The sequence below is a fragment of the Emydura macquarii genome, unplaced genomic scaffold, assembly GCF_026122565.2.
Source record: "Emydura macquarii macquarii isolate MOO-44397 ecotype Brisbane River unplaced genomic scaffold, CSIRO-AGI_Emac_v2 contig_1348, whole genome shotgun sequence".
NCBI lineage: Eukaryota > Metazoa > Chordata > Testudines > Chelidae > Emydura > Emydura macquarii.
The window spans coordinates 18,735,076-18,879,254 of record NW_027131485.1 but is presented as its reverse complement, the minus strand read 5'-3'; the positions used below and the strand labels follow the sequence as shown (position 1 = coordinate 18,879,254).

Sequence of the window (144,179 nt, the reverse complement as noted above, 5' to 3'; positions counted from 1 at the left end):
ACTTGCCTACACCAAGGTGTAGCCTACAGCCACCTCAAAGGCATTTTCCATTGAGCACATTGCCTTTGGCCCAATCACTTCACATCCGTTTGCTTTTCATTTTCCTCCAGCTCATGCACATTCTCTCTCTCTCTCTCTCTCTCTCTTCAGAAATAAAAAAAAATTAAAAAGACACACTCAAAATATCTGGCTTTAACTCAAGAGCCAGGAAAAGCAGAGTGAAGTCTCTTTCTTCCTCAACTCACTCCCTTTGTATCTGTCTGGTTATTGTCCTCTTTAAGAGCCATGCGCTGAAAGAACTTGGCCCAACTGGCAAAACTCAGGAGAGAATTTAAGTGTGAATGCTGCATTTGCTGTTTTGTGGGACTCAGCCGGACCTTTCAAGTTATGCAAGAGACGTATATAAAACAAATACTACATTGCAAATACTAGCCTTTCCTTCCCTTCCTCCTTTCGCACACAGACACACATCATAGCCTTTTATAGCATAATTGTGTTTGTTAAAATCATTGGTACCAGAATGTAAATATTGGATTTATCAGGTTGTTAGATCAAAGCCTTTGTTTTATAGCCATCTGACTCCAGAATAATTTGTTTTCTATCCAAATCATTTTTCATAAAGGCATATTGATCTAGGGAACCATAATTATCATTTAGAAATGAAGGGTGGAGTGTTTTATTGGCTACAAAGTATTCTTTGTAATCCAGTACACCATCTCTCCCATGTTTGTCTGTCAGTCCATAAATGACTCACTTTATGAATCACCTTAATCTTAATTCAAGTAATCCTGCTGCTCAGTCCCTACTAGACATAAAAAGGTAAAGTTCCTACAGTGTGTATCCCTAAACAAGCAGACAATCCTTCCAACTCCTAGAGATATTTATTCCTCAATGTCTTCCCAATTCCTATTGCTTGCTCTATATCTATTAATTCCTGGATAAAATTTGCAGAGGGCATAAAAGGCAAATATATTAAAATAAGAACCATTAAAAAGACCAGAAGATACCAGCTGAAGTGTATGATGAAAGGGAGCATTCTAGTGGCTCAGGCAGAGGAAGTCAGAAGATTTGGGTTCTAATTCATGGTTTAACTGACCTGTGGGGCAAATCACTTATCGGCTGTGCCTCAGTACACTCCTCTCTCAAATGACCTCTCTTGGCTGTTGTGAAAACTATTTTAAAGTCCTTTCTATTGGCTGGAAGGTGCTATGTAAGTACAAACATTAATCGAATGCAAAACTATACTAAATGCAACACTACGACTACACCCTTTGGCACTCAAACATCAAGAGTTGAAAAGTACAAATGCACACCCTTAACACTGCCCCCTGGAGTCCAAGTGCATGAGATAGTCTTTAAATTCATGATCACAATTCCTGAGATTAAACTTTTCATTCACACGTCAAGAAAAAAAATTACTATAGTGGATTAGCAGTGCATGCTAGCATTAAGGTTGAAATGCAATTTCTAGCATAATAATCTGTTCCAACTGCTTGCAGTTTTCTCAAGACAGATCCCTTTGGGGCTGCTATTTTTCACGCTTGTTGTCCTCCCAGGGGTGAATTAGTTTAACAAATTATGTTCTTCATATATAAACAAAATGTACTCTCTCTCTCTTGTGTTTTGATGAGAATAGTCAGCAGTACAGCCACGATAGCTCAACAGGAAGGTATTAGGCACAGCCAGAAGGATATATATCTTGTGCCACCTCCAAATGTGTGAGTATTTATTTTTCAAATGCGTATTTACACTGTTAAGTATATTACTGCTCCTCATGAACCACCCCCTCCCAATGCATCTTAGCCTGGCATCAAACCATTCGTCTGCTGCAGAGTGGCAAAAGTAGCAGAGACAACACGCAAAGGGACTTTGAAGCCCTTTGTCAGCCATGGAGACGTCCTCAGTTGGCCTCCACGATTTGCTGAGGGAGAGGTAGGAAGAATTAATGGCATGTCGTGTTTAATGATTTATAATGTGCTTTGGGTGGAAGGACCCACAGGAATGCAAAGTATTATTAGAGCCGCATTCTAATTGAAATCATTTTGTAAATACACATCTCTAAGGAAATTCTTTTATGTTTATTGGGATCTCCGTCCCCCAGGACTATTGTGAGTGGAGTAAACTTGAGAAAAGCCATTCATTTTGTAACTTTGAAATGATAATTGGATACATATAGCTAAAACAGGAGTGCACTAATTACTAACTTTGCCTGTAATCTGAATCTTTGCTTAAAACAGATGTTGTGGGAGGCAAATGTCTGAAGGAAACATCTGAAGATACTGGACTCGACCTGGGTTGTTTCTTTTAAAGCACAGCAGCACCGTGCTAATGAGAAGGGCTTAGTTTTGAACTGTAACTTCTCTTCTGCTTATAAAATTGAAACCTACAAGGATGCATGTAAAGGTGCCATCATGGGACTCCCATTTTCTAACTGTTTGGTACCAAAGATTGGAAGGGTTCAAATAAAACTAGCTGATCCAGTAAGCAGTATGGCACTTTAGTGGTAGGCTTGCTAAATTTCCCACTCAAGTCACTATTTACGGTTGTAATGTGGTCTGATCACACCTCTAGGATTTATTTAAATGATATCCTTGCCCTGCACTGTATGGCCAGTCAGACCCCCTGTGTTTGAATGTGGTGCACAGATCCAAAGCATGTTGCATTGGGGTAAAGAACTAGCCAAAAAGAGTGAGCAGTGCAGTAGGTGCTGGTTTATGAGCAGCAGCACAAAGCACAGTTGAGCGCTTTCAAGCATGAACCATTCATGATTTGGGATTGAGATCTTCATCCATGCATATTTGTAAAGGATGTCATATAAATATTACTCTCTTTTTAATTTGCAGGCGGAAAAGGACCTGCTGCTCACCTTCTAAAAATCTGCAGAAGCATTCAGCTCTCACTTAACATGCAGTCATAGCCTAACACGGAAGAATTTGAAGACAGAGCTGGAAGACTTCCGCATGAAAATCTACTGCTAGTTTACAAGGGGGAAGTGACAGAGACTTTTTTTTTTAATGATTGTTTCTGGAAAGTCTTAAAGAATCATGTGAGCATTTGATTGCAGCTTTTTGACTTTCAGTTTTTAGAACCCTGAGTCTTATGGAAAAACTCAGCCCACTATGTTAGAATGCTATGAAAACAGGGCAAGTTTCCATGTCCCATTTAAACATGTGGTGAAAGGCAATTAAGTGAGGAGGAAAGTTACAGATCTAGGGAACGTCACAAAATCCTGTGAGCATTAGGGCAAGCACAGAAAAAGCTTACTCATGATTTATTCAGTTTTCCATTTATACTTGTTATTTTGCAGATATAAGGTGTACGTATCACTTCCATCATCAGATAACTTATATTGCCCAACCTGTACTCCTGTGAGTGAGTAGCCCCATTTGTGTCAGAGTCCATGTCAAAATTCCCATCATATAAGAACCTATGTATTTACTTCAGGCAACCTCACATGCCCTGTCTCCCTATACCCCGCAACTCACCTAACATATACAGTGCTTGGATGAGATTTTATGGAACATCAGCACCTGGGGCAAGAACCAGCTTCACTACAGCATCTTCATCAGGAAGAAGCTTCCCCTGTCTCCCGTTATTCAAGTCTCACCTGAAAACATTTTCTTCTTTGCCTACATCCCTCCCACTCTGCTATTATTGTAAAGCCTTTTAAGTGTTTTTAGTACCATTTGTATGAGAACCATATAAAATACAGTTACATTGTAGTCACTCACTGAAATCAGTGTAGTAAGAACTAAGTTTTGCATGATCTAGGTCCACAGAGAATAAATACCTTCTACACTGAAACAGAGAAGAAAGAAAGACTAGCCCTATAGTTTTTACTGTACATAGTGAAACTACTGGTGATTGGTTGAAAGTAGATTTATTTTCTTCAGTAAGACTGGAGCATCACATCTGTGTTTTACTGCTAAGGCTGGACCAACTGTGACTGGAAAACAAAATTTAGGTTAGGTTTTCCCCATTTGCAACAGCTGGTAGATAACATTTGAGCTTTGCTTTTCAGGACAGCAGGGGCAAAGAGCAGACAGATACGCAATGGAGGGAGCAAGGGAGCACCCGGTGTTATTTCCATGTTACTTCCTCTCTGGCCAACACTTGCAGTGATAATGGCAGACTCTTCCTACCAAGTCCAGCCCTCAGCAGAGAGGATTATCACTGTGATTTGGCATCAGAGAGAAGAAAGGAGGAGCAGAGGGAACAACCAGAGGATCCAGAAGAATCCTTAAACGAGATTAATGGAGAGTTAAGAGATTAATACAAAAATGCTCCAAAAGGAAATTCATTTGTAACCCAGTTTTATGGCTACTTATGTATTATTTTCATTTTAAAAAGGGCTCATTCTTACAGTAGTGAGTAGCCAGATCATTGTCAGGGCATCAAAAGTAACATCACTTTGTAGGATTTCATACTGTGAGCCCAAGTTTTCAAATACGAATTTGAAAGCAGAGTGACCAAACGTCCTGTTTTGGACACTCAGATCAGAAATGATCATGAGATACAGTCATTTTTATATGCTATCTCCAGCAATGAGATTGGATTGTCTTAAAGAGACAGTTATATTTAAAAGCAGACAGGAGGAAGAGGATGGAAAAATACAAAGATATAATGCCATTATGTAATTGAATGCTGTGCCTTTATCCGAAGTACTCTATCTTAAAGAGAGGGCAACAAGAATTAGTAGTAGTAGAGGAAAACTCACATGAAAAGAGATTGAAAAGAATTACCTTCTCTCCAAGGTAAAGAAGCTCAATAAGAGGGAGCATGAGAAAGTTGTACAAGATAATGAATAATATAGTAAAAGGTATTTCAGAAGTTTCCGTTCATCCTCTCTCAAAATGCAAGAGGGAGATATTCGATTGAAAGGTGACAACTTCAAAATTGAAAAAGGAACACTTCCATGCGGTGCAGTTACTCTGTGAAACTCATTGCAAAAGGATATCATTGAGGTTTAGAGCTCAGCTGGACCCAGAAATGGGCTGGGCGTTTATATGAACCACAATATCCAGTTATAATTGTAACTATTAAATAAAACAAACAAGAGCTTTGGTAGGGATATAAATCTTCATGCTCTGGGTGTAAGCCTACCTCTTTATTGGGGGACATTTTCCCTGGGCAGTTTAGCTCATTACTGTCTACTGCAGTGTTTCTTCCTCTGGAACAACTGATACTGACCATTGTTAGACAAGTAGTATGATCCAGTATGGCAGTTCCTATATTCCTAAAAATATTGCCCCCTCAACTTCATTTCAGACACATCCTTTAAGTTTCTTAGGCAGTATTGTATGTGGATAAATATTCTGTTTAACCCAAAATTTACTGGGTTATTAAACTTGAATATTATATCCAAGAGCATGAACAGTCAGTCTTAGATTATACTAATACCGTCTTCCATCAGTATGCCTGCACAGATCATTCTGTTTCTTGAATGGAGTTAGAGAAATGTGTAACCTGATACTCCCCAAAAAAGACTGTGTGTTTTTTCAAAAACATCAGACCAGGAAGACATTTTAAGCAGTTGCTCTGATCTGGCCAGGTACACACCCAAAACTAAGCAGAAATAGCTACGGGTAGGGGAATCAGCTCAGATAAAATAAGAAAGCTGATTCATACCTACTTGAGGCTAATGTACCTCTACTAAGGTTAAAATAGTTCAATTAATATTTGTTCATATTTGCATATCTATACATTTTCTATTTTTGACAAGAATCAAAGGACACAAAAGATTCAAGATTTCCATTGAATCCTTGACTCAGTTGGAAACAAGATGCGTGCTTACTCTAGCTAAGTTAAAATTATAAGTGCTATCAGATGTATATTGGCTAATTTGGGTCCAGAAGAAAATTCTTAACGGTAGAATATTTACAATAGGAGTGTTGTGGTGGATTTTTAAACAGCAGCTGCTGAAGAACACAGTCCTGGCTATTGCCAAGAGATGGTCTGTTCAGGCACAGCAATTCCTATGAAAGAGATAGCTGTAGTCTTATATTAACTTTGACATTTTCCAAACTGCTCTCTGTAATAAATGAATAAGAGGATGTCTGTAGGTTTGTTAAACTAGGAACCACTTCCTAAAGTCAGAGTATCTGCCAGATACCCAAGCTTTTATTAACTGGATTAATTTGGTAATTAGATTAACAGCTACTTGTAGTAGACCTGTATTGAGTGCTCCCTCCTGAAATCAGTGATGATTCAAATTTCAGAAGACAATCAGTTATCTGGACAGCCCTTCTAGAAAAATGTAGGACTAGCCACATTTAAGATGACCATTCTAAGCATCCAAAGTACAACCCCAGATTACAAACACCCCAAATTTTTGGATCTGAATTTTCTGGCTTGATTTCTTCCAAAAGAGTTTATGTATATTTTCTATTCATTTGTGAGAAAGATTGCACTTAAATGAGTCTGGTTTTCTTGCTCAAGAAAACCTTGTTCTTCTGTGGAGGCAATTTTCCCTCCCCTAATTTTTTCCTGCATCTAGAAGGCGCACAGGCTAGGAGTATGACCGATTCTCTTGCGTTTTGACTTTAAATCAATAGTGACAAATCAATTCCATGGAAAAGCCTGATATGTTTGCCCTATGTGGTCTAACTTTAACTTTAGCTTTCTCTGTTTGCCTAGACTCTCTGTTGCTGTTTACCCTGGCATTCAGTAGAAAACAAGGGCAGACAATGGAAATATCTCACAGTGATATAGCAAAGATTCAGAAAAATATGAGCGGTTAATGAGGTAGGGGACGAGAGGGGCAGTACAGCATATAGGGAGTTCATATTTTCCCCCAAAAAAATTCAGTGTGTGTTACTGAAATTGACAAATTCCTGGAAAAGGAGGAAGATTTTGTAATAATGGTCCTACCCCAATATGCACATTTCCTAGAATTGGATTGAGGTAAGAGTATCTAGAGAGCGCCATCTCTGGGAAACACCGAGAACTCAGCTCAGAGGGTCAGAATGTCAGCTCAGCTGGGATTGGGGCTTTGAGTTGAGATTATGTCTCTAGCTCACGGAGGTGGAAAGTTTGTAGTGGACCTTTCTGTAAGCCTTGAGGAAAAAAAATTAGAGCCAAGATCTTAGCCTCTCACAGGGAAAACAGAGCTATATAACATCCTTTCATGTATATCATGCATTCATCCATGTCTCGTGCACTCTGGTAGATTATTCAATGCCATGAATTACCCCATATGCAAAGATGAAATTGGTTTCAACTCCTTTAATGGTATAAAAATATTCCCCTTATATACTACACTCTCTGGTCAACCACCGGAGGCAGAATAGCTCTTGACTCCACTGAAGGTCATAGCTTCTGAAAAAGTGAATACATGGTTTGGAGAATCAAACATGGTATGTTAAGACACTATGGAAACGCTTACAAGAAAGGAGGAAATACAGAAAGTCATATATAGAATGAGTGGTGTTCACACAAGTTATCCAGTTACCAAACAAAGGAAATATATTACATTTCCATACCACCCCCACACTCCTACTTTGTATTTCTTAAGTTTAAAAATAAAGACTAATTCTTTCATTGTAGGCTATTTGTAGATATCTTACAAGTAAAATTAAAAACAAAACAAAAAAAGAGCCCAAAACAAACAGTACACAATAGTTGTATATCGTTCCACATAGAGGAACAGACAAAGGGAACCATCAGCTATAATACTGGGACTGCTCCTGGCAAAATACCAGATGTGACTCAGTAAAAAAAGATGATTATAACTTGGGTTATGATTATAGCATAGCACTCAGTCTAGCTGTCACTGGATTCTGCTCATCAAACTGATTGTTCTCACAGCCGTAGGCCGTGTATTGCTTTGTCTTCTTACCTAGAGGGAATTCACCAGTATCATCATCAGATCTTTTAATTTTTTAAGCTTGTAATACAGGAAGTGAGCAGAGATCCCAGAAACTCAGGATAATTACTAATGGAATATGCATAGATCAACTCCACTCTCTCCCAGGTATACGTTTGAGTGACTTTATGATCGGGGAAAAATTGTTTCACCTAGAGAAATTTCACTGCAGATCACAAGCTCATCAACCCTTGCTGGTCATTGGCAAATGCAGAGTTCAGAAGTCTGCTAGCCTTTCTGCTGAGCTACTGGTTGTGACCCCCCCACTGCATTCTCTGCTCAGAGACCACCAAAGAACAGTTCTCCCTCCCCAGCCTGCAAGACAGGGAAGGAACAATCTGGCCCTGGGGCACTCATGTCAAAGGCTTTTCTCTGCTTTAAATATGTAAAGTACCATAAGAGGCCCCACAATTTCTAATTACAAACAGGCTTCTGCTTTATTCCTTTACCACAGGCAGGCATTCTTTTTCAAGTATGAACTTACTTCTGCACTTGTATTACCTCTGAAGGGAGGAAGAAATGAAGTTAACTCCTTCCCCCTATAGCAACCCCTATGTACTATTTTCCCCCCCACAAGAAACTTCTTGCTGTTCAAGGCCTCACTGCCTATCTCCTCTTACGGGATTTAAACTTCGTCCAGCATAAGATGAATTTATTACACTTTTATGAAAGGGAAGTTTTCATGGCACACCACATTGGGTCACATTCAAGGCTAGGACATTTTGGAAGAGAAACTCAGGGGTAGCACCTGCCAGAGTCCTGAGGCGGCTCACTGGATGAGACGATGCACGGGCTCACAGTGAGAGAGGGCAGAACCAAGGCCTTAGTGGCATTAGTGGTTGATAGCACTGCTGAAGCTGCTGAACTGTCACAGGTTTCAGGAAGGAAGGAAAAGGGGCCAAGGAGATGGTACATGTACCTGACTATTTTAATAACAGGTTCCAGATTTAAGTGTTTCTTTCAAGCACAATATTTAGGAATGTGCACACATACTGGGGGAGACCAAAGGCATAAGTTGTACCCTCATTTATGCCCTGCCATCTCCACTGTATGTCAATAGAATTGCATAGGGATGATTAAAAGCCCATATAACCCAAAGACTTAAATTTGATTTTTTTGTTAATCCAAAAACCTGGCAGGGGAATCCTTCCCTCTTACACTGAGCTGCAAATTAGAAGAGTCTGAGGGTATGTCTACACTATGGAGACTATACTGGCATAACTCCTAATGTAGACACAGCCTATAGGGACACACAGGGCTTTTCTATTTATGTAGAAACACCACCTTCCTGAATGACGTTAGCCACATCAATAGAAACTCTCTTTCATCGACACAGCTGCCGCTACATGGGGCTTATGTCAGCAAGCTAGATCAGTCAGGGATATGGTTTTTTCACACCCCAACTAACGTAGCTAGGTTGATATAAGTTTTTGGGGTAGACCAGATATTAGTCTTACTAAAAAGACCAGATGGATGGTTAGGTCAGGCAACCCCATCCTCTACAGAATGGCCTATAGTTATAGTAATCCAAGACAACCTGCTGTGTATTAGATGACTTTGTGTTTCGTAACTCAACAGGGTACAGAAACATGTTTGCTAAGTAGGACATCTCTTCAAAAGTGGATTATTTTAATAACTAATTTTGACTCTGAGGAAGTTGAATGCCCTTTATTTGAACGTAGACCAAAACATCTTTGATTACAGCCCTCCTTGGAGTTTGCTGCTATAAATAAGTGGGAAAAGAATAGGATTCATGTTAAAAAAGATTAGTGAGCTACAGCAGTGAGGACTATTTAGGTGATGTTTAGGTCTGAACTCTTGTTTTAAGGCAAATTTATTAGGGAACTTGGGGCGGGGGAAAGGACGATTTTTCAGTGTTTCTCTACCAAAAGAGCTGAAACTTATCACTGATAATTGTATTTAATCACACTAGAGTTTTAGAGATGCTAGGAACAAAGGTGAAACCACCTTCAAAAGCATGATCAAAATACACACTTCCATCACTAGAACTTCATTGCAAAAATGTAGCATAAAAATAACTTATTGTAGAATGTTCTTGATTTAATCACATTAACATCATGTTACGGTTATGTTAGAGAAAGAAGTTTCATCGTAAGACCTTTGCAAAGATCAGTCGCCTACAGCATACCCCCAGTGGAAATTAATTAGCTCATGTTCAGTCAGTTTCTTCCAAAAGCCAGTGAAGACACCTGTAGCTAAAGTAAAATGCAAAGCAAATGGTTCCCTCATAGCTAAATCTCAAGCACATAGGAAGAAGGCATCTTGCAACCAGAATTTCTGAGTGTGCTTCTATATCAGGGAGAGACTTCCACTGCCAGGACACCAATAAGTTTTCCTTCCTCTCCTCTTACAAGATTCTCATTCCTAAGCACATTATCACTCCCAGCTGTGTCCAGCCCCAATCTCCTGAATCACACTGCAGTGTTGCAAGGATGGGAGACATCTGTTCATTTCTTGCTGTCACATTAGGGTTTTAACCTTCTCTTTGCAAAACACTGGCCAGATTCTATACATTCCTGATTTACGTCCTTACGAAATTTTAGGATTAAAAAAAACCACACTGGATAATTTTTGGTGCTTGCTCTCAGCCAAAATGGAACTGCTTTGGAAAGCTTCTGTTCAGTTTTTTTGAGATATGCAAGTCCATAAAAGGTTTTTTACCAGTGGAAAAATATATATGTATTTTATTTCAACTACTCTACGTAAGCTTCTAGTAAACATTTCTACTTTGCCATGAATTTAGCTCACAGTAAAGGCAAGTGCCTCTGTCATGTTTGAAGATGTGCTTTAAACATAATGTGTTACGAAATTGTGCAATTTTCTATTACTTTTTTTAAATGCCAAGAGGTGAAATGTGAAAGCTGTTACTTTTGCTAATCAGGGAAAAAGCACCTATTACGTGACACAAATATAACTGGCAGCATTGGTGCCTGATATGTCTATACACAAAGAACAAATCTTGTATTTTTAGTCTAGAAATACTTTTATTTTAGAGTAAGGAAAACAAGTGAAAAAAAGTTAAATTTCTCTGTGAGAGAGCAAAGTGGACATTGGGCTCTTGTAACAGAACAAAGACTCCTGAACTCAACACACCTGGAGAGATCTTCAAGTACTACCTTGCATGGATTTCAGTGGGAGTTGGTGTATTCATCAGCACGTTGGATCAGGGCCTCAGAGGGATATGGTTTATTAAGCATAATATTTTGGTTTGGTGGAGAGGGAGAACTGAACAGGAGTGCCCTGTTACATCACCGCCCAGAACCAGTTACATGTATCTTGTTGCCTTGGTTACAATTCAAGAAAGAAAAAGGTGTTTGTTTGCCAAAAAAGGAACCACTGAGAGCTGAATGTGGCCTCCAAGTTTATCAGCCTTCCATACTTCAGTCTACCCAGAAAATGTTGAACCTACAGTGTTTCATGTTTAATATTTCCAATCTGTTGGTTGAAATGGTATTTCTATAAGCTGAAATGATCATCCTTATAGAAGGGGAAGCAGAGGTAGCTTTATAGAGCAAGTTACCAGGCACTGAAGGTGGTAATTCTTTGTAACAATAAAGACCATCTACCTTCAGCATGTCTACATAACATTACTTACAAAAAGCTACAGCGAATCACACTGTTTCATTCCATCCAGCCAAGCATGCTATTGTCACTCTTGTTTTTCAGGAAGAGCTCTATGAAAAAGATCTTCACTTAGAAAGAGCCTAAAAAGCAGCCAAAAGAGTTTCCACTAAGTTTGTTATTTATACATCTGTGGATCTTTGGTGTCTCCAAGGCACAGGCATAGTTTGACTTCTATTTTTGGGGGGCAGTGCCCCTTAGGTCAATAGGGCCACATAGGGGGGCAAATTCCGCAGCGGCCCAAGGCTTGAAGTTTGGGGGGCAACATCCCCATCTTCCGCAAACTATGCTCAGGGGACTATAAACTCATGTTCTCTCTTAAATTACCCCCATACACTGTAATTGTTTCTAAAATTGTCACTGATCTAATTTCAAATCCTTCTGGTAGATTGCAGACAGTTTAATTTACAAATTTACAAACAGGGCCTATTGCCCTGGCACAAGGACAAACCACAACAATTAAAAACAAAAAAAGATTTACTAAAATTAAAATGCCTTGCTGCAGTGATGATATCAGCTAAATAAAGGCCTGGCCAAACAGGTCAATTGTGCACTGATTCCTTATATTCACCCAAGAAAAACTTGGCCTATTGCCATAGAGAGCGAGTTCCAAAAATGTATTTTTACACTCCCAAAAAAAGGATTTCTTTAAATGGTGCATTTATATTATACTTCATATCTGATCGGGTGCAAGATAATTTTATTACTGTGATTTCACTCTCTGAACATTAGGTGACCATATTTTTTTTCCACGTCTGAGACATACTCATTGTGTGTTACAGCTCAGTATCAAGTAGGAATTTTGATTGATTTTATATTTGAGTCTGAAACTCTTTGCAATGAAGTATCCAAAATATAGCACTTGCATAATGAGACTTAATCGTTGTGCAGGGCAATATGAGTGCACCTCAGTGCCTGCATTCAATATGCAAATATAGATAGGGCCCAGAGGACATGCCAGGGAGGAATGAGAGTGGCAAGGACAGAGACGCTTAAGTGTAATTCACTGAATGCAAATAATGTGCATAGCTGCCCTTTTCAGTATCTGCAGTTACTGACTGCCCAGCAAACATAGTGCCTCACTTGACTGCTTAATAATTGCACTTAGACACAAAACAGGCAGAAATACGTCCAAGGGCCCTGAGAAAACAGCAGTGCTTTGTGTGTTCTTGCCAGCCCACAGTGCCCTATTAAGTGGGCTGTGAATAGCAAAGCACCTTGCTCAGCAGCTCTCCTGGTGGCTCAGTGCTGCTCACAGCACACAGCTGCACTCCAAGCAAGGTGAAGATGTATGATGCATTCAGTTCACCTTTCAAATTCCAGGCTCAGTAGAATCCTTGAGCAAGTGTAGAGCTGCCGTGGTGCTCTATAAACAAAAGAATTGTTTATAATAATCGCTTCTATTTTATAGCTTGCAGTTAGACAGCAGCTTTCCTGATAGGATCACAAAGCACTTTACAAATAAACAAAGCGAATTTCATAACGTCCCTGGTGGCAAGTCAGTATTAATTCCATTTCATGGATGGGAGGGTATGTGATTTGCCATATATCAAAAGGCGAGACGGTGGCGTAGTTAGGAAAAAACCAAACCAGGAGTCCTGACTCTGTTCTGCCCACTAGAATAATTTACCTCAGCAGTGGAGGGGAATCAGTTTCCAAAAAACTTTGCAATATTCCTGAACTAATGCCAAATAGGGGTGTGGCTGCTTCGCTAGCTGCCCAGCCTCAAACAAAAGAAAAATTGTGGGTTTGAGCTGCCAGCTCAGTGAAAATGCCCGTTTTCTTTACGTGCTCTAAGCAAATAAAGGTGTGTTATAAAGCGCAGAATAAAAATAAACTGAATCCTCATGAGATTTCCTGTTATTCACCCAGCCCAGATACATTTTGGATTTCATCCACTGTCAGTTCCTTTTAAACCTACATACACACACCATGATTATTTGCAGGAAAAAAATGCTCTATAGGTTTTTTGGATGGTTTAGTCTTTGATGTCTTTTCTTGAATAATGATGGCCGTTACTAAAATCGGAGCAGAGGAACCACAAGACCACATATTATTTTATATGTTTCCCACCTTTTGGCCTGCAAATATTGTCCCACGTGGTGTTTTGATTGAGGGGGGAGTATAGAGTGAGCTCTTAAGAAGCATAAACTTACAGCTGTGGTTTCAAAAACAGCAACCTAACCTGGGCATTGCAGCTGCGTTCAGTCCGAGGAGCCAACATGTGTTCCAGGAAGGCAAAGCAGTGCTAGACAAGTCTAGACTGATCTCAGGATAAATGCAGAAACAATGAAGAAACAGCCCCAGACGGACAACATTTGCCTGACAGAATAGCAGTTGCAAGTGGTCGGCTTCACTCTAGCAGTCCCAAAGGTACAGCTGGTTCCAAGGAACACTTCAGCTCTAATCGGTGAGGAAATACTGCTTGGCTAAATTAGCATCTGTATCAATTTGACCATCTTCTCCCGTTTCTAAAAATCAAACATTTTCAGGTTAGGAGTAAGGGTCAAGTCCTGGGCCCAGCCAGTGCACAGCCTATTGAAAACACTCCACACATTTTCTGGCAAACATTTTTCTCCATTCTGCTGGAAAGACTTCATCCAGATTATCATCTTAACTGCTGCACTCTCCTTCTCCTAGCTTCTAGACATCCCTTTCCTTCCCCTTCACACAAATCTACTTTTTTTTGGCCCTACCCTGATCACAACCTTTTTCCTCCAAATCATTCCCTCCCCTGACTTCCCCCCAACCTTCCACTTAGCACTTAAGCCCATCCTTGCCCTCCAGACTCTACATAGCTTGGCTCCCTGTTCTCAGTTCTTTCCTTGGTGCAGCTTGCTCCCTTTGTACTGTCCAAGCTGACTGATCAGATGCTCCAATTGCATCTGCTCGTTCAGCTCCTAACCTTCTGCCATGCAGCCCCTTGTGTCTGCAATAAGGCCTGGACTGATCTCCCTCCTTCCTTCAGATCCATTCCTAAAACCACAAATTCCTCCAGCTTGCCTATTAAACTTAATTCTGGGTCTGATTTGGGTCTCTATTTTCATCTTTATATAGGCACCTTGGGCAGAGGCTCAGTCTACCCCATGTTCAGTACAACTCAAAACATGTTGTCAGCACTCAATAAATCAGAAACATGCAATTTACCAGTTAAAGGGTATTGCTGGAAGGATTTTTTTTTTGTTATGCATTTAGACACAGGCCTGACTATGACAATATCTCAGTATTGTTAACTCCAAACATTCAAAAATCAAGACCTTGGTCTTAAAAAAAATAATCATAAGATGAGCATTAAAATCAAGAGATTTTTAATAATAAATTTGGGGTATTATCTTTGCCTTCTGTTTTTTGAGCCTTTAGATTACATTCAAGTCATGTTTTCTACAACCATGGACATTAAAAACATACTTTTTTAATGGAAGGAGAGATGCTCATGACTTCACGAGCTGGGGCTTTAAGAAAAACACCTAATATTGCACGACTTGCAATAAAATTGCAAGAATTGGTAACACTTCTGTCTGCAGTCATGGTAGTGCACTGACTTCTCAGTAAGAATCAAATCCTAAAAGTGATACCCATAAGATTTCTTAGCAGAGTCAACTTAAGTCTTTTATTGGAATTGCTTGTATGTTCACTAAGGACAGCTTGATTCTTGTTCATAGCAGCGTTTATATTGTGCCCACCTAGTTTTATTTCTCACATCTGTGAAAATAAATTTCCACTGCGAAACAATTCTGGGCCAAATCCTGCCCACAACAATGCTTGTAGCAACTCCCAGTTAAGTCAATGGGATTTACAAATATGCATCTGAGGGCAGAATTTGGCCAAGAGATGTTGTCATGCAGCACTCAATTCTCCCTTGGGTATTTATGTGCAAATTCCACTGACTTCAGTGGGGTCAAACATGTGGAGTCCCCTTTTCCATAGCGCTTTTCCTGGAAAACAAGAGGTTTAGCAAAATGCTGGGAGTTTAGACTGGATTTCAGTAGAACTGGGAGCCTCAGTGCTCTGGGCTGCTAATAGAGAGCCTTATAAAGAGACAACATTGCATATGGATAGTCATTGCACAATACTATACAAGGCTAGTGCATTTTTAGAAAGTTTGCAGTACAAAATAAGAATCTGTCCAATATATAACTTCTAATTCTCTGACAATGTACCTTGCCAAAATTCCTTTGAAATGACCAAAATTACTGGCTTTCAAATATTTTTTTTAAAGTGTGTATATGTATCTCTCTAGATATCTCTCTAGATATGTATCTCTCTAGATATCTCTCTGACCTGGCCTGCCATTTCTTGGAACTTAATTATTTAATTATGAAAGCTATAAGAATGATGCTACACGATAGAGCAGCAGGACTGTTTCATGGTTAGCATTGAATGCACAGCTGCCTATTTAGAAGGCTATTCATATAGTAGGATAAATGAGCCCAAGATCATCATGCACAGGTCCCTTTTAATCTCAGATGAGTAAATACCATTATATACTTTGACATTACTAAGAGGTAACTACTATGATAATATTTATACCTAGTTCTTATATGATGCTTTTCATCAGGAGGTCTCAAAGGAGACTTTACAAAGGTCTACAAAGGGGGTCAGTATCATCTGTCCTATTTTACAAATGGGGAAAGCACAGGAAGGTGAAGGGACTTACCCAAGGTCATCTAGCAGGACAGTGGCAAAGCAACTCAGATCTTCTGAATCATAGTCAAGTGCTAATTTATCTTTACAAACCATGAGATAAATTGAATTTTATTCATTACACACATTCTGGGCATCTGATCCTATTTGAACTATGTCGATGTTTGGCATATCTGTCAGTGGTGCTAGCTGGCATATCTATTACTTCACTCAATCTATTTTGAGGGTATCTGTACAGTTGCTAGTTGCAGAGAGTGATTTCACCACCAAAAACACAATCTGAATTGACATAAAATTTGTGAGCTAACTAATACAAGTCACTAGTTTTGAAAATTAATTTTTGTTAAGGCATTGACTCGTTTTGGATTTTTTTTAGCACAATTACAGCCCATTCCTGCAGTCCTTACTCCTAAAAAACACCCACTAATCTCAAACAGGAGTTTTGAATGGGCAAGGTCCATAGTTCTTATTAACAATCCATCGACTGGTGTTGTGTTGACTTGCTTGAAGTTGTTCTCTTCTGTATTTGGTATGTAAAGCTGACAAACAGAGGGCTGGGTTGCTATTGAAATTGCTTTGGCAGCATGAAAACAAGTGTACAGGCTTATTTGCAGTGTATGAGGACTTTGACATACTATACTTTAAAGGGCCTCACACTTTTAACACATTTGTCTCTAACTTATGCCAATTTCTTTTTCTTCAGTCTCCAAACAAAGTGAGGATTGTCAATTGCTAACACTACAGAATCTTAACATCTAGGTCCAGATACTGAGTATATTTAATTTGTCACTGTTTGTATGATTGCTGAATGAAGAGAAAAAAAACCATCAAGTGGGCCAAAAAGAATAACTGATCCATCAGGGGACAGCACTAAAATACCCACCTGAAATGCAGGCACTCAGACCCAGTAGATGCATCCATCTTTCTAAGCCATTCTCAGAAACACTACCTCCAAAAAGCTGTGCTTCTAAGAATGAGATCATTGCACTAGCAAATAGCTTTGTCTGATCCAGTAACAACATTTCCAGACGTAAAAACAACGAGAGTCCTGTAGCACTTTAAAGACTAACACAGTTAATTTCTGCAGGCATAAACTTTCATGGGCTGCAACCCACTTTGTCAGATGCAAGAAACAGAAATCAGATAGGGGTATATATATATATGTATATATATATACATCCAAGGGTAAGGAACAACAATGGGGAGGGGAGGCCATTTCCAGAGGTAACACTTCAGTTTGTCTTGGCGGTTTGTGTCAGAATTTTTACTGGCTTTTTAAAAGTAATTACAGCTTTAATACAAAAGGGGCACTTTGCAAGAGATCACACAAGATCCATCCCTTTCATTTTATCGTCACCTCTGTAGATCTGCATGACAAGGAAAATTAGCATAACTACATTAATGGCTGCATTGGATTAATCTATTTGACTGGGGACAATAGGACAATACCTCTCTGCTCTGATGTCCTATCCATTTCCCCACCCCCACAAGACTCCCACAAGTCCCTGTAATCCCTTAAGCATCCATTTCCTGTAGGGGGAGGGACTGGAGCAGCAGGTACTTTGGGGGTGCAGTAGAGAATGGAGGAAGAACAGCAGCAAATATCAGCTCCCTCACTCCAACCTTTGATAGGCTCACTAGAGTTTTTCCCAGCCACCCCCTTATTAGGCCCAGCAGATTCTCCTGATCCTAAATAGGGTTTTCAGCACCCATGAACCTAAAGAGAATTGCTGGGACACTAACGATCCTATTTAAACTCAGCAAGTTCATTGGGGACAAACAAAGCTGCTAAAACTGGGGGATGGAAGGATTAGTGAGCTGGCCCGCAAAGGCCACATTAAGGCTTGTAGATGGGCCGGGATACTCTTCACAGGACTCCTATGGTTCATGGGGCTCAGGGCAAAGAGTCTCCTCACACCTGCAGCAGGGGAGGGGCAGGTTGAGAGACTACTGCTGAGCCTCACAAGGCCCCAAGTGACTGATGCACCCTCTCAGGCGCAACTCCAGGTCTGTGCAGCCAGAGGGCAGCTCCCCTCACATGGGCCTCTAGAGAGCCACAAGGGAGGTCAGGTGACCAGACGTCCCGATTTTATAGGGACAGTCCCAATATTCAGGGCTGTGTGTTACTTGTAAAGACACCTATTACCTCCCTACCCCATCCCAATTTTTCCCCACTTGCTCTCTGGTCACCCTCAAATGGGGGGGAAATGCTGTACTCTCCATAATCCCCTTTGAAGACCCACAGGAATGGGGGATGCTGCTTGTGTGGATTTTAGGAGATGAACAAGAGTAGGAGTTTGCTTCCTCAGACCTCATACCCCACTTAGGCTGATGATCTCCTCCCATCCTGTATGCCCCAATCTCTTGCTATGGGTATTTGTAAAGAGTTTTCTCTAATAAAAAGGTTGGGTGACCTGAGCTTTGAACTTCCAAACTTTCAAAGGTTCAGGATTCTTATAAGCTTTCTCTTCGCTTTGTATTCCACTCCCCTTACTAATGTAGGATTTTTTAACCCTTAAATAACCTCCTTAACATCTCTGAAGATTTTGGCTGGAGAATAACATCAACTTGGAAAAGACAGAAAAAAGAGACAAGGAACAAGTCCAGCAAACATTGCAGCTTTTCAAAGCTATGCGGGTGATGGTAGCATTGCTATAAGCATTAGGTAAATTCTTAATAACTGCAGGAGCTTCTTGACAGAGTGGTGCACACATGACTAGCTCTCTAATGGGAAAACCTTTAAAACTGAACTTTTAATGGTTTAAAGTTGTACACCTTTTTGTGCCTGGAATACTTGTAATAGATTTTTCCATCAGAGTTTCTCCAAGAATGCGTTGCTGCTCACACGGTGCCTGTTTCTATCCTGTAATTTCTGCCTCTCCAGAGTGTTAGACAAAATACTACAAATACATTTTATTATTCTATTGATTGAAAATGAAGAGGCTCCTAAGTGAAACAAAAAACCTTTCTATGCGGTCAGAGGGAGCAATTAGTCTGTATGATAACTCCTTCCTGCACTCCGCAGAGAAATACATGTATAGGAGGAGCCTAACCACCTTAACTCAATTTTTTAGATCTAACTTTTCAGAAAGAGAGGTTGGACAAAGTCCCATAAAGAGATAATTCAGTCATTACTGTATGTTGGGAGGGGGGGAGGGGGGGGAGTTCAGGAGGAAGGTAAAAATCCTCAAAGGAAACCATTAAAACTTACAATGAGGTCCAAAGTTTGTCATTATTTATTTGTCTAAATGATGGCAGGTGTGCCACTTTTTTAGGCTGCAATTGAATTACCAGCGCTTTGACTGCATGTAATGAAAACTGAAGATGAAAGAATTAGAGAAGAATAGAGAAGAAACAGAAAGACCCAAAAATAAAAGGAAATGAGAAAGGATAGAAAGGCAGAGGGGTTACTAATTGCAAAGCCAGTAACTTGAGCTGTGAGCATACAATAAAAGTGTTATCGTATGGGGCTTTTATGGTGTGCTTTGGGCTGCAATCTCCCCAGGGACTCTCATATTAAGGCAGTCATTTTTTGACCCTACATTTCAGAAAGCGTCAAAGGAAAACCAACTACCAAGTCATATCCAAAATTAGCAATGTCAGGCCTATCAATCTAAAAATCTCCATTATGCAAAATCATCCTAAAAAGACCTAAGCCATCGGATCAAACAATGGGAGCCATATTGTAATCATAGACTATGTATTTTTAAAGTTTGATTTCACAGAATCATAGAATTGTAGGACTGGAAGGGACCTTGCAAGGTCATTTAGTCCAGTCCCCTGGACTTAAAAAGGATATAAAAAGACAGTAAGTTTATTTAAAAAACCTGAAAGATGAAATAAGGATACGACAATAGCTCTGATGTTGTCAGCACTGGATGATAAAATCCTTTTATTTTTCAGCAGAACAGTTGTTTCATTTAACGGCAGCTTAACAACTCAAATTTAGTGTGTGTTAATATAGGGCTTCTACAAAAGTCCATTGTTAATAAAAATAAATTCATGAATTTTAGAATATTTTTAATTGAAGCAAATGGCTGTTTAGTTTAAAACATGTCTCCTGAAATGTGGGGAAACAAAAAACTCAACAACCCCCACCTCCCTACACACCCCCACCCCCTATGGAACCAAAAAAAATGGAACTAAGTGGAAAGAAAAGTAAAACTATTATATTTTTCTTGGTCAAGCTAAGTTAAATAAAGGAGGAAATGAAAAAACAGAAAATGGTGAAATGCAAGTTAAATTTAATAAATTAAGTTTATTAATAAACTAATTTTTAAAAATGTTTACCTGAGCCTATTTGTAAAGAGCTAGGAAGTCCTCAAAAATGGGAAAAAAAATTAAACCTAGAAAAATATAAAAACAGCAAGAATAATAAAAAACAAGATACTGAGAGAGCAAGAGAGAGAAAGAGAGCAAGAGTCTACAACTGTCAAACACCAAATAGCTGCTTTAGGACTCCAGCTACAAGAATGGCTACCAGGGGAACGTGCTGGGAAAGGCTCCCATGTAAGGGAAAACCAAAATGCAAGCTCAGTAATTGCTGTGGGCTTCAAAGAAGCAATAAACCAGGTACCTATTTAAAAGAACTTTTGATGGTAAACTAAGCCATAGGAGCATATGGTATTTCTGGTATATCATATGGCATATGAGTTTTTATAAGTACTATTTTTGTTTTTAGGAATAGGGATTATCTTTTTTTTTTTTTTTATTGTGTGGTGTACCTTCCAATTTTATTATCCTATGCATCAGAAATGGAGGTTCCTTGAATTACTAATCCTTTTCCAGAACTGAAATAATTGTACAAATGCTTCAACTACAGACAGTGGGGAGAAAACAAGAGGGATTCTAGACTTTTATGTTAGAGTAACAGGATCTTGTAGTAAAACATCACTGCTTCCTCCTCAGAAATGAGTCTATCCTGAAAACATGTATGGAACCAAGAGAATGAAACTTTACAAAAGGTAAGTAGATATTCATTTTTTTAAAAAAGCAGAAAAATATTGCTACTATAATTGTAATGGAAAAATGATTACACACCCTGGGAGCGTGCCTTTGAGAAATAGGAACAGTATCAGGACAGCTCAGACCCAGCTGGCTTGGATGCACAGAGGAGCCACAGGCTGGGTCCCCAACAATAGTCTAGTGACTGTCTTCTGGGGGACTCAGCCAAGAAAGTCACACCCGGTACATTTATAAATCTTCATGTAAAACCAGTCATTTGGCCTATCAAAGAGGGGAGGGGAATAGGAGGGATCTGGTTCTTAGCCTCTGCTCTAACAGTGCATTAGAGGCTCAGACTCTCAAGTAACAAGGAAAAATGCTTCCCTTAAATATGAATAAAGCATTTAGGACTCACACTTTAAGGCCAGATGGGACCATCGTGATACTCTAGTCTGAACTCCTGCACATCGTAGGTCACAGAACCTCACCCACCCACTCCTGTAATAGACTCCTAACCTTTGGCTGAGTTACTGAAGTCCTAAAGACTGCACGTTACAGAGAATCCACCTTTTGCTCTAGTTCAAACCATCCTGCAGAGAAAGGTGGAAAAAAAAATCAGGGTCTCTGCCAATCTGACCTGGGGGAAAATTCCTTTCTGACTTCAAATGTGATAATCAGTTAGATCCTGAGCATGTCTGCCTGGTGAGTCTCACTGACATCTGGAAAAGAATTTATTGTAGTGGCTCAGAGCCCTCCCATCTAGTGTCCCATCTCCGGCCATTGGAGCCATTTACTACTAGCTGTCACAAATGGGCAATCTCATCATACCTGGCACACTTGCTTTTTGAGGGAGCTAGAAGTAGAATGATCCATGCACTACACTGTGCTATCAAACCAGCTGAAGGGACTTCATGAAATGCTATCAGACAAAAGTAAGTTTTATACAGATGTGTTAAAACAAGAAGTTATGATGACAATCAATGTGAATATATACAATACACTTTAAAGATTTTACAAACTGATATGGAAGATATACACAGAGGATAGTTATACTGTTCTGGTGAAACTTGTCAATTAATAGTGACACAGTGACATTAAACAAAGAATGCATCTCCCAAGAGACTGCATGGGAAATATTGGTAGATTGGATAGAAATACAGTAGAACTTCAGAGTTATGAACACCTTGGAAATGGAGGTTATTCGTAACTCTGAAATGTTTGTAACTCTGAACAAAATTTATGGTTGTTCTTTCAAAAGTTTACAACTGAACATTGACTTAATGCAGCTTTGAACCACTAATATGCAGAAGAAAAATGCTGCTTTCCCTTTATTTTTTTAGTCATTTATGTTTAACGCAGTACTGTACTGTATTTGCTTTTCTCTCTCTCTGTGGTTGCCTGATTGCGTTCTTCTGGTTCCAAATGAGGTGTGTGGTTGACTGGTCAGTCCATAACTCTGGTGTTCGTAACTCTGAGGTTCTACTGTATCTAAATTTAAGACACCAGGATTAAAACTACTGCTCTTGATAGAGGTGCTCTGGTATGTTTAATGACCACAAGTTCTCAGGATCTTTGTCTTAATATCCTCTACAAGATGAATCCATCATCTGTGCTCTAACACCATGCTGTCTACGCTGAATCTTTTCCACTGCTGTCCACTAGCACTTTACCACCATGAACCAGACTTCTGCAAAAAAAAAAAAACACTGATTGGTCTACACTAGTGCTCCCACTGATGGAAATACAGTGGTGCTACAGCAATAGGAGGAGAACTTCAGACATGCCTGTGTAGCCAAACCAAGAGGAAATGTCAGTTACTACATCCTTCATCACCTACACTGCATCCTTGCAGCCCTTGGGCAGACAAGCACATCAGGATCTCCTATCTAGCCCAGGCCTGGAGAACTTGTGACCTGTGGTAGAATCATTGAACAAGATGTATGCTCAGTGAGAGCCTGAAGTCATCCGGCAGGATGATAAGATCTCCCAGAAGCATCTAATTTCTAGCTAAAAACTTGGGTAAGTCTAAACTATAAGATATATGGAAGATAACCTGAGAGAGCAAGATAAACTGATTACTCTTGCTGGCAAGATTAAGGCATTTATCCTATAGTGAAGGGAAAAAAGAGCTCTCTAAGGACAGATCTACACTACCACTTACATCGATCTAACTTACATCCCTCAGACGCATGAAAAAAGACAGCACCGCCCCCCGAGTGACACAAGTTACAGCAACCTAAGCGCGCCATACCACACTGACGCTATGTCAGCGGGAGACGCTCTCTCATCAGCATACATCATTTTCACCAGACGTGCTACAGTGGCACAGTTGCATCGGTGTTTATGTATTTAATGCGGGGGGGGAAGCAGTAAAAATGACTAACTCATCCCCTTTCTAGTCACAATTCACAGCCAGAAGTATTTCATTAAAATCACCATGCTTTTTAAAAACACATTCTCTCTGAAATACTTTGGTATGTATCAAAAGCATGGTTTAAATTACTTAATTTCCAGTTCTTCAGCCCAAGCAGTCATGTTCATGCTTACACTGGCAGGCACAGCCTTTAAATGAGGTACTGATTTTTGTCCCCTTTCAAAATTCAGAGGCTCAGCTTCTACTGCTCTTATCCACAGTTCTAGCTTTTCCCTTCTGTTTACCTCCGCAGCTGCAGGCTGCTTCTTCAGGCCCAAGGATATAAGCAACTACTTCTAGATCCACTATAATCATATTCCTTACTTAGTCCAGCAGCAATGCAGTTATTGAACAAATATTTGTCCTCCCTATTGACAAAGGACACAATCATTGCAGCTCTCTGCCAAACCCCTCCTACCTACCTAGTGACTTAGAATACATGACAGTACAAAACCTGAAGTTTTGTACACAGGGACTGTGTAGGAAGAGGTCAGTTCACGACACTAGATATTTTTGTGAATCACTTTGAAATGACTCAGGGGCAAACACATTCTAATTTATTTGGTAGCTAAAGCTAGTAACAAATCATAAGTGGAACCCACACAGTGAGGGTGTCTGAAGTCTAAAGTTACTCCAACTGCCCTATATTTACAGTGATCAGCAGAGCCCTAGCTTCTCTCTGACTATGAGAGAGAACAGACATTCTGAATTCTTATTTCCTATTTCCTACATTTTCACATGACAAAACAAACTGTGAGGACCTAGTTACCTAGGGTTCCAGCCAGGTGCTGATTTCATACACAAACTGCCTCAGGTGAAAGGAACCCAATATTCAAAATTCAGGTAAATCCCTACTCAGGGAATCGAGCTGTTAGTATAGGGTTTCTGGCTTGTTTCCATGTTCTATTCTTCCCTTGCTTAGAGCGAGTCACTAGGTTATATGCCACCCACTAAGCAAGCCAAACTTAATTCCTCATAATGCTTGCAGTAAGTAAGAGTTATTCTTTGCAGGGACCAAGTTGATGAAGGGTTGTTCTTGGCCTAGATGCCTTTTACTTTATAACTCAAAGAGCAGCCTGCCCTAGTGTAGAAGATACGAACATTGTCAGTGACCCTCTTTCAATAAAAGTCTAATAATACCAAATACTCAGTACAGGAATCTGATTTGTCTGGGAACTACACACACTATCAGTTTGCAGAAAAAACAAACCACCTAGGTTCTATCAATCTGAATTTGAAAGCCATCATCTCTGTTTTGAGACTAGAATTTTGGTTTAATACAAGAACGGCGTCTCAAGCAATAACCCTAAATTCTCATATTATAATTTGTTGTGTTAGTATCAGGGTTTTCCTAGTGTCATGCCTGTGACTATCAACATGATACTAATATTCTGTCTTGTATGTCTGAAAAGATGGGAGAAGAAATTTTCCATTCAACTCCTCCTTGGAAGCGGATACTGGAGCTTCTGCTCCCTTGGAGCACAGGTTGTTCTTAAACATATCTTGATGCATCTTCACAGAATGGGAAAGCAGAGAAAATGAAGTGGGGTATGGAGATCCATTAGTACTTTTTCCTGTTGGACAGAGAACTAGTGGTCTTGATACCAAGATGGAATGTTAGAAGTACGGCTGCTATTAAAAGTACAGGAAGAATGACTTTAATACTGCCAATAGGACACCATGATTAGTCTTGTGCCCAAATATATGTAGAAGCCAAGTTGAATGGACAGATAAGGGTAGAAATATTGTAGTTAATGTTGATTACTGCAAATTTTAAATGACATATAAAAGAAGCCTTTTATGAGTGTACATAATAAAGGGAACTCCAGAAGCTGATTGTGGCTACAGTACAATCACCATCTCCAATACCCCAAGTTAAGGGTTTGATTTCACCTCTTCTGGACTTGAACGTCCCTAGTGGATTCTCATTAACTTTCTCTGCTTAATGAGAGGTAACTATTTAGAGAAGACTGAGGAGAAAGTGTTAATTGAACCAAAGCCTTTACTCCAGGGGTTCCTTATATATAGCTATGGCACTCATGACACTTTGAATACACACTTTGTACAGGAGATATCTTCAGATTTGCTTAAGGGCTTAGCTTGTGATAATGACTCTTGTTCAGCAGCATTGGTATCCATCTCTCTGTCATTTGGCAATGGGCTTTATCTATGGGAAAAAACAATTTAAAAACTTGCCACAAAAGTCCTGGTTACCATGTGAATGGTATGGTTACAGGACTCAGCACTCCCCTCCACTGAATACAAGGTTCTGTCCACAAAATAAGCACTGGTGCTTACTGATGAAAGCAAGAGATGGTACCTCAGAAGACCTGGGTTCTGCATCCCACTCTGCCATTGACTTGTGGTGATCTCAAGTCACTTGAGCAAACTATGCTTCACTGTCTCCACCAGTACACTGGAGATACATTTCCCTACCAGTAATGTACCTGGAGCTGCTCTGACTGGAGGCACGACAACTGCCACATATTTAGTGGGACACTTGAATAGACACATCAGAATTAGGACATTTTTTGGTGGCTATCTGACTGAGCCAAGGAACAAATCCTAAATGCTGATAGAGAGGTTTAGGCCATTTTAACTGTGAACAATACTGTGAATAAGATATGGAGAGTAAAGTAAGTGTCTTCCCCATAGGCTGCAGAGAAGTAACAGAGCTGGGGATAGCACATGGGCATTTTAACTTCCAGTTAAATGTATGCAGGATACATATGTATGTAAATGTATGTAGGATGCTTCCATTTTTGAAAGAATGGTATCCATGTATGCACTGTTGGTGGAGCTGCGTTGGGCCCAGGGTATGAGACACACAAGGTGGGTGAAGTGATTTCTTTTATTGGATCAACTTCTGTTGGCGAGAGAGAGGAGCTTTCAAGGACCTGAAGAAGAGCTCGTCTTTCTCACCAACAGAAGTTTGTCCAATGAAAGATACTACTTGGGAATGTATTGCCCCAGAGGCACAAGGTAGTATAACAGAGCTGTGCTTTAACCCCACTGTGTGGGCTGGACTGCAACCTGACTTACACCCTATATCAGTAGGGTGAGGAAGCAAGAGTGTAAATGAGTACACTGGTCCTATGATGTTATACAAGACAACCATGGACCAGTGCCATGTCAGCTCCTTTTTCCTCCTCCCTCAGGGAGTTGGGGGTGGAAGCAGCTGACACCACTCAGCCTAGGGGAGCTCTCTGCTATAGAGGCAGCTGCAGCTCCTTCACCCAGGGCCCTCACCTCAGGTCAGGTAGAGGGAGGAGGCTGACAGCTCACTGGGTTATCTTGCAAGTTGTAGCTTTGCTGTGCAGTTGCTCACCCCGCTGGCAGCAGATACAACACTCAGCAGTGCCTGCCCCCGGGAGCTCTGCATTGCCTCCTGCCCAGGACAGGTTTTACTTCCTGCTGGGCTGCCCTGAGATGGGCCCTGAGGCATGCCTTTACTTGCTGTTGCTTCACATGCCAGGGAGGGGCTCTCCCAGTCCCTCCTGCCACAACTTGCGGCTAGAGAGAGACTAGCCAGGAGACACCCTTCTCAACTGCTGCTGCTCCAGCACCTCTCAGCTGGGGGCAGGGAGGAGCTCCCGCGTAGCCCCTTTCTGGTGTTCTTCCAGCTCGCCCCCCCCCCACTCTCTCTCTGGGCAATCAATTGCTTGAAACCTAAGAGCACAGCCTCTCCCATTCCTTCTGCGCCTTTAGCTGCACATGTGACTAGAGGGGCAGGCAGAGTGTGCACACAGGTGTTGGAGCTCGGCTCAAGCATTCATTCATGCCATACTGGGAAAATACTACTTCCCCCGCCCTTCTTATAACAGGTGCCTGGGGAGACCCAGTCAGCTGACATCAGTCAGACCAGCAGAGGACTGCTGGAGGGAGCCTTACTGCTGCCTTTGCTAGACTGGCATCAACCCGGCCCCCCTCCCCACAACCCACACCTTTAGCTGTTAAGATGGTGGGAATACAGTTCTTCACTTAGGAGGGTGAGGCCTGAGTCCTCCCTTCGTATGCAAAGACCCCAGCCTAGATGGAGACAAGGAGAAGTGCTCTGGAGAGGGTGCATTGAGCGTGGGCACCCCCAGTCTAACCAAAAGGAGTGGTGCAAGGTGGGTGAGGTAACACCTTTTATTGGACCAATGTCTCTGTGGAGAGAGACAAGCTTCCGAACTACACAGAGCTCTTCCAGTCTGGGAAAGGGACTCCCAGTCCCAGCAAAATGCACACAAGGAGGAACAGATGGTTTAGCATAAGTAGTTAGCACATATTGTAAGGGACCAGTCAAGGTGAAGTGGCCCATTAACACCTCTGTTGGCATAGAACAAAAAGAGGAGGGTTAGTGAGCTGTAATAAACCATAAATCGAGTGTCTGTTTAGTCTGTGATTTTTAGTGTCGAGCGTGCTAAGCAATCTGCTCCATCTTGCATTTCTCTGTGATGCGAGGCGCACCTTTCTCAGACCTGAAGAAAAGTTCTGTGTGGGCTGAAAGCTTGTCCATCTCACCAACAGAAGAGGGTCCAACAGAAAGATACTACCCCACACACCTTGTCTCTCTAATATTCCGGGACGGACACAGCTACAACTACACTGCATGCAAAGAGGGGTGTAGGCTGCACTACAGTGACTTCTGCATGAGTGAACCCTGCCACAACTTCCACCACCAAGGGGTTGGTTCTGTGGTGCAGGGCCATGGGTCTCAATGTTGCCTTGATCCAGCCCTGGGTCTAAACTGGGTCCAATAAACCAGTGCCTCTCAACCTTTCCAGAGTACTGTACCCCTTGTAGGAGTCTGATTTGTCTTGCGTATCCCAAGTTTCATCTCACTTAAAAAAAACTACTTGCTTACAAAATGAGACATAAAAATACAAAAGTGGCACAGCACGCTATTACTGAAAAGTTGCTTACTGTCTCGTTTTTACCATTAATTATAAAATAAATTGATTGGAATATAAATATTGTACTTACATTTCAGTGCATAGTATATAGAGAAGCATAAATGAGTCATATAAATATTGTACTTACATTTCAGTGCATAGTACATAGAGAAGTATAAACAAGTCATTATATGCAATTTTAGTTTGGGCCAACTTCACTGGTGTTTATGTAGCCTGTTGTAAAAATAGGCAAATACCTAGATGAGTTGATGTACCCTCTGGAAGACCTCTGTGCACCTCCCCTGGTACACTCACTCCTGGTTGAGAACCACTGCATTAAACTGCAGAAACAAACTGACTGATTTCTAAATTCTGCAGCTCTTTTCCTTAGGTTGTTTTTTTAAAGGCAAACCTAGGACCCTTTGTGCGCCCTCCCTGTTCTCATGGATGACTATTTTAGCATCCCACCGCCTTTCTCTTCCCTCTTCGACAAAGCCTGTTTATTAGGCTGGCAATTTAAAAAAAAAAAGGCGCGGGGAGAAAACCTGCAAATCTCAGTGGAGACAGAACTAGAATTTCTAGTTTCAGGAGCTGTCAGTGACTCCCCAATGCAAAGCGTTTGGAAGCAGATCCTAACCATTAACGCTCAGGAAAGTGACTCCAGTCCTAACTCCTGTGCGGGTGGGTGTGGGAGGACTGGAGAGTCAAACAGGCGGGAAAAAGTTTGTTCCAGGTTTCTCCCTTACCCCTGCATTTCCAGGCAGTTGAGAGGCACTTTTGAAAATTATTTTCTTTCCACACCCAGTTTGCTTCTGACATCATTCATCCAGGAGGAAGGGCGGGAGAGAGCCAGTCAGACCTTCAAAACAACCCGGAGTCCCGCAGCATCATCCCCTCGGATCTGCACTGCTCGCCACCCTCTCCCTGCTCAAAGCTCTGGGCAACTCCTTAGCCCACAATCAGCCCGTGAGTAGCCTCAGTGGTTGGGGAGGGGTGGGGGGTTGCATTTTATCTGCAGATCAAAGGTTTTGCAAGCAGGGCTGCTGCGGTTGCTGGCTACCAGCTGGAATCTGGTGGAGGGGGAGATGAAGGGGGATCTCTACCCTGCTGGAGGGCGAGGCGTTGCTTTTCCAGCAGACAGGGAGAGATCAGGCACGCAGGGGTTTGTTTAGAACAAACATTTTTGTAATTTCCAGCACGGGCACATCCACAAGTACATTTGATTTAGGCTTTTGTTGCTGAGCTGGTCTTTCTAAAGTCGGCACTTCAAGGGGTGTTGCCCTTCTCTGGAACTGCCTAAGAGAGTCGTGAAAACTATTCACGTCCCTGGAGGATTGGGCAGCGCTTCGGAAAGCTTTGAGTTTCTCTGTCAAACTACCTTGCCTTTGAAATCTGAGTCTTTTAAAAAAAAATGTTTTTAAAAGTCTTCATCAGAAGATACTGCTCAGCCCTTCAAAATTCAGGAAGAACTTGGGAGGGGAGGAGAAACTTGACATTCACTCTACTTCAAGTAACAAAGTCTGGGCAATACAATTGTAAAGTTTTTCTGGGATAGTCTCTTTGTATGCCGTTTATTGTGGGGTTTTGTTCATACTTCAGCGAAAGCCCTGGCTGATCTTGACTACTGTGCCCCCCTAGTGGAAGAACAAAATATTAAAACATAATTCAGTACAGATTTTTGGCTTATGAAATTCTTGCTGGTGTTGTGTTTTTTCCTCTTGAACTAGACTATAGTTTTTAAAAGCCTGCCACCTTCCTAGAGCTGCATGCTGGTGCCTTTTTCCAGATGTGCTGTCCTATCTCCTTCAGAGGGACTGCTTGCCAGATTCAGGGACTCTTGACTAATTCATGTTGCTCATAACACTGCATACTAAATTTTAGAGGTTGTCTTGTTTGGAAATATCTACTAAGAATGCTCCATAGCTCTCCTCAGTTCAGCTGGGTAACACTCTGGCTGCTAATAACTCTCTCTGTGCATGTTGCCAATAAGAAATTTTGAATTTAGAACAATAGAATCTTGAGAAGTCATCAAGTGCAGCCCACCCCTGCTGAGACAGGACCAAGTAAATGGTTCTTAACCTTTCCAAACTACTGTACCCCTGAAGCCTGAGTCCCACCCCCACGGGGCTGAGGCATGTAATGTAGTTTCATGGCACCCCTGTGGCTCCAGGCAATTGCCTTTCTTGCCACCCCCAATACCAAATCTGCACTTGCAACCCCTCTAAAACCCCAGGTTAAGAAACACTGATCTAGACCATCCCTGTCAGGTGTTTGTCCGACATGTTCTTAAAAGCCTCCAAAGATGGGGATTCCACAACCTCCCTTGGAAGGCTATTCTAGAGCTTAACTACCTATATTCTTGTTTTTCCTGATATCTAACCTAAGTCTCTCTTGCTGTAGATTAAGGCCATTACTTCTTGTCCTGCCTTCACTGGACAGAGAACAACTGATCACAGGCCTCTTTATAATGGCTCTTCATATATTTGAAGGCTGTTGTCAGGTCTCTTGAGACTTCTCAAGACTAAACATGAGCAGGTTTTTTTAACCTTTCCTCATAGGTCAGATTTTCTAAATCTTTTTATTGTTGCTATCCTCTGGACTCTCTCCAATTTGTCTACATCTTTAGTGAAGTGTGGCACCCAGAACTGGACACAGTACTCTAGCGGAGGCCTCACCAGTGCGGAGTAAAGAGGAACAGTTACTTCCTGTGTCTTACATACAATACACCCCAGAATATTAGCCTTTTTCACAACAGTATCATATTGAATGTTGACTCATTCAATTTGTGATCCACTATTACCTGGAGATCCTTCCCAGCAGTACTACCACCTTGTCAGTTATTCCCCATTTTATAGCCGTGAAGTTGATTTCGCCTTCCTAAATGAAGTACTTTGCACTTGTCGCTATTGAATGTCATTTTGTTGAATTCAGACTAATTCGCCAATTTGTCAAAGTTGTTTTGAATTCTAACCCTCTCTTCCAAAGTGTTTGCAACCCCTGTCCCCTTGGTGTCATCTGCAAATTTTATAAGTATATTCTCCACTCTATTGCCCAAGTCATTAATGAACATTTTGACTAGTACTGGACCCCTGGCCCCTGCGGGACCTTACTAGATACCCAGTGTAACAGAAATCCATTGATAGCTACTGTTTCAGTATGGTGTTTCAACAAGTTGTGCACTCATCTTATAGTAACTTCATCTAGACCCCATTTCCCTAGGTGCCTTATGAGCCTTATTAATAATCAAGATATCACATCTGCTGTCCCTTCCCCGCATCCACTGGGCCAGTAACTCTGTTAAGAAGGAACTTAAGTTGGTTTAGCATAATTTATTCTTGACAAAATGCATGCTGGCTATTCCTTATCCTCTACTTGCATACAGATTGTTTAACAATGTGTTGCAGTATCTTTCCACATGTTGAGTTAGGGGCATTCATTAATATGCAGCTGATAGAAACCGCTTGTTCATTGGGTTTTTAGAGGCTTCTCTCTCAAAAATTTGATTAACATTTAAGAGATGCACACTTAAGTGTGGCTTTGAAAGAAGCTCCTTCTGCATTTTGTAGATGCTAATTGCAGCCTGGGTTCCCTGAAACATCTGATTAGATAGATATGGCTATGACTTCAGAGAATACCAGATGCTCCTGTGAAATGGCAGGAAAAATACATGCCAGATCTTCCTAAATGGGATTGAAACTCCAGAACCTTATTCTCAATCTCCATCAACAATGAAAACCAGCATGTTAAATTCACTTTCAGACTTGTCAGCCAGCATCAGTGTGACAGCTATACAGAACAGGACTGGACACCTGCCTAATGAATTGCCTGTCAGTTTGCCAAACAAAATATTTGTAATGTATCTTCTGGAACTGCCCGACTTCCAGCTCTGGCTTCAGAGGTTCTGCTGTCCAATTGGGTCAGGCAGGTGCTGCAGTCAGAAGAAGTAAGACATTGTGGACTGTCTTGGGCCAATAGCAGTCTAACAGGACAAGTGTCTTCAGAGATGGAATGTGGCATTAATATGTACAGTGTAGTAGATCTATGAATCTGAACGGGGAATAAACCAGATGCTAGTGTGCTATCTTTGGACTTGCCTTATGAGTGCCAGTAAGAATGCAGTGTTTTCATGCCAAATGAAATACCAAACAAAGGAATGCTACAATTGTAGGTTTCCCCACCAGTCAAAATGGGAACAGAAGCAGTATGTATCTGAAAGATGCATTTTAAATCCCTATAAACATTCATTATTATAAAGTTAGCCAGAAGCTGACATTTTTATGCAGAGTAAGATGAAGATTTGAGACTAGGAAAGAATTTGGAATGAAGAGCTGCTGATGCCTTTTACATCACTCTGTGCACTTAATTCTAGCTTTGTTGCTCGGGATACCAAAGTATGGAAAAGGTATTCATCATTGCACAATGCTGGCTGAATGCCAAGTTGCGCTTGTGCTCTATTGTGGTAACTCAGTGGTTTTCAACCTTTTGTCATTTGCGGACCCCTAAAAAATGTTGAATGGCGATGCGGACCCCTTCGGAAATCTTAGACAGTCTGTGGACCTTCAGGGGTCCACGGACCACAGGTTGAAAACCACTGTGCTAACTGAACAATAACCACCAATATACTCTAGGTGAATAAGTATGCCACTTGTGGATGATAGAGTAGATAGTACACTGCTAGTGACATCCTTCCTCTGCTCATCTAGGAGAATCTTGTAGGCAGTAAAGAAGTGCTGATTCACAGATCTGCAGTTTGGCAGTGTATTTCCTGACAGCATAAAGCCTTGATGAAAGAGGCAGTGGTTCTGCAGACACACACACAGGTCACCACTGAGGGCAACTAGATAATGCTGGTAGTCCAGAACTCGGCAGCTAAACTCTTCCTAATCCACTGGTCAGATCACTGCTACCACTGAAACCCACACACAGCTGGCTCCACTCACTGAAAGGTGCTCCCCAATGATTGACACAATTCTGCATATGCCTGCATCAGCTCTACGTAGTGCCCGTTGTACTCCCCATTGCCCTGGCAGGGACTCCTGCTTCACAGCTCCTTCTGTTGCCATCCACTCACACTTCCATACCCTTGTTTGTTGTCTCTACTGTCTAAAGCTAGTGTGAGTCTGCCCTCACATCTGTTAGGGTGTGGGAAGTGCTCAGACACTACAGTGATGGGGCACACATAGGAACCCAGAGTGAACAAATTCCTCCTTAAGAGACGCTTTTGCTAGATTTATCAGTGTCAGTCTGCCTCATCTACAGTGCTGTTTCCATAGCCACTTAGAACTGAGACTGCAATGTCCAGTAAGGACCTCTATTTGGTCACCTTAGGTAACTTGTATTTGTCGGCTTGCATCAAATTTTCATTCATGCCTCAAAATACCACACAGCCTATTGTTGGTGGTTAGATATGAGCTTTAAATTGGCTGGCAATCTTCATGAGACTATCTGGTTCAATTAAAAAAACCCTTATCTTAATTAAAAGGGTGGTGGCACAAGCTAGCAGCTGATGCTTCTTTGTGGGGACAAGATATGAAATATGATGATTTGGCATGGGACAAATCTTCCAGTTGCTCCTGGGTCCTGTACTACCTTGCTTGAAAAATACTGTAAGAGAACTAAATTTCAAAATGGAAGGGAATGCAGCACTTTGCAGTAATCAGATTGATCTCTTTGGAGGAAAAGAGGAAAATTTAAGACACCACAATAAGGAATTTCCACTGGTGAAGTAACTTCATTCCTGCATAGTTTTTTTTACTTCATTTTAGTAACGTTAGTGAAGAAAATATGCATGTTTTTAAATTAACAAGATACTATATTTGTAGCTATACAGGTCAAAGAAAAGAGCAGGAATGGGAGAAAACATGGGTTCTTCTTCATAGGTTCTAGCAAAATGGTGTCTTAGTTCCTAGGTACTATGTAATACAAATAAATAATAGGATATACAAGTGCAACTAGTTATGTCCAAGACTGAAAATGTAATACTATTGCAGCTCTCCAATGAGGAGCACTGAATCTGTATACAGGGAAGCTTCCAGAGTGCCTGACAGCTATAATAGGGATTATCTGTCCTGGGCTAGGAACAAAGTTAAGAGACTCATGAGTCAACATCATGGACAGATTCAATACCTCTATCCCATGGAAAAGTCCTATGGGATTTAAAGGTGAAAACCTTTCTACTGAGTTAAGCTGATCTACAAATATCTTGTCTATTAAAATAAATCAATTTGGCCAATCAGATCAGCAAACTTGTTTTACTCTAAATGTGATGAAGGAAACTGGAGAAGATGTGCTAGATAGTCAGTTGCCTCTTCTAGGCTACATCAAAATCTCCCTTTAAGGACTTGAAACATCTCACTACAGATAGTAGGGTGACTTAGAGCCACTGATATCAATGCACTCTTCATTTCAGATCTATAACCCCTTTATTTCAGAAGCAATTCAGGAAAAGGGATACATTCCCCATTAAGTGCTACATCAAAAAGGCATTGTGCATCCAATGTTCAATATCCAGAAACCTCCCCCAGTAATTTCAAACTGACTTTTGTACTACTGTACATATACTGTAGATGGCTACTTTCAGCATGAAGAGTTCAGTTTTAGATGTTCATTCTTTTAAAAACAAATCTTACTGGCTGAGCTGAGGATATAGGAGTATTGCTGTGTCCTGCTACAGACAAGACAGTCTGTATGATGAAACAAGATAGTCACACCTAGTAGTAGGGAAAGCAAAGTGGTATCTGAACATTTGCATCTTGGCTGAAACATTATGTATGTGCTCAGCTGTACAGGGAAGAAGTAGTGAAAGGAAGTAGGCTAGCTTATTCAGTATCATCCTAACTTAATCGATTAACAAAGTCCTCATGACAGCCATAAGTTTAACTCCATTTGCACAGTTCAAAATCAAGATTAGAGACATGACCTCACAGAATAAAGCTGCTTATTCTAAATTGAACTTTAATTCCAATCATATGCTACAGTAACTCCTGGCCCTGACAGGATTACTGTGGAATAAAATATTAGCAATGGAAGAATCTGCTTGCCTCAATTTCTGGCTGAGTGCTTTGCAGGTAAGAAGTATTTATCACCCTTGGGCTTGGCAGTTTAGGTGTAAACTCTGCATTAGCTGAGCGTGAAACTTTTCACTACTTCTGTAGACAGTGTCTAATTATTGCCAAAAATCAAAACAGTGAAAATTGTATAAGTGTGAATGACATATTAGGTAGCTACCAATATACCTAGGTCTGCCAAAGTTAAAACAATTGCATCTGCTTTCTCTTCAACTGAATTAAATGCATTTTGCTTAATCTAGGAAGATAGACTTCTGCCTTTGCTTTTTGGCTCATTAGTTGGAACAGCATAAATCACACCAGCTGTTCTAGTGCATCTGGCTAATAGCTTGAATAAACTGCAGTCTCTGTTCAGCAGAGCTCACTTGTGGAGCTGTGCTCTTACAAATATACTATTATGTCTAGAATTAGTGTGACAGAAGTAGTTTGCTCAGCCTTGTCAGTAGTATTCTGGAGAGAGTTCACTGGGCCAGGCTGACCCCAGGCTTCTGCCAATATAGATGCTGCTGGCGGGACCTGCTGGAACAAAGTCTTGACACTTTGCATTGGGGAAATTCTGAAAGGGGGACCAGTCATGCCCCAAAAAGTGGCCACGCACTGGCTGGGAAGGAGGGGGACCAGGACATGCATGGATTAAGTCACTCCCTTCATGAACTGGCACCCACAAGGCTTTTCTGGAGGTTTTGGGGAGTTACAGTTACTCCACAACTTCCCTGCTCCAGCTTCAGTGAAACTCTCACGCCTCAGTACTAGAAAGACAACTTTGCCAGCTGGTTCCAAAGAGTCCCATATTCTTCTTCGTGAGACCTGGTGACCAAGGGGCAAGATATAAGGGAATCTTTGGAGCACCTTCAAAATTGGAGAAGACCACTCCCCAAAAATTGAAACCTAAGAAATTCTACAGTTGCTTTGAGATGGTTGTTTGTGTTCGCGATCAGTTTTAGGTACCAACACTCATATTGATTACACACCTATACAATTCAAATTTCAATTTCTGAAAACATACTTTTTTTGTGTGCTCTTTATATAATAATCAGTGGGACTGTAAGTTTCAGGAGCAGAAATAACTTATTTGATTTCTTTCAAAAGACAGGAAGAAATTTAGAGTCCTGTGGGTCACTTGAATCCAAGAGAAGAATCTTAAAGCCTATGGGGGGTACTACTTAAAGCAAACAGCGGTATAACCTGACTGACCTGCCATAGAACTAAAGTACCTAGTAGAACTTGTTTTGTCCTTGCAAAATAGGTTGTTTGCGCACTGAAGAAATCTGTTTGAAAAAAAATAAAGTAGTAGTGATTTTGGACCTCATTACAGTTAAAAACAATTAGTTTTGCCCAACTTGATCAAAAAGAGATTTCCATGTATATGTAACCCAGGAACATCTGCGTGCCAACTTGCAGAGGGCACAGAGGGTGCATAGAATTTTACAGGGATTCCCAGGGTTGGATAGATGCATAATTCACTAATGGCTGGCACGTGAGGTCTGTGCTGAGAGCCAGTAGCCCACTAGCCATCATAATCACTGCAAAATGCATATATGGATAATTAAAGAGTTGTCTGTCCTGAAAATTATGTTAAGGCAGGTAACCAGGCAGTGACACCTCTCGGACAGGAGGTGAGAGATGCTTATCTCTGTCTGGTAGCATGTGTTGGACATTGCACATCTCACAGCAGATGCCTGTTGGCATACTGAGCCAAATGCTAATCAAGAGATTGTGAAATCTTCAAGAGCAAATTTACAGGGGGAAAAAAAACAACCTGCAGGGGAGATCACTATGTACAAGTAAAGACAATAGATTGTTGGGGGTCTATCTGGGGCTGCAGAGGTACACCCTGGATCCTTCACTAAGCTAACAGTGTGTTTGTCTTATGAACAGAAGGTTACAGCCAAGCCTGACTATAACACACTGGAAGGACTCTGGGGAGAGCAACGTTCTGTAAGACACGAAAGTATCTAGTTAAGTCAGCCTAGGTTCAAGAATGCATGTTGTGGTTCTATTTCACATGTAACCATGTGATGCTTCTACTTGCCATCACTTGAATCTACGTTTTGTGTAACAAACTTTTACTTGTTTTTGACTGTAAACCTGTGTAAGTGATGTGCATTACATGGAGCAGTCATCTGAGGTGAAACCGTTAAGCAAGGGTGTGCTGTTTCACGGGTAGAAGCAAATCCGTGAATACTGCATGAACAGGGGTTGGACACTCCAAGGAGATGCTCAGGGGTTAGAATGCGCTTATCACTAACCTGCAGAGAGAAAGTCCCCTGTATAGGCCTAGAGGGCAGTGCCTATGATGCCCATGGAGTTGGGGAGCTGACCCCCAGCCGGCACAGACAAAACTCTCTCACACTAAGGGCAGGTGGTAGCGAAGTGCCTTGCAACCCCAGGAACCCTGCTAGCACCACAGTCACATACTGAAATAGTATAGAATATCTATCAGGACGGAGGTGTCCTTTTCAGGCCCTAAGCATATAGTTAAGCTCATTCCACACGCACTCTCAAAAGCGCAGAAGTCAGCAGTGTTTTGCAGGAGATTGGCACTGGGAAAGTTACAGTCAGGCCCCATGAGGAACTGAGAACTATAGTACAATTCTTATGCTACTGCTAGACTCTTTTGAACAAGGTTTGGCTGGGGCACTAATCACTCAAACTGATCTCATTCCCTATGGCATGCCCTGTTAAAAACTAGCTCCTCAGCTTCTTCACAAAGGCACGTGACTCCATTTTGAGCACAAAGAGGCATGTGCTAGTGCTGAGCAACATTCTCTGCTGAAGAGGCGAGAGAGTTTAGGTTTTTTTTAAAAACAGGACTCAAGTGTCACAAGGGACTCCATACATAGGGAAGAGTCATCGTCAATGCCCTCTGAAATTGAGGGTGGCAAGCACCTCACTGGAACAGTTGTAACACCGCTAACTTCCTCCACCTCAGGTTTCCGTCTATTCCATATACGGATATAAATGTACATGCAAGTAATGAACCGTGATAGAGATTCAAGCTGCTTACTTAATTACCTTGCCAGACAGACGCTAATCTTTAGTACAGTATTGTTCTTGACAGATTCAAGGTAGCTTAGCATTCTGAGTGGACAATATAGGATCTTTCAGATATTACTTGAGATGGATGAGCCATTTGGAGCTATATCCTGGATCATTTTGCTTATGTAAATCTTATTGTAGTCAACTGGCCTTTGCATGGGCTTTCCTGTATGAAATATTTGCCCCTTACTGGCAAAAATAATAAGGCCTGATTCTGAGTGGGGTCTCTGAGTGCTACTGGCATTCTAAAAATCAAAGGTAATTTTTGAAGCTGAGGAAATATCTGAGGTAAAGGATACGGTGTTATGGGATCCAGGTTCATGACTATGGAGGGCTCCCAGGCAGAAAGTAATAATACTCAAATGTCAAGAGGTTCTTGAGATACTTAGTTTTCTTCCTTCCCAGGATAAGTTTTCAGTATTTCCCTTTATATGAAAGCTCTCTGGAGCAGGAGAATATTCTGTCCAGCTAAGTAGTTCAAATTCCTCCTAATGTGTTTTATGGTAGAGTAAAAGTGGAGACTGTCCCACCCTGTGGGGCAAGTGTACACACCAGGGCTTCCTTGACACAAAAGAAAGCTCTAAATCAGAGCTCATTTCTTCAATACTTAAAAAGAAACCTCCCAGATTTCCTTTTAGCTCCACCTAGTTGTGATTGGCTTCTCGGTACCTTATCTAGCCCCCAGCTCCAACACACACCACATCTTGGTTTGAAGTGAGGAAATCCAGGTTTAACAGAAAGGTTAAACTTGTAGCCCTGAGTGAGTGAAGATTTTTAATTATGCGTGTGCATACAACACTTGGGACAATAGGGACCTGAACCCTGTTGGGGATCTCTCCACACTACAACATATTGTAATCCCACTTGGGATGGGACTTGTGAAAAGCAGCAACGAGGTAGAAAATGGAAAAACAAAACTGCTGGTATAACCTTTGCTTGAGACCCAGGCTGCCAATAAGGACAAGGGGCAGAGGGGAGTTATTGGAATAGGCCCCTAACAGGCTTGGACAACCAACCCCATGCCCACAATAGGCTGCATAGGAATAGGCCATCCAGATCCGTACCTAGGTCTAACCAGTATGGTACTCAGGGGAAAGTAAGGGTGTCACCTTCCAGTAGCAGCCTGAGACTCAGTTCATCAGTTGCTCTGCACAGGATGAACCACCCCGCCCCCATCTAGTTTCCCAGCAAGGAGCCTGTAACATGTCCATGTATAGGTTAATGTAAATGTCTCTTGGTGGTGTAAAGTGCCCTTTTCACACATAGCTGGATGCCCTGCCAGGGTTATATTTTCCAGCAGCCTGTCTTTTTAAGGTTTGGAAGTGAGCACATGCCTAGCTACCCTAACACACATGAAAGTCTTGCTTTATTAAGCTATGAATCAAAATTTAGAGAGTCACGAAGCAGAGGGGAGAGGGTGAGAGAGTGCAAGAGAGGTAGGCTTCTGGGTTTTGCTTTTTGAAAGGGCAGCTCTCTTTCCCTGATGGTCTGACTATAAGAAAGTGGGTAAAAGCTAGTTCATACCAGATCCTGCTGGCTTTTTTTGTCCCCAGCCCCCTAAATTCCACTGATGAAGTACAGCAAATCTAGCTGCTGCAATTGTACCAAAAATCCAGGTGGGTTTGTACTCAGGCCGGCTAACCTGTACTGCCAGTTGCAACTGCCCGTGCTAGCGCAGCTGCACTACTATGTTTAGCATGCTAGGTTGATGAGAGCTAGCATGAGTATGTCTGCAAAAGCTGGGAATCAGCTCCAAGAGTGGACAACTGGAGGTGCTGGGTACTCCCAAAATAGAGTGCCCACTGCTATAGCACTCCCAGATTCAAGAGCAGCAGTAAGTTTTGGACCTGGATTTATATAACCTGCATAGCATTTCTTACCCTGCATGCTTACACCACATGGGGAGATGCTTCCTCTTTTAGCCCTATTTTAGCACCTCTATCCTCAAGGCCCATTCATTGCCACAACACTTCCAGCTGCAGACAAATGGCACTCTCAGTTTCTCCCATGGTAGTTTAACAGGCTGAAGGGATCACTCTTGTGCGGAAAAAGATCTCACTATACCTAGTTAACAGAAAACCAGGAGAAGAAAAGCTTTTGAGGCTGCTGCCTTAGACTACCATCCTACCCCACTTCCCTTACCTCAGCCCTCCCAGCTTACTGAGAAACTAACAGGAAAGAAATCTGTGTACCTCCCAGCTGGAAGGGGGGGTCTAATTACTAAACCAGCTTCACTTCAAATCAAGCAGGGTTGAGGTGTTTGACAGGTTTATGCATAGGGTTACAAAGAGTTAGTTAGGAAAACATTTAGCATGTGCACCACGTTTAAGCCATTCACTCTTAACATACGGAGAACTTGGGAAATTATCTGGGAACCGAGTAGACATAAGGAAGATTATAGAAGCACACGTGTGTGTGTGTGTGTGTGTGTGTGTGAACACATGCGGGGTTACATTGGCTAGTAAACAGGAGGGATTGCTGTGTGCTGAGCCAGCTAACCTGTTATTAAGAGAGCTGTCAGCCTAGCCTGAGGTTCTAGTGTGCTATCCTTTGATCCCTAACCCCTTAGGCTCCCTGGAGAAGGGGCAGGGCTAGTTCAGGGAGAACAGGGGGTTTTAAAACACCAGCACCTAAACAACCAGAGGAGATTTGCAAGGGAGTTTAGACAGAGTGCGTGAGCCAGACACACCCAACAAACATACTCTAAATTTAGGCCAACCCCCTCACAGGGTTTACTACTCACTACTTGGGTACCTCCTCCTGGCTTATTGGGGGATTAGCTTTTGGCTGGTCTGAGACCCATCTCAGGTTCTTGCCAGAGTTTATATTCCCAGGCAGGATCCCAAGGCTTACTACCACCCCCCTCTAAGAAGCAACTACAGCATTCCTCCTTGCTGCCCCTTCTTATGCTCTGCTTCCTGGTTTTATACTAGCTCAGCCTGCCCCTGCTGAGCTGGGCTTCAACATCAATTAGACCTTAACAGCCCTGATTCTTCCAGGTGCAGCCTGTCATAGGATTAATTGGCCTTTTTGCCTATTGAGGAAATGTGTTGTCCTCTCTCCATCCCCCCACAAGGATCACATCCCTTCCCTGCAAAAAAACACACACATTTTCTACAAAGAGGTGATGAGCATGTTGCTACAAACCTAACAATAGCAGCTCACTTCTTTGACCAGAGAACTATTGATACAAGCAAAGAATCCAGTTTGCAGTCTCTTGGAAATGACTTTCTATGCAAGGGGTAATCAATGCGTTGTATTAGTTTCTCTGAGAACTTTACATATCAGCAGGGCTAATATTTTGAAGAGTATTCAGAGGTTAAGATGCTAAAATCTAGTTGTGTCCTGCTTTACTCCATCTGCCTCCCTTCTGCTCCTCAAAGAGATGATATCACCCCAGTGAAGGACTGCGTGGCAGGAAAAGAAGAGTGACCAGGGCCCACCCACCAATCTTTCCAAATAGATACCTACCCCTTTAGGCAGGTGTATGATGCACTGAACCCTTGCTGCAATCATTGAGTGGTAGCTGGGTCCCATCTCTGCTAAGTGGAGGGCAGAGCCATTGAGGGCCAATGTGATTTGCCTAGGGCTCAGATTACCTTAATCTAACCCTGCCCAGAGTGAGTAAGGGTTGCAATACTGGGCAATAGAGTAGATATGAATTTTGGGGCCAGAACATGTCTTAACAGGACCACTCCTGGACTACTTAGGAATGGGTCCAAGGGCCAAATGTTTCTGTTACACCAGTGTAAATCTGGCATTCTGGATTTACATCAGTGTACCAGCAGGAAGGGCAGGAGGGAGAATTGGACTAGAATTTCAGTTGACTCTAAATTTTCTAATAATCATGGATTTAATTTAGACTGTTACAAGTACTAAGGAATACAAAATCATTACAGATTCTGTCTCATTTTTAATATCCTTGAAGGCAAGTTAAAGTAGAACCACTAACACTTCAATCCTTGGCTTGTTCCAAGTTATCATGGAAACCCAATCAGATCTTATACTTGCCAGGATACGTTCAATTGTCGCAGCTGGCTAATGAACTTAAGCAAATAGTAGGCCTGTTTTTTCCACTGCTTGGAATCTGTTAGTTTCATACATTGAAGGAGTAAGTAACTGCAGAATGTGCTAGGCAGTGTCCGAATGAACATCTGAGAGGCATATCTATTTGGTTTTATGATGCTCATTTTAATACTCTAGCCTGTTTAAAATGGAGGACACTTTTATCCAAATGGAAACGCATCCAAAGTCTCCTATTTATTGGTCTCTCATCTCAAGGAATGACACTCAATTTAGTCCCAAAATTGCACCCTGAAAAAGTACTATTAAGTAGCCTCCGAAATAAGAAATAATGAAACTTGGATTAATTCTTTTAGTGAAAACAACTAACTTAACAGTATTAAGTTTCTTGAATTTTTTTTTTGTACATTGTCCCATGTTTAGGCTTCAGCAGGTTGAGAAGTGTGCAGAAAAAGCTTTTACTAGTTTGGAAAAATCCACTGAGTGACCAACTTATTTTGTTTTTCTAAGATTACTGGACATGGAAAACAAAGTTCTGCATGCTAGATTTAAAAAAAAAAAATACAACAGTTTCCTCTCTGTTCTTACAAAGCAGTGAATTAAGTTTAGGGACAAAGGTACAATGAAAACATGAACTGGCTACTGAGTTACCATGGGATATGTCACAAGATACCATGAGATGTTGCACAAGAATTCTGAATAAAATGAAATTTGTGATTAAGTCAAGAATCTTGTGACACATCATAAGGTAACAGACCTCTCATGCCAATGCATAAGAAGTTTTTTCTTCTTACTTTAAAATATGTAGCCTTAGTTACACTAGTTGGGGTTCATAAATATAGGACTGACCTGATTCAGTTTTAGGCTACTAATGACATGTAGAAAATGCAGCTGAGACTTGAAAGCAAATTTTAACCCTAGTCAACACTTGTTCTTCTTCCTGCACTCTAAGAAACCTCAAATGGGTGGGAAGTTCTTTACCACAAATAACCTAACCTGTTGTTCAGCAGGATCCTCTCCTTGTCTTTTCAGTGTATCAAACTTATTCAGTGACCCTATGAAATTGGGACAATCAGATCCCTACTGCATCTCCCAATCAAGGTGATCTACCTTCTATCATAGAGTAGGAGTTCTCAAGGGTTTTAAGAGTCCATAGAACTGCTTGTGGAATAGAAAGTGAAATGCTCAAAGGACTGCACGGAGATACTGTATCTGTGAATTTTGGATTTTGTGTTCTCTAAAAATTCAGGGGGTGGTCTTACTTTCTCCTAAGTACATAGTCCAGATGGAAGGGGTACGAAAAGCTAGATTGTGATTAATGGGCAGAGGATAGGAGTTGAAGTTGCAGGGTAAAATTACAGTCACCTAAATTCAGTGAGCACAGGATAAAATAACAAAAACATCTTTCCTTTGTAAAGTACTCTTGGTCAGTGAAAGAACACACACATAGGGGAAGAGTTTGACAGGCAAAGGGTGGGATGCTGAAGTTGCCTTCCAGAACTGGGGCTTTAGTCAATGAAGACGGTTAAGGTAGCTTTGTCCAAGCTTTGAATTCCAGAAAAAATAAAAACTTGCCATATGAAGGGGGAGGAACAGTTGGTACAGAGGGGAAAAAATTAATTGATAAACATCAAGGAGTTAAAAATTGCATAGGGCTTAAAAGGGGATTCCAAGTAGGAATAATGGAATTAAAATTAAGATAAGAAATTTAGGCTGAATATCAGGAAACTTCTTGACAGGAAGAACTCTCTCAGTGGAAAGAGATCTTCCACCAGAGATCATATCTAGATTAGAAATCAGCAGAAATTCATTTGCAGAGAAGTCCTGCATTAGCAGAGATGGACCCTATTCCACTTGCTATTCAAAACATCAAGCAGAACTCAGTTTTTCCTGTATTGCCTTACAGATAAATAATGGAAAATAAGTTAGTAGGCTGAAACTGCTTTATTTTCTTAGTAAGAGTCAGGGGCTAGTATTGATCCCTAGTCTATTGCTGGTAACGTGGCATGCAGAGGAAAGCTATTCCCTGTCCAGTGACATGTTTGCTGAAAACAATCTGCTCATTACAATCGGGAAACCTGGGTGCTCTTCCTACCTCTGTGCTCGAGTTGCTGTGTGACCTCATACAAGGTGCTTAGCATCTCTGTGTCTCTCTAAAATGATGGGATGAGGCTAGATGGATCACTTGGTGATTACCTGTTCTATTCATTCCCTCTGAAGCATCTGGCACCGGGCAGAAGACAGGACACTGGGCTAGATGGACCATTGGTCTGAGCCAGTATGGCCCTTCTTATGTTTTTAAGTGAAGGTCGTTGAGCATATGCTTGGAATGAAATAGGGATATCTAATTGTATGTATTAACTGGAACATTTTTGCTATTAATATAAGAACTGAACTTCTATTTTCAGCATGTGTTGTGTCCAGCAATTTGTGAGAGTATAGTTATAAAAGCTTATTGTCTAAACAAATCCAGATTTGTTTTTCATAATTCATTGTTTTTTGATTAATATATTACACAATATTGATTCTGCTAAATCTTGGCACTTAGTTATCCAATTCTAAGTGTTTGTACAGTGGTGTTAAATATTAGCGCTTGAAATTGAAGAACTCTGGATCCATATTCAATATGCTATTCTTATTGCAAGGCTAAAACATTCAAAATAGTGAACTGGTTTACAAAATATTAAACACTTCTTTGGTTTTGGGCCCTCTACTGATGCCAATATTAAAAAAGTCTGCAGGCAACTGAACATTTTTGGCAACCAGACTGTCTTAAAAGGCATTTTGAAGTTTTAGCCAAGAGTTAAAATCCAGAATTCTTTCAAGCCTTTGTGATTCTGAGACTATCATGTAAAAACTAATCAGGGCCACAGGAAAACATATAAATATGAACAATCTTCCAGGTGTAACATAACTCTTGCAATATTATTAGCTGTCAACTTATTTGACTTTTTAAATGTCATGAGGGAAATCAAACTTTACCAGCATTAGATTTTTTTCTTAAAAGCTTTGTTTAAGATGATAGGACTACCTGTGTGAATAGCTTCATATTAACATATGCTGTATGCAAAAAGCATACGTGTGTCTAATCTTGCAAATACTTAGTATGAATAACTTTATACATGACTAGACCTGAGGAGTTCAGTTGGTCTAAACTAGTCTATTTGTATTGTACAGGGCTTAAAAAACAAACAATGACACCCTGACCTGAGAGCATAGCAGGCATTCTTCCAAGTGACAGAATATTAAATTGTAACTCTGCTCAGGAAGGTGCTTTGATCAGTGCGAACAACCTTGCCTGCAATCAAGAGCCTAAACATAGGAAACACTTGAGTGACAGTTTCCTTACTAATATCTCTCTGTAAGAGGAAAGATAGAGAGTGGTGTCATTCCGAGTTCCTAAAAGATAAGATGAGAAATTTTCCAGAACCAAATATCACATTACAACATCAATGTATACATTTTGGTTTTAAAGGTTTTGAACATCTATAGACACTTTCTGGTTAATACAGCTGAATGTGGATCACTTACTAACATGGCAAATTACACTGCCAAACCTCCGATTTAACAGCAAACTTATTTTTACTCTTAGTTATTTTTCATTTCTACAGCAAATACTAACTTGAACAGGAAAACCAGGATCTTAATGTAACGTTAATTGTCGTGGCTCTACAAAATAGTGGTGTAACGGGGTGCACTCACTTCACGCGAGTGCCTCTCTGGTCGAGTGTGTGCGTGCCTGCAGTTTTTTCCTTGTCTCCTCTTCTTAGGTGTTAGGATCGCAAGGCTTCCAAGCAGGGGGCCTCTGGACCTAATAGACCCCATCACAAACATCACCATCTATTTAATCTGGTCCACCATAGAACGTCACTAGATTGTTCTCACAGTATTCCATTTTGAAATAGCAAGGAGAGAGCCAACATTAATTTTACTGCCAAATGCCATGCTGCTGGCCTGGCAAGCTATGATAGGGGTTGATCTGTTGCTGAAAGAACTGGATACAACTGTGAACCTGAAGAGAACACTGGGCAAAATGTTAGTGGTGGTTGACCAGACAAAGTGGAAAACTAGAATACAAAACTGGATAGGTTACTACTGTACTACACCCCACATTCACCCGCACAGCATCCGGGGATGATATGCAGTATTACTGTGCTTTTTGAACCTTGACTATTGCTTTATTGTTTTTTTGCTTAAACATTTCCTCTAATAAAACGTTTTAATCTGAGCAAGTAAACTGTTAAGATACAGAAGTGTCTGAATATTGATGGATGGAAAGTCTTCTCATCTGAACTCTTCCTAATGTTGTAAGAGCAACACAACTAAATCATTTGAGACAAAATCCAGTGATCAATGCCCTGGTTTCCTGCAGGAAACTGGCCATAGTTAATGTAAATGATATGAATGTGAGGTGACGTATGTCACATGCCAAGAGGTTTGAAGGATAGTGAATTAACTGCTTACAGGAGAGTGAAAGATAAAGAGCATGGAGCCTGTTTTCTTAACCATTTATGTCACCTTTGGATTTCAAACCAGAATGTTTTACAAACAGGGTCTCAGTCACAGACTAGGTAAATGGACATTTATCTTTGAAAGGGATGGAGAAGAATGGGTTATGAGAGAAACAATATAGGCTGAGCCTACAAAGTTAGGTTGAGGAGAGGCTGAGGGAACTGGGCTTGTTTAGTCTGCAAAAGAGAAGAATGAGGGGGGATTTGATAGCGGCCTTTAACTACCTGAAAGGGAGTTCCAGGGAGGATGGGGCTAGGCTGTTCTTGGTGGTGGCAGATGACAGAACAAGGAGCAATGGTCTCAAGTTGCAGAGCGGGAGGTCTAGGTTGGACATTAGCAAAAAGTTTTTCACTAGGAGGGTGGTGAAACACTGGAATGGGTTACCTAGAGAGGTGGTGGAATCTCCATCTTTAGAGGTTTTTAAGCTGTGGCTTGACAAAGCCCTGGCTGGGATGATATAGCTGAGGTTAGTCCTGCTTTGACCAGGGGGTTGGACTAGATGACCTCCTGAGGTCCCTTCCAACTCTAATATTCTATGATTCTATGATATAAGCTGCTTTGCGTAGACCTCGTCGTTAATATGTCTGTGCTTAAATTTGTCTCCCACCCATGTAAGCGCCCTGCTACAGTGATGCGGTAACACCACCTCCCCGAGCAGCATTGAGCCATGGTTGATGTACTGAGGTTGACACAGCACAAGTGTAAACACTGCATATCCTAACAGTCTATTAGCAGCTGGTCCACAATACGTGACACTGACAGCTCTCATCACAACTGTGAATGCCCCTGGCCTGGGTCACAGAGACCAGAAGTCCCCTTTCCCTTCACACACAAGTTAAACCCTGCAGATTTTTTAAATGTCTTTTCCGGATGGCTCAGCTTGCGAGCACACCTAGCAACTCTCCATTGTTGTGTGCAGCTCACCCTGCTGGCTACACGTGCCAGACACTCTGGGTTGGAGGAGAGAGGAGATATTGGATCTCCTGGGCCTGTGGGGAGAAGAGGTTGTGCGGGCACAGCTACAGCCCAGTTGTAGAAACCTGAACATCTACAAGCAAATTGCATGAGGGATGCAGGAGAAGGGGTGTGACAGGGACCAGCAGCATTGGCATGTGAAAGCAAAGGAACAACAGCAGGCATATCAGAAGGCCAGGGAGGCCAACAGTCCATCTGGTGCTTTACAAAGAGCTGCATGCTGTCCTTGGCGGAGACAGGCAACTAGGGGGGTCCAGCTATGCCATGAGCCAGGACCTGTTTGAGACCCCACCACAGTCCATTCAGCCCTGGCAGTTGAGCACCGGCAAGCCTGATACAGGGGGATGATTTGTAGGTAAGTGGGTAAATGTATTTCCCATTACAGTGATGTTGCCCCTACCTTAGCAGGGCAGTTATCAATCTTTCATTAATTTACTCATACTAGAAGAGGTAGCAGGACAACCAGAGTACTGTGGTCTGCTTTTCATTCCCCTGAGAGTTAGGCAAGGGTGGGGCACGTAAAGCAGTTTATTTACACAGGGATGCCCCTTTAATCCTCCTGAGAGATCTTGAAACTTGAATGGAGATACTCCGCAATGCTCTCCACGGTAGGACACTTCCCACACCAGTCAGTGATAACCTATGTACTGCAATGGGGCCTGCTGAAGTTATCAGCCTATGGGCCCATGGGACTTTGAGATGCCAGCAGCAGCTATGCTCTCTGCGCCTTTGTCACCTGGAGGAGTGAAGTATCAGCAAAAGTCACCCCCACCTGTGGAAAATGGTGCTATGCCCTCTACTCCTAGTTTCATGCAACTGAGCAATTCCTTCTTCATTTCCCTCATGCCTGGCAGGCCACACTCCCCCTGACTGGTACTGGGAGTGGTGCCGTGCTCAAGCACTTTGAAGCAGACGTGTCAACAAGCATGCCTTGCTTAAGGGGGAGAAGGGGAGGGGGGGAAGGAGAGGGAAGGAGGAGAGAAAGATGTCAAACAACATCAAAAAAACCTACACAATTTCTCCACCTACTGTTTCCTTCTCCACTCCTACAAAACGCTGTGTAACAAAGATCATCATTACCATGCAGGGGGTGGCTTAATTTTTACAAAAGCACTAGTGCTGTGGCAGCACATAGCTGCACAGCAGGTTTCTATTCACAAATATGTCTGTCATGGGGAGCACCACTCACTGCTTGCGGCACCTCCTGCTGGGCACTCTGCGGATTAGCTCATTCAGTCAACCCCTTCTTCTGTGGTTCCTATGCTGTCACTCAAACTCTCTGGCTGGCCTGCAGCCCATCTCAGGAACTGCAACATTCTCTCTGTGACCCAGCCCTCTGGCTCGGTCACTCAGTATTCCTCCATGTGGGGCATAGTTCCTCAGCAGTCTTAGACAGTCTTCCCAGTCACCGCCTCAGTGCCACGTGCCCATTGGTTAGTAAGGGAACCCAGGCCCACCTTCTTCTCCAGGCTCCAGCCCAGGGACCCTCACCTCAGCAGTCTGGGTTTTCTCCTCTCTGCCCTTGCTGTTCTTTCCACAGGATGCTTCTTTCCACTAGTTCCCCTTCTCTTTCTTAGTCTACTAGTTCCCAAAGCCTCCCCCCTCTTCCAAGGGAGCAACTACAGCCAACACACCCTGCAGTCTTCAAACACGCCTCCTCTTCCCTTGAAGGGTTCATCCTTTCCCAGCACCCCTCACTGCTCCTCAGTTCCTGTCTTTATACATCCTCCTCAGCTCATTCCTCCACAGATGGGCTCCCTGACCCACTCAGGGGTTACCTGCACAACTGTGGCCTGTCAAGTTAATTAGCTTCTTTCTTAGCCCACATTAACCGCAGCAGCTAAAAGGGGGGAGGGGAAAGAGAACATCCCATCTTAAAAGAAAAAACCCACACAAACTCTGAAGAGGAGAACTGACTTGGGGGAAAATAACTGCTTCAGGATCAAACTCCCTCCTCCTTTATTGGAGCAGAATTGGAGCTGCTCCCTTTAATGTTAGGAATGAGGAAGCCGGCATTTGACCAGAGAGGGCCTGCAGAGAATGGGCAGCTTCTGAGAGTATGTCTACACTGCAATTAAACATTTACAGCTGGCCCATGTCAGCTGATTCAGGCTCATGGAGCTCAGCCTGTGGGGCTATACAACTGTAGTGTAGACATCCAGGCTTGGGCTGGACCCCAGGCTCTGGGACTCTCAAGGGATATCTACACTGCAGTTTTATAACCTTGCCTGACCTGGGCCTGCTCTGGTGTCTATGGGTACATCTATACTGCAGCATACGCCCAGGCTTCAAACACAGGCTCAAGCCTAACCCCCACACAAATCACATTAGCCCAGAGTCCCAGGATCCTAGTCTTGAGTCAAGATGGGATCCAGGTTCAAGCCCTATTGCTTTGCAGTGTGGACATAGCCCCACTGACTCATGTTATGGGTATCTGCCAAAAGAATGCCACACAGGGCACCCACATGGGGGTGGAGGGAAAGGGTACACTTTACTGGGGCCCAGAGGTCCCAGCCCAGACTGCAACCCCCATTACCATGAGGAAAACATTTTTCATGGCTCATGAGATTGTAGGTATGGGATGAGGGATTGTGGTATGTGTGGGAAAGGGAGCCAGTGTTACAAGTTTGTACCGGGCCTGAAAAAATTGTGCTTGGGCCTCGATTCCACAACCCCATGAGCCAATTATTTTGGTCCTCTGGACAATCAAGTTTGGTGGAGAGTCAAGTTTTCCTGCACTGCACCACACACAGAGGGCTAGAGCAGCCACATTTTGGGAGGATGCTAGGAAGTCTGGGCTATGGGTGGTTGGATCAGGCCCACCTAGAGCAATATGGACCCTGGAGCCCCAGGTTGGGACCCTGAGTTCAATTATTCCTAACCTGAGGTTACAAATTAGAGTAGCTCTCAAGCCCTAAGTCAACAAACCCAGGATCTACTAACTCGAGTGCCACTCACCTTGGGCTTACATTGCAGTGTAGACACACCCTGATGGTGTTCTTGAGAGGAGTGTTGTGCAGAAAGAGCTGTTGCTCGTTTTGCTCTGTGGCAATGGGCACACACAAAGCTGAGGGCGTCTTTTCCCCCGGAGGTGCGGGAGTGCTCTTCGGCATTTGCGTGAGCTGAGGTGCCTCTCCAGGAAAAGTATCTAAAGACACACCACCTTAGGGTTACGTATGAACCATGTTGGACCATCGGGGTGGGTGGGGGGGTGGTGGAAGGCTCAGCAGAGAAAGCTAGCTTAAAATGCACAATCCCTCAAGGACCCTCTCATGAATCCCATCTTCTGTTCCCCGTCCATAGTCCTGTCTCTTCCTGACCCTCACTGTTTCCCCGCTATTCCCCACTGCCTCAAAACTGCTCTCTGCGAAGGTCCCATCTTTTCCTTTTCCCTAGTGCAGAAAGTAAACTGGAGCTGAAGCCACAAGAGGGAGGCTGCCTGCAGAGGAGGTGGAAGGGACAAGTACCTCACACACCAGCCCAGTGCCCTAGAATGAGTGTTTAGAACCCTATGATGTCCAGGCAAAATTGGCAGTGTTGAAGAAGAGCTCCGTGTAGCTTAGAAGCTTGTCTGTCTCACCCACAGAAGTTGGTTCAGTAAGAGATATTACCTCACCCACCTGGTCTCTCAGTAGGACAATTAACTAGAGGAGGAGGGAGCTGCATCTCCTCCCTCCCTCTGGAGCAGCACCTGAGAGAGCAGGGAACTGCTGCTTGGGACATTCCCTGTGCTGCAGGCTGGCCTCAGGAGAAAGCAGCTGCCAGTTTCTGCTGGTGGCCTGGTTCTGTTGCACGTAGGTTGAATGCACTTCCTAACCCCTCCTGTTACTCTCAGGGCAGGATGTAGTTGGCCAGGCAACTCCTTCTCTTCTTTGGCCTGAGGCAAAGGGGAGCTGTTGCTAGTAATATCTAAGCTACAGAGGTCTCTTCATGCACTTTCTCCCCTACCAAAGCATGATAGGGTGGAAGGTTTGTTCCCACTGCTGTTTTTCTGTATTGGGCTAACCTGTGAGGCATCTCCATCTCTTTGCCTGACCTCCCCAGTATCCTCAAGGCCCAATCTCTTTGACTTATAGCAATGCACTTGGGGACAGTCCAGCATCTCCTGGAGAAGACAGCCTGCAAATCAGAAAGAGGAAGGGTCGCTTCTTTGCAAGCCTTAAAAAGGCAAGCAGCCTTATATTAAAACTCAGAAGCCCTAGTTGAGTCTATCATACTTCAATGCCTTTCATTTTGAAGGGTGGGTTAGTCCCAAAATTATATGTATTCCACACAAACTTGTTGTCACCTGCAGGTCTTAAACCAATCATACCTGCAATTAAGAATCATAAAACTGAAGGTTTAGAAAACTAATTGCACTGAACACTTCAAGCATTCTGCAAAGGGGAAAAGAAATGCCCCTCATTTTGGGTCTTTGTCATGCATTGCATCCCAAGTTTGGGCCTTATTTGTTTGAGAGGTATGATCACAGTTACTGAAGCTGCAGACTTCTCTGTGGACCTCCTGATGCCCCTAGACCAGCCCAAACCTATAGGAAGGTCTTTAGTTCCTCTCTGATTTCAGACTTTCTTGGCTGGCTTCCAAACAGCAAATTGGGAGATTTAAAATTTAAGTCTATGTCAATTACTTGAATTTAAGTAAACGTTCTGGTGTAATAAAAATGTAACTTATAAAATGGGTTAAGCTTATCACAGCTGAAGAAGTACTTTTCATTGATTTCTGTGTTTAACTGGCTAGCTGATAACAGGTGTTGGCTTTTGCATGTTATCTTCTAGCTGCCACAGGGAGGGGTCTCGCTGCTTGGACATTGTTAAATTCTTAGTGCATCCAGGTGCTGCATATGACAGCTGTAAATAGTTTGTACTCCCCTATCAATTAAATATACCTCACTAGCAGGGTCTGTAGATGTCTGATTCTTCGAGCATTGGGTCTTGTAAACATCTGTGCGGGTAGGGTGAATAACTTGACAGGTAACTAAAATCAGGAATAGTTTCATTATTTTCATCATAGGGGGAGCTGTTAGCCAGCAGAGAACAAGCCCAAAGGAACTTGGAATATTACTGGGTTGCTAACTTTATATGTGGTGATTTTTCTTCAAGTTCTAGTTCCTGGATTTAAGTTATTGTGAGATTCAAGCCAAATGTGGCAAACTTCACTGGCATAAAATCATTTTTTGTTAATGTTTGGGGGGTCCCTGATTGATGTGAAAGCTTCGAATTGACCATACTGACTTCTTGTGCCTTAACCAACTTAATAGTTCCACATGACCCATTCTGTGAAATGGGGAGGCTGTTTATCCATCTTTTATAAAGTATTTAAATCTGTGGCTGAAAATCTGTAAATTAAAACTGCCAACTTAGTTAAAATATTTTTTTCTAGGCTGGTAAAACTTGATTTTGCCAGGCTGATTTTAATTAGATGAAATCTTGTTCGTTTATAGAACTGTGTACAGCAGGATCGGTGATATGAATGAATGCAAAATTGCCTCATGCTGCTTTTTATACAATAATGCAATTTGTTTCTCCCCTAGTGTAGCAACTGACCTGTTGATACCTGATTAAGTTCTTGTTTGGGCACAATTTGTCCAGCAAATGAAATTTAAAAAAAAAAAAAAAAAAGGCCAGAGAGGAGTGTGTTCACTCAGTATGGAGATAAGTGGTATTGATGGTTTCAGACTATCTTTCTACAAAACTACAAGACTTATGCTCTTCAGCCCATAAAGAGTCCTATGACATTAATGGGAACAAATATGACTAGTGTCTTCAGGCAGCCTTGAGTCATATAGTAGTATAAACCTGTTGGTGAAAATTAATACACTCAAGGCTAGATGCAGAAAAGGCAAAGTTTAACAGTGAGGCTATGTCTTCACTGACGGCAGCAAATTCGCTGCCATCAGATCAACTTCTCTGGATCTACTGAGCGGTCAGTGAAAACCTGCTCAGTCGATCCAGAAATTAACATACTAAGACCGCCTTCTCAAGTGGCGTAGCGCTGTGTCGATGGGAACACGGTTCCCGTTGGCGCAGTGCAGTGAAGACAGCGCATAGAAGAGAAGCAGAGAGGTCGATGGGAGTTACGCAAGTTTTTTGCATAGCTTGCGTAACTTCGGTCAACTGCTGCCAAATCTTGGAGATAAGTGAAGACAAGCTCTGAGAGATAAGAGTGGGATTGAGAGGATTAGCCATGCAGCCCCAGTGTTGTGGTAAATTTGTAAAAAATAGACTAACAGTTAAATTAACTCTTGTTACGTGAATCCGGTCATTGAAAAGCCTCCGAAGCAAAGGAGATGGAGAAAGGTGCATACATTGTAAAGATCTTCATTTCAAACGTGCATATCGGTGCTCTCATAATGGTATATACAATAGCCCTATACTGAAATATGAAGAGCCTGCAAGAGAAAAATACAGTGCAGAACATAACTAAAATACACTCTTATTGGTAAGCATTATTAAATAGTAAGAGGAAAAAGGTAAAGGATAGCAGGCAATAATAATACAAGTTTAAATATGTTAAAGACCCTATTTTTTCCTGTATGTTTGGTGTCTGCCTATATCTCTCTTAGTAGTCCCCATCTGATTCCTGTTGAAGTCAAAGGGAGGCTGACAGGGCATCTCCTCCTGTCTTATTTTTTCGTAGGGAACGCAGGGCAATAAGATAAAAGTGGAATGGAAAGAGAATTTAAGTGACTGACCGTAAACCAGCTACAATGTGTTAGCAAAGCTACATTTTGGAGGAAAAAGTAGTAACACTAAGTCAGCAATAGACAAAAGTCCTAGTTCTAGGGGTGACTTGAACAATTTTTCTTCAAATGAAAACTAACACCTTTTTGGTATGGTATGGTATAGTATAGTTGTTATATACTATATATATGGTATAGTATAGTTGTTGTTGATAAATCTAGCAAATAATTCTGGAACTGCTTAATCTTGTCCCAGTTTGACTAGCAACTGCATCCTTTTGAATCCAGTATTTTTTCCTTCTTGGAGACTTATGGCAAAATCTTGACCCTATTGTAATCCCATTGCCAGGACTCCCATTATCTTCAGTGGGGCCAGGATCTTGCCCTGGGTATTTAAAACACTAACTTGAAGTTAAGAAAAACCTTTTCCTAAAAGTAAGGACAAGATATCTGGAGCCCCACTTCCTTGCTGGAAAGGCTCACAATAAGAAACATATATACATCTCTGGGACGTTCACTCAGCAAGGGTAGGACAATGCATCTGTCTAACTGGCATATTAAAAAACAACACTCTGATTCACTCCTTTAAAAAAAAAAAAAAAAAAAAAAAAAAAAAAAAAAAAGTTGAAACTCATTGCAACAGAAATGGACATGATGAACTCATTCACTAATCCTGTATCTCCAGTGAAATTGTTGCATTTTGCTATTCTAAACCAAGATTGAACGAAGCTACAGGTGAACCTTTTATCTTTATAAAAAGGAGTGCTCTGACTTCCTGGCTCAAAATATACAGAAGAGTAAAATTTTGCCAGGTACAGTATTTCCTTACTCTGTTCTCAACTGCTTGTGGAATAGGAATGTCTGATATAAATTTCTTCCAATCTATATTTTAAGATGTCAACTGTTCAGTTTATCAATACATAATCTAATTATATATATTCCTTGTTTTTAAACAGTTTTATCTCACGCTAAACCTTCACGGAGCAAGCATGTTGATTCTTCTGGCTTTTATTATCGTGTTTCATATAACTTCAGCAGCGCTGTTGTTCATCTCAACCATTGACAATGTAAGTTTCATTACACCTAGAAATTCTAATTCAGCACCATAGGTTTCTCCTTGTTTGCTACTGACTCAGGCTTCAGATGATGTATTTTCTAGCTGGATATTCACAGAAAAAGCAGCTTTCCAGCTTGTGATCTGAACATGATCATAATTGAAATATAAATGCACCTTTTATATAAAATAAGAAGAAGAACACTTCCTGGTCTTGGGGTCTAACCTGAACATTAAAAGTACAGTCAGATAAAAAATTAAGCCACCAACTGCTCCTCAGGCCAACCCAAAATGTAACCAACCAGCATATTCAACCTAAATAATGCCCCCTCGGCTGAAGTAATGCCCTTTTTTGTCAGATCCTTCACTTCCCAAAAGCCTGGGTAAATCCCACTTATTTCTAGGTATAGAACAAAATGTTGTAACTCAGTCTCTTCCAGCTTGGTTTTGTTTCTGCCTTTATTTCACACACTTGTTTCCTAGGGTTTGCTTTTGAGCACTTGGAAGCATTTGATAGTGTTGGGATTTAGTATGCTTGATCTAATTAACAGGGAAATTCTAGGCTTCTTGTACTTGCTCGTAAGACCTGAAACCTCCTGCTGCCACTGTGCCAGGAAGAGGCTATCCAAATCAATGCCACTGCGCTATATTCCACAGAGCAGCACTCTGTAGCAGTGCAGGCGGATGTGATTCATGGCCCTGCAATTACATGGATCTGTTGGCCAAGAACCCCATATAGAAGAAGTGTAGCAATCTACAAACACTACTGTAGCTTGGAGGCTGAAGTTGTGACTTTAAGTATTGCTGAGTTTGGGGGAGGTGATGATTCCATTGCATTCCAGCCCATGTCTCTCACACAAAGCCAATTAACTTACAATCTGTGTAGCAGGAGACTTTCAGCCTAGTAAGCTCCCAGAAAGAGGCTTATTAATACATTTATGCAAGGTGCCTAAAACGTACCAGGGGAGGCACACTAGAAGTTGAAATACATTGCAGCTTCTGCACTTGCTTGGAGTCATTCGAGCCACAAGGTTTAGAAATGCTTTGGTGTTGCTTGGAAATGTTCATTTTCCCATTACTGTCCCTTCCCAGTTACCTAAAGGAATTTTTCTCTAGCAACATCTGTGCAAGTCTGACTCTTCAGCTGGATTTTTTCTGCTGCTGCACACACTTCATCCCACTGTTGGTCTACAGTAGTTACATACTACAGTACACTCTTGCTAATAGGGCAGGTGTACACGCAGGCTTTTAGGATACTGAGAAAACAGCATGTATCACCATCTGTTTTTAACTAGCTCAGGAAAGCTGATTCATACCCAATCATCCTTTTTCAACTCTCTGCTTCTAGTTGAGTTGATCTTTCACTCCCTCCTTCTTACTTGACAAATATTGGGAGTTCTAGATATTCAACTGACTTTTTAATCACGATTGGTTCTCTCTTCTCTCGTATTGTAGATTCAAATATCTTATAAACACCTGTATTGGTGTTTATAAGATAGTTGAATCTACAAGAAGGAGATTCTCCCTTGGCGCCCCCTCCTAGCATTAGCAGAAATTTCAAGTTTATAAAAGTTTCTGTTTCTTTGATGTGGTTGCCTGTGATAGCAGCAGCCTGGATTCTGACCCAGGAGGTCCCTTCCAATCCTACAGTCCTATCTCAAGAACTCAAGCTCTATCAGTCATCTCCTTTATAAACACTTTAGGGAAATATTGACTGAAAGACAGTTAAGAAATATGTTAACCTCACTGCAAATATTATACACTAGTATCCAAGCAAATGAAACCCTAGCTATACAGAAGCATGCATTCTTGATCCTCTAGTTGGAGTTTAAAAAATAATTAAACCTGTTGGTTTGTAACCTCCTTCTCAATTTTTTCTGTCATTGCCTGAATTGGTTTTGGATGGTGCTGAATATAATAATGAAAATGTGTTCAAAATGCTACATTGAGTTCCAAAACTGCCAATTTAGTTCATCTTGAACAAAGGCCATAAAAAAACCTGATTGACAGTTTCAGATCTGCATTATCTCTGTGTCTTCCTTGAATTAATAGCCAATATTTCAGGATACTACCCAGTCTGAATTCTCCTTGTAAAGTGACTAATTCCAGAACTGCTTTTCAAACAATTTATAACATTAAGTGACTGACAATCTCATGGGGTTCTTATGGGCTATCCCAGTAGCAGACACTACTGCAGGTAATATTTAAATAGCATATTTTTCCAAGCCCGGCAGGCAGAACAAAGGCCTGGGTAACTATTTTAACTGGTCTGGATTTCCTGAGGAAATATGCTCGGCTGGACAGCTTGGAGCATTTGCGGTGTTGCTATGAAAAAGGCATTCAATCACCGCAGTACTGTTTGTATTAACAGATGAGACACCGACAATCATAATATCGCAAGTGGATCTTAATGAGTCATTAGTCGTTTCCAGTCTGATGCCATATTGTTGGAGTAATGTTGTACCAAGAGTACAGATAAATCAATATCAATTTTGCATGATGTCTGACATTAAATCAATCAGGAAATTCATGCTCAATAGGCTTCATAGGCCTATAACTTTACTTCCTTGCTCACCTGCATTACAAGAGGGTCTTATATGCTCACATAACATAGGGCTTCACCTGAATGTACAAGGAAAGGCTTCACTTCTGTATTAATGGAATGAGGGCATGAAATCTTCAACTCTGAAACGCCCAGACACCGGCATTGCTGGCTGGTGATCTCCTAGATGCAGCCATCAGCTTCTGTTCTACAGTTCTGGTAGCTGTAGCCTTGTGCTGTGTGCACTCACCTACCTTAATCTCAATATACCCACCTCACTTCTCTGTTGCCTTGTGGAGATCTACCATAGCATCCTCCCATGGCACAGATGGGTAGAAAGATTCATGCCCCTTCCCCCATGTTTCTTTATTGCAAAGTTGTTTTTATCTCATTTGCATCCCAGTGAGTAGCAACTGACCAGGTGTTCATTGCTTGGTTGCTACAAAAATGTATCTTTCCACCCTACAGATACAGACTAAACCAGGTATACTTCCCTTCCGTGTAATTTAAGTGGCTGAAGATGGGTGTTGAGAATGAGGGTCATCTCAATGATCAGTAAGCTGATACATATTGTCACCAGCGACTGCTGTTGTACACAGATGCCTACTGTGAACGAGTGCACAGTACAGCTTTTGGACACAGTTTATTTAAGCCAAAGACTCTTTATAAAACAATTTTAAGAGGTTGCCTAACCTTCCTGGTCTGAATTTTTCTTCACATTGTTTTACAGGCCTGGTGGGTCGGAAAAGACTTTTCTACAGATGTCTGGAAAGCCTGTATCAATCTCACCAACTGTACAGTCATTAATGAAAAGAATTCAGGTGAGTATTAGTAGTTACTATTAAACTGCCAGACGAGACGCTGCTTTTAAGGAGTGCCATGTAAAGGCACTATAAAATGTTGCAAGACACAAATACTTAATGTGCCCATTTCTTTGCCTCAGTTTCTCTATCTGTAAAATGGGGATGCTATTATTTCCTATCCACCCAACTAAAGAATGCCCTATTTTCTGGCATCAACAATCTCACTAGTTTGCTATGGACTAAAACAAAACTGGGTAAAAACTCTGGTCACATTGCAATGAGGGGCTTGCTGACCATTAAATGCTAAAATTAAGTTCTGGCTTTCAAATTTTAACTTGCAAGAATCTGAATAGCTAACAGTACTAACAGTTGTTACCAGAAATATTTCTGAGAAATCCAGTTTAAAGATTAACAAATCGGAACACAATCCAAAATCTTACCCAAGGGAACATCATGTACAAGTGACTAGATTATCCTATTTTAACATGACTTCACTGGGAATAAGCAATATATTTCAGTTATGAGAGAAACAGTAGTAACAATTTCTCTTCTCCCACCCTTTCATTCTTGGTATATATCCAAGAGGTGAATAATTTGACAAGTATAATTATGATAGACAGACAATACAATGATTTTCTAGCTACATGTCCGTGTAATAAAAAGTTATGAAGGCTATCAAAGAAACTTATGGCTTCCATTATGGCCTGGTTGTAGCAAGCACCTCAAATACGTGTGCGTAAACACACAAATATCCCCAAACTCTTTTCACTTCAGTTTAGAGAGAAATAGCTGGATTGATTCACAGGGTTGTGAGAAGAAAAGATTAACTAAAGGAGGGGTTTTCACTGAGTTTTGAAAGCTGGTAGGTCCATGGCCACTTACCACCTCTTGGTCTGCTGCAACTCCCTGTTCTGCATTCATAAGCCATCTCCCATTGGTTGACAGCTTCACTGTGCTGGTGGAACATAGCTGGCACTGGAGGATGTTATTTTGGAGGAAGACACTGTCTCTTTTTAATAACTGAAATCAGTTCTATGGGAGGGTTTGAGTATTGAGATAAAGGGGATGGCTACACTGCAGCTGGAGGTGTGATTGCAGCACATGTAGCTGTACATGAGCTAGAGTTAATCTAACTGATTTGGGTACTAATAGCAGTGAGCTAGTTGCCCGAGTACCTATCCAGGCTCCCTGGCAGGCCTGTACTTGGGCGGCCAGTCTGCGCTGCAGCTCATGTGGCCGTAGGCTTGCTGCTATTAGCACCTGAGCTAGATTAAAACTAGCTCAGAATGTCTACATCTGCTGCAGCCGCCTCTCGAGTTGCAGCGTAGACATATCCCTTCCCTTCAGCTGTACTCTGTATTATAGGTCCATGCTGTAGAAAGCAGAATAGCAGTCCATTCACATTGCCCTGTGTTACAATAGCCCGTCTGCTTAGCTTTTAATGGCAACCAAGCTGTACTGTCCACTCTTCCTTCTTTTAAAAAAAGGCAACCAGAGAAATATTAGCACAGGAATCCTGAAACGCCTGACCCCAGGTGCTTTCTAAATGACAGCACTGCTGGAATCCAGGCTTTAACTAAACATATTCCTGAATGTGGATAAAGCTTACACGACTATATTCTCTGACTACCTTCGTAGAACATACCAGAAGCATCTGAGGGAAAGGAAGGGCTGGGCTTGGAGCTTCCCCAACCAGTCACACTACACCTTCCCCTTTGTGAGTTGTGTTTGCAGAGCTAGCAGAAACTGTTAAAAAGCTGCCTTTAATGGGAGAGCAGTAATAGATCCTAAGATGAGAAAGGACCATTGGGCTCATCCAGTCTGACTTCCCCAATAGACCATAGAACTTCCCCAATGTAATTTCTACACTACATCTTTTAGAAAAGTCAGTCAGAGGGGAAGGGTGATTGGAAGTGGGAAGGTGGCACATAGGGAATGCCTTAAACAGGAAGGGAAATCTGCAAGGAGGAGGGTAGCCAGCAAGTCCCATTAAGAACAGGGAGAGCAGACAACAGTTGGGAATGGGTAAAGGTTGGTGCTGTCCGTGGAAGCTGCTGGCGAGGAAGCAGCATTTACAATAAACCTGCTTTTTTTTTTTTTTTTCACAGAATATCAGTCTGTGCAGGCTATTCAGGCCACCATGATCCTGTCTACTATTCTGTGTTGTGTTGCATTTCTGACTTTCATTCTTCAACTCTTCCGCCTAAAGCAAGGAGAAAGATTTGTGTTAACGTCTACTATCCAGCTGCTGTCATGTAAGTAGTTCTTTGACATGTCTCACTTCAATGACCCTTACACATTAAAAATGGGAAATGGGGTTCAAAATGGAGCAATGTACAACAAAAAGAAACAGAAAAATGTTGGGCATAATTGGTAAGTTTGTACAGATGAAACAAAAGTGCAGGATTGATACTAAACTGCCCAGTCCAGTTAGCCTCAAATACGGGCTAAAATTTTGTGTTACTAACCAAATAGTTAATTAAAAAGCAGATGATTTTATCCATGCTCTGATGTATATCCTGTTTAGAATTTTGAAGGAAAAACTTTGATAAATCTCTTGAATGTACTAACTTAGGATATTTCCAGGCATCTGAGCAGTTCTAAACTTGTACTTGATGAAAGTACAAGTGAATATATCTGCCTGCAAAGTTTGGAAAGTTATTCACATATGTTCCTATTTCCCTTCAAACCAACATGGTACCTCACAGAATTGGGCAAATAAACTGATTTTATTTATTTTTTAGGGGGGGGTCTCAATTTTGAAAAGTTGAACTTTATTTTGGACTGATTTGAATTTTTTTTCAAAACTTCCAGCAAATTGAAAGGTTGGAAAAAACCTTACTGTGTCAAACTAAACATGTTAGATTTCTAGCTTAACACTCCACTTGAAAAATAATTTTAAAAAGTTTAAGCTAACTATTCTGATTTTGACTTTTTTCTCTTTAAATAGTCAAAATCAGAATAATCTACAAAACACTTCAGTATTACAGCATCTCTATTTTTTTGCCAAAATTTTTTTGGTTGAAAAACTTTATCCAGCTCCCCTGACAGCACTTCAGTAACTTGACTATTTAAACCTCACTTAAGAATATTTGGGAACCCTGAAGCACTCTAAATTCAGTATGCGTATGAAGAGTAACTCTTTACAAAGATCAGCATCTGGGCAGGGGACCAATAGAGTGATTTGAAGAACTCCATACTGTGTGCCTGTTAATCTTTTTAAAAGATTTAAAGCAGTTATACAAAGCTGTTAAGTTTTAATGCTTTCTTTCTCCTCCAGGTTTCTGTGTTATGATTGCAGCCTCCATTTACACAAATAAGCATGAAGATCTGCACAGGAATGATGGATATGAGTTTATTTCTAATGGCCAATATGGATATTCCTTCATCTTAGCCTGGATTGCATTTGCTTTCACTCTGATCAGCGGTGTCATGTACCTAGTATTAAGGAAACGTAAATAAATGTCAGCATCTACTTATTTCTGTCATTGCAGTACAGAAACAGAATTCCAGTAACCATTCTGTATATAATCATTTGTGGTTTTGTAGTAAAGGTATTGTTTCTCTAAAAATGTACTGTGTTCTTGGTATGAAAGATTTATGAAAAAATGCAAGTTTTTCTGGAACACTTTGCCAGCTGGGGTCAAAGGTCTGAACAAGCCAAGGTCAAATTAGATGTCATTTTGTATGTTTCACAATTTTAAACGGCTGTCACTAAACCAGGCATTAACAAGAGTTTGATCCTGCCTGTTAAGGGTTCACACCATATATAGGGTAAAAGATACATATGTAGTGTATTACATTGTTAGCAATGTGCTAACTATATTAGAAGTCAAAATCTAGCTGCTTGGGGATAAGCATGGGAAAAGAATAAGACAGAGTACATCACTTGAAAACCATTAGGAGAGCTATCAGAACAAGGGATCTGTATTCCTGTTTATAACTCTACAATAAATATCAACCTTTTATTAAAACCCCTTGCTTTGAAAAAGTAAACCAATATTTTTGTACACTGGAGTATGGACTAAAAGTATTTAAACGTAGCATTTTAGAGTTTGGCATACTTAAGGTTTTTTTTATGCCCACTACCTTTGGACCAACACTAGAAGTAGAAAAGGAAAGTTAGTAGGTTTTGAACAGGCTTGTAAGTTGTTGCACGTAAGCCCGATCAGCTAATGCTAAGTAGCATAGCTCCACTAAAGTCAGAGCTACACCAATCATAGCTGTTGAATAGCTGACCCACATATCTTTAGTGAGATCACACTTGATTAGTCACAAGGCAGGAGTGTATGCAACTAAGTGAACTCTCTCTACCTTGGGTCTTGCTCTCTACCTATGTTTCCTACAGTGGTAGTATTTAAATATTAATTTCAGGGGAGAGGGCAGAAAACCTGCTGGCTTACTCTACCTGTTCTGTAAGAGAGAAACTAGCCTTTAACTGCTAGTCTCTTATTGGCATTATTCCCCTTCTACATGTGTCCTAACTAGTAAAGTTACCAACTAACACTCCTTGAGTTTGTAAAAGGTTTCAGCTCCCCAAATCTTAATTCTGATAAATGAATAATTAGGTACACAAAGAATAGAATGTGTGCAGTACATAAACCGATGTGCTATAAGGAAAGTGCTAAAGCAGACCTCACCCCCAGCAGTTGGTATTGTGGCTTACATTTCTAGTACTGAACTGTAAAATGATCTAACGAAATTATAAAGCAAGTGGTTGGCCCAAAGCTATTTATGGCTAACAGTCCAATACTTTTATAAAAATTCATACATTACAGTATAGATACTAATTTTACCACTGACTGGCGACTTGACAGATACTACAATTACTTATGTTAAATCATTTTGCCTGGGTCATTTTATAGTTTGAATATTTAAATATGTAAGATACAGCATGTTTATGTATGCAGGTATGGAGATATATGCATGATTTCCTAATGAAAGCCTTGACCCTCTAAGGCAGATGGTATATGCTGGAGGAGTAAATATAGCCATCTTGATGCTGCCATATTTTAGTTAGACCAAGTGTGAATCTCGGGTACACTGAAAGAAAATGCCAAGAAAAGTTTGAACTATGGCTTATGACAGAACAACCATGGTTTTAGGACAGTTATTCTTTTTACCTACTCTGCCTTGAAAATATCTATTTTCTATGTTTTATATATTCTGAAATTGTATGTGAAAATAAAGCAGAAACTACTGTACTGTAACAGCAACCTTGATAGATTTGATAGCCCTTACCTTGCCTTAAAGCTCTGGATCCATTTAAACATTGTGTGTGAGTATTTCTGTGCAAGTAAGTAAAAATTAACAAGCTCTTTACTTCCCCTGTGAGATCCTCATTAAGATGATATAAATTAAAACAAGATGGTAATTCTTTTGGGGCAGTAGCAAGAAGTATTATGTTTGATAAGGTAGCTTTTTCTTAGCTGCTTCCAGTCACTCAGACAACTATGCAGCTGGAACAGGCTCCACTTTAATCAAAGTAAAATGACTCTGATGGCATAAAAACTTAAGGTTTTGGCTGAGTGTTTAAACTAGGAGGTAAGGGAAAGATGACAAGCCAAAGAGCACCGAATTAAGACAGAAAACAGATCAAGGATGTAGGTAATACAAAAATCTGCATCCAGTGAAAGGAAGGACCCAAAATATAAGCCAGGATGGGAAAAGATCACAAGAAGGGTGTGGGCCGTCAGCAAAGACTAAGGAGGCAAATGAGAACAGGCACCTGTTAAAAAGTGAAAGTGAGGTCTATGTACATATGCAAAAAACTTAAAAGCAACATTAAAATGCTTGGCAATAGCAAAGGGCTTTTGTGCAACAAACTACTGAAACCTGAAAAAATCAGTGGGGCTAGGACTTATCTTCTATAATAGTTCATGGTCAAGATTATGCTAAATAGGCAGCTGAACAGCACATTAAAAAGATCAAATAGAATCCAATGAGAAGCAGTGAGTGGATGGTACCACACAGCTGAATATGTATGTAAATGAAGCTGCAGCCAGAATGTAAATGTATTAGGAGGGCTACACTAATAGCTTTTGACTCAAAAGGATGAGCACAGAATACTCAGTGGCCAAACTGCATCCAATTCTAGGACAGTGACGTTACTAGGGGAAATTCAGATACCTTTGTACAAACTGGTCCAATGGCAAAGCCGGGCAAAGTTTAGAGAAACAATTGAAGTTATTATTTCTTCAAATAACTAGTTCTAGAACACACAAGAGGAGACTATATTCAGCTCAGTCTTATACAAACCAGAATAGCTACTGCTAGAGTAACATTTGAGAATTAGGCAAGTGACCAAAATATAGTTAAATTCAACTTCTTGAGAAATAAGATTCCAGAAATTGATACAGTAACACTAAAATGTAGGAAGATTTCAATAGGGAGACGGCTAATCAGAGGTACTAAAGTAAAATCCTTGGACTATCTTATGCTTTTCTCAAGTCGAATCCACACCAAAACTAAGAACACATGTACACTGCTAAGCAAAAAAGAACTAAACACACAAGTAGTAAATTAAATAGCTAAAAGGCAAGATTGAAAAAGTTGAAAAATCTGTTTTTCTTGAATAACATTTGGAAATCAAATCCTAATGAAGCTAATAAACAGCATAGTAAATTACAGCAGGGAAATTCTCAGAGGGAAACTAGGAAGTATAAAATAGATTTTGAAGAGCAAACAGCTAACTATAAAAATAAACAAGGAATTCTTTAAATATATCAGAAGCAAGAAGCCTGCAAAAGAATTAATGCATCTGCTGGGTCACCAAGGGTTAAAATTAAGGACGATAAGGACCTTGCTGTAAAGTTAAATGTTATGGGTTGTTTTGTTTTGTGCCTGTCTTCACCACAGAGGATGTTAGGTAATTAGCTAACCAGAACTCCTCTTTGATGGTTAATAAAGAGAAGCTGGAACGAATTGATCCAGATTATATGTATCCAAGGGTTCTGAAGGAGCTCAAATGTGAAATGGCTGAATTGCTAGCAAAGAAGTGTCATCATTAAAACAACTTCTATGCCAGAGGGGTGGTAAAGTAGTCACTGTTGTACCTATATTTTAAAAAGGCTCTGAGGGGGACCCAGGGAATTGCAGAGCAGTAAGTCTTACATCTTTACCTAATCAACTGATTAAAATGATACTTTAAAAAAAAATTCATGAGGGGCACAATGGTAAGGTAGGGTCTAACTATGGTTTCTGCAAAGGAAAATCATGCCTCACTACTCTGGTAGAATTCTTTTAATGTGTCTTTTAAGTAGTCTATAAAATAGAAACAGCTGATAATGTAGACTTTCAAAAAGTATTTGACAAAGTCTGTCCTAAGAGACTACTATATAGGTTTGAGGTGATAAGCAAAGTATTGAGAGCTCAAAACAGAAAACTGAACAGATGAAGAAAACACCCTCAGTGTAGCTAAGGCTCTGTCATTTTACCTGGAGAGGCTGAAATCATTCAGGAGCTCCCCTAAGCTACTTGTAGTGTTTGCACACAGAATGAGGGTTAAGCAATATATACCCAAAGACTGTATAAATGGGTGTTTACTTGTATTAAATCTTGCTATGAGTTAGCTAGATTTCAGTCACTTATGCAGTTTAAAATCCACTCCACCAGTGGTCAAGCAGCTTCGCAGCTTCCTGAGGAAGCATACCAATCTCTGAAAATTGCAGGGCAGCTTCACGGGGTTCAGTCCACAGCTCTACACAGCATTATTCCCTAGCTGCAGCATTAAGATCCAATGCCTGCTTCAGCAGAAATTCAAATAAACTGAGCACCCAACTCCAACCTACTAAGGCATTGCTTTTGAGTCATTAGAAGTGGAATAAGTGCAAACACTCACTCAAAAGTGAATGACCGTGGGCTGTTGCGTTGTTGAAGTGAGCTCCCCATCCTAGGTTGGGATTTGCTGTGTCTACCAACTAAGAGATAGGAGCACCAATTTTGGTAGAATTAGCTTTCATGTACATGTTGTCTGAACTGGACAAGTAATTTATTGCCAGCCAATGTTATAGCGCTCTCATTCTGAGATAAGCATATGGAATAACTTGTTGCTGCAGCTATAAGGTGTCTCACCCTGCGGAAGAATATTAGTGTTGGTTGGGATTATCTTGATGTTTGAGAATGGCAAACAATCTTGCCTGTGGAAGGAAAGCCTTTCTTGCTTACAAATCTAAAAGTCAGCCAAGATAAAAGACTTTCTACATAGGAAAGTAAGATTTCCTTCAATTTATTCTGAGTTACACTTTCTATAAAAGTAAAATATGTCTGAGGACTAATGCAAGGCCTTTGTGAGCCAGTCTCCCAAATGGGTAAACCTAAATAGTCTGTTACCCCCAATACACGGCCACATTCCTTGCTGGATTTGACCAGATTGTTTTGGCTGGTTGTAAAGGCCCTTTTAATACTGGTAGAATGATCTTGGAATTAGAAGGAGCTCTCAGAATATCAAAGTCAGGATGAGAAATAACATCTCTTTCTGGGGAAGTAATCTTTTAAAGTAGAAGTCCTTCTAAATACCAACTCATGAAATTGTATGGTATATTCAGACAGGGAAGATGCTACAGTGACTACGTAGTCATCTGGGGATGACTAGTCACCAGGCTTTAGATCAATGTCCTGAAATTCCATGTTGCATAGGTGGTTCTTCGGATAAAATGTCTGGGACAACCATAGGATAGTGTTCCAGAGCAAAAGATCTAGTGAAAGGGGCTTCCCCTGAGGTCTTGGAGAGGATGACCCCTCTCTAAGATTACGTTCAAACTCCTCATTGTATCTCAAAGAAAGCCAGACCACCTATCCAGCCCAAGGAGAAAACTGAAAGTCATTAGAATCAGGTTTTCTGTCATATAGCCTATCAGGATATAGGCATAGTCTGTGTCTGTATGGACTATGTGGAGCATTAGTCTAGTGTCCGCTCTAAAATGGTCTTTGTCAGGTGACTGGAACTGAGGTGGCAGAATAACTTGCCTGTCCCGATCAGACTAATCTGACTGTGACTCATACCTCAGATCAGAAGCAGCAGGTGAAACTAAAGGTCTTGGCAACTTTAAGGGAAACAAACTTCCCTTATGATTCCATAGGAATTTTAGGGCAGGGAAACTAACTGTTTGGAAAAATTTGAATATGCTCTACAACCTTTTGTCTTTTTTTTCTCCCACAGGAGAAGCTACTGCCTCTCTTTTACCACCTAGATCATTCACTTCTGGAGATACCGTAGTGCAAGTATCTTCTGGATCAGTTACGATTGGCTGATTCAAGCAGTGAATTTGTGCTACTGCTCCTACGGTTAGATGGCATTGAGGTGCAGAAGCTATAGGATCCTAAGAAATATAAATACATAAAAGCTTTGAACAAAACAATATAATGAATCCTCGTTAGCTGGCTATCTGTGACTAAAACTAGCTAATGACACTGTCTTGCTTGAAGAGATGGATCTGGAGAGGTTCTAGTCCCTCCACAAACACGGTTGGAATGAACTGAGGTGTCCTGAGTGCTATGCCTCCTTTTATAAGCTCCTCCTCAGAACGCTCAGGAAAGGTGAAGGAAGGGGCTGGAGAAGACCACTCCAACAGGCACTGCTACAAAATGTTCCACCATTCAAGATGCACTATTGGTGCAACCCAAGAGTGGGAATGTGTAATCAAGGGGGACAGCTTAGCTTCTGAACATTTCCCCTGTATTGTTACAGAATTTAAGATTACTATAATTGAAAGTTCAGAGGAAAGATTATTCCTCCTTCAGTCTGTTTACTTAAGACAATAATAAAAATTGTATACAGTCATTTTCACTATTTCCCCTATGTAGTCAGTCATTCAAGTTTTTCATTTCTTTCACAAAGCAACAGTGGAGAGAAAAAAATATTTAAAAAATAACAGAAGTGTGATTGTGACACTACAAAAATTAGTAGGGGGAATTCAGGGCAGTTATAGCTGTTGAAAATAGTTTTAAAGAGTTTTGAAATGGAATAGATATAATGTTGACTGTATCCATTTAAAGTTGTAGTTATGCATAAATAAAAACAAAAGCTTAGTATTGAAAGAATCCAACTCACTGGGTTTTTAAAAATATTGTGAGTAACCTACGTAGCATGATTTAAACTGTATAAGAAAATAAACTTAAATTGCTTGAAGTTAATGATTATTACATTTAAAATTAATCTGGATATGGTCTATTTCTTTGTATCCTGGCTCTACTGGAAACACTACAAATATCACTGAATTCACTTCAATGTGCATATTTACACAAACAGAAAGCCAACTGCCACAACACTGCCTTTATCATTAATAATCTTGTAAGCTAATATTCTAGAACCATCACTAATATAAGTAATGGGTCATCTACCTCTTTGGGGCATTATGAAATGTCTGTCTGGATGAGTAATAACTATCATCGAACCACAGATGGGTGGTCTGTGGTAGTACCTAAAGACAAATTCAGCCAATTTAATACCAGAAGACACAAGCAGGGAAAGCACTTATACAGCACTGGAAAACATTTATTTATATAAACACTTTAATCAACTTCCCCAAAAGCTTAATTCATGCCCAAAATGAGTGACAATGAAACAATCTCACTTGGTGTTCCTTTACAATGAAAGGTAAAAAGTCCAGCTGATTGTCTCCGGTGATTGTAATATTTAAACAATATAGCTCCTGTATTATTATTATCCCAACTACAGAGACGTTAAACCTTACAAGCAGTTTTCAGAGGCTTCAGAATAATGGAGGTGCTCCTGAGGTACTGTATGAGTACACTCAAGTACAAGAACTAAAATGTTCTGAAAGTTTGGGCGCCATTTAGTGAAGGGAATGGAACAACTCCTCACACTATTCTCCCCAAATATACAAAAAGGAAAGGTGAGCAAACCACCACAAAACTCATGACATGTTAGATTTCTCATCTCATGATCATTATCAAAATGTATAGTTACCAAGTGGAAACATTTACTCCTTTATGTTCCAAGTACGTCCTATATGTAATAATGCTCATTGAAAGGAATGGGAGAGAAAGGAGTGAGAAGGAAAATAACTAAACTAAAGACAGAACTGAAATTATTTTTATAAACAGAATTCTCAGTCTCAAGTTATTAGAAACAATTTACAAAATTTATGGAACAATGCTCAGAATATAAATAACTGATAGTTGGCATGATAGGTAAGAAACAGAACTGAGTGAATACTGTCAGTGGCACAATGATGTCCTTGGCGCTGGATTGTTTACAAATAAAAATACAGTATTTCAAACCAAAACAATTGTGTAACAGTTACTGAGGTAGCTTATGAGTTTTCAAGAGGAATTAAAGCAATTGATTGTATATCACAAAATGGTCCATAACGTCCACATACATCTTTTGATTGTATTGTAAAGTAGTACTTCTTGGAGGCTGTAAATTGCGATAAAGAACAAGCCATTGGTAGGGGCAAAGCCTTTATTTCTCCTATTTTCTTCCAGTGTGATGCAGTACTGTTATTAGTGTGTTCATGGTATAGGAACAAGTGATAGCTCTCTACAGGCGCACACTTGGGATCAATCTCCATAACAGTCCATGAGAGTGCAATACCTTTTGGATTTTGCACCTGAGCCAGTTTTAGTTCAGGCTTCTGAGGCGGCACAGTGTCTTTGAATCCATCCTTGAGTTCTGGATATGGAGGTATCTGTGGTAGTGGAGGAAGATGGAGAAACCGTTCAAGAACCTAGGGAGCATAAAAACAGTGGGTGAATAACTTAATATTACTGTAATATTTCTTTAATGAACAAGCCAACCAGAGTGTGCTAACTTTTGATTCAGACTAAGTTTTCCCATTTCAGGAAATAGTTTCAAAAGAGTTAAGGAGCTCCTTGTATCAGCTTTACCAACCAAATGTTTTGTATTGTGGTAAATCATGCTGCATTAGTCTCATTTTAGGTACTTCTTAGTTCAGTGTTTCTTAGAATGTCTATAGGGATAAGAATACTAAATTAAAAACAAAAAAATAGCATTTTGTTAAATTGTTTTGTTTTCTGGTACATCATGTTGCAATGCTTTATTTACTGAACTTATGCTACTATACCACTTAAAAATATCCTTCCAAAGACTGCTCTAAACTAGCCATATTTTACAATCTTTAAAAGGTCAACAAACTAGAACAGTCACAGGAAACGATCTATTGCTGCTACATAAACACTTAAGATTTTTCTAACTGATTTATTTTCCATAAATCCAATACTCAACCCCTCACCCCCACCAGAAGCAGAAGACACTATTAACCAAGACTGCATTAACACGATTTCAGTTGTTCCAAAATGAGGGCTGTAGAGGTTAACATTTGTGCTCTGCTGGGGCGGAGAGTTCGTATTTTGGGATCTCGGCAGCAGGAAGGGACAACCAGACAAGGAAGTACCCAAGCAAAAATGTATTTAAGGTTGAGATAGAAATTGAGATAAAAAAGCTTACAGATCTTCACAAGCTTTGCACATAAGCTATATTACTATTATCCAAGCCGTTAAAAATATAAAAAGGACACTATCCACAAGAAGAATGGGAACAAGCATTCTACACAAGGGGAAAGTGTCCGCAGGCATTAGTATTACTCGAGCAGCAACAGCACTTAACAATTAAAAGAGCAAAGAGTAAGCCCACCAGGAGAATAGCTATCACTATGGTCACCTGGGGGCCCATTAGTGTTGAGATTACAGATCGGGGGGGGGAGGAGGAAGGGGGGGTGTTTTACACTTACGTCCTGACCTACTCATGCGGGGAAAAAGATGCTTACCAATACGAGGGCGAGGAGACCCATTCTTCGCCCTATGAAGCGTGTTATAACCAGAGAACCAATCTGCCCGGGGCATCCACTAGCGCCTCGACGGATCCACGGAGAATCTCAGGCAGGGAGGGGTGCCGGGGCCTCTAATATACCCCAATTCCTTAAGCCTTACATGAAGCTTCACCTGGTAGCAGGTGACGCGCATCTCAATCCACATGGGGATTGGGTCTTAATATTGGTTTTTCATTAATCTATTGACCATTAGCTAGGGGCTTTTTGCAATAAAATGATGTTAGTTGTTTATCACTCAAAACTGCTGACTTTACTGCTGAAGCTGCTAATTTTCTGCTAAAGCTGCTAATTTTCTGCTGACCCCATGGCCAGCTGGCTTCTATATTCCTCTCAATGGTATTTCCAGGCCTAGGGACAGTTCCTCTTAACCCCTAGGGACTTTCCAAAAGATATTTCTATGCCTGGCCCTGAGAGGCCTAACTCTTGCTCATAAGCCTGCCACTGATTTTAGGGCCCAGCCTCGCCATACTAAGCTGTTCTCGTGTTACAATATTCTTGTGCGCCCTACAACATTATTTCTGGATAGATCTGCATAGTTACAATTCCCTTAGTGTTCTATTATTGCACTCTGATAAATTTTCCAAAAAAGTACCTGGGGTTCAGACAGACAGAAGCACATCCACAGGACTGAAATATATTATACTTTACCAATATGAATAATACCATAGGTATTTTGATCAAGTTCAACTATTAGTAAATTTTGACAGCCATCCTGCAAACTGATTGTCCTGTACAGTTGTCATACAATGTAAGAGTCTGAAAGAAAGAGCTTATGCTCTTATCTCACTAGCAATTACCGTAGCAGAAAGCTTGCATTCTATGTAGGTCTTCAAAAATAAAGAAAAGTTAAACTGACAGATCTTTAAAAACTGCTACTTAGATTTTATCTCAGAAGAAATTCAAGAAGGCAGCTCTGCAGAGATTCTGTCATAGCTGTTTTAGAAGATTCATTCTGGTTTTGTAGCCTTTTGAACATCCAAAAGAATGGAATAATAAAAAGCAGGACTGACACAGCGGGTTCCACCCTCCTCAAGCTTCCATAGCCAGTTAAAAAAAACCCAAACTACAGAACTGCTATTTTTCCAAGTACATTTTTCCTTTTTATAGTCAATTACTATGAGGGTATAGTGTAGACCAGTGTTTCTCAATTAAATTTGGCCACGGAACCCTTTTGAACTCCATAAATAATTGCAGAACCCCCCAAACTCTTAACAGTCTTCAAATGTCGAAATAAGCAAAGGTCAGCATTTCTCACTTAAATTACACTTACACTGGATACCCTCCGCCGGAAAATCCAAGACATCTTCCCTTTTTCGGCGGCGCGGAGAACAGCTGTTCGCGGCGGCACAGAGAACAGCTGCTCGCGGAACACTAACAGTGTTCCCGCGGAACCCCAGGGTTCCGCGGAACACCAATTGAGAAACACTGGTGTAGACAGTGCTGTACATCTATTAATAAAATATTTTATGCTGAGAACAGTTCACTGATCCTGGAAGCATCTGTATTGAAGATTTGTAGTCCTGAGAGGTCACAAGATAAACCATAAAATCCTTTTACCAAAGCTGGTTTTATATTTTTACCACAAGGCATGCAAAAATTTCCTGGGTGGATAGATACACATTTTTCTCACACCTGGATGTCCTCTGGCACTTGTCAATCCCTTTCCTTCTACCATCAGCTCATACAATTACTTGTTTATACTTCTCTATCTATACACTGAAACGGAAGAACAATATTTATATTCCAATTGATTTATTTTATAATTATGTGGTAAAAATGAGAAAGTAAGCAATTTTTCAGTAATAGTGTGTTGTGACACATTTTTGTATTTTTATATCTGATTTTGTAAGCAAGTATTTTTTAAGTGAGGTGAAGGTTGGGGGGTAAACAAGACAAATCAGATGCCTGCAGGGGGTTAAGTAGCCTGGAAAGGCTAAGAGTCACTACTTAAAAGTAAGTATGCCATTGCCAATTAAAGCATGCAAGACGGAAGAGTGGGATGGGGGTGCAGACTGCAGATCTGCACTATCCACGGTGGATGAACTCTCATTTTGGTACCATGAGTAGGTGATGTTTTAGAGATGCCATCCCTTTTTATTTTTTGGTTCCCAATCAAGGAGTCAAGCACAAGAATCTCAGCAGAACCCAGCAGGGTACCTGAGCCCCATCATGATTAAACCAAGCTAAAGGAGCTTAGTAGAGCGCGATGGAATAGTCAAATACCCCAAATATGAGCCAACCTCATGGACCCACAGACCACACATGATCATATTTTGAAAATTTGCACAATCTACTGTGAACAGTGCCTCATTCTGGCAACTCTCGAGTGGAACTTATTCGTGGGTTGAACTTGGAAGATACCTGCCATTTCCCCTCCCCCCCATTTGACCTTTGTTCAGGCATGAAATGTAACAGTTTGAAATACCCATATGGTTGTGTGTGGTGCTCAGATCCATACAATAATCTACAGAGCTGGTTTTCAGTATCAGCTCAATTGCCTCACCAAAAACATACCTTTTCTGAGCACTGTAGTGGCCACTATCTTGGAAATTACTAAAAGTAGAAGCCAGTACCTCAAAGCAGCTGGGAATGCCATCTTTACAAGTATATAAAGTATTCATGTCTAACTATAGTAGTTTATGAGATGTCAACTGCTAAACATCATGCTGAAATTACAGAGAAGGCTAAAAAAAAAAAAAAGTAGTGATAAACACAACTACCTGATTACAGGGTCTGATATCTCGTGACCTATCAGGACTAGAAAAACACGATCTATAACCTAGCACTCCAAGAATCCTAGCTGTCCAAGAGTAATAAAACATGCACATTTAGATACCTGACCTTTACATTACTCATCCCTCATTCTAGTAGTTCTTTTTAGACACTGGAGCAGGACTGAATATAGCAAGTCTTGGAACACAGATGAGTGAAATTTTCAACTCCCTTTTCACTCAGTTTCAGAAAAGCAATTTTTTTCTCCTTGTCTGAAATTTTCCTTGCCTGATCTTTGCCCCATGATTAGGGTTAAGATTCTGTCATGGGTATTTTTAGTAAAAGTCATGGATAGGTTGCAGGCAATAAACAGAAAGTCACAGAAGCCTGCAACCTGTCCTTGACCTTTACTAAACATACTGTGGGAGATGGGGGGGCTAACAGTCGGAACTCTGCCAGGGGCTGACTGCCAGCTGCTGCTCCAGCCCCATCACTCCTGCGACACTGACCTCACTGAAGAAGCAGTGGCCATGGCTAGGTCTGACCGTCATCCCTGAGGGCTGCTGCTCTGGGGCTGACAGCTGCTCCAGCCCCACCATTAAGGCGAACTGAAGCCAAAGATGTCACAGAGGTCAGCTGAAATCATGGAATCCTGACCTCCGTGACAGAATTGGATCCTTATCCATGATAGATTTTCCACTGCAACATTTTCTACAATAGTTTTTAGAAAAGTTCATTTTAGCATGCAGCAATGTCTATCTGATTGATGTTCTTGCTTCAATATTTGCTTCTTCTAATAGTTGGTATTTTTGTTGTTAGAATCCTCACCACTTCAGGAGCCATTATTGCATTAAAAGTATTTCATGATCACTGAAGACTTTACTACTCTTTTCTTAATACAATGCCACCTCCTTGTGGCTTAAAGAAGTAAGCTTATTCTTTGCCAAGGAATCTAGTTTAAAACAAATGTAATGATAGCATCTTTTCCTCAAAAATGTCCTTTAAAAGTCTGTTCAAACTCCCATAAAGTTGAATATTATAGATTCATGAAGAGCTAATCAGTTAGAATTTGTAAACTCCACCTTTAAAAATAAGAAAATATAGAAAGCTAAAGAGAAAGTACCTGATTTGATGCTTGTGCTGGTAGCTGAAGGTGATTTGATTTGGAGCTTGCTGACTTTGAATGAGTTTTGTTTAACATGGACTTTTGGTCTTCTTTCGCCTTGCCTGTAAACAAAATGCAAGTTTTAAATATTGTAATTTTCCACCCACTGAAAGTAAAGTGGGTTAAAAACCTTATTTCACAGATTTATGGTTTTTGTTTACATATTTGGGATTTCTTTCCTACTCTGAAAGGTGCTACACTAAGGACTCTGGAGAATGAAATCTCCATTTCTCTACAAAACACACAAGCCTCAGATTGCAAACCTGTTCACACTGTTAAAATGCTTCAACCTGACATTGATGGGCTATCATTAAGTGAGACTGAGGCAGACAGTTCACTCTTCATTCCACTTAATTGTCCATCTTTTATATCTTTATCAAAAGAGAATTAGATAAGCTCATGGAAGATAGGTGCATCAATGGCTATTAGCTAAAATAGTCATAGATGCAACCCAATGCTCACGGTGTCCCTTAACCTCTGACTGCCAGACACTGAGACTGGACAATGGGGACAGATCACTTGATAAATTGCCCTGTTCTGTTCATTCCCTCTGAAGTATCAGGCACTGGCCACCATCGGAACACAAGATAGTAGCTTAAATGGACCATCGGTCCGACCCAGTAAGGCCACTTTACATTCTTACTCCTATCTGCACTAGGTGCAGATCACCAACTCAGCTGATAAAGTTTTAGCTGAACGTCTCTGACTAAGACCTTACATTAAAACAACACTTTCATCCATTCCAAAATAATTTCCAAGTTTCACATATTTTACAAACACTGCACTAAATACACAATGTTAATATACAGCATTGTCTTGGTGGGATGCAACAGCCTTTTAGCAGCACAGGAACAGTGACATGGCAGTTTAGAATAAGAAAGTAACACAACCAGAAAAGAACCAGAAAAGTCAGCTGCAGGAAAAATTTAGGCAGAAGTAACTTATTTGTTCCAACTGGAATTTTTTCCAGGATGCTACCTAACACTCATTCTCCTGCAAAAAAGTGGAATGTGATCTTAAATTACTACAAAGATTCTGATCCAGTTTTAAAATTCAAGCACAACACAAAATCACCAACAGCATAGTGCTTTTTAACATGATACAGCATTAGTTCCGTACACACTAAGATGGAAGAAGGCCACCTACCAAGCCAGCCATTAACACTACTTCCTGCAGCATCCTGAGTTCTCCAGTCCAGGTCTTGACCTAGAACAAACCCTGCTTAGCTTACAAAAATTAACGCGATTACAACTCACAGTAGTATAGAAGGCAATATATCACCAAGCAACAATTTTCACTGAAACCAAACTACTTGAGTTCAAATCCTAAAGTTGGACGATTACATATCATTTATAGCAAAAAGAATGTTATTTACTAGCAAATAGAGTTCTCTGAACATCTGACCCCTACAGGTCCATACAATGGGAAGATACCTGTATGCTCTTTCCAACTTGTAGCCATTCAAAAGCAGATTAACTATTTGTTGTCTGCATATCTCAACTCATAGACCTGAAATTCCAACAGTGGTTCTAGAAGTTCCCATCACTATAATTGTCCCTTCACTTTTCTAACCTGCTGATAATGCTTGGAATCAGCATGGAAGGGAGGGCTGTAGTGAGAACATAGAAACCACATGTTCGGTGAACTTTAGTCAATGGTAGACAGATTGTGAAACTGTCTCTTCCAATCATCACTGATTAAAATTAGAAAGTAATAGCCATCCCCAAGAGGAAGGCTAAGGCATGTTCTTCTGAAATGAGTATCTGAGTTGGCTCCAAAAGAAAATGGAGCTGAGTAAACACAGTGGCATGATGATATTTGGAGGGATCCTCAAGCAAAAATTAGAAGTAGGCTTCAACCTACATAGCTTTGACGCATCCTTCCATTTTCCTCCCACAAAAATGTCTTCTTAATGCATATGTTGCTGACATTTTAACAAGGTGCTGTTTTGAAAATAGTCTACTTTATCACCTTGCTCTCCCTATCCTTGGTACCAAACTTCCTCCTCACCTAAACATGAAGCTCCTAGAGCAGTTGGTAGGCAAGTAGCCAGCTCATTCTGTGGCATGGAGTACATCTCCACCCACAGATGGATGAGGAACAGGAGTCTCCCCTCATTACGAGGGATAGTTAACAAACCAGGTCAGGCTGCATTGTGACTAATTGGCTCTGGGTTCCTGACTCCTCCTTCAGTTGGTAGGCAGGTGGAAAGAGATTGCCTTCAATTTTAGTGAAGCACCAGATTAATGACTGGAGTCTGCTTGCATCATTGGAGAGAAGGAAATGGAACAGATGAAGTAGTAGGGTCTTCTATTATTAAGTTTAAGATTTTGTCAGAGTTATTTTTAGTAAGTCAAGACAGCTCATGGGCAGTAAACAAAAATTCAGGGAACTGTGACCTGTCCCTGACTTTTACTAAAAATAACCATAAACTGGGCTGGCGGGGATGAGAGCCCAAGCCCTGCTGCAGGACAGGAATAGAGGGCTGCTCTGGGGGCTCAAAGCTCGACCGCTGTAGTCACCTGCCCCTGCAGCAGCTTGGAGCTGCGGGGGCTCCCAGCCTGGGATATGCAGAGACGGGCTGAGCTCTGGGCTTCTCCCGCCACCCACGGTGGCAGACAGCTGTGTGTCTCAGAACCCTGGGGTCAAACCACCACCAATGGCAGGGAGTTGCAGGGTCCCCCCACTGTCCAAGGCTGCTGGGAGTTGTGGGAGCCCAGCTCAGAGTGCTGGGCTTGATTTCTCCCATCACCTGTGGCAGGAGGGAGCTCTGGGCTTCCCCCCACCACCCGTGGTGGCTATGAGCTGCAGGGTCTCAGCTCAGAGCACTGGGCTCCTCCCACAGTAGCTCCGAGCTACGGGACCCCTGCTGCCCATTCCTGGCTCACAGTAATGGGGCCCCCACGGCTTTGAGCCACAGTGTCTCTGCTGCTGGCGGCGACTTATAGCCGGGGGCCTCTGCCACCCGCCCCAGCTGACAACATGACCGTTGGGTTGGAGCCGCAGGGTCAGGGTTGCTGCTGTTGCCACCACCGAAACTTGGAGCCACAGGGTCGGGGTCGCTCGCCCAGGTTGAGAGCAATGGAGCCCCCGGCAGTGGCTCGGACCTGGGGATCTCTGCAGCCACTGAGAGCTGCCACCCTCCCCTGCTCCCTGAGAGCTCTGGGATTGCCTGAGAGCTCCGCAGCCCTCAGAAACTGACAGCTTTCGCCCCGCTGCCTCAGGTCACGGGGCAGAGGCTGAAAAGGATAATTTCACGGAGGTCTCTGGACGTCATAGAACCCGTGACTTCCATGAGGGAGTCTTATTCTTATCTATTATTACAGTTGGGACACTGGATCCACGAGTCAATAAGCATACATCCCTTAAAAAAGGAACTAGTTGGATCGCAAACTACTCTCCTACAGTGGAGATAGGCAGAAGCAGTTCCCTTCAGGAGAAAATTTTCTCTTTAGAGGAATGGGTCCCGATCTCACAAGTCCACAAGATTATTTTCTCTTAGGTTTAAAATAAATTACTAAATCAAACATTCATACTTACACCTATGATATTTTAAGTTCTTGTTTTCAGTATCTCTATAAACAAAATTATTTTTTCCTTCACCTTTATCAAAATTGTGCTTTTCTTCTTCTGTTAGATCAATCACTGCCGATTTTGTTTTTTCTTCAGCACGCTGTAAAAACAATGTCAATTCCAATTAAATTATTTCTATAATGGTTTAATTATAAATATGTGCAAAAAAACTTCTGTTAAAGTTTGTGAACTGTCAGGATGCAAACTTACTTGAGCATTTCTGATAGTTTAATTTACATTTCTTTTTTATATAAAAGCTTCTTGTAAATGTGAAAAATAACAGAACTAAGCAGGGTACAAATGTCAGGATCTGTAAGAATTTAGGCATTTAAAAATATTCTTAATAGATCACAATAGATCAACTAACCAATCAGTCAACAGTCTGAGGACAAAACCTATAAAAGATGGATTTTATAAATATCAGTGCATCTCAATGGTAATTATACAGGTCCTGGCTCTCAAAGAGCAAACCTACACTGACAATTTTTCACTAGTTTCCTTCTAGGTAGATATGCTTTAGGATAAATTTTCCGATCGCTTGTCAATGCACAAGATTGTCAGTAAACTTTTTATTTCTAGGGTTGTCTGAAATAAAGCCTTTTTCCCCCCTCTTGCTAGGGAAGATGTAGAATTATTTATTATTTTATTAAATATAGTAATGCAATTGTGAATGTAAGGAATCATCTAATGTAACTAAATAAGTGTTTGTATAGTTTTAAATAGATTTAAAACAATTAGATCTTGTATACAGTGTCTTCCCCTCCCCCCACTAATTCCTGCAATTGCTCCCACTGGTTCAGGTCCACCACTAGTAGCCCAAGTGTAGTGGGAAGCCAAAAGATTTTCCACCACCATTCTTTGTAAAGTTCCTGGGCAGGCTTATGCTGTATGTTGGTAGAAATGCCAAGTGCTCCATATATACCAGTGTTTGCACTTTTGCTACCACCAATGAAGCTCCACTTTCCATTAGCCAAGGCAGGAATTTTTTAATTGGGGAGAGGAGGGCAGTGAGGAGGTGGAAGACAAGAGGGGAAGTTTTGTGTAGACTGATCATTAAAGTGATTTAGAACAATCTGGACACAGACCATCTAAAAATGAATGTCATTTTAACATGTTCTGTTGCTAAAATCTAACCACAAGCTTAGCCTACATAAATTATACACACAAATTGGCTTATATAAAAATATTCTCTGATTTCAGCTATTTAAGAAATGTGGTTTTGAATAGCATTTTCAAACTATGTTATATGAAAGACTGGGTGAAACATTGAATCTACATTTTGAAAAGTCAGTGTCAAATGAAAATCTTCAGTAATAAACCCTACCTAAGTTCTTCTTTATACAGTGGGGAAATGCACTTTTGGGAGGTGCACTAATGTGTTGAGCATTAATTTGGCCGTGTAGACCCTGCTGGTGTGCACTAAAGGTTCCCTAGTGTGCTTTAACATGTTTAACATGTTTCAAACAGCACTATCTTAAAGAGCACTAGGGAAGTTTTAGTGCACAAAAACATAATCTATACTCACCAGTTAATGAGCACCACATTAATGTACTTTGGAAATCACACCTCCCAAGAGTGTATTTTCTCACTCTGTAGAGAAGAACTTAGGTAGGGCTAATCACTGAAGATTTTCATTTAACAATGATTGTCTGTGTCGGTTTGCTCTTTGAGAGCCAGGACCTGTATAATTACCATTGAGATGTACATTGCCGCACCAGGTGGAAAAGCTCTTAGTGTGTAGTGAGTAAGTGAATACCAGATAAGCTTATTAACCATTTGATTAGAAGTATACAAATGACATGATTCAACCTTTCTAGTGTAGGAAAAAATTCCAGGAAAAAATGGTTAAGGTGAAGTTAAGGTTGAGACTATATATCAGTAATTTAAGAGTTAAAGTCTTTATGTCAATGTTTTTGAATAAGTCCACAAGTCTGTTTTGGACTTTAGAGACTACTCCTATTGACCTCATCTTGCAAAATTACATGGAGTCCTAGCCCAAATTTTTGCCTGCAAGATAAGAGCCTTTTGTTTGGTCACCAGTCCCACAGGAACACTGCCTCCTGTCAAAGTGTTTGGGATTGAACACCTTGCTTGTTAATCAAAAGGGAACAAAACCAGAATGTATTTAACACTTGTTACATAGGCTTGGAAGGATTAGATTTTTATCTGTAAACATCAATTTCATTACAGAGATGAAAAAATATTTCCATTGATGATAATCAAAATTTATAGACAGGAAAAGAAAGAAAAACACTGCTTGAGAACTTATTACAGTTTGATGTAAGGATATTTACTTTGTATATATATTGACATGTGATGTTGACAATTTGTGTTTTAATGGTTGTGAAGCTTTAACTTTTTGAAATGCAATGTCTACTGTCATTAAATAATTGTCCAATCCCCCCATAATAAAAAAACGCTTTAAAAATAAATATCAATATTATCTGTCAAAATTATAAACAACATCTAATTCTGCGAAGTACACAGGAAGAGAGGAGGGTCTGCTTCCCTGATCTTCTCCTTCCTTAGCCCTCTTGAACAGCAGATCTCCTAAGAATTTCAAGAGCAGATATTTCATCTGATGAGCTTTGGGAGTGTGCAGGAGTGTGTGTTTGGGTGAGTGAATGCAGGGTCCTTGGAAGAAAGCAAAGAGATGAGGGACATATTTTCTGATGTTCTATAATCAGCTCTATGTTGCGAGTAACCTTTTTTAAGAATGCCAAAAGTGACTGCTACAGTGCTATTTGGGGAATACTTGCTGCTTAAAAAAGGTGACTTATACAGGAATTTTAAAAATCAGAATTGCACTTTATTTTGTTTCCTTCTGATTTATGAAGATGGCCTAAAAGAGTTTTGCTTATTTTTTCCACATTAGAAATATGCATAATGTCAAGCCTGGTCTTCCCTGGTTTTGCATAGAAGACTCAATGTATATTTATGGTGAGTTCAACTTGAGGGATGGAGGTGCTAATTTTAAAAAAGTTATCATTCACCTGAACTATCAATCACTGAAGTTGAATAGGTGTTTACAAAAACAAAAAGTTTGGAACAGTGACAGAAAAATCCCTTCTCCCTTTCATTTCCTGAACTTTTCAGTCTCTTTCACTAGTTCTCCAGGCATTAAAATCTTCCAGGGTAGATAAGACCTATATTTCCAATGTAAAAAACAAGCAGAGAAAAAATATTAGAGACCTTTAATGCCTTCTTTCTAGGTTACAGAGAAGTAAAGAAGGCACAAGTCCAATATTTCTTTCATTGCAGTTCACCTTTAAGATGTTGAAAATGAGGTAACACAGCAATGTGCACAACAGTCCCTCATTCAACAAGGTGCCAAAGAGGAACCAGAATGTGCTGTATCTGCACAGAAGCCAAATGACCTCCAAGTAACAAGCAGCACCAAACAACAACAGTTGAAAAAACAGGCTTTTGTTTCATTATCTTATGTACAAACAATTAAATTTAGCTTTAAGTTTTAGCAGATGAACATGAGAAAAACTCTTAACCTACCTTGGTTTTCGATTGAGCTTTAGTGGAAATTTCTGCTTGTGTTGAAACTAATTTTTTTTGAACATCTGAAACAATTTTCACAAAAGATTAAAAAATTCAACTTTCAATTAATATATTTGGTTGATGCAGGATACAAAAATGTCCCTCTAATAATAAGTGGAATACCAGAAAATTGCCAAATAGACTTGTAGATGTACATGTGGCAATCAGCCTTATGTGAATGACTTGGGGACTCACTAATAATGCTCAATATTGTCCCCTCTGCCCCAAACCAATGGTCTGGCAATCAAGTCAGCCAGCCAAGATTTCTTTTAGAGGGGCCTTGAAATCCAAAGACACCTCTGTAAGACTAGAGAGCAGTCTCTGCAACTGTGTATCTAGGAATGCTTAAGACTCAGTGGGCCAGCACAGATGCTAACCTCTTTTTCGACTGCATAGTGCCCTCATACTAAATAAATAAATAAATAAAATCAATAAATAAATATAAACAAATTAAAAAGAGCTAATTGTTAGCAAGAAAAAAATTCCAAGCATGGTTAGTGAGATAGGTAAAGCAAAATGGAATTTTTACTTATTAGATTTCTATATCTTAGAGTGTTAATCATAACGGATGGGTTTCTCTTACTCTTCTTAAACAGCAACTATGGAAAATTAAATTTTGATTTCATTAAAGAGAAAAAGCATTAGTTGTAGACTAGTATAGTAGATTAATTTTTATTTTAATCAAATCTTAATCAAATCTGTTTATATTAGGCTAGTTATAAGGTTAGTTTTTGATACCTGAATTGTTTGCAGTTGTTGAATTTCTGCTTTCCACAGAAATCAGTATAACTTCTTCAGCGCTGACAAACAAAACAAAAAATGTATTAATCAAAATCAAAATGTTAAGCACTGGAGAGGCATGAAAACAGGCCCTCCTCTCCTTAAATATAAGATATCAAGAACTAACTACAATATATTTAACAGCTACGAGGCTCAGATAGTTGGTTCAACAAGAAATCAGCTGCATTTTACTTAACAAAATAAACCAAATGCATTTTATGACACTCCGGCTAGCTGTAGACTCCAAAACGATAGAATATCAATCAATCGTTCAAATGAAGAGCTCTCCACATACCGTGACTCAGTATCTGATTAGGCAGACACTTTTTAAAATCCCTTCAGCTTTGCATTACAATTTACTGACCGATCCATTACTATATCTCCACCACAGAACAGCAGAGAAGGTAACCAGTTCAAAAGTGTTCATGTTCTAAAGGTCACATTTTCAAAAAAACAACCCTGGTTGTTTCATCTTAGAAAAGCTAATAGATCGGGGAGTCTAGCAATTTCTTTATGGCAACAATCACCCTAAACGAACCCACAACAGAATAAATGTGCACATGCACATAGAGGCGTGCGTATCTGATATTCGTATACCAATTAGAAATTTGTACATACACTTTGAACGTGTAACCTTCAAGCCCTCCTCATTAAAACAAAACAAAACAAAACAAACAAACAAACAAAATCAACCGACTCCCTATCCCAAGGTCATAACCTATGACATATCATATTGAATGATCTCATATCCACTGAGCAAATCCCATGATCTCAAATCCCAGAGTCCTTTGAATCCCCATTCTAGAGTCCTCTTTGCTGTTTTAGCCAGGGATGAGAATGCTGTAATACATTATTTCTCCATTTTTCATTTTGCCATAAAGCTGAAGTAGGAAAAGCAAAGCTAAATATGATAACTTCATACATAAAAAGATAAAAGTATAATTTATATATTCATACTGAAAATTGAATGAGCTGCACAAGTTTTGAATTATTGGAAGACTACCATCAACCTAAAACAAGGTCACATCTGAAAATGTTAGAACAAAAAATATTTAAGATTACTATAACTGAAGAAATATTGGAGAAAAATGTTTGTTTTTTCAGGTTTACATTATGCAACTAATCAGAGTCAGGTGTACTGCTTTCCCTATATAGTGACTTAGTTCCCAGTATTCTTTGTGTTAATCTTTTATGTGGCAGCAGAGGAGAGAGAAAGTTTTAAAAATAAAAAAAAATATGATTGTAAAAGCACAAAGATCAGTATGGGAACTCAGGAACATATATAGCACCTAAAACTACTGTTAATAGTTTTTCAAAATTTACTGCGTTTTCTGTTGACAGCATTCCCTGAATTCCATCCAACCATATCATAAGTAGTTTTATGAAGTTCATATTAATATCTATATTCACTATGAAATATTTTGATACAGATTACCTGTTTGATATTACAAATAGTAAACAAAATGTTACAATATATCAATTCAATTTCACGTACCTGCTATTTTCACCTTCTGTGACTGGATCAATACAAAACAGACTCTGGGTCTTCCCGTCCTGCCTGGGAAAGGCATGCAGGATTGACCAATCAATAAATCTGTAGCATTCTAAAGCCCTCTAATTTCTCTCTCGGAGCAGAGTGGTTTGATTTTTTTTCCTCCAAAGTGAAGAAAAAAATGTGACAATCTTATCCCCTTAAATTATACAAACGTCCCTCTAGGAACCGAAATTCCAGAGGGGTAGAGAGGCGTCTGTGCTATACTGACTCAGTCATGGAAAGCAAATTAGCACGTAAATGGAATTAAGATTTGCCCTTTTTAACCGCATTTATTATAGCACAAGTTTAATGATTTGCAAAGCAATACCCCAGCTAGCACCCTGAGTGAGAAGGAAAGAAACAGAAAGGAAAGACTAACTAGTGAAGGAGAAGGAAGCCTTAGGAGTGTGGGAGGGGAACTCCATTTTCCATTCACTTCCTTTCAAAGATGTCTGAGTACTGCTCCAATTACTCTGCAATTAAATGCTGCTTCATCTGACAACTGTGCATCAGAGGATGGCATTCTCTAAAAGGTATGGCGAGAATACCAGGTGATTCCTTTGCAAAATCATCCAGTGATTCTTCCCCCAGGCCTAGAAGCCAGAACTGTTAGAGTGGAATGGCCTGTTTCTAATATGGCAAGGGATCCTGTATGCCGCAACGCAGGATTTATTTCATTTGGCAGTGACCGTTCAAACATGAGGAAAAGAGACTACCTACCTGATGTTAACATTATGGTGGAAGCCACTAATCCATCTGTAGTAGGGCTCCCAACGTTAGTAACACTAAGAGCTGAACAGGATAGCAACAGTGGCATATTTTTAAAATTGTTGTCAAAGGAGACAGGTCCATTGGAGGATCAATGATAACCTTATAGGAATATGAAGAAAAAAAAGACTGCCCTAAGAATTCTAGTGGGGATGCTCTCACTGTTTCCACCAATCTATGTAAGGCACTAAAGGATGATGTTTGTTCTGCCTAGCTACAAGAGAGTCAGATCATCATCAACTTCCTCTTGGAAGACACAGAAGGTAATTAACACCTTAAGTCAACACTTCTAAATCCCTAAAACATGCCATTAAGGCAGACCACATTTTGTGGCAAGGGAAGGGATTATTCTTGCAAAATTATGTGTATAATCTGAGCCACTAACATAATGAGAGCAAGTGGAGAACCAAGTGAAAGTCCCATAAAATGGCAAATGCCCTGCCACCAAAATGCATCAGACTCAGATATCACAGCACTGGGAACAGCATAAGAACAGACGCCTAAACACCTGCTGCAACATGGATGGCACGTGGTATTTTTTTGTTGTTGCAAACAGATCTAATGCCAGAGATCCCCACTTGCTGGTGACCAAGTGAAAATATTCCTCTTTTAGGGACCACTGTCCTGATTATGCTCTTGACTTGCTAAGCCAGTCCTTTGGCATTCATGTGATCTGGGAAGATTCTTCACTAGCCATGTGAAAAGGGCAACTGCTTCCTTTAATAGATTTGGGCATTTGGTGCACTGTTTTCAGTTCAGATATGCAACTAACAGGGTGTTGGCAGAGTTTATTAACATTCCCCCTTGCTTGCCTGAGAGAAAGCTAACAGTAACAGCCTGACTGCACTTAGCTTGAGTGAGTTTATCAATAGTCCCTCTGCTCTCCAGGATGCAGCCCCAACACTTACAGGCTGTACACACAGCGCCAATCCATTCAGGCTTACACCAAGTATTCAGAGATTATAAAGCTAGAAGATACCACCGTGATCATTTAGTCAGACCTCCTATATAACATAGGACTTCCCTGAATTAATTCCTGTTTGAATTAGAGCCTATCTTGGAGAAAACACATACAATCTTGATTTGAAAACTGCCACTGATGGAGACCCCATCACAACCCTTGGTAAATTGTTCCAATCTGTTAATTACCCTCACTGTTAAAAATTTGCACCTTATTTCCTATGTCAATTTGTCTAGCTTCAACTTGCAACCATTAGATTACGTTCTGTCTGCTAGATCGAAGAACCCATTATTAAATTTTTGTTCCTTGTGTAGATACTTTTAAACTGTAATCAAGACACCCCTTAATGTTTTCTCTGCTAACAGAAATAGATTGCATTATTTGCACTTTTCACTAAAAGGCATGTTTTCCAATCCTTTAATCTTTCTCATGGCTCTTCTCTGAACCCTCTCCAATTTACCAACATCTTTCCTGTAGCAGCTGCACCAATATCAAATACAGAAGTAATATAACCTCTGTACTCCTACTTGAGATTCTCCTGTTTATACATTCAAGGATCATATTAGCCCTTCTACCCACTGCATCATAGTGGGAGTTCTCATTCAATTGATTATCCACCATGACCCACCTTATTACTGTGTGTCTCCCGGATTATAAAAACTGCCAGCATAAAACTACTCTATCCCCCAAAAGAGAAGTTAGAAATTGTTGATTACTCTGCATTATAGAGATATATTAGGTGGGAAAAGAGTTTACTGTAGAAGTTGTTAGCATATAGGTCAAAATGTCCTAAAGCTTTGTGCAAACTATGCTAAATGGAACAATGGAAAAACATTAGTAGATAAATCTTATACTGCTTACAGAGTGAAAATATATCTAAGAGCATGGCACACTTTCATAACCTATTTTTACAGCTGCTTAAAAGTATTTTTAACTGCATGTATGCTTGTTAGATAAATGTGACTGGCTATAAAAAGCTATGAAATTGTAACCAAAACCAGAAAAAGGACTATAAGGGGAAACATAGTTCATCTCACAGGTATCTAGGAAATGCTGATATTAGTCGCCAACTGGATAATCCAAGTATGTTCCAAACTGCAAAAGGCAAAATGAAATGATTGATTGAGCAATATTAAGCCACTAAACACATAACCCATTGTCTCTGTTGTTAAGTAAGCCAAAATATATTTTTTAAGCATGTGAAGGTGGAAAATTAGGGTGTATTAGTTTATGACTTAATCTAGCCTGCTGACCGCAAGGTAGGTATATGACAGTGATTGGACAGTGCTAGGTGTGTGGCTAACATCAACTGTAGAAAGACGTAAATAAGTAAGTTATAAAAACCCATGACATGACGACCAATTTGTACCAGTGAAAGCTAAAGGCCTGGATCCTGAACTGATAAGTGTATGAATTTATTTCTGATGATTAACCCTTCAAGCCTAATCTTTGATTAATAAAAACTGATTGAGCGTGGCTATTTCACGTGTGTCTGATTATTAATGTGAACTGAACCCATTCTTATAAAGTCATTCAGTAAGTAAGTAGTCTTTATATTACTTCAGAGGGCTATGAAGCAGACTCTAGTTCCACGGTTACGTATGTACAAGAATTGATCGTATGTTATGGTAACTTCATTATTCAAGTCTTGATTGATTGTGTTCATGCAATAACATGATCAATTGTTGATTCCATTTCATATTACTGTCAATTGGTTAACCCAATTCCAATTATGATTTTAATTTGATAACTGTGTTGTTTAAACCTTAGTTATGAAGATTTGTAGTGGTTTTAGTTAGATGTTTGTCTTTAATAATTTCTTAAAATCCAGAAAAATCATAAAGCCATTTTTTCTTTCAGAAAATAGCAGCAAGGATCACAATACCCTCAATCTGGGGCTAAAGATCGTTTGGTTAAGTATCTCAAAACCCCCTTGGCTCTATTCCTAAATTAATACCTTTACCCTCACAGCTAATCTCAGGAGATGAACCAAATATCTGGTCACTTTGCAGGCAGCTTATGCGTCTACAAGCTCTCAGAGGCAGTCAGCTTCATGTCTGGGGATGTGCAAACTCTTTTTATGTTTATTTGGACCAACAGATGACCCCAAAATAGTCTTTTCCTGACTTTCCAGTTCTAAGAATGGCAGCCCATTAATATCCAAATTATTTGAAATACTCGCAAACCAAATCAGTATGACATCAGTTATTCTCAGTCCTCCTGAGAACCTTTTTTGCTGAGTCAGGTGGAGGCAATATAACGAGACAGACTTTGTCCTTCTCATCAATGATGAGGTAGACTGTAAAGAAATTAGAAATGATGGAATTGATAAGACAGAGTAAAAATAACATTGAGGAAGAAAACTACTAGAGTTTCCTCTGGGATAGTGCTTGGGGTGTGCTACAGACCACCGGGTTCTGATTTGGACATGGATAGGGACCTCTTTAAGGCTTTTAATGAAGTAAATACTACTGGGAACTGTATGATTATGGGAGACTAACTTCCCAGAGATAGATTGGAGGACAAGTGCTAGTAGTAATAACAGGGCCCAGATTTTCCTGGATGTGATAACTGACAGATTCCTTCACCAAATAGTTACTGAACCAACAAGAGGGGATTGGTATTGGTGAGTAGTGAGGACCTCATAGAGAAACTGGCTGTAGGGGACAACCTTGGTTCCAACAACCATGAGCTAATTCAGTTCAAACTAAATGGAAGGATAAACAAAAATAGATCTGTGACTAGGGCCTTTGACTTCAAAAGGGCTAACTTAAAAAAAATTAAGGGAATTAGTTGGGGAAGTGGACTGGTCTGAAGAACTCATGGATCTAAAGGCAGAGGAGGTTTGGAATTAGTTCAAGTCAAAGTTGCAGGAACTATCTGAAGCCTGCATCCCAAGGAAGTGGAAAAAATTCATAGGCAAGAGTTGTAGACCAAACTGGATGACTAAGCCTCTCAGACAGGTGATTTAAGAAAAAGCAGAAAGCCTACAAGGAGTGGGAGATGGAGGGGATCAGCAAGGAAAGCTCTCTCTTGGAGGTCAGACCATGTAGAGATAAAGTGAGAAAGGCCAAAAGCCAAGTAGAGTTGGACCTTGTAAAGGGAATTAAAACCAATAGTAAGAGGTTCTGTAGCCATATAAATAGGAAGAAAACAAAGAAAGAAGTGGGATCACTAAGCACTGGGAATGGGGTGGAGGTTAAGGATAATCTAGGCATGGCCAAATATCTAAACAAATACTTTGCTTCCATTTTTAATGAGGCTAACGATGAGCTTGGAGATAGTGGTAGGATGTCTAATGGGAATGAGGATATGGAGGTAGAAATTATCACATCCGAGGTAGAAGCCAAACTCGAACAGCTTAATGGGACAAAATCAGGGACGGGGGGGCTGAGAGGGGTGGGATAATTTCCATCCAAGAATATTAAAGGAACTAGCACATGAAATTGCAAGCCCATTAGCAAGGATTTTTAATTAATCTGTAAACACTGTATGAGTGGAGAATTGCTAACATAGTTCCTATTTTTAAGAAAGGAGAAAAAAGTGATCCGGGTAACTACAGGACTGTTAGTTTGATCTTAGTAATATGCAAGGTCTTGGAAAAATTTTTGAAAGAGAAAGTAGTGAAGGACATCAAGGTTAACGATAATTGGGATAAAATACAACATGGCTTTATAAAACGCAGATCATGCCACACGAACCTGATCTCCTTTTTTGAGAAGATAACAGATTTTTTAAGACAAAGGGAATGCAGTGGATCTAATTTACCTAGATTTCCATAAGGCATTTGATACGGTTCCACATGGGGAATTAGTAGTTAAATTAGAAAAGATAAGGATTAATATGAAAATTGAAAGAGGATAAGGAACTGATTAAAGGAGAGACTACAATGGGTCACAAACTGTCAGGCTAGAGGGAAGTTACTAGTGGAGCTCTTCAGGGATCAGTCTTGGGACTAATCTTATTTAACCTTTTTATTACAGACCTTGGCACAAAAAGTGGGAATGTGCTAATAAAGTTTGCAGATGACACAAAGTTGGGAGGTATTGCCAATACAGAGAAGGATCGGAATCATATAGGAAGATCTGGATGACCTTGTAAACTGGAGCCATAGAAATAAGAGGAAATTTAATAATGGAAAGTGCAAGATCATGCACTTAGGGACTAATAACAAGAACTTTTGCTATAAGCTTGGGATGCATCAATTGGAAGTGACAGAGGAGGTACAAGGACCTGGACATAATGGTTGATCACAGGACTATGAGTCGCCAATGTGATGTGGCTGTAAAAAAACCTAATGTGGTTCTTGGATGCATCAGATGAGCTATTTCCAATAGAGATAGGGAGGTGCTAGGACCATTTTACAAGGCACTGGTGAGACGTCATCTGGAATACCGTGAGCAGTTCTGGTTTTATGTTTAAGAAAGATTCAAATTGGAACACGTACAGAGAAGGGCTAGTAGGATGATCCATGGAATGGAAAACCTGCCTTATGAGAGGAGATTCAAAGAGCTTGGCTTGTTTAGCCTAACCAAAAGAAGGTTGAGGGGAGATATGATTGCTCTCTAAAAATACATCAGAGGAATAAATACCAGGGAGGGAGAGGAATTATTTAAGTTCAGTGCCAATGTGGACACAAGAACTAATGGATATAAACTGGCCATCAGGAAGTTTAGACTTGAAATTAGACGCAGCTTTCTAACCACCAGAGAAGTGGAGTTCTGGAATAGCCGGACTGAGCTAGATAGATTTATGGAGGGGATGATATGATGGGACAGCCTAGTTTGGCAATTGACTGATCTTTGACTACTGGTGGTAGATATGCCAATGGGCCGTGAAGGGATGTTGGATGGGGTGGGTTCTGAGTTATTACAGAGAATTCTTTCTTGGGTGTCTGGATGGTGAGTCTTGCCTACATGCTCAGGGTTTAACTGATCGCCATATTTAGGGTTGGGAAGGAATTTTCCCCCAGGGCAGATTGGCAAAGGCTCTGGAGGTTTTTCACCTTCCTCTGTAGCATGGGGCACGGCTCACTTGCTGGTGGACTCTCTGTACCTTGAAGTCTTTAAACCATGATTTGAGGACTAATAACTCAGTCATAGGTCAGGGGTCTAGTACAGGAGTGGATGGGTGAGATTCTGTGGCCTGTATTGTGCAGGAGGTCAAACTGGATGATCATATTGGTCCCTTCTGACCTTAGAGTCTAGGAGACCGAACTTCCTAGGAAGAGCTTTACAGAGTACTGCAAATAAGCCACTAACTGTCATAAAAGGATAATTATGAGGTGGCTCACAGGGAGCTTCTCTGAGGCTTTAGAGAGCGTCAGAGGAGACCAATCTATTTCTCTGTGTTTTCATGAAGTACTGGCTTCAGGAACCAAGGGATGGGGTACTTCATCCATATCGCCCTGCTAGAGATTCTGCCCCAGTGTCTGAACACCTCTGTCCTCTTATGCCTGAGCCATTTTCAATCATGTGCCATAGTGCTTCAAACTGCACAGGACATGTAGCAGGAGTCAAGAAGGTTCACAATACACATAGAATACTTCTCTGAAATGGCAACATAGCTCTCTGTAATAGGGTGACCACGTAGCAAGTGTGAAAAATCGGGACACATTTTTCTTTTTTTTTTGAGGGTTTGCGGGTAATAGTTGCCTATATAAGACAAAGCCCCTAATATCAGGATGTCTGGTCACCCTACTGTGTAATGCAGAAGTGGAGGTTTTCTTAATCCAACAAATCTTTAGACTCCAACAAATCTTTAGTCTCTGAAGAGACAGGATGGCAACCATATCAGCCAAATGGCTTCTAATTCCATGAGAGGCAGGAATCAACCTGGGAGCTCAAAGGATGCAAGTGTACTGTAAGTTGGTCATTAAGCCTGCCTGTTTGAGAGAGGAGATAAAAAATCTGGGTACTTACTGTGGCAGATACAGTCACAGTAATATATTTCATTTTTTAAGATACGAGAATCCCAAAAGTTAGTGGGCAAAAGTCAAAATGGCCACCTACAAAACTATGTATATGTAATATAAATACAACATTTGTGTATGCATTTTCAGAAGCTTAACCAAAGTTCTTTTTAAAATGACATATTCAACTACTGAAGTGTAGGTGCGTATATGTTATATACACTCTAAAACATAGAAATTCAAAAAATTGTAATAAGGTGCCATATATTAAGAAAGCCTGGTCAGAGCAACAATTTATGTTTAAAATGTTATTTTCACAAGCAAAAAGTCTAGAAACAAGTTAATAGTTTAGGTTCTTATTGAACTAACAGAAGCTTATAGAAAGATTCATGACTAACAGAACATTTATAATGCACCATGGCATCATGGCTAGAGTTTGCTGAACTGCAGAATAATTTGACTGATTATTTCAGCACCACTGAATCCTTCACCCACTTCACCATTATTTCCTGCCTTATACAACTGGGTAAATGTTTCGTGAACTAGTTTCCAGAAACTAATTTTGTCAATTTCAGAAAAATATTTCAAGTGTTTTCGTTATTCTCCCAGCTCCAATTATGAAGAAAGATGTGAACTGCTGCATTAGCTTATCAGTTGTTCCTTCTCTATGTATATCATACACGAATTTCACACAACAGATATGCTACAAAACATGCTGATAACTACACAGAAGGTGTAGATAGATATGGAAATCCAATAGCAGACCAGTAAAGAACAAAACTATTGTTCACAGAAAATTAAAGTTTTGGATGTAGCATATGTCTGCCCACATCCAATACCTGTACATTAATTGTCATATATTAAAGACAGCAAAGTTCTCAAAGACTCAAATTATAGCGGAGATTGCAAAAGAAGAAAAAATCCTGACAGATAGAAAATCTTTCTAAAATGACAAGCACTGACATAATGTCAAATCTAAGATATATTAAGATTTTCAACTAGAACTTCACATCTATGTTTCAATTGCTCCAATTCAGAATGTCTGGTTGATTCTGTTTGTGCCCAACACATAGTGAAAATGTAGCCAACTAATTATTGCTGCCCCTCTAGAAAAAGAGGCCCCACTGACTCCTATTTCCCCATGAAAAGGCTTTTCTGGTTACTGGAAACTAAAGTTTATAAAGCAGACTTTTGGATTGGTGGACTCAAGAAAAACAAGCAAGACAAAAGATTAATCTACCCTTCCTAAAGCTACAATTAACTGTACTGCAGTAACTCATCACAACTGGGATTTGAATAGCAACCTTTAACTGCCCGAAGCTGCTGTCACCCACGGAATCACATGGTACAAATTCACTAAAAGATGTGCGACTCTGTGGCCTCACACAGACTCTTTCTGCTTCCTTTTTACATAAAATCAAGGTCTTCACTATCCTGTTTTTCTTGAAAGACTTTATGGCCTGAAGACCTAGTAATTTGCTGACCAATTAAGAAACAGGTGTATTGTGTCTTCAATGGAAGGAGGATCAGGCCCTTGATAAGAAAACTACAGAAATCTACACTTTTGACATCCATTAATCTAGGTCTACTCAGAATTTAGAGTCTTCAATGAGGGAATGAGTCAAATATGAAAGATTGCTTTGAGAAATTTAAGAATAGTAGAGAATTTACTGGGGGAAAATAACCTTTACCTCTTCAATTAGTAATTAAAGCAGAACCTTCAAGGCTCTCACCTAATCTATTTTAAAATCTAAGGGCAGTACTATGGGTCTTCAATGGGACAGTGAGAAATGATCTGCTCTACACCAGAGATTAAAAATAACACTTATTCTGTCGGTTTCGCTTCTTGCCTGCCATTGTTCTGCAGAATTCAGGAAAGTACACAAATGCACATACTAGCTATAACCAAGACCACAGAAAAAAACTCTATAAGACAGGCAAGCAAGATTGAGCTCTAAGAGAATAAAAGTTGCTGTGCCTGTCATCGAGAGGGGGTCAAACTCATTCGTTATGGATATATGGACTGAAGAAACAGGCATAACAATACGAAGGGCACCTAGACAATAATTCAGTTTAATCTATACACAGATGACCCAATTGCTAACCCAATTTAGCACCTTTAAGAAAAGTAAATGTTGAGGGAAAACAATAGATTCTTTCCAAGTAAATGCTTTAAAACTATACACAGTACATGGGTTATATTTACTGAAACTTTTTGGGGGGTCATTGACGACAGCTACCTTACATTCTCTTCCGCAACACATTCAGAAGTGGAACTGATTTGTCTCTGGGATGATGATACAAGTTTAACTGAAGAAACCGATCGTCCATTTGTGTTATCAAGAAGTGATGAAGCAGGTCTGGTCCGATTTAGTATTGCATTTTGCGAGTTTGCACCTGGAAGATTTGTCTGAGGAAAAAGAAGAGTCACAAGTCATAGCGCAGTCTGTTCATATCCACAATCTATGCTGAGCTATTCAGATGCCCTGGATTTCATGCACACCTTCTTATCAGAGCAACAGAAGGAATTTTTTGCTCTTGGTGATTTCCACCTTTTTAATCTCACCCCCACCCCATAATTTACATTATATATGTCATTGTTAAACCACGGCCTACCTTAACAACAACAAGAGATTAATATATACAAATTCTCTAGACACACAACTATTAAATGGTGCAAGAGACCTGGATAGGAAATTAAAAATTAAATAAAAAATTAACATGACTCAAATATACCTAACCCACACAAAACCTACCAATCCCTTCTTATTTTGTGAGAAATAGATAGTCAAAATACTACCTCCAATTTTAAGCTTCTGTGAATCTCAAAACTGCCCATCTGGACAGACATTGAGGGTGTGCAGACACACACACAAAAAACAGAATTACAATCTTCTTCCAGAATACTTCTGGGTCCCTGCCATGGGGACTGGGTAATAACGGTCATCTTACTGTTGGATGGTGTCACTTTTCATCACTCTCCAGACCCTCCACACTTTGTGTTAGTAACTCACACAAGTAAAGAGCACTCATTTCTTTCCCTGACCTAAACATTGTCTTAAGAGCAAGCTCTTAAACATATTCTGGGCCTAACTTCTATTCCACACATTGGTTCCTTTAATCCACTGGAGAAAAAAAATCTAAGTCAAATGTAGTAGAGATATAAGCATGGAATAGCAGCAGACAATTCGTCTATCAGGAGGATATAAGAAGTCAGGTTTCCAGTATCCGTTCGTACCAGTTTTGCTATTTTCCTGCTAGACTCTCTTGTGTAGAGTTACTTGTTTTGTACATTAAATGTACAATGTACACTGACTGAACATTAAGTAAGTATAGAAACAATACTACACTATGCATGCACTTTTCCAATTAACATACACATTATGTTATTTGCACATCTGGTTTGAAAAAGTTATCTGCTGGAATCTTGAGGGATCACTCATAAGTACCTTACTTGTAAATGATGATTTTCCTCTCTCCTTGAAGAAAAAAAAATGGTTACTTATCTTCCATAACTGTTGTTCTTCGAGCTGTGTTGCTCACATCCATTCCAAGCAGGTGTGTGCGTGCCACTTGCACAGTCGTTGGGAAACTTTTCCCCCAGCAGCACCCATGGGTCAGTGCAGGTGCCCCCTGGAGTAGCGCCTCTATGGTGCTGTATACAGGGGTCTGCTGACCCGCCACCTCCCCAGTTCCTTCTTGCTGATCGGCTCCGACAAGCAGGGTAGGCGGGTGGGTCTTGTGGGGGGTCTTGGTCAGGTAAGAGCGGACTTGATTTACAGAAAGATTTCAGCCGCTCTATATAAAAGCCAATGCCCATCTGACATCCAGGGAGTGAAGACTGCGCTCTCTGCTACTGGAATGCAGTTTTGGAAAGAACACCGGCAGGAAAATATCTTGACTAGTGTGAAAACGAGAGACCACTTTGGGCAGGAAAGCCGGGTGCGGGCGCAACTTCAACTTATCCTGATGAAAAGCTGTATAAGGGGGCTTTGAGGTCAGTGCCTTGAGTTCAGACACTGTCCTTCCTGAGGTGATAGTGACAAGGAAGGCTACCTTCCACAAGAGGTAGAATAAGGAACATGAAGCTAAGGGTTTGAATGGTAGGCCCATGAGCTTACTGAGCACCAGGTTAAGATCCCATGCTGGGATTGGGTGATGTACCATAGGATAAAGTCTCTCTAAGCCCTTGAGGAAACGGGACACCATAGGGTTGGCAAATATCGAATGGCCCCCTTCTCCCGGGTGGAAAGCTGAAATAGCCACCAAGTGCACCTTCACATGCAGCCACCAAACCTGACTACTTCAGGTGCAGTAGGTAGTCCAATATAAGTGGCGGCGGAACTTGCATTGGAGGAGTACCTCTTTGTACCAACCATACCGAAAACCTTTTCCATTTAGCCAGATATGCCACTCTGCTGGGTGGTTTTCTACTACCAAGGAGCACCTCCTATACTTGCACCGAACATCCTGCTTCCCTCAGGTTCAACCATGCAGCTTCCATGCTGTGAGATGGAGTGACTCTAGGCTGGGGTGATGCAACTGGCCATGGTTCTGTGTGATCAAGTCCGGAACTGGCAGCAGGATGATTGGGGTGTCCATGGATGGCTGCAGTAGCGTTGTGTATCAGTGTTGTCTGGGCCACACTGGGGCTATAAGCATCACCGAGGACCTGTCCCTCCTGATTTTAAGGAGGACCTTGAGAACGAGGGGGAACAGTGGGAATGTGTAGTACAGGTACCGAACCCAGGGGAGGAGGAAAGCATCTGTTATAGAACCCGGGCTGTGTCCCCAGTAGGAGCAAAACTGGTTACACTTTCTGTTGGATCGTGTAGAGAAGAGGTCCACCTGGGGAAACTCCCACCCCTGGAAAATGTTCCTTATAATATTTGAATGGAGAGACCACTTGTGGGTGTTGAAGGAGTGGCTGAGATGGTCCGCCAGTTTGTTCTGGGAGCTGGGCAGGTAGGATGGAGTGGGCGATGCATAAGTCCCAGAGTTTGATGGCTTCCTGGCACAGGGGAGAGGAGCGTGCTCCCCCTGTCTGTTCATGTAAAACATTGCCGTGGTGTTATCCGTCAACACTGACACCTCCTTCCCTGTCAGCTGAGACTGGAACACCCTGCATGACAACCAGACCGCCCATAGCTCCCTGACATTTATGTGGAGCAACAGCTCCTCTGAGGACCAAAGACCTTGAGTCCTCAGTTCGCCGAGGTGCGCTCCCCACCCTGATGCATCTGTAACCAGCACCAATGATAGCCGAGGCCTGGCAAAGGGGACCCCTTTGCACATGTCGGGGGTCAAACCACCACTGGAGGGACCCCACCACTTGTGGTGGGAGAGAGACCACTCTGTCCAGACCGTCCCTGTGGGGTTGGTAAACCAACGCCAGCCATAACTGGAGAGGTCTGAGTCACAGCCTCACATGCTGGACCATGCACGTGCAGGAGGCCATGTGGCCCAGGAGTGTCAAGCAGCTTCAGGCTGTCATGGTAGGAAAGTTGCTGAGGGGCCTTATGATAGAGCCCATAATCTGGAAATGAGACTCTGGCAGCAGAGCTTTGGCCTGTACTAAGTCCAGGACTGCTCCGATGAATTCTATTCGCTGTGTGGGCACTAGGGTTGATTTGCTCACGTTCAGCTGTAGACCCAGGTTGAGGAACATCGTCCTTATCAGAGTGACTTGGGTTTCCACCTACTCCCTGGAGAGGCCTCTGACTAGCCAGTCGTCCAGATATGGGTACGCATGGACCCCGCCTCCTCAGGAATGCGGCAACTATGGTCATACACTAGGTAAAAGCCCTCGGAGTCATCGATAGGCAGAACGTGAGGACAGCAAATTGGTAGTGAGTGCATCCTATTATGAACCTGAGAAACCTCCTGTGTGATGGTATTATTGAGAAATGGAAGTAAGCATCTTTTAAGTCAAGGGCAGCATACCAGTCCCCTGGATCCAGGGAAGGAATGATTGATGCTAAGGAAACCATGCAGAATTTCAGCTTTTTTATGAACTTGTTGAGTTTCCAGAGATCAAGGATAGGTCTGGGCCCTCCCTTTGCCTTCGGGATTAGGTAGTATCTGGAATAGAACCCCTTTCCCTTAGCCCCTGAGGGACCTCTTCTACTGCCCCGGAGAGAAGCAGTTCTTGTACTTCTCTAAGAGGAGTTGTTCGTGACAGGGGTCCCTGAAGAGGGACTGGGAGGGGGGTAACAGGGTGGGGTAGAACGAAATTGGAGGGAGTATTGCAATCCTACTGTGCGCAACACCCCTCTATCCGAAGTTATACGGGACCAAGCATGGCAGAAATGGGATAATCTGTTGTGGAAAGGAAGGACAGTATCCAGTAATTGTCCTGGAGTGTCGCCCTGGGGCGCACCTTCAAAAATTTTGTTTTGGTCCTGGTGGCTGCTTCCCTGAGCCTTTGCCAGGGTTGGGTGGCTGGGGTGTCCTGTGCTTGTTATTCCTGCTTCTTCTTCTGAAGAGGTGCTGCCGAGGATGTGGTGGATAAAACCTCTGGCTAAACTAGGGCTTAAAATACTTCCGCTATGTGGAAGGTGTATGTAGCCCTAGTGACTTTAAGGTTGCCCTTGAGTTCTTGAAGGCTATGGAGCTTAGAGTCTGTTTGCTCCGAGAATAGCCCTACTCCTTCAAAAGGAAGGTCCTAAATGGTTGACTGAACTTCCGGCGGGAAGCCTGACACCTGCAGGCAGGAAATTCTTCTCGTGGCCAACCCTGAAGCCATAGTTCTTGCCGCTGAGTCTGCTGCATCTAGTGCAGCCTTGTAGCAATGTCCTAGCCACAGCTTTGCCCTCCTCCACCATGGCCTCAAACTCTGCTTTGGATTCGGCAGGGAGGTGGTCCTTAAACTTCATCATCGTGTCCCACAAATTGAAGTTGTATCTGCTGAGAATCGCCTGGTGATTGGTGATTCTCAGCTGCAGGACTCCTGTCGAATAGACCTTCCTACCAAACAGGTCCAGTCTTTTAGGCTCCTTTGCCTTTAATGTCAGTCCCTGCTGCCCGTCTTTCCTTTTCGTTCACCGCTGACACGACAAGCGAATCAGGCTGAGGGTGAGTAAAAAGATACTCATATCCTTTTGAGGGAGCAAAATATTTCCTCTCTATCCCTTTTGCTGTAGGTGGGATAGAGGCCAGTGTTTCCCACAGAGTTTTTGTCATGGACTGGATAGTTTTAATTAGAGGCAGCGCTACCTTCAAAGGGCCCTCTGGGATCAAAATGTCCATCATTGGGTCTAAGGACTCACGGACCTCTTCCACCTGTAGATCCAAGTTTTGGACCACCCTTCTCAAGAGCCCTTGGTGGACCCTATTGTCCATGGGTAATGCAGTGGTCGATATCCCCGCCACTGCTTCATCAGGTGATGAGAAAGAAGAGACTCTGGGACACATCTTGAGCTCTGGAATGTCCTGGACCACCGGGTCCTCCCTACCCGGAACCTCTCCACCTGCGTCGGGTCCCGCCCCAGCACCGGGATCTTCCTCCTCTTCGGCACTGTGCCAACAGTCCCCGCCGGAATCGCCTCTCCATGCCCACCAACTTCAAAGCTGTGGGGCATGGTACTGTGTTCCGGGGTGCCAACCGCGTGATTCCCCAAGATGGTTGAATAGGGCCCCCTAGGCTGGGACTCTTGGGCTTGGTGGTACGCCCACAGGATCCAGAAGGTCCAGCGGGGGGTTCTTGCTCTCTGTGTGCCCTATAGTATTGTCCCTCCTTGGGGAACTGGAGTCTACCTTTGAGTTCAATGATCTAGACTCTGAACGTGGGGACCATGGTGGTACCAAGGTGACCAAGGCTTGTGAGACCGGCGACCGGTGCCAAGGTAAGCACGATCAGCACCGAGGTGTGGAGGATGGTGCTGATATGAGTGTGATCAGTGCTATGGTGAGCACGATCGACATCGAGAAGTAGGAGATCAGTGCCATGGTGACCGCAATCTGTGAGTGGGAGACCAGTGCCGAGGAGCGGGAGATCTGTGCCGAGGAGCCGATCGGTGCCGGTGCTGTGGGGAAGGCGAACGGTATTTGGGTGACTGTGATTGATGTTGTGGGGTCCGCGATTGGTGTCTAGGAGACAGCAACCTAAGCCTCATCATCGGTGGCTTGCCTCTAGATGGCGCCGCAACCAGCAGTGCTGGAGGTCTTGTGTCCAGTACCTTCTGCTGGAGACAGGGGACTGCTGCGTTGTCGTGGTGGTAAGGTCCCATGCTGCCTCAAACATATCCAGCGTGGAGGGGAGATCCAGCTCTTCCACCTCGCTCTCCTTTGCCAGGGAACCCACACTAACTAGGATCACAGGCGCTCTCTGCAGAGCCACTGTTGACGGGCCCAGGGACCTTTGCACCGAACACTCCTGCAGGCATGAGGGACCAGCATCCTTGCCCACAGGCTGCACCAGAGGTGAGCTCCCCCTATTTGCCCTATGCTTCTTACGGGGCACCAGAGAATGGGATCGGTGCCGAGCCACCTTTTCTCCTGGCGAGTGTCGGTGCCAAGACACCCTCTGCACCGAGGTCTTCTTCAGTGCCGGGTCCCTGACAGATGCCAGGACATTGCGCACCGACACGTTTGGTGCCGGGTCTTGTGGTTGAGGCCGAAGAGCTGCCTCCATGAGGATCTGCTCTAGGCGCATACTTCTCTCCTTACAGCTCCTTGGGCGAAAGCTCTTACAGATCCTGTAGCGATCTGTCTGGTGCGAGTCTCCCAAACACTTTAGGCAGGAGTTGGGCGGGTTGCCTCTCAGCATAGGCTTGTGGCAGGATCCGCAGGGCTTAGAGCCTTGGGCCTGAGGCATGCCCCAGAGCCCTGATGAGGGGGATCCCAGAAACAGGGACGCCCTTTAACACTACCTAGACTTACATACTACATAACTACAATCTCTAACTATTTACAGGAACCGCTACGAAGAATATGGGGGGATGTTTGCAGAAGCAAGAAGATTGAAGCTCAAACGACAGTCACAGGTGCTAATAAGGAATTGGGGAGGTGGTGGGTCGGCAGGCCCCTATATGCAGTGTCATAGAGGCGCCACTCCAAGGGGTTGCTGCACCAACCCAACGGGTACTGCTGGGGGAAAAAAGTTTCCTGAGGACTGTGCACGCAGCATGTGCACACCTGCTTGGAATCAACATGAGCAAGCACTCAAAGAAGAGTTTAAAAAAATGCCAGACATAAAACCAGTTTTACAACACATTGGAATATTTAACCAAAACAAGGGTGAGATCCTATATTCAATATACAAACAATTCTTACTTCAACTAGACTTTTTCACATGGAAGAAACGTAGACTTGGATCCAGACTTTGTTTTAGAAACCAGACCTTCTCTTTTTACACAAGCACATTTTCCCTAAAAATGAATGTGATTTCCTAGAAGATGCATTACACACAGTCAATATGAAGCAAAGGAAAAGAGTGGTATTTGCTATTCCCCTCTTCCCAAAGCAAAAATCTTCAGTTTGACACAAACTATTTTGCTAAGTGTTAAGCATTTGCCATTAAGGAAGTTTTTTTATTTGTATATAATATTTAGTGTTAGTTACATTTTTCTAAAATACCATTGTGTAACAAAACTGTTTCTGAAATTTTTATGGAAAACACAACCATCAAGAAGCAGAGTAAGATATTTCTGCACTGAGATCTTTAAACCATGATTCTTAACATTTGTCATTGCATAAAGTATATAAATTTAACTAAATAGTTTATTGTTTTATAAAAGGAAAAACTAACTAACTATGGCTCAAGTACATTTGACTAGTACATTTGATTAGTCAAATCTTTGGGGCAGATCCTCATCTGTTGTAAACTGTCATAGCCCTACTAGAGTCAATGAAGCTATGACAATTTACACTAGCTGAAGGGCTGCACCCTTAACTTTAAAAGCCTGCTAAAGGATCTCAAGCCACCCCTGAAAACAGTCTGAATTAGCATCTCAAGCAGGTTTGTACAAAGCTTCGCACCCGTCTAAATCATGGGTTTTCTTGGCCAAGAAATCTTCAATTTTATGTCAAGAGACATTGTCCTTAGGAAGCAACAAGACCCATACCAGATATTTTCTTAGGCTATCATTCTGGCAGTATAGTATCCAGATCTCCAGTGAGTTTTATTGATAACAGTATTGAGGGTCTAAAATATTCTGGGAAGGGATGTTAGCTGAAACCTTAGAGTCTGCCCCTCCTGTCAGAATGGAGGCTGCTTACCTATGACATTTGAAGTGATACAAAAGAAAAAGTAATTGTATTTTATTCTGCTGAAAAACAAAACCTCTCAATTTAACAACTCAGTTACAGATAAATAAAATTCTGTTTAGATTTTTTTTTATTCCCAATACATTGAAACAAAACTGTATCAGATGTCTGTAAGAGTTTACTCCTTTTTCTGAGTTTGTATTGGTGTTATGTTATACAACAGCAATACAACCTCCACCAAATCTAACATTATCATTATGTTCTCATATTGCACGTGTTTAGTATAAATTGTTTGTAGCTTCCCATGAGTTCAACATAAGGATTCTATTAGCAGTTAGTCATGAAGTATTATATATTGTACTATACCTTACTAGTGACCATTTTCAATAGTATTTTCTTCTGAAATGCTATCACAGTATTAATACGTCTCTCAAGCTTAGACACTTTCTTCTAAAAGGAAAGAAAAAAGAGCACCACTTTAAATGTTAACGTGAAAGAGTACACACATTTACATATTTCCTACTCTGCACATGTGATAAGCAGTAGCCAAAAAAAACCTAACAGCAACTGAGATGTGACAGCAATGTGACAAGATAAAAAGGTAACAAAAACTTAAAGGTTCCAATTAACATTTTTCTATGAACAAACAGAAGTGTAATCTTCATGTCAGTGCATGCAATCAAGTTAGGCACACAATGTTGGTGCAATTTTGAAAATTTAAGACCTTTAGCAACAAATAAATTCACACTTTTAGGATACATACAATGCAAAGAAACTTACTAAAAATGTTATAGCTATTTCTTCATGTTTTTTTCGGCATTGTGTTTGCTCAACTCTTCCATTTAAACTTTCCAGTTTATGGTTGAAGACATCATTATTTAAAATATCCACCTGCTTTTGAATCAAGTGTTTGACCTATAATGGAAAAAAAGATACATTTCAAATCTAGGAATCACTCACTGCTGAGGTAATGAAAATTAATTTATTTGTATATGTTTTAATTTTAACAGTTTTATTTTTAAAAATGTTTATAAATTAAACTGCTTCACCAATGTTCTGTAAATTATAAATGTAATTTGTAAAATGTAGTATTTTGTACTTTGGCTCTCTTATAGCTCATCCACTCTGCTGCAAGTCAAGTGTCTGCCAGGACAATCATGCCTTTTGAATCTTAAGAGACAGGGTTCATATAAAATTAATGATTCTCAATGTGGTGGTAGTAACATATTCTAAATGTTTCAATTATAGCATGGCTAGCTCTGAACTAGAGAATCTTACTATAAGAAGGGTTCTCAATTTTTTTTGTAGGTACAATGGACTGTCATATTTGGGTTATAATAGGATTTTCCCCTTTTTTAGGGGTTGAGGATCAAACATGCTGAGGGGCTGGCACTGTTGTTGGGTAAAGAGAGCAGATGCTGGTGAGTGAGTGATGTTTGTATTCCTGGGAAACCAGCCTTTTCCCCACAACTACACTTTTTACATTATATTAGTTTGGATAAGGCCAGGTTTACACTAGAAGAGGTTTGCTGGTATGGCTACTCTGGCAAACGTTCCTAGTGTAGAAGAAGCTTATACCAGCAAAAGAGTGTTTTTGCTGATACAGTTTACAGATTTCTCTAGCAAAATACACTATACTGACAAAAACACTTTTATGCCAGTATAACTGTGTACGCACCAGGGTGTTGCTGGTATAGAAATGTCATTAAAAAAATGAAATACTCCTAACTGACATTATTAGAGTGTCAAAAAGTTTCTAGTATAGACCTGAATCAAGTATGTTACCTGAATTAAGTTTGTGCAGAGTAAGTTACTATATTTATGATGACACATTAAACATTTGTTTTTCTTACCATTAACAAACTCATCATTAACATCTTAAAAACATGCGTAGTCATCATTGATAAGTTAGATATGGCAGAAGGAAAGCAAGATAGAGATTTAAATATTTCCTTGATATTATATTCCAGGACAATAAACTACATTAAAATGGGTTTAAAGTTGAGAGCATGCCTCAGGAAGGTATGGGTAAAAAACCCTAAATTTTGTAAAAATGTAAAAGGAATGAAGCTTGTCTAGCAAAACTCTGTTACTTACAAGCCCATGCTGATAGTAAGTTTATAACTTCATTTTTTTAAGAGGTTATATACTTGCACAATAATCACAAGGAATAGAATAAAAGTTTATGGAAAACTAATTGCCAGAATCACTCCTTTTCCTTTAAGATCAGTACTGAATCAATTCACTTTTCTTGCACACCTTCCCTCCTTCCCTTTTCAAAGATTCTATTGCAATTAATTTGGAAAGTTCATTAGCTAATCCCCTTAAAATTCTAGAATGAATGACTTACTGTACCCAATAATTTGTAAATGCTGATTTTTTTAAGAGATCATCAAATAGCTGCATTAGGCCCTGCTTTTTCTGAAAAGTTTAACTTGAAGTCCCAATGAAGTCAATGGAATTGCTTTACTGAATTAGAGCTTTAATATCCTCACTTAATTGTCCAAGCTCTAAATCTTCTAGTTGCAGTCAGATAAGAAAAAGGAATTCCATTTCCCAGTCATTAATTTTATCTCCTATTTATGAACAGGTCTACTTATTCCTTTAGATTTTCTTTGTTCCTTGAAATGTTTCTAATAGGTATGCTTGATTTCTTTAATCTCTTTGGCTAGTATTAACTCATTCTGCATTTTTTGCTGCTTTGATCCAGGGACCACTTGGTGCCAAATGGCAGAGGGTACACGGTTTTTCTGATATCTGCTGGGTCAGATATGTGAATAACAGTTCACCAAAAAGTGGCATGTGAGGTCTCTACCAAGAGCTATTAGCCCACTAGTCATCATAATCATTGCAAAATGTATGTAAGGCTAATAGTTAAGAAGCTGTATGTCTACTGTAAATTATGTTCTTAAGAACTTGGAGTTAAAGGAAAGTCACCAGGAAGTGACATGCCTCAGACATGGCCCTTTCAAGCAGGAGGTAATAGATGAATATCTCCTTGTCTAGTCACATGTGTACTGTGTATTGTATGACTCACAGTGTAGGCTTCTTTGTATATTGAGACATGCAAAAAAAAAAAAAAAAAAGGAAATTCACAGGATGAAACAAACAATAGGGGGTGTCCCGTTTATGATAAAGACAAAGGCTTTGTAGGATATATCTGGGGGTAAAAGGAAACACACTGGGGTCCTCCATCTAGGAGACAAGTTGACAGTGTATCTGTCTCATGAACGGAGGATCACAGCCAAGCCTAACTGTAAAGCATTGCAAGGATTTTGGTTGAACATTACTCTACCAGATATGAGAGTATTTAGTTAGTTAAGTCTAGGTTCTAGAATGCATGTTATAATTTTATTTTATATATAACCATTTGTTTCCAATACTACTTCTTGAATTGACATGCTTTTTAAATAAACTTACACTTTATTTCACCATAAACATACCCAAGTGCTGCGTGTTAAGCAGAGCAGTGATCTGAGGTGAGCTAGGGTGTACTGTTTCTTTAAGGACAGCGAGTCTGTGAATATTGAGAGTGTCCAGTGGATCAGGAGATGCACATTCCAGAGAGACACTTGATAGGCTCAGGAGTTGGGGTGCATCTGTTGTCAACTGTAAGTGGGTATACAAATCCCACAAAGGGACGGAAGGGGTTAAAGGACTATATAGGGCCACCTAGCCCCACCCCTCCAACCCTGTAGAGCATGCTCCAACTGGAGACAGGGTTTAAAAGGAAGCAACCCAGCTCAGAAGCAGGAGGCTGGGGAGGACTGCAGACCTAACCTGAAAGCTCCTGCCAAAAGGGGCTAGAGAAGCTTCCCTGAAGGTACAGGACTGTATGCGGCGCCCAGCTGGGGCTGGCAGTTTGGTTTCCTTTCTCCTTATCTGGGATCAGAAACTGAGGAAAGGAAGCAGTGGCAGGAAGCAACTCAAGGAAGGTAGCTCAGAGGGCCCCTCCCAGAGGCCAAATGCTGAGGATCTTCCTAGGGCCCTGGGTCAAAGCCCGGTGGAGTGGGCAGGCCCAGGCTCATCTACCACTGCCCCACGACCAAGTGGACATTAGCCACTAGGCTCCTTGTTCTACCGAGGACCCCATTATACTAACCTATAGAGAAACAGCAGAGCTAGCATAGGCCTAGAGTGGAGTATTTGTGTTGCCCATGGCCAGTGGAGTTGGGGAGCTGACCCTGGGCAGGCACAGACAAGGCTTCCTCATGCTAAGGACTTCCTTAGGTACTCCCAGGTAGCATCACAGCTGCCCATCTCTTTCCCCTACAAGACCTGACAGATACTATAATCTTGTTTTGATGGACTTCCCTTTTCTAATTACAATGAAATAAAATACAATAAATAAAATCAAGTCTGATGTTTGAGCAGTCCCCATAAAGTCACATTCGGTAGCTTTTTTCTTTAAAAATAGCAATCTCTGGAGCCTTGATTACAGTGCCTTTAAGTGTTCCCAGCTTTTTACATTAGCGAATTTTGACATTTCTTCCATTGGACTTAACTCACTGGATTTCTTAATTTCATCAATATTGGGTTTCCTGTAATCAAGTATGTTGTACCACCACATTCTATTAGCTTACTGCTGACCATGTCAGATTCAAACACTTCGCACTCACTGGTTCTAAGCTTTATTCTTCTTCTCATATTCTCAAACAGCTCCTTTCTCATGGTAAATAGTAGAGTGAAGCTGGTTTTCTCTCTGGTTACAATCTACAATTTTTGACAATTAAGTTATAGTCCATTTAATTTAGAAATCTCATGGTCAGCTCTGTTACCCAACAGATGATTTGATACGTTGCTGTGCATTGTCAAAAAGTGTGGAAACAATAGTGGAACAATAGTGGAACATTTTCCAATTATCATTATACTGTATTTCATTTTCCAGCATAACTGTGCACACCATCACGCAGACAATTTTTTGAAAGCACTTATCTTTCAGCTGAGTCCATTTTAAGTCGTATCAAACATAGGTAGTTTAAAATGTTTTGATCAATTCACTAGATTCAGAGAGGAAGTATAGTTTACTGGAAGCTGTTCGGGTATAAGTATATAACGTAAATTCAAGTAAGTATTTGACTGAGATGGGATTTTGGGGCCTGCGTGCCTGCCTGAAAGCCTCTGAGCTACACATGTCAGCAAAGAAAAAGACATAGCGGGTTCCTTTTGCCTGTCTGCAATTAGATGGGTTTTTCTTTATTACTGTGAAAAGATAAGAGAAGTAGTTAAAATGTTTCAAGGCATAGTGAAGGTGTGATATATGAACGCACAAATGAGGGAAAGCTCTGACTCCTCTTCAAAACAGATGCCAGAGCAAGGCCAAGCAAGCGGCTGGGAAAGCAAGGGAGGTGAAGGGAGGTGTTAAAAAACAAACTAACATAGGGCCATAAACAGACCATGGCCTAGATGTGACACCACTCCCTGCCCATGCAGTACAAAAGATGTTGTACCAATGCCCCCAAACCTAGACCCCCCCAAAATGGAATATAACCATAAACTGGAAGAGGTGGTATCGGAGGAGGGGTGGGGGGGCATGGCTTACAGCTATAATTAAGGCTATCGAGAGAGAAGAGGGGGTTTCATCGGTGTACAGAACCATGGTCAGGGAAAGAGGGAGTTCTGTGGGCGTACAGAACTAGGATTGGGGGAGGAAAGGAAACTATCAGCATACAGAAAAATAAGCCCAACTGGTGTGAAGGGCTTGGATACGGTTATGGTTTTAAGCTGGTCAGTGTAACCCTCAATAAACTCTTTGCGGAGTGCCTGCAAATTGGACTCTGGACTGTTGCTTTCCAGGAAACTGTGTCTGGGAACTGAGAAGGGACAGGGCGACGGAACCCTAACAGGAGCCTTTTCGGTTATAGATGTGAAAACTTAATATTCACTGTGCCCATAAGCAGTATAGTATCTTTGCATCTTCGTTTTCCAGTTATGAGTTTAAAAGTTAGAAATGAGAATACCACCAGCTATGTTTGATGTCATCTAAGCTTTTCAGTTATGTGGAAAAACAAAACGTTACAAATGTAAAGCTCAAGGATTTCAAGCTTTTGCAATTAGAAGCAATTTTCCTTTCTTTCACCATTATAAGTGCTCCTCAGCCAGTTTTCCAGCCACTGCTTCGTTGCTTTTCAAATTTATTTGTGAAAAACATTTTTCACATTCTCTCTGTTCTCAGATTCATACCCAAAAAATCTCAGGCACTCTCTATTTCTCTTGTGTGTTCTGTACCAGTCCTGACAAGGGTTTTGTTCCTCACAGTCAGCAGAGGGGCAGAACACAAGTCTCTGAGGTCATACTTTCATATGTAAAGGTCTAACCATTTCTTAGCTTTCAACAGTTTCTACCTCCAACACGAAGAGAAAACTACCTTATTTCCACTGAAGCCAATGGCAGGTTCCAATTAACTTCAATGATGTACTGAAATCATACGATATTTGAAACAGGACAAGCCATGAAAACAGCTGGAGTTCAAACCAGTTTATGATTTTTTTTTCTTTTTAAATTCATGAGGTTTAAAGTGTCAGGTGAAAGTCTGAAATAAGAATTGGGGTCAGTTTTAACACTGACTTCAAGGGAGCCAGGATTTCACTCTGGTGAAAATTGTCAAAAAATATTGGCCCACTGCAGGGTTGGGCAACCTGCAACCCATCAGGCTTCTGAGTGCGGCCCATGAGAAATTTTGTTAAAAGTTGCTCACACACATGAAAGAATCATACAAGAAGCGCACTGATTTGACAATTGGTTGATTTTTGGCAACTATTTTTGTAATAGTTATGTTATATTATTGTAATATTAATTTTGTAATTAATATTAATTACATAATCTACTGATAATTTTGATTAATTTAACTAAATTCACACATACAGTATTTTAAAATATGGTAACACTGCATGAGCCACGCTTCTGGCTTCAGTCTACTAAGTATAGCAGTGTGCTACTGCCAGTGGTAATGAATGGCTGTGCTTACCAATATTACTTTTGCCAGTAATCTGCACTTAAACACAAAGTGATCCATGATAAAATTAAGTGGGGTGATAGAGACGAAGGAGAATCAAATGCAAGATCAAAAGGTACATAGGAAGATGTAGCCGTAGCGGCTGTATCCAAAAAGAGGGCAACAGGTAACGAGGGAAGAAGATAAGAGAGCTGGGAGCTGGCTTATTTTGTTATTGAACAGAAAGGGAAGCCATTTGCTTAATTTGCAATGAGGTGATATCAGTTCCCAAAAAATTCAATGTTCAGAGACATTATGAAACATGCCATTTCTCTCATGTAGCAAATTTTCTGGTAGGTTCTCCATAATGTGCTTTCAGATCTGAAGGAAGCCATGAAAACATAGAAGCAGGTACTTAGACAAGCATTAAATGAGAGTGATGCATTGACTTTGGCTAGTTTTCAAATTGCTTGGTTACTTGCAAAAAAATGGAAAGCCATTCTCAGATGGCAAATTAGTGAAACAATGCTTTATCGAATCCTCAGATGTTTTATTTGATGGATATAAAAACCAAGAAGAAATTATTGGACTCAGCAGGCGTACTGTGAGTCGCAGAGTGAACGACATAGTTGCAGACCTGGAAAAGCAGCTTTTCAGAATTATACATTCAAGCGAGGCCATCAGTATAGCGTTGGATGAATGCAAAGATATTAATGATGTTGCTCAGCTCTGCATCTGGGTTCATTGTGTTCAGTTATCTAAATGTGACAGAAGAATTTTTAAATCTCTTGGGAGTACGCAGGCAAACACATGACTCAATTTTTTTCGAGGCATGTACTGATTTTTTCAAAGATTACGAGTTACCTTTGGAAAAAATTGTATCAATTACAACAGATGGGTGCCCCTTTGACAGGAACACAATGGATTTGTGGCTTTGTTGAAAGCTTGTGAACCTGACGTACTTGGTGTGCATTCCATAATATACCAAGAAGTGCTCTGTGCTAAACTTGGCAAAGGAGATAGACTGAAAGCTATAATGGACAAAGTGGTACAGATAGTTAATTTAATACGCGCTTGCCCCCTGCATCACCATCAGTTTGTGGAACTGTTTGAACCAAACTGAAACAGAATATGGAGATCTTGTCATGCACACCAAAGTGCGCTGGCTAAGCTGTGGTAAAGTACTGGACTGCTTCCTGGCACTTCTACTGACTATCAAGCAGTTTCTTGCCCAGAAATCTCAAATGTACCTAGAGTTAGAAGATGAAAACTGGATTCTGGATGTGTCTTTCCTCGCTGACATCTCTAGTCACCTGAGCGCGTTGAACGAGTCATTGCAGGGGAAAAAATCACCTCTTGCCCACGCTAATTATTAGTGTCAGAAAATTCATGCTACAGCTGCAGTTGATGTCCACTCAGTTACCATCACATGACTTCACTCACTTCCAAAATTTGAAAAAAAAATGCTGGATAAACTCTCTGATCAAGGAAATGAAGAATATGATCCATCAGTTCACATGGAAGTGCTATCTCTTCTCTGAGTGATCAGAAGCCCTTCCTGTCGTTGCTCTCAAATCCATTTGAATTTGATTTGAGCCAATCTGTCATAGTATGTCAAAGGCTTGGGGTTCATAAAAGGAAGTTTGAGGAGGAATTACTTCATGTTTGCCCCGGATGAAGACAAAATTAACCAGCTGAAGAGTGAAGGTATAAAAGAACTTTGGAAGGATATACCTGGGCAAGTTCTACAGCATTGCATTGCAAAGCTGATGTCAATCTTTGGCTCAACATATGTATGTGAGCAGACATTTATTGCTATGGGACACATCAAATGCAATAAAGTACAACAGACTAACGGATGGAAACCTCAATGATGAACTGCGATGCGCCTGCACATCCCTGACTCCTCATCTGAGAAAGCTTGTGGAGGACAGATCCAACCAGGTGTTGCATTGAGTATGATGTATTGTAAGGAAAGCGTAAATAAATATTTCTTTTGTCTTTATTATTTAAAGTTGATGACAATTCTATTAATATAAGCATTTCCTATAACTCATTATGAAATATTCAGCCTGTATTAAATGTATTTAAGCTTATTCTTGGGGTCATGATTAGTGCACATGCTCGATTTCAATCTTGCGGCCCTCTGAGATAAAGGAGGGCCACTAATGCAGCCCACTCACTAGCCTAGGTTGCCGATCACTGGCCTAGCACGTTCTGTATGAGCCACTTAAATTCAAGAAATGACTTTTTCTTGGTGGGAGTCTACAAGAGATCAAAGTGAGCAACCCTAATACATCCTAGGTTCTATGTTTTAAAGCTGTAGCCCATCAAAATCTAGCAGCTAACAGACACATTCAACCAAAACAGGAATGGAACAACTCAGGTGGAACTTTCAGCTAGTAACCCTAATGGGAATGAAGTCACAGCTCTGACCAATTCTGACTGCAATTTTTATCTTCTGGAAGGGAGGATTGCGCCAATTTGTCTAAGCTATTTTAGCTAAGTGAAAAAGGAAATCTGCAATCTGAAGTGTTCTCAGGCTATTCAAGAAAAAATTGAGTAAATGCTGAGTTTAAATGAATGTTACTTCATCTACTAAGACATACAAAAATTAGGTGTATTTATAGAGTAATCCATTTTATTTGTCTTTATATAGCAAGGAATAATTTTCAAGTTTCCTGACTAATAGAGGCACCAATTTAGAATTACTTCAGTTCATAGTTTCCTCAAACCTATCTGAATTCTGTCTCGAAAGAAAATTATTCACATCCATAAGACCTGGCTTAAGTTCATCAGCACAGCTAATAATTATATCTGAAATTAATATAAAAAGCTACATTTAACAGGACAATAATTAAAACATGTAATGCATGAAAGATTTTAGCTTTAAGCATGTAAAATAAAACAAGTTACCTTTCCCAAAAAATTGTCCTCTTTTTCTGATACTGTACAAATATTCTTTTTGTTTTCATCAGAAATTTTGATGCGTTTACAGTGGATATCTTCCTTGCCTTCTGAACATACCCTCTTCCTTTGAGCATTGTCTTAGAGGAAAAACATGACAAACATTTATTTCACAAATTAATTTTCTTATCATTGCTATGAAAAGAAACAACTTGTAATAAATGCCTTGGTAAAGTACAGTACCATTCAAACCAGAGGTTAAATTTAAAAATGTGGTTCTATTTCTTAATTACATTACACCATAGTTTGGTCTTAGCTTCGAGTGGGAAGAGTCTTATTACTTTTTTGTGGGAGTGAGAGGGAAATCATGAGAAAGTAAAATGGAAAAAGCAAGGTCATTGACAGGGTGCTAGCCAGCCACTTTTCCATAGCCAAGTGGTAAGAGAATTTTTAATTCTCAGGATGCCTTGCACGGGGACAACTGCCAGGGGCTGGCTACATCTCCCTTTCCCCAATAATGATAACATGCTTTCTGCTGCTCCCTCGAGACAAATAGTTAAGAGAAAAAAATATGCTGCTTCTAATGCCATAGAAAAAAAAGTAGATAAAGGGCCACTTCAGGTGACCAACGGTTCTTTTCCCCTGCATTACCTTAGATTGGTGACAGACAGTCTGTCAGCAACTATACTCTTTCTATTTCTCAAACTGATGGTTCTCCTCCACCACAACAGACACTGAACCTCCTCCCCTACATTTTTTTTAAGTGAAAGAACTCACCTGCTTCTCCAAGACAGATTGATTAAGAAATGGAGGGGGAGAGGGAGGGAGAGGAATTCTGAAGAGTTTCAGTGAGTACTCTAGGTTTGCATGAGTCTCTTCTTTGATTACCTGGAATTTAGAGGTGGATCTTGGAGACAAGGGATTAATTTTCCATTGATTTATGAGATTGCATAGGGTGTAAATTAGTGCAGAATTTGGTCCAAGATGCCTTGGAATTTCCACTGAGACTCTTCTGTCTTCTCTTTGTGTAATTATAATGGCCTTTATTTTTGTTTGTTTCAAGATAACCAAAGTCATTTTAAAAAAGGCAGCCTCTATCCCAGCCCTACTTTTATCATATTTTCACTCTCAAGCTATATCGATTCTGGGTTTTGGAGACAATCCTCCTGGAATGTTTCAAATTAAAACAGATCATTGACAACAGCTCCATCTTTTAGGAACAATACTAAAAAAAGTCAACTTATTTTTTCCACCATTTTCTTGTTTCCTTTCATCTCCTTGGATAAACTCAAAACATTTTCTGTCCCTCAGATCCCATCTCAGCTAATAAAGCTAAAATGCTTTTTTTCCCCTGGGAATTTTTAATTCTGAGAGCTATAATTAACATACTGACATTTGTTCAGCAGCTTCTCCTAGACTTTATACCAGGACCACTTGCAGAGGCAATCTTAATAAGTGAATTGTAAGTGCATTCTAGAAAGTGTTGCACTTTCCCCGTTTAGTCTGCGAGTGGCCCACAAACAAAAAGGGAAATTGACTTTCTAGACATGGTAAACAGTGAAAATAACGACATACAAAATGATGTCAAATAACCAAACTAAAAAAAATAAATCTTCTGGTTTGTTCCTCTGAACTTTCAGTTACAATTATATTTCTTCTATGTTCCTTCTAATCACTGGCTCAAAAAAAAAAAAAAGTTCAGATAGAAGTGGGATTGCCAATTCAATGTCCTTGTAAAAGCAAAGAAACCCATTTTTCTATGCTCATACATTTTAAGACCAGAAGGGATCATCTGATCCTCTAAACTGATCTGAAACAGAACATTCCAAACGTGATGTAATATGGCTGCTCATGGTTTTACCAAACTGAAGCACAAATATAACTAGAGTCAGGTTAGTTTTATTAGTGCTATTCTGAACCCTGACTGTGAGGTAACAATTGTATGCAGTGTTGTTGTAGCCAAGTTTGTCCCAGGACATTAAAGAGATAAGGTGGGTGAGGTAATGTCTTTTATTGGACCAACTTCCTCCTATTGGTGAGAGAGACCTGCTTTTCAGCTTACACATAGCTCTTCTTCAGTTCTGGGAAACTTACTTGAGAGTCACAGCTAAATATAAGATGGAACAGATTGTTTAACGTAAGTAGTTAACACACATATTAGGGGACCATTCATTCAAGGTGAAGTGGCCCATTAACACCCTCCAGTCATAGGAAGAAATGGAGAGGGGAGGAAACAGTTGGGGGTAGGGTGACCAGATATCCTGATTTTATAGAGAGAGTCCCAATATTTGAGGCTGTGTCTTATATAGGTGCCTATTACCACCAACCCTGTCCCAATTTTTCACAGGTTATCAGGCCATCCTAGTGCGAGGGTGGGCAGGAGATTAGTTGGTTGTTAGTTGGTTATAACAATCTAGAACACACTATTTTTGTTTTATCCAGGGCAAACAAGACCCTCCAACCATGTTTGTGAACCAGCCAAACAAGTTACCTCATCCTCCCAGCTCTTTGTTTGATACACTTATGGAGCACACTGCCCAACGGGTTATTAGTTCTGCTCTATGTATGTGTCCTCCAACCACCTTACAACGGCTGAAGCACTATCAGACAAGTGCCCAAAATTTTCCCAGAATGTACCTATACAAACATGGCTAAGCAGTGGGCCAGCTGCAGACGCACAAACAAAATTGTGACAACAGGAAAAGTTGCTGTGTGGATACAAAACCAAGCCATGTTATTTGCAACCAGTTAAGATGGCAGTGCCTCTAACCGGTTCCAAAAAAAGAAAAAAAGAGCTGAAGTTGCAGGTACAGAGGTGGTGTGGTTTCACCTGAAATATCTCCAAATAAGAATCACATAAAAGTGTTTAGTGGATGATGATAGAAGATCTAAGGCTATGCCTACACTAGAGACCTTACAGTGGCACAGCTGTACTGCTGCAGCTGCGCTTCTCTAAGGTCTCCGATATAGCTGCTCTATGCCAATGAGAGAGCTCTCCTGGCAGCATAATTAAACCACCCCGAATGTTCAGCGGTAGCTATGTTGGTTGGAGAGCATCTGCTGCAGACATAGAAGTGCTGGTGTGAACAGCACTGTCAGTAAAACTTATGTCGGTCAGAGGTGTGTTTATTTCACACTCCTGACTGGCAAAAGTTTTACCGACAAAACCGCTAGTGTAGACACAGCCTAATATTGATGGCCTTAAGCCTGAGGGAATCTTGAGCACAGTCAGTAGTAGTTGTTATAGCCCCAGAGATCCAAGCACCAAAGCTAACAGTTCATTGTGCTTCTTTATTCAGAATTTCTGCATAGGGCACCCTAACACACTTGGGGTTTAGTCATAGTAAGTTGACAACGCTTGAACACCATCTATCCTGAACTATGTGTTCAGCATCATGTCAGCTAACATGACTGTTAAACATGTTCAGACATGGTAACATTTCATAGTATAGGCCAGATCCAAATAGAGGCACTGAACTGGAAATGGCATAGTACAACTGTTTGACTAAGGGAGGCAATGTGCAGCCAGCAAAGGTTTAAAACAAAAAAGAAATAAAGAAAAGAGCTGCCTATGAAGTTGAATAGGCAGGATCACCTAACAATCAAATACATACCAGCTGAATGATTGACTTAAGAAAAAAATGTAACTCCTTCCTCCTCTTCGTTTCGTTCTTTTCCTCTCATCCCAGTGTATTCACCTTGGATAGGTCAGACCCGCCTCATTTAATTGTTTTTTCCTTACACTTCTTTATGCCTGCCTGAGCCTGCTTAGAACAAATGCCTGTCCTATATTTAATGGCCTAGATTGGGAAAGTCCACTCTGAAGCAATTCTTCTTTCCTGTTTCTCTTGTTTTCTATTCTGTTTTCAGTTACCTAAATCCATTCCTTCTCACCATTTTCTTTCTTATATTTCTTTTTCCATTTATTCCCTCCTTCCACTTTTTATTACTTAATTCTCTCTTTTACCCTCTCTCCCCTGCCAATATCTCCTTCCTCCATTGCCTTGAACTGCATATCCTAAATCTGTTACGTTTCTCCTCCTGTTTCCACACAGTATATGAACACTTCAGTGAAGCAGGGCAGGTGGAAGTGCTGCAACTGGACTAGCTACTGGTAGCGCTTAATCTATCTAGGCTGCTTCAGCACTGCACATTGGCAGGCCAGACAGACTAAACAGTGTCAGGAATGACGAAAGAAGAGAGAATGTGTCCCAGCTTCAGGCCAAACACATACTCACATACACACACACATGACCTACAGAATTTTTGTAATAATAAGATTTCTGTAAATTTGAAAACTAAAATTCAAGAAATTATCTTGGAAACAGTCAATCTTTATAAGTCATTAGAAGAAGACAGTGCTTACCAATACTATATTCAGGTGATGTATCCTGCAGCATAACATCAGATTCCACATCTTGCAAAATATTTGGACTACCATTTCGATGGGATGTTTTACTCTCCAAACCATCAGCTATTCTATCTGTCCCAGGCAGTGTGGGAGCAACTGAATGAGTAAGGTTATATTTGTGCTTCACATCATTTGAATCTGATACTGTATTTACCTTTTTTAATGTGGGAATACCCTCTTCTGTTGCACTATTTCTTTCTATTGTTGTGCCTATCTTTTCTAAAACAGGAATCATCTTGTTAGTTCTTCTTTCATCCCCATGATCACTGTTAACTGGGACTTCTAAACAAGCACTCTCTTTTAACTGGTCAATAGGTAGGCTATTTGGTCTGGAATACAAATGCACTTCAACTGGCTTGGAGGATGGTCTATTTAGTTCATTTTCATACCATTTATGCAGTATATCTTGTAAACACCCAGAATTTAGAAATTGTTTTGCATCAGAATTTTTGTTACAAGATTTCTCGTGGAGAGGCTCTTGGGATTCCTCTTGACAGTTATTCTGATCAAAATTTTTGTCATAAGCACATTGTTTTACTTCATTTACTTTTGAGTTAACACTGAACCTCTGTATTGAAACTGTTAATTTTTGAGGTAACATTTCACTTTTTTCAGGGAACGTATCTGTGTTTGATTCAGTCAGCAAGCTTCCTTTTACAGAATCATCACTTTGGCAGTTTACATCCACAGTATTTAACTGAACATGGTGATCCTCAGTATGCAAGCCGTTTAGAATTTTTTCTTGTCCTGAAATATTTTTTATTTTGCTCAGCATTTCCACTTGTTTTCGACTACTTGGAGTCATCGTTTTTCTTGCTCTCAAAGGCTTGTGGATGATTGTATTTGAACTCTCCATCTTTCATGACCTAAAATAAGAAAAAAAATATATTTTAAAACACATTATTTTGGGAATAATTTATGACTAAAGTTGTCCCACCACCCATTTGTGTTACAAAGGTTTGAAAGCTTTGTTTAAATCAAGTTTTACAACCACAATCGTAAAATGTATATCTGAAAAGATTAAGTTATATAATTAGTCTGCCTCACAAAGCAGGCTTGTTCCCTACATTACACTTATCAGTATTTTGTCCTTTCACATATTAAAATGTTTAAGTAAGCTAATGAAAAAACTAGCAAAAACCAGTGTTCAATGCTATCTTTTAAGTGGATCTCTTTCAGTACTGTGCCCTCACCTTAAACTTGACTAACACGGCACTTATGGGCTGTAATGGAAGACCTGTCTGTTTATAACCAAGAAAAATTCAAGATCCATATTCACTGTCTCACTGGCATTTAAATACCAGAGATCAAATATTCCTACCTTCAGGAAACTGAAGGGCTGAACAAAAGTGCCCTGAAATGGCTCAAGCACTCTCAGTCTAAATTCAAAAGGTTATGGGACACCTTTTCTTCTCTCTCCAAAACCCTCACCTGTAGAGTCCCACAAGAATTAATCTTCTATCCCATGTTATTCAATGTCAACCTGAAGACAAACGTGTAAACGTGTCAGTAAGCATATGATACCCACCTCTACAGTGCTGTTCATATTTTCCATATAGGAACTATCTCCCAGCTCTTTCAACATTTAAGTGAAATCAGCACCTGGATAAAAAAGCAGCAGCCTATACTTAAACCCAGGTAAATCCACAGTGATGCTAGTAGGAAGAGGGAAGTGCTTTGAAGAACTTGACACACTGCAATATACCCCCACCAAGGCAATCTGCCCCCAGATTTTTAAATCTGTCCACAAGCTAGGATTTCTTTTGTATTCTTCAATGCTACTGGATGCCCAAACAGCCATGTTGGCGAAAAGTGTATTTCTGTCTGTAAGTGGTTGGGAATTTTTATCCCATCCTATTAGACGCAGCCATAGCTACATTGATCCATATACTCAGAACCTCCAGGCTTAAATTCTCAGCGTATACACTGCAACACAGACCTCTCCGAACAAGCTCCTGTGCTTCAATCTCTAAACTGGCTACCCACAGAACAGAGTCTAGTTCAAGGTCTCTGACATGCTATTCAAAGCCATTCATGAGATTGGCCTTAGCTACCCAAAATATCACCTCTCCCTCCATGACTATGGACATCCCAAGACAGCTACATTTCTCTGGAGCAATCAAACTGTCAACCAACAGGTTGAGTCTTGTGAGCTTGACACACAGAATTTCATGGGCATATATGCAGGGGATTGGATTAGATGACCTCCTGAGGTCCCCTCCAACTCTAATATTCTATCACCTTCCTAGACAATGGATTTCAATTCCACATATTACAGCTACCACAGGTGTCTTTTCATTTTATGACTGAAACACATATAATTTCTTAGATTCACTTTCCTTCAATAAGTTTTTCGCTCTTTCCTTCATCACACTCGCTTACACACAAATGTATAAAAATCCTTTTCTTCTATGACTGGAAAGGAAAAAAGTTTGTTACTTATATATATTTTTAAATATATCTTGCTATCATAGGTCACTCAATCTGTAATGGTAGTTTCACTTCAAACCCAGGTTTAAAGCAACATCTTTACATAATTTGTTATGATTTCTAAAATGTTTACTCTGTTGTCAGAATAAAAATTTTTAGAAATTAATCCTAAGAGCCTACTCATTTCTTCTAAGATTTTTTTTTTTTTTTTTTTTGGGGGGGGGGGGGGGAAGAAGAAGGAGGGTTCAGACTATCCATGACAAATGTATACAAAGTCAGTAAGTGGCTTTTGTTATATAGAGCAGCAGAGCAAAACATAGTTCCCACACTGAAAGAAAAGCTCTGTCTCCCTGTCCTATGCAAGCAATAAGGCAATACCTGCCTCCAAACCAGAAAGTCCCATGCTGATACATACAGCACAGCAGATGACATACAGCTTGTCAGCCACACCTACTTCTCTTCCTTTAGGTCACTGAAAATGTGCTAGCCAAGTCTGCTGAAAATTAACAATTAGCTACTTAGACCACAAGCTGAGATGGTCTTGATTATGATATGTAGTGAAACTTAGGGTCACACTGAGCCCAATTCCATTGTCCAAAATCTGCTTGTCTACAGCAGACTGAGACAAACACAAGAGTTCCGGATTGATGAGACATGCTAAGCACTACCAAAGAAAAAATTAAGGCACTGGAGGTTTAGAACCATAAACCAGTATAACAATGTGGCTTTGGAGAAGGAAAAAAAAAAAAAAAAAAAAAAAAAAAAAAAAGGCACCTGGCTGTTCTGTGAACTGACTTTATTTTGGGAGAAAAAACAATCCAGTCCTCTCAAAATACTTAAGAGCAAATCTGCAAATGTACTTAAGACCAAGAGAGACAGTCACTACTGGAAGTAAAGGACAGTGACAGCAGGTCATGATGTTGATCATGTTACCAATAATCAATAATAGATTTTGTTTTTACATATTCAAATTTACATAGGCCTGGTCTATACTGATAATGTAGGTCAACGGAAGGCGGCTTCCATTGACCACATAAAGTATGTGTCCCCACGGGCATGTCAGTTTCACCAACCTAAACTGCAATAAAATTCGACTTAATAAAACCACCTCTGCAAGTGGCATAGCACTCGAAGTAAAATTCTGTGGGTCGAATGAGTGTCAGTGTAAGTAAAACGCAACATAAATTGGTATCATTGGCCTCCAGGAGGTCTCTCAATGTTCTGCTGTGACTGCTCTGCACATTCACAGTCTGCTGCACTGTGGCCACATAAACAAGAAATAGCTCCTCCCCTTAAGCCCCAGGAAATTTTGAATTCCCATTTCCTGTTTGGTCAGCATGGGGAGAGCTTGCCAGCACAAAATGATCATACACGCCCCAAATGTCTGGAGTCGCCTGGAGTCGACCTGAGGTCTTGAATCTCATCGGTCTATGGGGCGAAGAATCATTTCTGGCTCAGCTCTGAGCAAGCAAAAGAAATTTGGATATCTACAAGAAGATATCTCACGGAATGTTGAAGGGGTAACATGTTGGAGAGATGTGCAGCAGTGACGCATTAAGCCTGAAGAGCTGAGGCAGGCTTAGTTTTTCTAGTTGCCTGAAAACAGTCATTCTGGCTCCTCACCAAAAACACGCCGCTTTTACGAGAAGCTGCACGCTATTCTCAGAGGCGACCCCACCACCATGCCACCACACAGCATAGATACCTCTGGGGAATCTGAGGCCAGGATGAATGAGGACGAGTCTGTGGATGAGGAGGAGGAAGATGATGAGAACAGGCGAGTGGGGTATCCCTTCTCCCTGAAAGCCAGGCGCTGTTTGAAACACAGGAGCAGCCCACCCAGACGGAGGAAACTGTGACTGACTGGGATGCTGGGGAAGGCACATCTGGTGAGTATGTACTGCAAATTGCATGTCTTCAGTTATATCCCCACTCCAGAATCTTGTACCAGCAGGAAAAAGTGGTGTGTGTGGCGGTGGGGCTGTGCAGCGGTGGGGCTGTGCTTTCTTGTACTTGGTGTGCTTAAGCATTGGGTTCACCCCGAAAAAGATTTGTGCACACAGGGATGCTCCGAGAATCTTCCATGCATATCTCCAGGAAGCTTTCACGTAGGTACTATACAATCCTTTGCAGAAGGTTTCTTTGCAGTCATTTCTTCCACCACGATAGGACACTTCCCCGGCCACTCTGTTATTAATTGTGCAGGCATTATCGTGGAACACAGCATAGCAACAGAAGGGCCAGACCTGTAGCCAGATGCTTGCACTAAATCCTCCCTTTCCACTTGTGTGACCCTCAGCAGGCTGATATCACTCATAGTTACCTAGGAAAGATGGCGCACATTTACAGTACCTGCCAAAGAAAGTTTTTTAAAGTGTGTTATTCCACAGCTGGGAAGGTTTCTTGGTTCAGTACACCACAAGTCCCTAAGCAGGACGTTGTTGCTATAGGCCTTGGGCATCCACAAATGGGTTCCTATTTTTTCCTCCAGAGACAGTGTGGAAGGAACAGTTTTATATACTTTATTCTATACTAAGCTTTTAAGACTCCATCTTGTATGCTAAAGATTTCATCTTGGATTTTTAGTAGCTTTCTCAGCCTTGAAACAGGTACATTTTGCAGATGTTGCAGGTTTTTGCAGCTGTCAGTAGATAACGGGACATTGCTAGATAGCTTCAAAAGATAGTTATAGTAATCAGAGGCCCTGGTTAATTGGCAATATGGAGAAATTTCTTAGTATATCTTAGTGTAGAAAAGGTTGAGCTAATGGAAATGTACCATAATATGTCATCTTTTTCTTTGTTCTCTTTGTCTGAATACTGTATAAAACTTAGTGATGTGAGTCTGTAAGGTAGAAGTCATCAGGACCCTTAGGGTGACCGACACTTCTCCGAGCTGCTCGTAATAAACTGCCTCAAAGAACTTCGCACTCAAGTAATTATTTAGGAGGGCCCTGAGCTTTCTATGACAACAGTAACCCGTATCCACCTCTCACCCTTTCTACCGCCTGTTAAAAGCCTGATCAATGGGAGCCCGACATCCATGCTGCTCTAGGGAGCATAGACTTGTGCAACATGGGCACTAAGGATTTCCATAACATAGATGCCCTAGGCCTTTACTTACCATGGCTGGAACAGCGCTCCGACCCCTGCAGTAGATAGGCAATGGTATGCAGTTCTACCTTCCCTTGGGAAGGCTAAGGGGAATTATTTATAAATTGTAACGTAACTTGTCCCATGGACAAAAAGCAAACAGTGGGTACATTGTGCTTTGCTTCCCTTACAGTGGGCAACATGGCCTTCAACACAGAGTCTCATACTCCTGCAGAGCGCCTGTCACAGATAAGAAGGTGAAAAAACAACAACTCGAAATGACATGTTTAATGAAATAATGAATGCCTCCGCGGCTGCTGATACAGAGCTAAAAGCATGGAGATTTCCTTCTCTGACAGGTGGCACATGGACATGGACAACAGAAAGGCAGCTCAGGAATAGGAGCTTTCAACACAATATAAGATGCTGTGTATAATGCATGATCAGTCAGACATGTTGAGGCATCTGGTTGAGCTTCAGGAAGCTCATCAACAAGAGAGACTCCCTCTGTAGCCTTGCAAAACTCTGAGCTAATGCACTTTTTTCTAACCCACACCCCCAAGCAGTATAGGAGGAGGTTGAGTAGGGTGCAATATGTGCTGCACTCCTTGCCAGCTAAGGGGAGCAGAAAGAAGCGATGGCCTCTTTATGGAGTGGGAATGTGTGATTCTTTCATGTCTGCACAGCCAAAATGGGCTCCGTATCCCCTCTCAGGCCCCACACAATGCATGAGGAATGTTCAATTATCTTCCTTTTCCCCCCCGTGAAGGATCACCAATAAAAAAAGTACTGCTTTACAATTGATTGCTGTTTGTTTATTGATAAGGAAACAAAATGGGAAGTTGGGGGAGGGGAAATGGATTGGTGGGGGAAGGGGAAGGTGGGGTGGGAGAATTGGATCAGTGGGGAAGGTGGAAGATTGGGGGAGGAAAACGTACTGCTTCAAAATTCATTACTGTTTATTTATTGATAAGAAGGGAATAAAGGGAGGGAGAAGGTGGGGGGAACTGGATCCGTGGGGGATGGGTAGGGGATGTAAAGTGAAAGCACAGCACAGATAAGCGACGCACATTACAGTTGAGTCTCGTTACAAGAGTAGTTTTTCAATGCTTCCCAGAGGCTTAGTGCTCTGCAATTGGCTCTCAGCATTGCAGTGGCACCTGGCTGCTCAAAATTTACATCCAGACTATTTGCCTCCACAACCCAACCCAAATGGGAACTTCTTCCCCCTTTGTCTCACAGACATTATGGAGCACACAGCACGCAGAGATAACTATTGGGATTTTTTTTCACTGAGGTCTAATCTAGTGAGCAGACTGCGCCAGTATGCCTTTAAACATCCCAATGCACATTCTACCACCATTCTGCATTTGCTGAGCCAATTTTGAAAACGCTCCTTGTCACTATCCAGATGACCAGTGTATGGCTTCATTAGCCAGGGGAGCAAGGAGTAGGCCAGATCCCCCAAGATCACTATTGGCATTTCAACATCGCCAGTATTTATTTTTTGGTCAGGGAAGAAAGTGTTCACCTGCATCTTTTTTAACAGACCTGAGTTCCTAAAGAGGTGCATGTCATGCACCTTTCCAGACCACCCCACACGGATATCGGTGAAGCGTGCCCTGTGATCCACAAGGCCCTGCAACACCATTGAGAAGTATCCCTTTCAATCTATATATTCTGTGGCAAGGTGGTCAGGGGCTAAGATAGGGATGTGAATGCCATCTGTGGCCCCCGCACAGTTCAGGATCCCCACTGCAGAAAAGACTTCCACTATGTCCTCCACGTTTCCCAAAGTCACTACCCTTCTTAGCAGAAGTCTATTAATGGCCTGGCACACTTGTATCACAGCTGTTCCCACAGTAGATTTATCAACTCCCAATTGATTTCCAACTGATTGGTAGCAGTCTAGCATTGCTAGCTTCCATAGAGTGATGGCCACTCTCTTCTTCACTGTCAGAGCAGGTCTCAAGCAAGTATTCACGCATTTCAGCGCTGGGGAGAGCTCTCCACAAAGTTCAAAGAAAGTGGCCTTTCACATTTGAAAGTTCTGCAGCCACTGCTCATCATCCCACACCTTCATAATGATGCAGTCCCACCAGTCACTGCTGGTTTCTCAGGACCAGAAGCAGCGCTCCACCAACTGCAGATGGTGCATGACAGCCTGCCACAAATAGAATTGTTTTGTTCTATGGCTTGTAGCAAGATGGCCTCTGTAATATTGCAATTTTCAGCACATCAGCTCCTATCTTGCCCTTGAAAATACTGCAGAATAAGTTGGGAGGTGTTTGTGATGCTCACAATAACAGTGCAGAACTAAGCGGGCTCCATTCCTCTCAGGCAATGGCATGCATGTGGCAGACTCAAGGGTTTGAAAAAATGGTGGAAAAAAGCGATGGTCTGTTTGTTTGGACTGGGAAAAGGGGGGGAGGGAGTACATTGCATCATGGGAAGACAACCACCTTCCCAAATGCCCTTGCGGGTAGTTGCACTGCGGGATAGCTACCCACGGTGCACTACTCTGATTGTCGATGTAAGCGTGGATGGTGGGAACACAAAACCCCCACGCAATGAGGGTGGCGTGATCACACTCTTCTGAATTCTGCAGCTCGGCGGGTGAAGGTCGATTTAAATTAAATAGACTTCACTCTGCAGTAAAGACATATCTTCGTAATTAAAATGTCTCCGATAATTCAGCTTCACTGAGTTTTTTAAACAATTGTTAGTCAGCAAATTAGAGAAAGATATACTTTTCCAAGGTCTGTAGAACTGAGTCTGCAGCTGATGATGGTTTGATTCTGATGCTGCCTGGTTCTGTTATAAGCATATTTAGCTATAAGTAAATACTAGAGTTGTTTACAGTTTCATTCTCATTATCTCCCCCTTTTTACATACAGACATTTCTTATTTTTGGTATATTTCCTAACTTTCCAATTAAGTAAATAACAGATGTTCGATTATGTATGTCCCATTGGCAGGTACTTCATATTTTACTAACAAGCATTTGTCACTTAGTGTGGTTACTACAGTATTAATTCTTGCAAAGGTTCTCTCTTTCTGGTAATTCTAATAAGCTAGTATTTTTCTTCTTTGTATAACTGCAGTCTGCTTAGCAGGCTACCTACATGGCCCTCTTGTCTGGCTTACAGACCAATAGTCTCTGTCCTGTCACTGTAAATTTATTTATGGTGACATTTATTTAATTATGAGCAAAGAAGCTGTAAGTATGACATGTATGACTAAATTTCTAAACTATCTTATTAAAGTCATATAAGGGTAGGAAATAATGCATCACAGGACAAAAATTAAGAGGAGCAACTATGGAATAGGAACTATTTACACAAAGTTGTTAGGGTTCGATTTAGATTATTGATCAACGAGACCTCAGATAACTACACTCAATTGGTGTTTATCAGTGAGACAGTTAATACATCACCAAACTGGGGGAATAAGCTGCAGCATCACTTCTGTTCCAGCTTTTGCTCTCTCTAAGCAGTGTTTTTGTACCCTGCTTCCCCACCCGCCACACACACTATTTTACTTGCCATACTTACATTATTAATTTATACATTATGTGAAATTTGAAGTTAATATTTCCTATTTGCCTGCAAGATGATTCATGTCCTCAGTACATTTCCATTCTATACATGATACACAGCTCATTTGCAAGTAATTCTCCAAGATCTCTCTCAGCATAAATACATAAAGCTTTATGGAAATTATCAGAGGATGGAGAGCTTCTTATCTACTAATCTGATTTGTTCAAGCCCCTCTAATTCAACAGGCATGAAGTCCTCCCATCAGCAGTGGGAAACGTTTAAAAACAAGGTTTTTTAAATGTTACTCCAGGGAATTGGTTATCAATAATTCCTGACTGCAACTTCACAAAAAATAGCAATGTAATCCTTCTGCTGATTGTCATTAGCAGGAATAAAGGCCATCTTTGTATGCCATCTAGGAGATATGTTTAAAATAAATAAAATACCTGGCTTGAATCCCAATCTGAAAGCTTATTCTTTCCCAGGTATTAGGAATTTAAAAGTAAACCTATGCAGCTACTTCTTACTGATCACAAGAGCTCAGGAATCTCTGGGAATATAAAACCACAAATATTTGTTTTGAAAAAAGGAAATATTTAAATATTTAGCCAATATCATGTATTTCCTAGAATGTCTTGTACCCATGCTAAAAGCTTTATCTGGAAAGTTGAACTGTCATAGCTTCTGTTCTTTTTATGTGTAGAATCTGTCAAGAACAAGATTTGTGTTCTATTGAGACTTGCCAAATATGAACTGTATGCTAGGTGCAGTTACTACAAATGTCTCTTCAGTCTATTGATATCTGGAATGTTACGTACAAAAACCTAGATAAGAAAAGGTGTGGAAGGGGAATATAAATATGAGCAAAACTGAACTCAAAATTTGGAACAGAGCGAAAATGTAACTGCTACAAGATTGTTCTCCAGATTGATAATTTATTAACTTTTCTGTATTGTGCTGATCTATCTTTGATTGATAAACTAATTAAACCTGATTATCTGAGATCTTATTGATAAAGAATCAAAACCTTCAACAATTTAAAAACAAAATTAGTAAAACCCAAACAGTACATGAAGGGGGATGGCTGACCCTACAATCCCAGATATTAATTGCCTAGCTTGTTGAGGCAGCTCTGGAGCTTCTAATAATACCGTTAAATCCAACAACTCACTACAGCCTTACCTTAGTTACTCCTGTGCTGCTCACACACTGGGCAATCCAGTTCCTTCACTGATTATGGTCACTCACTAATTATGGTATTGTTTCTCAGGAGATGCCAGTTCATTCAATAGCCTCTGTCATCTTCTGCCAGTTTTCCTGGGCCTTCCTTGCTTTCTTCTTCCTCCCTCGAGTGCCCAATTCAATGATTGTTTAGCACGTCTCCCATCTTCCGTACAGTGTACATCTTCTGACCACCCTGAGCCTTCTTTCTTTGATTATATTTTCTAATGTCTTGCTCTGTCAGTTCCCATACTCTCATGTTATTTTGTTGTCTTTCCAGGAAACGTGTAGTATCTCAGCCATCTGTGATGGCCAGCCTCCAATCTCTTTTTATTAACATTTTTAAAATGTCATTGGCCATACAGTAGCATGCTCAGGGCAATTGCATGGTATAATCTGACCTTTAGTTTGATGTGGAAACCTCTGTTTGACCACGTCATTCATCGTTCCAAAAAGTGGTTTTTATTTTTCCTAATCTTGTATTAATATCTTTATTGAAGCCACCTTCTGTCCGTGAGTGTGAGGACATTTGAAGAGTTCTGCTATCTCTGTGATTTCTTTTCCATGCATGTACACCTTTGCATCAGTTGTCCAGTTTCTTATCGTCTTAATTGTGATTTTCTCTGCATTTGCTGTCAGTCCAATTGCTGCTGCTTCCTGTTCTAAATCTGATGCAAGGGCAGTCGTTCTGTTCCACATCATACTTGGTAAAGCAAAGCCTTCAGTAAAGTCAAGGTCATGTAACTCATATCCACTAACCCGCTTTATCCAATCCACAATGACTTGTTGCCTGCTTCATCACTCAGTCTACTGCTGATACAAAGAAGACTGGTGAGAACACAAACCCTTGTCTAACTCCAGTCACAATACTGAACCACTCACCCAGGACTGTATCCGATCTTACTGTGCATCTACTTCCATCATATTAACTGCTTATTATTTTGATCAGCTTGTGCAGTATCCCATAGATTCTAGCAACATTCTACAGGGTCTCTCTGTGTACACTAGCAAATGTTTTCTTAAAGTCGATGATATTAAAATGGGTTTTTGCCAAGCAGAATTTTTTTTAATGATCTGTTAAAGAGTGAATATGTATTCACAGCATGATCTACCACCGTGGAACCCAGCCTGTTTTTCTCTTAATATTCCATCCACTGCCTTCTTCATTCTATTCAGCTTCACAGCAGCCAACACTTTGCTCAGGATTGATAACAGTACAAACCTCTCCAGTTCGAGCACTAAGATCACCTTTTTTTTTTTTGGCAATGCCACGATTCCATCTTTCCAGTGTTGTGACACTTGTTCTTTCATTCATATTTTGTTAAGAGTTTTGTTGGCTGCTCAATCAAAATTTCATCTTCTGCCTTTAATACTTCTGCTTGAATTCTATCAACCCCAATAGCTTCTCCTTGTTTGAGGCCTTTGATGGCTGCTTTAATTTCATCAGGTGTTATTGGTCCCTCTTCCATTTCTAACTTAGTGTTCACATTTTCTCAAACCTGTGCATGATCATTAGCTCTAAACAGTTTAATATGAAACCAAAATATTCTTTCCAGCATCTGGCTTGTTCCTCATACATTTTCAACATCTGCCTCAGTTTCTATGGGCATCATCTGCAATGGTTTGATTTTTCCAGAGAGGTCTTTGATTATTCTATAGAGCTGCTTGAAGTCTCCCCTCTTTTATGCTGCTGCTTCTGCCTCTGCAGCCTTCTCCTGAAACCATGCCTATCTTGCCTGCATCTCTTCTTAATTTCTTTGTCTTTTTCTCAGTATATTGCATTTGCCTCTAACAATTCTGCCTGTGTCTTGTACTGTTCCTTTTTCACTTTCAGCGCTGTCTGTTCATCAATTGCTGCCTCTGTTCCAGACGTAATCCAAGCATCTTTCTTCTGCTCTCTTCAGAGGAACACTACTTCTTCTGTTGTCTCAATAGTTTTCTTCCAATCTTCCACACTTTTATCAGCCTGCTCCGGTAAAAGACTGGAATGGTTGCTAAGTGCAACCTGATCTGCATTTCTTTCACTCTGAACTTATCTACTGCTTTAAACACTAAAAGATAATGATCTGAACCAATATTTACTCCTCTGATGACTGTGACATCCCTCAAAGAAGTTGCCATCTCTACATATACATACATGTTCTATCTGGTTGACAACTGCATTCTCTGGTGACGTCCATGTGAGCTTGTGAATCCACTGGCTGGAAGAAACTGCCTCCTATCTTTAGGGTGTTTGTGCTACAGAGATTCATGAATTGTTTCCATTATCAGTTCAGACGCATTCTGCTGCTGTACCTATGACTCCTGCCCAGTCAGCAGAGTTGTTGCTAATTTGTGCATTGAAGTCACGTATCAACTTGATGTCATGGTTAGGTACGTCATCCAATACTTGCTGCACCTGCTCACAGAATGTATCCTTTTCACTGTCATCTACTGTGTTTTTTGATGCATAGACGAGGATTATTGTACATTTGATATGTCTTATTTGCAGTTGGCTATTACTATTCTGTCAGTCACTGGCTTCCAAGACAGCAGGCTCTTCACTGTGATGTTATCCAGAATAATTCCAACACCTTTTTTGTGCATTCCTCCTCATCAATATAAGATTATAGCGCCATCAGACACCATCTTGCCACTCTCTGCGGTTCTCAACTCATTGATGCAAAGTATCATCAGATGGCATTTTTTTTTCTATTCTCATGTAACGTATGCAAGCTTTCCTATACTGTACAAAGTACATACATTCCTTGTCCCTATTCTTGTTACAGACTTGGTCTTCAGGATTTGATGTCTTGAGACCTCAGCTTCCTTTCAGCTTGCAGTGAGATCTGACATACTTGGGTTTTGAGTGCCATCTGCACTTACTGTCCTCCATTTTTGATGTAACAGTTGTTTCTGGTGCAGTAAGGTTTTACATGAGTGAGTAGCAAACCCAGCTGCAGAACCCTCCTTTTTTCATCTGGACTTGGGTCTGGCATTGTTGCTAACAATGGGAACTCTTTACAAAGTAAAACACAAATTGTCCCAATCCACAGAATACAGAACAGGATGTTATCGAAAGACAGACAACAAATTAGGAGGTAAAAAGCCTACAGTAGAATTTTATCTGCATATTGCTAATATACACATTTATAATTTGCACATAAATTCACTTCTCCCTTCATTTCTCTAATATTGAATAGAGGTCTCTGTGAGGTTTCAAACTATTAACAGTTCACTATCTTCAGAAGAATGCGTACATTTACTTATGTATTACAAAATATCAAACTTAAATTGTGCCATGATTGCCAAATTACTGAATTTTGCAAACAAGGAAGTAACAAACATGTTAGTTTTCTAGGGTTTCCTAGTCAAAGTGCATTGAGAAGATTCTACTTTGCCATTCTCTGAACCAACCCTGCTGCCATAGAGAACACTAAGAATACTCAGATCCACAGCATACAAAGAATCAGTATCCAAGAAAGGCTAGTATTAATGAAGCACAATACAGAGATCTGGCTAGCCAAAACCGAGATCCTTGTCAAATCTGTAAGAATTTAAAATGTATGTAAAAATGCCCAGAGGGCTGCCTTTACAATTTCACAGAGATTCGGCATCCCTTTCTCAACCCAAGTTGAGGAGAATGCACTTGAGCAGGGGTGGCCAACCAGCGGATCACGAGCCGCATGCGGCTCTTTGCTCAGACAAATGTGGCTCTGGGGAGAAGAGGGGGAGTGAAATTGATGAGCTGCCTCCGAAATTGAAAGATCAGTAGAACTGTGGGTGGCAGGTAGAGAGATAGAGAGAGGAGGGGGAGTGAAATTGACACGCTGCCTGAGGGCAAGGTCACTGCGGCTCTTTGTTTCTCACTGGTTGTCCACCCCTGCACTTGAGGAATAAGACTGTATGGAAGTCCTTTTTAATCCATGCAACATAGATTTTTAATGCACTCTTACACCAAACGACACAGAAGCCTTAGAAGACTTCTTTGCATCCAACCCTAAGAAAATTTTGGCAACTATCCTATAATGCTTTGCAGAGAGGAAAGTAGTGTGTTCACCAGATATGCATACAGAGCAGCAATAAATGAGGCAACATATTCTGGATGTCCCAGCAAAGACAAGCAGGAGGAAAGTCAACTTATTCACCAGATTACGCAGGCAGAATTAGGAGCATCATTTATGCCCCAGTGTAAGTGAGATGATCCAGTTACAAGCTAACAACCATGTGACAGCCTAGAACATTTGCAAAGGAGACAGGCAGCTTTCTAAAGTTATTGTGTATTAACCACCTGGGTGGCCACAAACTGTGTTAGGTGCCAACAAACTATTAACTGGTTACAAACCCTAAAGGAATGAAGTGCTCAACTCCCACTTAATTTCAATGGGATTTGGGCACCTAAATTCCATAGGCTCGTTTGAAAATCCTAGCCTAAATAATGTCACTGTATGACATTATCCTGTAGACCAGGGGTGGGGAACGTCCAGCCCACGGGCCGTATAAGGCCCGCGAAATCATTTGGTCCAGCCCGCGGGCCCATTCGGCAGCGGGAGGGAATTTGGCAGTGGTGCGGTTCGGGGGGGGGGGGGGGGGGGGGGGCAGGCCCGCCGCCGAAACCCTGCCACCGCTTGCCCCTTTTCGGCGGCGGGGTGGGGGGGAATTCGGCGGTGGCGCGGTTCCCGGGGGGGGGCAGGGGGCGAATTCGGCGGCGGACACTCATCAGGCCCTTGCCACAAAAAAGGTTCCCCACCCCTGCTGTAGACATTCTTCCACATTTTGCTGTGACAAAAGTCATCACGTAAGAACAAGGGGGAGAGGAAGCGAATGTCATTCTAGCTCATGTCATTTTAATTCATGAACTAGTATAAACAGGTTATACTACCTATAAGCAAATCTAGATCCTTACTAGAATAAACAGTCATTTTTAGACATAATAGACATCAAGTTAAGCTTCAAGAAAGAATATAGATAGAGCCCTGCAAATCCGCTTTATAGCCAGGGATATCCATACCCCTGCATGCGGATATCCATGGACCATTTCTTGCGGATCGGATGGTCCTGACCTCTGTGACTTCTGGGGCAGGATTGGAGCAGCTGCCAGCCAGGGGTGCAGCCAGAACACCTGACCAGCTGTTAGACAAACTAGAGGGGCTCATCAACTGTTTGGGGTGGCAGGGGTTCAGCAGCTGATGGGTGACTGCTGGTTCCAAAAGAGCTGATGTGAAGATGCAGTTAAATCTAAAAGAGAGAGGGCGGATTGCGGGTCAGGTAAAAGTCTATTCCAGCGGACGTGGATCCATGAATGTGGATCCACAGATTTGTATATAGAGATATAGATCCATGGATTCCAAGGCCAGAAGGAAGCACTGTGAACATCTGGTCTGACCCCCCCAGATAACACAGGGTGGAGAACTTTCCAAAAATAATTCCTAGAGCAGATTTTTAGGAAAAATATCCAATATTGATTTACAAATCGTCAGCAATGGAGAATAAACCACCATGACGGCTAAATTGTTCCAACAGTTAATTAACTGTGTCACCTTGAAAACATATTTAGGGTACCCCCAGAATATATCTAATCTGTTCTCATTAAGTATGAGTCTCCAGGGTGGCTAAGGAAATACGTGAAGAACACAGGTATCGTTTTCTGATAAATGACTGACACAATCAGTATTCTTTCTAAAACAAGGCACCTTTTTATTGGCACAAAACAATCATCCCTGGCACAATAATAATCTAACACACAAATCTCTTACAAGAAGTTAAAGAGCACCGCAAACTGCAATAACATGCAGGGCACTTAGGATCATCTCAACTGTTTCAGATGGCCAGTCTTTCACAGGTCGCTAACAATAGTTCTGTGGAATCAAAGAATTAATCATAAAATTGATTAATATAATGCCTGGTCTGAAACTGGTCATAGAAGGCCTGGCCTGAAGTTGTAGCCTGAAACTGAAATAGAAGCCACAGGCTAAACCATTAACAGAATGCCTCAACTGAAATTAGGATAAAGATGTTAAAATCCCACAAGAGGTCTCTGAACCACACCCAAGAGGCAAGTCTCTGTTATGAGCCTTAAGCCTTACTGAAGTCTGAACAGACTTCACCTGATTTGATGAGTACCAGTACCTGACCCCCTTTGTCTTACCAGCCCCATAGAAACTCACTCCATACAAATTAGCATTTGAACAAGTATTGTGTCACCACCCATCTTCAGGAGTTAACCAGGGTCCCTGAAAATTACATTGTATACTCAAGTGACTCATTGGGCGGTCCTGTGAGGGCATCTGGTGTGCCCCACTGTGCATTGTGATTGTCTTTTCTGATAAGTATAAATTGTTAATCAAATTCCACTATACTATCAATATGTAAATGAACCTAAGCAACCCCTATATAAGTCTTTTGTATCTGGTAGCCAGGTGAAGTACATTTGCCCAGCATCCAGACATGCTGCTTGGCTTCCCTATAGCCACCTGGGTTTTCCCTATGGCTATAGTATTCCCCATAGCTATGGTTATGTGATTGTGTGTGTCACAATTAAAGCTGCACTCGATCCAACTCTAAAATGTAGCAGTGTGATTCTTTTCCACGACAGTTCTTATGTGTTCTTTAAGTCTTACATATATAAATTCTTCTCACAATTTACACACATTTATACATCTTTATTAACCCGCCCCCCGCACACACACACAGACTAACACCATATTGTAATTATAACTAACTATAACTTTGTCTGACAGACTTGTTCCACTTGCTGACTATGCTGCATTGTTTCTTCTACGCGCTCTCTCTCTCTTTGCTACCTCATGCTCTCCAATTAGCGGTGAAGCTGAGTTGGCAATATCCTGTGCCAGTGATCAGTCACCACAAGTTGATGGTAGTTCTTCTCCCTTCTCAGCTCTTTGCTCAACTCCCCTAAACTCTGGTGACAGGACAGGACTCCCCTTGCTGCTGTTCTTCAGAGAATGCTCTCTTCTTAACTGTCAGTCCTTAACAATCCCTCTCTCAACTGTCAGCTATCAACTTGATATGGGGCATTTTGATCAACCAACCGGGTGTCCAAGCTACTGCCAATTATTGGGATGGGCTATCAATTATTTTTGCATATAGCATTTTGTAGGCCTTTACAGCAACGGTAGCCATATTGTGGCTTGAGAGTCGCATGCGGCTCTTGAACAGTTAAAGTGCAGATAGTAGAGCCCCCATAACCTCCCCATTCTCTGCTTACCAGAGTGGGAGAGGGAGCTTGGAGCTCATGCCCTGCGGCAGGGTGGTGGGACTAGAGGATTCTGCCCAGTGGGGAGAGGGGTCTCAGGGAATAAGTAAGTTTGGCCACCCCTGCCCTACAGAAATTTAATATCACTAATGCAAAGCTGGGAGGAAAGGGGAGCAATCACAAGAAGTGGGCATGATTCTATATCTTCCCTGATATGCGGGCTATGCATCTATGGAAAACAGGAAGCCTGGATATACTTTAGGACTATCAGTATGGGGAAATGTAATGTCAGACTAACAGCTTGAGACTGCTTGCTTAACAATTTTTTTTAGGGACATGTTTCAGTAACACCTGCTTTTTTCCCTAAGGATTGATTTTGTTTTGTCAGCTATGTAACATTTTTGATTGACATGTCTCTGTGACTTTTTGAGCATAAGAGGGGAACTGTGGGTCTGGGTCAAGTGAATCGCTTTGTGGACACAATAGAAAAGATCTCCAGCAGCAGGGAGGACAGTTGGCCACCAGAAATTTGTGGCTGAATCATCTTAAGACCATTCCAGACTTGTGCAGTAACAATTAATTTAGGGTGCTCTATAACCTATTGTGTTTGTAATAAGGCAAAGACTTTAAGTAAAGGCATTCTTGTGAGAGTGCTGGAGGCTAATAAAGTGAAGGCTTTAAGTGAAAGCATTTGATTCTGTGTGATCTGTGGCAACCACATAGCAGACGGAGGTGCTGCATCTCCCTTGGTTTATTTCCTGATACCACCTCGCAGAGAGTAAAGTTACTAAGAGCTTTGGGTATAGGGAACTCTGGGTAACAAGCTGACACACTGACTTTTATATCAGTTCTCAATTTTATTTTTAGATATGACATCATCCTACTTGTTTACCTTCTTCTGCTGTCAGTTTTAGTCTGCAACCATTATTTAACTTACAGTGGTATGAACTGCTGAAATCACTGGTTATTTACCACCTTTTCCCTCCACACAGCACCACCAAACACTAATTTAACCATAAATTCCTTTGTTAAACCCAAAGTACCAAACTTATACAATTGCTCTAAACATGCCCCAAAAGCCTAAATAATAAGCAATTTAGCACATCCAAACAGTAACAAAACATTTATCAAGATATTTACAAATGGGCTAAACCCGGGGCTGGCTTAGACCCATATTGATTGCCTTCACGCAGGTAGGTATTAGCAATGAACCCTTTAGGAGTTTACTTTTTATACCCTTTAACAAACAAAAGATGTCATTGACAATTACTGAATTCAGCTAAAAACCAATTTGAGACAATTCACCCTTATTTCTAATCTTAATCCAGATAAGATTTACAACCCCCTTTCTTCCCTCAGGCCTTTCCTCCCTATCTCTTCCTCTCATTCTTGCTGACCAAAAGAACAGTGCGAAGGTTTGTGTTTTCTTTTAAGACAGTTTATCTTTGTCTTGTTATTGCAGCTCTTTATTTTACTAGTTACTTTTTGAACCATACATCCTTCACATACTGCAAGTAATACTATGTATTATTCTCACCGTCTTCTTTTACTTGCTGATTGCGGCCTTTTCCTTACAAGCCACAACGTAAAGCAGACATTTTCTTAACCAAACTTAAGCTAACTTTAATTCTTTTAATTTCATAACTATCCCCACAGTCAGTTTCTCCATCTGTTAGGATATGGAATAATAATATCTACCCACTTCAGAAGAGTGTTTGTAAAGTACAGAGATCAGGGAGACGAAAGGCACTACAGAAATGAAAAGTGGAAACCAATGTACATCTGTTCTTACATAATGTGTGTTATCTGATTACATGGTAATTATTAAAACATTAAACAGACTGTTGGAATAGGCTTACATGAGATGTTTTGTTATCTAATACTCCAAATTGTAGTCTAATCAACTTCATAAATTGAGTTAAAAGTTGTTTCAAGTGCTTCACCTACTGCTGAGCCCCTACTGTTAATTTTAGTTATTTAAAAACCACATTTTTAATTTCCTCACACGCTTACTATGTGGAAATCCTACGCATTCATCTGCACACAGAAATGTTGTATAATCGTAAGTAGGAAGAGAGGTGGTCCTCAACAATCTCTATATTAAAATACAAGATATATTATGCAAAAGTTTGATAACTGCTCTGTACAAAGTGCACTGAACTGTAGTCACATGCAGTGATGCAAGCTAGCCAACTGGTGCACAAAACAGTATCTTTCGGAGCAGAAATTTTGGCTGAAGATGGCAGGGCACACCAATCCTGTTATAAAAAGAGCCATGGGATGTTTAACATCTATAATGTTTAACATATAATGAACCTCTCAATTCAACAGGACTCAGGCATTAGACAATGAGCTAAGATGATTGACACATGAATATAGGACAGTTTCCATGACACAGAACTATTTGAATGTGACCTGCAAAGTATTAAAAAAAAATAAAATGGAGCTTGTATCTTACTTGCTACCTTAGGACCTAAAAAAGAATGATTTTTTTTTTGTATTTTTAAAGATAAAAAGTAAACATGAAAGTCAAGTTTATTTTCCCATGATTTTTAGGAAGAACCTCTGGAAAACCCAAAAGATGACAGTAACTTCTAACCCTTTAATTTAAAAGGCAAGGGAGTTGAATCTTTAACACAAGCTATCATAACCAAAATACTAATTAGTTGCTGAAGTTAATGGGTGTTATCCAAAGCTGTGAGATCAACTGGAGTCTCCAAAACCTGTAGATATTAATTATATTAACCATTAAGATGGGTTAACAAATTTTGTATCGTTGAATGGAAGTATGTAACAATATACTCAGTTATAGGGCAGCTAAAATACAGATTAGCACAAGATGATGTCATTTAAAATAGGAAAAAGAAAGTTCTTTATGAATCTCTGCTAAAGTTACATTGTTGTATTGATTACATTTCTGGATTTAACATGTTTTATAATCAGGTGGAAGTTTATTAATAGATATTAACTAAGTGATTTATTGGAATATATGGTTTAAAATGTGGAGGTCTGTATCTAAAGAAGGGATCATATCTAGCTCTAAGAATTTTTAGTAAGTGTGACCTTAATTCCATGATTTTTCAGAATGACAAAATCTAGACATTATTGGACATGCAAACGGGGTCTATGACAGAAGTTATGCTTTTTTATCAAGGGACCCTGGAGGAGACAATATGGAAATGCAACTATAAAGACTATTTCCAATGCCAAAACAAGGTACCATGACATTGTGTCTTGAGCTAAACACCAAGATGTTGCTGTGGCCTCAGAGAAAGATTTGAATCATGATTTTGGATGTGATCTCTTAAGTGCTGCAGCAAACCTTTTCTTTTAAAGTTCTGCTTGGAGGAAGTTGCCAACAAGATCCAGAAATAACACAGTGTAAACATCACCTTTTATGAAGTCTACACTGAGTTTCTCTCTCTACAACCAATTACTGCTAAATGCCAACTTGAGCAGAGGAATACACTTCCATACCACTTCTACCTCCTAAGCACAGACGCTCATATATTTACTTTCTTTTATTAAGCAAAAACTCAATTAACTGAAGTTAAATGCTTTGCAGAAAGTGAGTAAATCTGTGCTTGTCTATAGCAAAGACAGTTTTTAGTCATTACCTGCAAATTTGGGGTTCCATGTGAGATGTGCACAAGTGAAAGCATAGAAAGGCATGTCTATGAAAATTGTTTCCTGAAAGAGGTAATTTTTAATTATAATATTTTTAGTAATTAAGCAATAGTCTATATTTTTTATTCCAACTTTGGAATTGTTGGGTTCACTTACTTCAACCAAGCTTTTAATAGTGTGAATGACAGGCTAATAAAGAACCTGTCTGAGAGTTTGCGGATATCAACATTACCTTTTGTAAATAAGTTAAAATGATTCAATAAGTTACCACTGTATTCAATTGTACGAAGTATTGTGATAAGACATTGGTTTATTAACTTGATTTATTGATTCTCAATAAAATGTCTGTATTTTCTTATATTCATTCTGCAAAGCACTACAAACACTGCTATTTAAACCATCTTATTTTCTGCTCTGTAACTTCTAGTAGTACCATAACACTTACTTTTGTTTATAAATGTTATAAACTCATAAGAATTTTCAAGTCTGTATTTTAACTAAGCCAACTAAGGTCTTCAATAACCATGACACAGGTAGTTTATTGATTACTTTACTTAACCAACATTTGTTCAGTCCCACATCTACTCTGTTAGTTCTTACAAAGAAGAAACTAACAAACCAAAAAACCCACACCCTTCCCTTGTCATTTTTTGACTCTTATGATATCACCCTTTCACTAGCACTCCTGTCTTCACAGAATCTTTCTGGCTATACAAGACATGAGGCCTAGGCCTTGTCTTCATTACAGAGTTTTGCTGACAAAAGTCAGCTTTTATCTACAAAACAATGGAGATGTAAACACTGAAATGTTCCTCCTGCCAATGTAACTCCCCTGCTATGCCGACATAACAAAATCATCTCAATGAGAGGCATAGGACTTATGTAGGTGTAGTTAAGACAATGCAGTGTCAGTGTAGATACTGCATTCCTTACAGCAGCTGTTGGCTATCATTCTAGCTGTGAAATTAACAAAAAAGCCAGGCAGCTAGAGCCTAGCTTCTCCCTGCTCCCCTGGAGAGCTAAGCAGCTAAACCCTCCTGGGGTTCTGGACTGGGGACAGGGAGGCCAGAAGCCCTAAGCAATTTCCCAGCAGCTCTGGCTGGGATCATTGGCTGTCTTGTCAATTTCACAGCTCTAGAATCTTGAAATTGACAACACTGCCTGGCTCAAGATGGGGACCAGGCAGCTGAGAAGCCAGGGCAACTGGACCCTGCTCTACAGGGGCAAGAAGCCCAGGGCAGTTTGCCCCCAGCTCCCAAGGGGAACAGGAAGCCCAGGACAGCTTTCCCCAATCTTGGCGGGGAATAGGGAGCGGAAGAAAGGGGAGCAGAAGGGGGCACGCCAGCTCTCAGCAGGCAGATGACAGAGGAGCTGAGAGATTGTGCTCTGAGCTCCCCACATGGCCCCTCTTAGGTCAGTGGAAGCGCTCCTGGTGAGGACACACACCACCACCCCAAGGAAGATAGTGTAGACATGAGCTTCTGGAGTAATTAATGCGGTGGTTGTAAATCGACCTAAGGTAAGTCAACTTATCTTTGTAGGATAAAAATAGCCCTAGCCTACTCATCCAGTTTTGTTGGTATAACTAGTTCAGTTAGTAGTGTAATTTTTTTTACCAAAATAATTATATGGGTAAAAGCCTCACTGTTGGAGACAGTTACACCAGAGAAAAAGTTATTTTAACCATACATTTATTCCTGTTCCTATACAGGAATAGCTACACCAATATAAAGTGTCTTTATCCCAATATAAACGTGTCCGCACTCAGAAGGGTTTTACTGCTTTAACTATGTATGGGTACAATGTGCTAGTGTGGACAAGCACTTAATTTTGAATGTTAAAATCCAGGCCTTCACACCTTGTATAATAATGAAGATTGTGTCTTCTGCCTGGGCGAGCCACCAATTTATCACCTTATGCTTGGTGCCCACCATCACGGTACCTTCAATTCACCACTAGCAATTTTGAGGGGGGATGATCTGCAGTCTAGGAGAAGGAAGCTCCAGTTTCACACAGGGCAGGAGAAAAACAGAGGAAACAAATGTGCACGCTGCAACCAGGGCATCATGCCACAGGAAAAGGGGGGCGCTGCAGCCCCAGTTCCATGCCCAGATGGGGCCCCCCTAAACGCACCTCAGAACGGAGCAGGGCAGGATAGGGGCACCCCCTTCAGACACCCATCCCCTCAGCTTCCGTTCACACTCCTGATCACCTAGCGGCTGGGCTGGGGGCGGGCCAACGCTTCGGAACAAGGCTGCACGCACCACGGTCTCTGAGGCCAGCGGCTCCCCGCGGGGGAGCAGGGCCCGAGTCGCCGGGAGCAGGGAAGGGGGAGGAGCGGAAAAGGGGCGCACAGTTCACCAAGCCCAAGGAAGTTTAAGCGGAGTATCCCAGGGCGGGCGAGGGAGGCCCCCTGCGTGACGCACGCTGGGAAAGCCCAGGAGAGCTGCTTGGGCCGAGCCTTCTCCAGGGGCGCTCCCCATCCCGGGGCAGGGGCGGGCAGGGCTCTGCGTGGCGAGCAGCGGACGGGCGCACTCACCGGGGAGAGGTCGGCAAAGGCTGGAGCTGTTGCTCCGGGATCGCCGCGCGCGCAGCCCGACACCGGACGTTTGCAGCACTTGACTGCCCGCGGCGCGCGACCACACACGGAAGCCTGGGAGCGGGAGAGCACGGGCAGGTCGAGCGAGTGCGGGGCACGTCAGGGTGCGCCGCCGGCCAATCAGAGCCTAGTGCCCGCCTGGAGCAGACCCCAGCGCCTCCTCCGAGCCTGCGCCGAGCTCGCCCCCTTCGCTCAGGTGGAGGCCTGGACTCCCGCAGGGTAGGAGAGGGGGAGGGGCACTCTGCCCTCGAGAGAGGGAGAGGGCGGGAGTTCCCTGCGCCATTGCGGCGGCTGGGTTGGGGAGTGCATTGAGAGTCTCCCTCGTGGTCTGGAGAGGAAGCTGCAAGGCCCAGGCAGCGGCGCCCTCGGCTCTCCGCCAGGGGCGGGCGGCGCTGGCTGAGGGGGTCTGTGGCGGAGGGCGGGTAGAGGAGCCTCCCTCAGTCTTTCCTGGGGTTCGAGTGTCGCTCTCTGCTGAAGGCTTGTGGGCATGGGGCTGTGTCCTTTCAAAATCGCCCTTCATTCAGCACTCATTGGCTGTGTGTGGGGCACAGACTCTGCAAATCAGGCAGGCCCCGAGGTGCTGCAGCGTAGTGGCTGGGTGCAGTGTTGGGCACAGGATGTTAGCGAGACAAGGGGGGAGGTCATATCGTTTATTGGACCAATTTCTGTTGGTGGAGATCTTCTTCCGGCCTTCCCCTGACCTGAAGACGAGCTTTCTGTAGCTTTCACGAACAGACGTTTGTCCAGTAAAAGATATTACTTCACCCCCCTCATCTCTCAAAGTTGTGAACTCATTTAAAAATTGAAGGATAGGGCCTAGGTCCAAGTGTCACGTTCATATAGGCAAGTTTTTTGTCGTTCTTACTTTTATTTTTAAGTGCCTTTTCCTACCGGCAAAATAATACCACTAATGCATTTAATATTTCCATTCTGTGTCATGGAAAGGAAAATGGTTTGAGCAATGAATGTTCACTGGTAATGTTGCTACTATATTTGTCCACTCAGTGTTTGCTATTAACGCTCTCTGCAGTAGAAGTGCTATGCAAAGCTTAAAACAGTACTTTCTAAGGCTACACTAGAGAGTTTACAGCAGCTGCTTCTCTAAACTCTCTAATGTAGCCATTCTAAGCTGATGGGAGAGAGCTCTCCTGTTGGCTTAACTATTCCAGCCCCACCAAGGGGAGGTAGCTATGTCAGCGGAAGAAGCTCTTCTACCAACAGCACTGTTCACGTGTAGGATTAAAATTGTAACCCTGGAGATTCATTCATAGCTTTGTTTGTAGATTCATTCATAGCTTTGTTCATTCATACCCTTATTTGTGTCAATCTCTATATGGTATTATTATTATTAAAGTTGTTTCCCCAGAATGTATAATCACCATCTCACAATTCTGTCTGGATCATTTGAACTCCTCTCAGCCATACTCCATATTGTACATGTAAAACCCCATTTTGACCAAATGTATTCCATCTTGTACAAAACTCTTTCTAAACCTTTAGATGAATAGGTAACTTTATTTGAACAAGGTGTGAATGGAGGGTGTATACGTACATGTGAACCAGACCCAAACTGCCAGCTTGTCCTGATGAAGTGTGGAGTCCACCCTAACAGCTGAAGAGTGCAAACACATCCTTAAAAAGCAAAAGAAGAATCCACCCCAGAAAACAAAAGAAAAACTTAATCAAGACACCAAGAACAAGCTGAAAGTCACATCTGCTATTGTCTGGCAATCAACAGTCACAGAGAAGCGACGCGACACAGACAAAGTCAAAAACCTATAAAAAGACTGGATGAGATTGCAAGGCTTTGGGGGAGAGTAACGTTCTGCACACCATCAAAGAAGAGCGTCGGTGCATGCCCAACAAAGACCCCTCTCTCCTTGTGCCCGGCTTCCCTTGCCAGGTAGCTGCCACGAGCCACGAACTCCAGCAACAGACCCAAGCTACGACCTCAAGCCACGATCAGGACTGGTAGCTATATAACTACAGAACGTTTTCTCGTGTGTTTGGGCATGTGTGTGTGTGTGTGTGTGTGTGTGTGTGCATAGGCTTAAGATAGTTATTAATTTAGTTTCTGATAATAAATGCGGCATACTGCCTTTTCCCCTTGAAACAGTCCCGAGTGCTTCCTTTTGCACAACACACATAAGCGCTTATGTTGATGTAAAAATTTACGTTGCTCAGGGGGTGGTTTATTCACACCCCTGCGTGACATAAATTATGCCAACATAAGCTGTAGTATAGACAGCCTAAATTGCACATGAGCTACAATTAGAGAAAGGCACAAGAAGCTACTAGGCCAGGTCCACACTACAAACTTACTACAGTGTTCAAGGATCTGAAATATCTACACCACTGAGTGACTCAGTCCTAGCCACCTCACCCTTGGTGTAGACAGTGCTATGTTGATGGGAGAGCTTCTCCTACCAACATAGCTTCTACCTCTCACAGAGGTGGATTAACTATGCTGACGGGAGACGCTCTCCTGTTGGCATACTAGTGTCTTCACTAAAGCGCTACAGCAGTGCAGCTGTGCCACTACAGCTTTTTTAGTGTAGACCTGCCCTAATACATTCTTCCTTAGATATTGCAGTGCTATCAAACATTTATACTGCACGTATTGCTAAGGTCTATCCAAAAAGTAAATATCACTGAATGAATTGGGTGGTATGGAAATTATATACCAGAGGACAAACTGTAAATTCATATAGATTTACATTAAAAAAAAAAAAAAAAAAAAAGCTGTTGCTGTTAAGTAGATTTCACTCTCACTTAACTTGCACGTACTAAGCCAAAACAATTTGCTGGTATTGGTCTTCACCGTAGTAACATAAAAAGATAAGAAAACAGCTGTAAATAATTAACCCCCTAAAAGACTGGCTGAGCAGCAGACTGAAGTACTGGAGAACAGCTTGACTTTTTACTTTTCAGAAAGTAAAATACATGTTTGCATCTTCTCACACACCACTATCATGGAGACTCAATCTGAGGGATTGAAGAAGTATTGTGCAAGACTAGATTGTTTCAATTTTTTCAAATTTAAGTTTTGTAGAGCAATACCAGCAAATTTAACAGTACCAGGCATACACAATGGCCATAATTCTTAGTGTTGTACCACCAGATCCAGTTTGAAAATTTCGCTGGCTATGTCGACAGTGGAAATTGCATCTCC

The 144,179-nt window shown here is 41.0% G+C and overlaps 2 protein-coding genes across 4 annotated transcripts; one reads left to right on the top strand and one right to left on the bottom strand.

Moving 5' to 3' along the window:
• Positions 1–29,230: 29,230 nt before the first annotated feature.
• On the top strand, positions 29,231–63,896 carry EMP2 (epithelial membrane protein 2). 2 transcript variants are annotated; one of them, XM_067551300.1, is made up of 5 exons: positions 29,231–29,350; positions 55,636–55,746; positions 59,006–59,096; positions 61,187–61,333; positions 62,359–63,896. In XM_067551300.1, exons 2-5 carry the CDS (start codon positions 55,669–55,671, stop codon positions 62,538–62,540), a joined length of 498 nt encoding a protein of 165 aa, XP_067407401.1. In that variant the 5' UTR covers positions 29,231–29,350; positions 55,636–55,668; the 3' UTR covers positions 62,541–63,896. The 2 variants fall into 2 exon arrangements, with proteins under 2 accessions (XP_067407401.1, XP_067407400.1); XM_067551299.1 differs by lacking the exon at positions 29,231–29,350 and adding an exon at positions 52,874–52,970.
• Positions 63,897–69,572: 5,676 nt separating this feature from the next.
• Positions 69,573–141,293, bottom strand: ATF7IP2 (activating transcription factor 7 interacting protein 2). Of its 2 annotated transcripts, XM_067551296.1 has the most exons (12): positions 140,948–141,293; positions 117,260–118,170; positions 112,903–113,033; positions 103,833–103,967; positions 103,419–103,502; positions 95,087–95,256; positions 83,631–83,692; positions 82,851–82,915; positions 79,374–79,443; positions 76,917–76,976; positions 75,729–75,832; positions 69,573–70,771 (listed from the first exon to the last, which is right to left on the bottom strand). In XM_067551296.1, the coding sequence occupies exons 2-12, from the start codon at positions 118,158–118,160 to the stop codon at positions 70,355–70,357; spliced, it is 2,199 nt and encodes a 732-aa protein (XP_067407397.1). In that variant the 5' UTR covers positions 118,161–118,170; positions 140,948–141,293; the 3' UTR covers positions 69,573–70,354. The 2 variants fall into 2 exon arrangements, with proteins under 2 accessions (XP_067407397.1, XP_067407399.1); XM_067551298.1 differs by lacking the exon at positions 76,917–76,976.
• Positions 141,294–144,179: the final 2,886 nt, after the last annotated feature.

Bases quoted from the DNA above. Each gene is read 5' to 3' on its own strand.
- ATF7IP2 (XM_067551296.1), bottom strand. From the start codon at position 118,160: ATGGAGAGTTCAAATACAATCATCCACAAGCCTTTGAGAGCAAGAAAA. The intron at 75,833-76,916 runs GTAGGTGGCCTT...TTTTGTTTACAG, and splicing joins TAGTGTTAATGGCTGGCTTG to GCAAGGCGAAAGAAGACCAA. The intron at 70,772-75,728 runs GTACTTTCTCTT...TATGCTCCCTAG, and splicing joins CAGCACAAGCATCAAATCAG to GTTCTTGAACGGTTTCTCCA.
- EMP2 (XM_067551300.1), top strand. From the start codon at position 55,669: ATGTTGATTCTTCTGGCTTTTATTATCGTGTTTCATATAACTTCAGCA. The intron at 55,747-59,005 runs GTAAGTTTCATT...ATTGTTTTACAG, and splicing joins TCATCTCAACCATTGACAAT to GCCTGGTGGGTCGGAAAAGA. The intron at 59,097-61,186 runs GTGAGTATTAGT...TTTTTTTCACAG, and splicing joins CATTAATGAAAAGAATTCAG to AATATCAGTCTGTGCAGGCT.